The sequence below is a fragment of the Alosa alosa genome, chromosome 1 (assembly GCF_017589495.1).
Source record: "Alosa alosa isolate M-15738 ecotype Scorff River chromosome 1, AALO_Geno_1.1, whole genome shotgun sequence".
Lineage (NCBI taxonomy): Eukaryota > Metazoa > Chordata > Actinopteri > Clupeiformes > Clupeidae > Alosa > Alosa alosa.
Window position 1 is genome coordinate 44,521,420 of NC_063189.1, and position 123,597 is coordinate 44,645,016.

Consider the following 123,597-nt stretch of genomic DNA (forward strand, 5'->3'; position numbering starts at 1 on the left):
AAAGATGAAATAGAAGAACATGAGTGCACCAAATACTGCATTTGTGACCACAGTCTTGCATCATGATACAAGCTACAAAGCTTTTTTTAATCAATCTTCAAAATGAATGCATAGCCATACACACATTATTAAACCCAGTGCATGAAGTTTATGCATTATACTAAGAAGCTGTGTTGTAATACGTTTTTTTTTTTTCAAACATCAACGGAATAGCAACAGAGTTAAAGTCCAGTTCCTCAAAAGCACACTCTGCAATGATAGCTTTGCTTTCAGCATGGTCATTTCAACGCTGCAAAATCTACTCAAAACGTACCTCAGACATGATGGGTTGGCCATTTGCAGTCCTGTGCACTTGAGCACACTGTGTAAGTATAAAGACCAAAGCGATCATCAAAGGCAGTGGCAAGGCTCCTCTCATGGTGTCAGTGTAGTGTCAGGGATGAATGTGAGCGTTTCTCCTGAAGCGGCTCTTGAAAATACCTGCATATGCCCACAGTGGGCCGCCAGGGCCATAATTATGTTGAAGGGCGGGATCCAAATTATCCCAAATTATCCAAATTCTCTGATTCAGCACTTTAGAAGTAGGTGTGAATCTACTAAACTATCAACTGCAGAGAAAGATATAGGCAAAAAACATTAACTATTTAGTTTATTATTTTTTGACAAGGCATTTTCTTTCTTTTTTTTTTGTACATGACGCACAGTCCATCTGAGTGTAGAGGAACCGAGAACAAAATGTGACATTTTAATTTTCCTTCAACACACCATGATTTAAGAACAGACGTCAAGGAAAGATGCCTTAATTGTGTCAGTAAAACCTGGCTGAGGAATTTCGGTTTTGATTTTAGCAGGCAAATTTCCCCGAACATGACCTCCCATCTCAGAACAGAGGTAGCTTAAGACAACATGACGGATGTAAGAAAGAAAGAAGTGAAAGGTGAGAATCACCAAGTCCACTGATCAAGACAGTCCTCAAGATTAGAAAAAGCAATAATTATAAGCAATATTAAAATATGAAAGAGTTACTTTTTTCAAACCATTATGTGCAAAACCATATAAAGAAAAGTACAACAAATAATAAATAAAATCTATGGTCCAGTACCAAAAACCTAGGGTAGTACAAATACTACGCCAGGACTGGAAGTTAATACAAAAAAAAACATCTTACAATAATATCAGCAGAAAAAAACACAGATGGCAAAAAATTATCTGTATTCAAAATTCACAGTACATTATCCCACAATTTCATGTTGCTGTTCCTCTCAAGAAAATGTATAGAAAGAAAATGTATGGGGAATGAATCTAGGAAGCAGAGCAGTTTTCATTCATTCAGTTGCTCTCAAAACTCTCGCTTTGAGCCACAACTATAAGCACAAGTTATATGAAACACTCCCAGCCTGTTCAGTAATGTTTCAAGAATAGCTCATCAGGCTTGCTCCACACTCCTCTTCTTTTTGGTATCAAGTGAATCCATTAAGCCCTCATACCATCTGACAAACAAACGCATGTGAGGTAAATCATTTGAGACATGCAAACCTTTCTTTCAGGTCGCAATACTGGATTTAGAATTGGCCCTTGCTGTGGAAGAGGAGATGTGGAAAGGCCGTCATAGATTTTTTTTCACGACTAATGAACAGGGCAAATGACTCATGATTAATATTTTATATCAGTGGTGGACTCATCATTTCCCCAAAAATATTTCAACAGTTTGAACATGGCACGTAAAGTGGACGTGACAACTGTTTCTCATTTTCTTATAGGTTGACTTCTGCATTCAGTCCCATAGCATTGATATGAGACCACCAATGATATATCAATAACACAAGTTATTGAACACTGTCATGACTGTCACTGTGGTGATTGTACACCGTTGAAACATGATCCAGATCTCCCAACAATAAATAATAGATTTGCATGAAAGCAACCCTCAGTGGTTTTACTCTTCCCTATTAAAAACACAATTAAGCTTCCAGTTAAGCGCCCATTCTCCCACTCACAAAAATACAGGATAGGTAGACACAAACAAACACATTCACTCACTCACTCTCTGACACACTGACACACACACACTGACACACACATACACACAAAAACACACACACAGTGTGTTCACTGAAACAGAGTACGTGAGGATCCGTTTCTGGCTAAGGGCACAGTGGACAGGTTGGCCTACGCTAAGCAGCTTTGAATGTTCACTGTAGATAATCATTATGGAATGCCCGGGATCTCTCACCTACACGTCTTATGAATGTCGAATGTGTCAAATTCACATGCCCGTGATATTGTGGACAACTGTCAAGCCACTAGACCATATACATTCTCAGACTCCTGTCTCTCCCAAAACCCCTCTCTCCCTCTCACTGGTTTAGTCTAGTCAAAACCCCTCTCTCCCGCTCACTGGTTTAGTCTAGTCAAAACCCCTCTCGCCCGCTCACTGGTTTAGTCTAGTCAAAACCCCTCTCTCCCGCTCACTGGTTTAGTCTAGTCAAAACCCCTCTCTCCCGCTCACTGGTTTAGTCTAGTCAAAAGCCCTCTCTCCCGCTCACTGGTTTAGTCTAATCAAATATAGGCCCTTCTTTCCACTTCTCCCTTCATCTCTCCTCTTCTGTTCTCTCTTCAAAGAGACCCTCTCGGGAGGGACACAAATAATGAAATGCTTTCCCACTGAAAGCGTACCACGTCCTGGTTAAAAACATGTACAAGTGTATGTTCTGTGAAAGATCCCATCAGGACGTTGCCACTGGGCTCTCCTGGCTGAGGCTCAGTGAGTTTGCCAGGCTTATACAGTCAGTTGTAAAGCCTCGAGAGTGTAGTACCTAAGATGCAAAACATGAATCATGAATGCATTTTTGGAAGTCCTATCACCCATTAGAAAAAAAAAAAAAGAAAATTAATGATAAAACAAAAACGATACAAATTGTAGGTGAGAATTGGTACTTGACGGGGCTAAGCAGGCTTGAGAGGTATACAGCCGACCCCCACCCCGCCCTCGTGGCACACCATGGGCGCCATGAACGTCCAGCGGTTGGTCTCGGGGTCGTACATCTCCACCGAGTTCAGGTTGGACTGGCCGTCGTAGCCGCCCACGGCGTAGAGCCGGCCGCAGTTGGCCACCAGCGAGACGCGGCTGCGGCGCGTGTTCATGGGCACCAGATGACTCCACTGGTCCGCCACCGAGCTGTACACCTCCGCTCCCATCAGGAAGCCGGAGCCGTCGTAGCCCCCCACCACGTAGAGCTGGCTGCCCAGGGCCGCCGCGCCGTGCCGACATCGTTTGTTCATCATGGCCGCCACAGGGTGCCACAGGGCTGTGTGCTGGTTGTAGTACTCCACCTGGTGGAGGAGAGGCGCATGTACACTGTCAGCACTTTCAACACAGAACTGACACAGAGACAATAGCACTTTTGTTGAAGGTTGCTAAACCTGTGAGGTGGCATTGACACTGACCGTGTTGAAGATCTGTAGGCCATCATGGCCACCAGATACGAATATCCTCCCATCAAAAACAGTCACTCCAGCAGCACTGCGACTCGCGCTCATCTCGGTCACCAGTGTCCACCTGGGGGAAAGATCATGCAATAGCCATTTCATTTTTCATAGGTTAAAATATGATTGGTTTGAGGAAATGGAATATAAATAACTGTAGCAGTACTCACCGGTCACTCTCAGGTGCATAGCATTCTACAGAATTTAACGAGGATTTGCCATCATAGCCTCCACAAACATATATGTGTCCATCTACCACAACTGTTCCCATTGCACTGCAGACAGACAAACAAGAGACAGACAGCTGATTTGTGAGCAAAGGAGCACATATTTGTAACTGTACCAATGAGAATATCTCTATAACTATTAGCCCTTCTACAAAACCCTTGTAAGAAACTATTACCCACTTCTAAATCTGAAAAAAATGTATACCCATATCATCTCACATCACTTTTGTATGCTTTTAAGTGTGTGAATGTGAAAACTCATGCTGTTGTAGAAATGTTTCTATGTTCTAAATGTTGCTGAACTGCTTTGTTTGGTTTTAAACAAATGGTAAAAATAGCACATAGTTGCAAATATGAATTTGCGTACAATCATAAATCCTCACCTGCGTTGACTATTCATACTAGACACTCGGCTCCACGTGTCGGTCTCTGGGTTGTAGACTTCTACTGTGCTGAGCCGTGACTGGCCGTCGTATCCACCAATGGCATAAAGCAGCCCATTTACAACAGCCACTCCAACTCGACTTCGGGCTGTGGCCATTGGCTGGCAGCGCCCCCAACAGTTTCCGATTGGGTCAAACATCTCAACCACATTTAACGAGTCTCCTAAACGTGGAAAAGCACATGTGAGTCAAACAGCCTCAGCTGCCGGGACTTACAGCTTTGAGAGAAAGATCTGGAGAGCCAGTTACGAAAGGAAGCAATGAGAGAAGGAGGAGCAGCAGGAGTAGCACCTGCGCTGTTGAGCCCTCCCACTGCATATATGAGCCCAGCGATGGACGTGCAGCATCGCTGTCGGGTCTTAAAGGCTGGGAGGTGTGGGCGACGCTCGGGCATGAGGTGATAATCTTTAGCTTCGTCTACTAGGTCTCTGTCAGGAGAAAGAAAAATCATTGAACACAACCCACCAACAATGTACAGGACGCAAGTAGTCAGCTGTATTCAAGGAGCAATTTTACTACAACATAGCTTAACATCTGTTAATGCAGCTGAAAAAAAAGTGCAAACACATTAAAAAAAAAAGTGCAATGTTCTACTAGACAGCATACTGCTTTTGACCAATTGTTGAGCATGGCCACCACACATTTGAGAAGCTTTAGAAGGCCATTACATCATGAACCACTGTTATTTAGGTTACCTCTTAAGACAACAGTAAAAACAGTGACCATTAGTTCAAATATACAAATAAAAAAAACAGATAGTACACAGACCATGTTCTCCTCATATATACATACACACACATACTGTACACAACGCGCAGCTCTACAAAAAGCCGTACCTGCACTTGTGACAGCAGCGGACCAGTTCATCCTGTTGCACGCGGTCGGCCAGGAACTGGGGCCGGCACAGGGGCAGGCGCGTCCTGGCCAGCAACTCCGGGAGATAAGCCTCTCTGTCCTCCCTGTCGTGCCGCACCCACGCCAGTACTGCCTCGAACACCTGAAGGACACAGGGAGGCGACAGCACAGACACAGTCTCAGCCGTCAGCAAGAGGGTGAGGCCCACTGCTGAACTCACTGCAGGCTTTAAAGCCACATGGCCCTAGTATCCAGGAAATTACACCGGCTGCCTAGGGCTTCACTCTGAGCTGGGCCGCAAGCCCGAGAAAGCTCAGGCAGAATATTGCAGCTGGCGAGAGGGCTTTGAGAGTTCATACGCAGCTTTAGGGCAAAGCAAAGACCTGATTGAGTCCCCTTCTCCACCCTGAGATGCACATTCTGTGTCCAGACTGATTTAAAAAAATAAATAGGTGGGGTGTATTGTGGCCGGGGATCACTCTTTCCACTCTCCCCAAAGCCCTAGAGCAGGGGTATTCAATTAATCTTCAGCGAGGTCCAGTTACGGAAAATTTCCTCAAGCAAAGGTCCGGAGCATCATAATGTTTAACGTGCGTGTTTAGGCTATGTATGTGTGTGTATATACAGCGGATAAAATAAGTACTGAACACGTCAACATTTTTTTTCAGTAAGTATACTTCCAGAGAGGCTATTCGCATAACATTTTCTACAGACATTAGTATTAACTTAGGTAATCCACACATATTAAAAAATCCAAACATTAATGTCCCTAAGTAGAGTTAGGAGTAAAAAAAGTGGAATAGCACAGGGAAAAAGTATTGAACACACTAAGAAAAAACAGTACACAAAGGCAAGGAATGGCAAGGAACAAGCTGGAATCTATACATAGTTAGAGAGTAATTATCCCTCCTATCTGTGCAAATTAATGTAAGCTGGGTTAGTACATATTGATGAGCTATAAAAAGGTTTTTCGTTACCAAGTTGTCACACAAGAAACATGTCATGATGGGTAAAAGCAAAGAGCTCTTCCAAGACCTTTACAACATTATTGTTGCAAAACATATCAATGGAACTGGTTACAGGTAACTTCAGAATCATCCAGTAGGCAGTATTGGAGCCATTATCTGCAAGTGGAAGGAACATCACTGCATCATCAATCGGCCATGCACAGGATCTCCTCACAAGATTTCTGACCAGGAAGTCAGAAGGATAGTCAGAAGTGTAGCCTAAGAGCCAAGGACCACTCCAGAAAGATTTGGAGGCAGCAGGTTCAATTGTTACAGAGAAAATCATAGGTAATGCACTCCACCGCCATGGCCTCTATGCACGCTCACCCCACATGACTCTATTACTGAAGAAAAACATGTCGAAGCTCATTGAAAGTTTGCTACACAACATTTGGACAAGCTGGAAATACTAAGATAATGTATTCTGGTCAGGTGAGAGCAAAATTTAACTCTTTGGATGTCATACTACACACCATATTTGGAGGAGAAATGGCACTGTGCATCACCCTAAAAATACCATACCAACAATGAAGTTTGGAGGTGGAGGCATCACGGTGTGGGGCTGTTTTTCATCTCATGGTACTGGCAGACTTCATACTTCAGAAATGATGAATGGAGCCATTTTTTCTGGGAGAATCTTGCCATCCACCAGAACAATGAGGATGAGACATGGCTAGACCTTCCAGCAGGACAATGATCCAAAGAATTCAGCAAAGGAAACTCTCAATTGGTTTCAGAGAAAGGAAATTCAGGCCCTGACTTAAATCCAATTGAACAGTTTTGGAAGTTACCTAAAGATCAGGATTTACAAGAGGGACCCCTGGAATCTTCAATATTAAAAGACTATCTGTTTAAAAGGATGGGCCAAAATCACACCTGAATACTGCGACTGATTAGTTTAGTCATAGAGGAAATGCCTTCAAGCTCTCATTACAAATAAAGGGTTTTCCACAAAGTATTTAAAAAATTTCAGTAGGCGTGTTCAATACTTTTTTCCTGTGGCATTACACTTTCTTTACTCATAACTCTACTTATGAAAATTAATGTTTGGATTTTTTTATATGTGTGGATTACCTAAGTTAATACTAATGTCTGGTGAAAATGTCATGCAAATAGCCTCACTGGAAGTATCCTTAATGAAAAAAATGTCGACATGTTCAATATTTATTTTCCCCGCTGTATATATATATATATATATATATGTAATGTATAATGTGAAATAAAATAAGTAGCCTATAGGCAACATAGAAGAAATAAGGCAAGATAAAAGTAATTGGGGAGAAAAACTGAGTAGCCTTGGCTATTTTTAAGATCTTAACGTGAACTTTGAGAAAATTTGAGCTGAGACAAGGATGGATATTCCACAGCTGGTTCCTTGAACCCATTGATCAGCAAGATTCATTTTATTTTTATTTTTTATTTTTTTTATGTTGACCCGAAATCCTGGAAACCCAGGAACATCACGTTGTTGGGCAGTGAATACATGTAGGCTTAACTAGATTGTGGTGGATCAATCATATTGCCTTCTTAAATCGTAAAATATTCTGTGGTCTCAGTTCACTGTTGAATGGGTAGGCCTAGCCTACCCTATGCTTGCTCAAAATATATGCTTTGTCTAGTAGAGGTGCTTCAAATTGGTGCTTTTAAAAATTGCCTGTCTCAGAATATGTAGAAGAGGTCCAGGGCAATTCCGCGCAAAACTGTCACATCCAGCGTTACGGACGTGACAGTTTTGCGTGGTATTGCCCCCGTATCGTTATATAAAGCTCTGTTCTCGCCGTCTAGCTTTCTCCTCTTTGAGCAATCGATGATTTGCAAATAACTTACTTATCGTTAAGATATCCATCTGATTGTTTCTCGTCTCCTGTCCTTGCTCGTTTCAGGCTATCAGTGAGTCTCTTCCCCATAGTAGGCTACTTTACTCACTGGCTCGACTTTATCAGAATTCACAGATTTCACTGCCTGAGTAGCAGCAAGCGAAATGATGGTTCCAAGCTCCTGAAGTAAATGCTGTTATCCTAACCAGCGAAACATTTAGCCCAGCTTTGAAATCTTACTTGAAAATCTAAATTAGTCTATTATGGTCCGGGTCCGGATAGGATCACGTCAGGGTCCGGACTCGGACCGTGGTCCGCCATTTGGTGACCCCTGCCCTAGATCATTCACGGTGCTCAGGAATGTCAGATCTGCTTTATCAGGACAGCATGCCATATGTTTTTTCCATCATTATTATTATTATTATTATTATTATTATTATTATTATATTTAGCGGCAAGGGCTGCATACATATAAATGTGCAATTTATTTGACACAATACAACGTCTGCTTGCCATTCTACTGAATAAAAACAAAGTGGCTTGGTAGACTGCTGCGTAGTGAGTATGAGAACCTCTGTACTGGTATGTGCCAGTGGAGAGACTGTCAGTGGCACTGACCTGCTCCTCTGCTTTGACATTGAGCTCGTCACAGCCCACCAGCTCCAGCACCTCTTCCAGCCGGAGCCCCAGGAACTCCTCTGACATGGACACCTCCACAAAGTGCTGGTGCACAAAGCTGTTGGCAGCGTCGTAAAGCGTGGTGCACATCATGGTCTCTGCGAACTGACGCACACCCAAACAGTTTTTTGGGTGCAATCTGCGAAGGAAAAGCCAGTCTCATCATCACAGTCCCACAACATCAGGAAGACCATAATCCTAAACCTCGCTGTGTGCTCAGAAAATAAAAAAAGAGCTGTGGGAATACTGTGTACCTCTCCTGAAGGAAAGAGCAACAGGCATCCTTGACATTCTGCAGCTGTAGGAAACTGGCCCCTATTAAGAGGGCCTGGACGTTCTGCTGGTCTATTGCCACATGGCCATTGTAAGCAAAATTTATCAGAGCTTCAAGAGCACTGGGAAGAGAGACAGAGGAGATAAGAGAAACCTTGGAGAGCACGATACACAACTCAGTGATATACTTGCATCAGCAAAGCAGGTCCAACATTAATTTATGTGTGGAATGTGAGGATTAGGAGGCCTACCTAGGATCCATTCCCTGCATGACAATCTCATCCTGTTTACATTCCACCATGTCATTGGTGAACATGGCGTGGAAGTATGGAATGGAAGCTGCCAGGACTATCCTGTGAGCGCTGAATTTGTGTTCACCAACCTGTAAATAATATTACAGTTGATATTATTTACACTTTTGTCAACAACATTAACGCAAAACGAAGAGAACATAGGTCAGCTTTCACCAGTGTGCCATTCACTTCTTTTCAAAATAAGCACTGCACGCTACTGTAAGCACAGAATGTGTAATGTCAAGGTGAAAACTAATCACAACAACAAATCATATCATGACAATGTAGGGCAGTGGAGCAAAATGGGCAGGGGTGTATGTGAGAGGGAAGGACTGGAAGAGGATTATGCAACCGCAGCAACAACAAAGACACAGCAACAGCAGGCCACAACAGACAAGCTCTCAGTGTTTAATCTGCAGATAATCATAATGCTGCTTAATACAAAGAAGTGACTACACCGGCATGGCAAGGGCACAAACGCCGACGTCACACTGTGGTTTAATATCGAAATGAGACAGACTGTTTCTAACTCACTTGTCCGGTGCATTGCTGTCTCCTATCCACTTTGTCTTAACAGTACAACTACCGTCATCGATTCGGACAAAACGGAGATGGCTAAAAATAATAGTTAAAATGTATGATAGCAGAGCAGAGGTAACAATTCTGCCATCAGACTAGCATGGTGAGATCCTGTTTCTGACAAAATTGTTCGGTCCCTCAGGCTAGCTGGCTAGCCAAGTGAACGTGTTCTGTGTTAGCTAAAAGGGATCAATACATTGGCACCTGCTTATACCTCGCTTTTAGTTCTTCCTGATATGGACGTTCATGGGTGCTGGCAGGACTGATCCCTGTTAATTTATTGTTAGTTACTTATATTAGCCTGAACTATACATTTCATGGCAGAAAATCAAACCTTTGCCTCAACAAGCATTCAAAACCTCGTGAAATTATTGTTCGGTCAGACATATTATTACAATGACTCTTTTCAGAGTAAAGTCATACAACGTTCATTGTTTTTAACGTTAATCCAACAGGGAAATCTAACTTGACTTGCCATTTCAACACTCCCTCTTTCTTTCAACCTCTCCCAAGCAACAAGCACTCATGGCTAGTGGTAGCAAGAGCTCAGCTAGCTAGAGCAGCTAGCCAGCTGACATTTAGCTGCACAGGGTGCGTGGTGGAATTTCTTTACCTTCAGGGTCACATCACAGAGTTTCCCTTGCCGTCGGATTTCTTCCATGACTGCATACCCGCGACCTGGTAAATCGTGGACTGAAAAATGTACTAAATCTTCCAGTTCTTCGAATGTCATGTCACCCATCGTCATTGAGGAAAAGGAAAGACTGAAATATAGAAACGCAAAAAGATAGGGTAGCGTGAGCTTCGCGGGTCACCGTAGTCACTCTGGTCCCGACTGCAGCTGAACTTTCTGCACTGCAGTCAGTTTGTTTAACTGTCTATACTAGTTTCTTACCAAGAAGAACGTGTGTAGGCCTACAGGTGTTCATCAGTGATACCTACAAAGATTTAACCTTAGCGGTCACTGCATCGTCGTTGAATCCATTAATCCTTGTCATTCTATGTTCCATCTTTCTGTATGACATGACTGACCGAGCAGAGTAGTCAGGATTAACGATTAGACTTGTGTTCGAGGATTACTTGAATAGAATGTGGTCACATCTGTAACAGCCATGTTTGGGAAAGTAACGTGTTAGGCCTAATGTATTCAGGATAGGCTACAATGTCATAGTCATAGAACACGCCATAGGCCTACCATAGCCTAATCTCCCAATCAATGAAAAATAAAACAAACTAACTTTCACTACATAGATAGTGCACTATAGTCAAGTCAATTAAGTTTAGATGGCACATTTCATACAGAGGTCATTCAATGTGCTTTACATAAACAAAACAAAACAATAATAACAAATAAAAGCATAGAAGGGCAATATAGTCAAAGAATAGTTCAAAAGGTAAAGATCATAATAAAAAGAAAACATAAAACACAAGGTAAAATAATTTAAAAATAAAGAATAATTAGTAACAAAAACAAAGGCAAATAATAAAAGACAAGGTAGAATAATTATCAAGGCAGATTCAAAATTTGTAACTCGGTGCAGTTAGCAGAAAGCATTTGAGAACAGTTTGTTCTTAAGTCTAGATTTAAAACTGGCTACAGTTGGGGACTTTTTCATGTCATCCGAAAGATGGTTCCAGAGCTGAGCCATATAGCAGCTAAAAGCTGCTTCACCATGTTTAGTTCTAACAGTAGGTTTTACTAACAGGTTTTTCACCTGGGACCTGAGAGGACGAGAAAGTGTGTAGTGCTGAAGCATGTCTGATAGGTATTTAGGTCCTGCTCCATTTACTGATTTATAAACAAGCAATAGTGCTTTAAAGTCAATTAACTATAGCCTAAACTTAATAGTGAATTAATATGGTTTGTGCACCATAGGCCTAGTAAATGTGAATTCAAACAAATATGGGCATTGCTTTTTCAAAAGGTAAAAGAAACAACTAGCTAACATGTTACATTTGTGCAGGAGATTTGCTTCTTGGGGGGAAAGAAATATTTGCTTTATTAGTAGGAATAGGGAGGAACATTGAAATAACCTTGCTGGAATTTATATTGCATAATTCACATCGTAGTACAGGTGCATTGCAAAAAATTGAGATCGTGGAAAAGTCCATTGTCCTGTCCAGACTGAGATTAACTGCCAGTGTTTTGACCTAATTAGCAGATTAGAGCTCTTCTCAGGTCATCATTTCTATATTAGAAAGTCTTTATTCTAATATTCTGAGATACTGACTTTTTGATTTCCATGAGCTGTAAACGTTATCATCAAGATTAAAATAATTAAAACAAAAAAGGTTTATATATTTTACTTCATGTGTAATGAATCTAGATTACATGAAAGTTTCACTTCTTGAAACAAGTTATGGAAAAAAATAAACTTTTTCATTGTATTCAATTTTTTTTAGATGCACCTGTAGTTCATCTGACATTAAATGTTTTGCAACATATTTGTTTTGTTGCTCTCATGTTGCACAGGAAGATCAGAGTAAAAAAGGGAAATCGTAAAAAAAGATTATCACAAACAGTGATGCAGAACATTTAAGGTGATTTTGGGGATCAGCTACCCAAAATCTGTATAAAATACCAAAAAGTAATGTGCATCTTGTATGTGAGGAATACTAGTAGGCCTAAGAAGAAAATCTCCACAGTTTTGTTTGATTGTTGTGGAAGAGCATTAGTATACTGTGTATAGAGATATAGAGATAGTGTAGAAAGTCATCACCATATAACAATGATTACCAGTGCACAAATAATAATTACTGTACAAATAATATAAAAAAACTTGATTGCCAATAATATATATAACAAAAGCATGTTATTGTGCAATAGCACAGTAAGAGCTAAGAGGAAGATAGAGTTCATCATTCATATTGAGTTCATACATTGTGTGTCTGTATCACAAACCTTATTGACCCAACGTCAATAGCTGTCTTAAATCATGTGCATAATCTGATATTTCATATTCTTTGTGTGTCTAGTTTAAACCATTGCTATTTTAAAGTACTGCATTCCAGCCTTATTTAATTAGCACCTTTATTTAATCTCGAGCATAGTTGGCCCTGAAAATGTTTATACTAGTTGTCTCTAAAAGAAATCTTTTGTGCAAAGGTTTTTAATTGGAAATAAATGCCTAGTTATTCACAGGTTGAGCTTGTGGAGATAGTTGACCAGATGGGGATTGATAAAAACAGTAACTTTTCATCACATCTGCTCATTCAATTACCCAAAATGACTTCTGAAGGCACCGTGCTGGCAGAAAAGTTAAAGACAAACTTAATAAAGCTACTATGACTGCTCAACATATGGTCGTTTCAAAGCCATATTAGAGTATGTGCTTTTCATCATAATGTAAATCAATTTCAAATGCTTGAATGCCTTCTCCATCTGGGCGTAAGCCCTTATGTGAGAGATGCTGAGTTGTCAGATTAGTTGCAGTCATGAGGCCATGTGGCCCTGTCCACATTTAGACACTCCTTTTACCCAATCACAGGGCCCTCTATTTTCTTGATGTCTGGTATTTTCCCTGTAAACCATCCTTTCAGATCCACATGAGTGGGTTTCTATCCAATTATTTCACAAACATTCAGCACACATGAAACAGTGTTATCTTTTAAGTTTCTGTTCTCAACACCACACAGTGCTTCCTCTGTTCCTTGTCCGCACCTCTTACCATCACAACCGGACCCCCTCCTCCTCCTCCTCACCTCAGGCTTTATAAAATGGGAGGTCTCCACACCAGCATCACTTCACCCACAGCATCTGCCTCGTCAGTCTGATCCACTGAAGCACGCCCAGCCTGTGAGTATGCATGAGAAGAATGCCATTATTTTAACTTCAAACATTTTGAGGTAAGATGGTAGTCAGTCTCTTTCTCTATAAGATAGATATTCTGCAGAGCAGTGGAACAGTGGTAAAATGAACACTTAGGGCTGAAATATGAGAACTTTTTTTAATTCTGTAAAAAGAGTTGGTTGAGGAGCTGCATGCATGTGATAATTATTCGCCAGACCTGCATCCCACCCTTTAACAGTTTAAAAATATTATTAATAATATAATATATTTTTCCTCATGACAAGGGCTTATTGTGTTTTACAGTAATTGAAGTTGAATACACAAGAGCAGTTCTGAGCTTTCTGTTTACACTGGCATATTTTATTTCTTTGGCAGAACCATGAGCAGGAACTACATGTCCAAGTATGATGAGCTCCGCAAGGGAGACTTCCTTTGGTCCAACAACAGGGAGTACAAGGCAGTCTTTCAGGTACTTCGCCCAGCTCCAACACATTTTTCACTCCTGTGTATGCGTAAGTTATTGCTCCTCTTAAAAAGTGTTCTCCTTCTCATCATCATGCAGGAGGATGGTAACTGGGTGATCTTTGGCTGGAAACCAATGTGGTCGTCGGACACAGCCGGCCAGCGCGACGCCTACCGCCTCTGCATGCAGGACGACTGTAACTTTGTTATGTACAAGCGCGACGACAAAGCCATCTGGCACACCGGCACCCACAGGACGGATGGCTTTAAGATGTGTCGTTTGCACCTGCACGACGATGGCAACCTGGTGATCGAGAAGGACGGTGAAGAGGTGTGGAACTCCTCCCAGTCCAGGGGGATGAAGTGAAGCTAAGGGCATTCCTCCATCTCTGCTGCACAGCCGCCCTGCCTCTAGCTGGGGGTGGTATGACGAAGGGTTGGTTGGTTGACAAATTGAAGTTGAATAAAGAGCAAAATAAAAATGCATTTTGTCTCAGTTTACTTCTTCAATTCCCTGACAACAAAACCATGGCCATGAAATTATGATTGTCATCATACAAAACACTCATTGTCTTTATGGAGGTGAAACATGATCACCCATACGAGCTTAAAGAAATTAATACAAAATTTAATTAAAAGTATTAAAATAAAATGTTGTACAAAATGAATAATTGTACACTGAACAAAAATATAATTGCTTTCGTTTTTGTTCCCATTCCCCATAATTGTAAAAGATTATGCACACAAAAGGTTTATTTCTTTTAAATTGTGTGCACCTTTATTCAAATCTGTGTTAGTGATTAGTAAAATAATCTAGCACCTGACGTGTGCCATATCAAAAGATGCTAAATCAAACATGATTACACAGTCACATTAAAAAGCCACTCGAAAACATAGTTTTATCATATAATACAACTGAATTCACAAGTTTGGGGGAACGTGAAACTGGCATGCTGACTGCAGGAATGTCCAACAGAGCTGTTGCCTATGAGCTGAATGTAGAGGTGAAATGCTCACTGATATCGATTTGACCAAGATTCAAGACTTTAATTGCCATACAACAGAAGTTGTTAGAAATTTGCGGCAGTGTGCTCTACAATACAACAGACAAGACGACACCAAACAAAAATAAGAAGCCAAAGACATAGACATAGACATCAGACATAGTACATACATGATACATTCATTCATGGCTCGTCCCTACATAGGCAAGAGTCGAAAGTGGCAGGTGACATTTTAGTGGAAGTTTACTTAAAGTTCAGGTTTTAAGTTCACTTCCAAAAGTGCAAATGTACACAGAATGATGATGGAACTAAATAAAAGAAATATACAGTATAGTAATGTATCATATAGCATGAATACAATTAAAAACATATTGCTAAAAAAAAGCAAAAACACACAATCCAAGACCTATGTTGGCTTGATCTACTTCCATGAGGTATTGGTGCAAGGATGGAGAGTTATTTAAAAGTCTGATTACACTACAGTATGTGCTATTTAAAAAGCGGGAGGTCTTTGTGTTAATAGCCCTCAGCCTTCTACCTGATGGGAGGATCTTAAGGAGGTGGTTGGCGGGATGAGTTGCATCCAGCAGGATTTTCATGCCCTTGCGTTGCATGTGGACCTTGTAGATTTCTGATAAGGGGGTGAGTTTGCAACCCATGATCTTCTCGACCGTGTGAACTATTCTGTCTGTAGCCTGTTCTGAGCAGTGGCATTTCCATACCAGACAGTAATGGAGAAGGAGAGAATATTCTCAATAGTGGCGCGATAGAATTGCAGCATCCCCTTGCAGGCCATCCCAAAATTTCTCAGCTGCCGGAGAAAAAAGAGCCTCTGGTGGGCTTTGCTCATGATACAGCTCAGGTTGTCTCCCCATTTCATTGAGGATGAGACTATGGTCCCTAAGAACCTAAAGCTGCCCATCCGTTCCACCTCTACCCCGTTGATGGTCAGGGGCTGGGACACTATCGAAAATCCACTACCATTTCTTTGGTCTTTAAAACATTTATTTCTAAATTGTGGTGGGAACACCATTCCAGAGGACCTCGTTTCTGTAAGCCACATCATCGTCTTTAGAGATAAGCCCTACCAATGTTGTGTCATCTGCAAATTTATACATCTTGACAGAGTCTGTATGTGATAAACAATTAGTGTACAGTGAGTACAGTAGGGGGGATAAGACACATCCCTGAGGGGCGCCAGTGCTGATATATTTCACCCTGGAGGTTTACTCTTACCACTTGTTTCCTATGCAGCAGAAAGTCCAGGATCCAATGACAGAGAGAGTCATGCACACTCATCTGTTGAAGTTGTTTAAAAAGTTTGGTGGGTAAAATTGTGTTAAAAGCAGAACTATAATCTTTAAAAAGAATCTTTACCTGGGGTGCTGTAGAACAGAGTGGGTACATGCTGTAGGGACACAGCATCCTCAACGGACCTGTTTGCCCTGTATGCAAACTGGAAGGAGTCTAGGCTCACTACCCTGGACAGGTAGGTGCATAATGCGTTCAAATATTTTCATCACCACCGGAGTTAAGGCTACTCGTCGGTAGTCGTTCAAGCAGCTAATTTTGGTCTTTTTGGGCACAGGTACCATGACAGCAGACTTATAACAGGGACTCTACATATTTCTGACAACATTTTAAGAGGTCTTGAATGAGAAAAGTCTTACATCTTTTCAACTCAATTTAAACTCATGAAAAGCTAATCTGTTGCATTTACATTTTGGGTTCAGTGTAAGCAACTCTGTCAAAAGATTCAGGGGGTTGGTTATGAACAGCAGGTTCTAGGGTTCTAGGGTTGCCATCTTGTGTTTTCTAGCAGGTGTGTAACTTGGGCTTTTGCTTTGGATTTTGCATCACTTGATGATGTGGACTGACAGATTTTTCCATGCTCATCAGCTAGCAAGCAATAAGCCAAGCTAAACAGAATAATGGTTCTTCGTGACCTGAGTGAGGTGATTCAAATAAAATGTTCATGTGGGTGGGAGCAATTTGCTTGTTTTGGTGTGTGTGTGAAAAGGGTTGCATCTGCAATGAATTTTTTTTTTTTTTTAAGTATATTTTTTTGGCCTTTTATTGACAGGATAGTAGAGAATGACAGGAAGTGAGTGGGAGAGAGTCGGGGTGGGATCTGGAAAGGACCACGGGGCGGGAATCGAACCCGGGTCGCCGGCGTACGGTGAAGGTGCCCCAGCCAGTTGCGCCACGGCTGGGGCCTAGCTCTACATCTACAATGAATTTTAAAGCAAATTATTTTCCGGACCCCTTGGCTATGGGTTGCGGACCCCATTTTGAGAACCACTGGTATAATGATTGGCGAGGGCAAAGGGCCCCGCACTTTCTACATCCCTGTGTATGGCATTGGCTAGATACAGGAGCACATCAGGTGAGGTTGTATGAAATGTGATATGTCAAATATCCGTGGCTCTTTTTACAGACTTCAGTCTATGTAAGTTTTACAGACTTCAGTCTATCTAATATATTACTGACCATATGCCACTAGAACATTACATTTCAGAAGATTGCTTGATTTAATTTAAGGCCTAAGGTCTTGGTCTAAAATGGACACTTGAAGGATTGTAAATGAAGCTGTGGGCACAGTATTTGACAAGATATGCATAATTGTGCGAAATGACTGAAATTCACTTTCATCACATTGCTGTGTGTGATGTTAGTGTAAGCTTGTATGCCGTACATCTGGCAACATAGTGGATCTTGTGTATTCCTATTTAGAAAACTGTATGACAGTAAGAAACAGAATTACTATGGATTTTCGTCAAGATTCTTTGCACTGCCTAGAAGGCACACTGAAGTCTCATAAATAGCTCACTTAATCATGAAACAATGTGTAATGATCTAATAATGTAGAATACATCACTTTACCTAATCAATCGAGAGGGACTTTTATAATCAGTTGGTGTAAACATGCTAAACCACTGACAACAAAAACAATTTATTTAGCAAAAGGAAATCTTATTATCATCTCTATTTTATGATGTTCATGAAGATAAAAGTAAGAATGCATAAAAGGAATCAACTTCAGTTCATTTTGATGGTGTATGTCACGTGAAGATGGGGAAACACCCTTATTGTTCTTCCACTAGCTACATTATGCAGTTGAATGAGGTTTTGTATGCTTTGTAGGTAGTTGGCTCACTAGTTTTAGACCAGGTAATGCTCATTTAACTCATCACAAGGTCAAGTGTTCATTCAATATTGTATGTTTTAAGGTACAAATTAAACTCAAAGGGCCGATCTCATTAACACTTGAAAGAGTTCGTTGCTCGTAAATTCCTGTTAAATTCTAAATTCCTGCAAGAGTAAATTAAGCTAATTTCACAAGCAAATTAGCAGATCAACGTGTACATCACAGAACCTATTCAGGCGTGAAAGAGCTCCTTAGTCCCTCTCCTCCTCCTCCTGCAGCCTCCTCCTCTGCCCTTGGCCTATAAATGGGGATGTCTCTGGCCCAACATCACTTCACCTGGAACCACAGCCACAGCAGACGATCCACTGAAGCACATCCAGCCTGTGAGTACTGTGCTCTCTCTGTCTTTCTCTCTCTCTCTGCCTTTCATTGGCAGCTTTATGCTGGCAGAGATTGGGTGGCTTTAGCCCAGATATCCGGGCAAAGCTTCATCTCTATGGACTTGGCTTGTAAATCTTAGGTATTTTTGACTGCCCCTTGGGCTTTTCATTTCACCATATGCGGTTTGAATCCTAAATTGATGGATACCATTCAGTATCTGTTCAATGTGTCTTAAGCTTAGTTTCCAGAAGTGCCTCCATTTTGACCTCTCTGTCCTGAAGAAACTTTGAACATGTTCCATTATAAAACCCTCTCTTTCTTGTCAGTATTTCCTTTCAATCCATTTGGGCTCAGTACTTAGCTGTAGACTGAACCTCCATTTCTCATTAGAATGAGAGAGTCTTAAAGTCTGAGTGGGTATGGTAGTGCGCAGGGTCGTATTGAAAATAATGGAATCTAATATAGAGAATGTTAAAAGTGGAAGTGCACTGCACTCATATCAGTGCCTATTTGGGGGCCTCTTCTCCACAGAGGTGCAAACTCCAACCACATTTCCTCCAACTTTTCACTAAACCATCTGATCTTAATTAGCACAACTCTTCAGACAGTAAATCAGCTTATTAACCTGTGCACAGGCAGAAGGAATATGGCACTTTACCTTTTTTGGGCTTGTCCACTTGCTCAGTCAATTGGGGAAGGGATTATGCTAAATGGGGAAATCAGGATAAGTACCGGTATGAGTATATATACTCTTTTGATCCTGTGAGGGAAATTTGACATCATCAATACGACCTTTTAGGACCGAAACAAAACACTGAAAATGATGATGTGCTGTATAACGGCTTCATTCCACAATTCAGTAACCTATCACACAGTTTACAGTCGTCATGTTTTCATGTTTCCAACAACGTGGAAATATACCAACATGTTGAGCACACTGTAGACTATTCTAAATTCTAATTGTTATACCGTTGTAATACCATTATGTGTTCTTAACATTTTTTTTAAAAGACAAGACTAGTCTGTGTGTAGACATATCAGCCTAAATCTCTGTTTTCTGGAACTGACTCCACAGAACCATGAGCAGGAACTACATGTCCAAGTTTGATGAGCTCCGCAAGGGAGACTACCTCTGGTCCAACAACCATGAGTGGAAAGCCTGTTTCCAGGTAAGGTTTTCAATTTCAATATGAAGAAAACCTTAGCAAAGCAAAAGACACTCACTCAACACAAGTGGAGTTTTGAGGAAAGAAGTCTACATTTTGTGTCATTTGAAATTGTCACTGTGTATTTAAACCATGTGATTTTTGCCCGCAGGACGATGGCAACTTTGTGATCTACGGCTGGAGGCAGATGTGGTCGTCTGACACAGCTGGTCAGAGGGATGCCCACCGCCTTTGCATGCAGGACGACTGCAACTTCGCCATGTACAAGCGCGACAACAAGATGATGTGGCAGACCAAGACCCAGGCGTCCGGCGGCTTCAAGATGTGCCGCATGTATCTCCGCAACGACGGCAACCTGGTGATTGAGAGGGATGGAGAGGAGGTGTGGAACTCCTCCCAGTCCAAGGGTTTCAAATGAGGATGCTGTCTCCTATTACAGGGTGTTGGCACAGACAACAGTGCACTCTATATACACATCGGAGTCACATGCCGTGTTTGATTAATCAGTACATTCAATAAAAAGCAAACTGCAGATATGAATTGCCAAGTCTGGTGTTTTCATTGTGTTCGCCTAGCTGTGAAAAGCTTCCTTTGGGGTGGTATGAAGTACATTGGGGTGGCAAGTCTGAATTTAAACGGTTGGACGTTTAAAATGTTGCAAGTATTGGCAAGTTAACATACACAGAAACACACTGTAATACATTTAAAAGCACAATCATTCTGTCATTTGAGTCACTAATGCCTTCAGTGTTGAAAGACAAAGCTGGAAGGGGAAAAAAAGAAATACACCTTGATATCATGAAATGAGGTGCTTGCGAGCCACCTTGAGGCTGAGTAAAAAGCCCTCATAAAGTGAGGTTGTATTGCTGCACTGGTCCAAAATCTAACTCCCAAAACAAACCAAATCCTGATATTACGCTAATTGGGTGGGGGATAGGCTTATGGAACTATTTGAGTAACATGGAGCAAGTTAATGCATTCTCCAGTAGGCTACACTTAAAAGTAGGCCTATACCAAAACCTGAATTAGCCTAGAGATACACACCTTCACCCCTAGGCCTAATTCGCATAGTTCCAAAGCCAGAACAGAAGAACCACCCACGCCACCCACCTACCACAGAGCTGAGTTCAAGTGGACCTACTGCTTTCAATAGAGGGCGCTTTTGATCGATGTTTCGGATGTTAATGGGGGTGTGGCTGTCTTGCAGATGCACTCTGCACATAGGCTACAGCACAGCAAACTCAAATCAAGTGTAGGCCTATATCGGTCTATTTCTGCAACTCTTAAACATGTTTAGTTCAAAAACAAAATGGCAAGATAAATCATATTTGTAGGAGGATATTAATTTAGTAACGTGATCTAAATAATAATAATAAAAACAATAAATGTTTTTTATTTTATTTTATCGGCTTTCTTCAATCGGCTGGTACTTCTACAAGCTCCTAGAGTGGACGTGTGTGTGTTTGTGTGTGTGTGTGTGTGTGAGAGAGAGAGGGAGAAATTACCTCTTTTACTCCGAAGCTATTTAATGTGCGTAACTCGACCAGTGACTGAATTTACAGAATAGGATTGTAACCTACCATCATTATGCGCAATACACTTGAGAAATATTTGCATGGGGAAATTCCATTCTATCCACACCCCTCCACTCACACCCTTCTTACTAGGAAATGCGTTCTCTTGCGCATTGTAATATTTTCAAGTGCATAGTTTAATAATGATAAGACAGCGTGTTTGGTTAACAATTTGGTTAAGATGCTAGTAGTTTCGTGATTTCAAGGACTGAAAATCATATCAGTGTGTGGTGACGATGCTTAACGTGGCTTTAATGGACTGCGTATATTTCGTTATTTACGGTAATGGTTTGACTTAGCCGACAGAGCTTGGACAGAGCTGGAAGAAGATAAAATGATCCCAAGCTAGTCCAGGCGCGAAAGGAATAGGGTTTGTTTAACCATGCTAAATCGTAGTGAAACCATCCTCGCACGTAGCTCACGTTCTTTGCAGCGGCAATGCAAATAGTGTTAAACACGTGGTCAGATTCCATATGGCGTAACAATTTTTTTCGAGGATTCCTGAATCGTGAAACTGTGGCACACGCAAGGATCTCAAAGTGACAGTAGTCTTCTTCTTCGAAGGGGTTGCCTAGCCTGAGCTAGGTTATAGCTTTTGTATGTATTTGTTATGCTAACGTTACATTTTTCTTAAGCCCAGATACCTTATGGTTCTAAGGGTGAAAAGTCTGCGCCCTTGGCCAAATTTGAAGAAACAAGGATTTGCATTTTCTCAGTTGTTGTGAAACAGACAGTGGAGATCTGGATGCGCAGTTCTGTCGAGAGGGACTAGGCGAGTAAATACACTACGTCAGGATAAAATGACGATGTCTGTCCCTGAGAGGATTTCTGGGTCCGGGGGCAAGGAGGAGGAGAGCGAGGATGAGAGTGAAATCCTGGAGGAAAGCCCCTGTGGACGCTGGCAGAAGCGAAAGGAGCAGGTAGGTGCAAAGATGAATGGTGCGGAATTCAAATATCCGAGCCTTCCTCATGCTGCTCACGCTCAAGATCACAAGCACAGCGGAAACTGTGAGGCAATGCAGCGACAACTTTAATGTTTGTTATTAGAAGATGACACGGTATGTCGAATTGGCACTTTTACGGTTGAGGATATTTGTGTCTGTTATTAATAATCCTAATTAAAACCAAGAAAGCAAGAACGAAAAGTTGCTAACACTAGTCCAAGTGTCCCATATACCATTCTGCCCAATCCAAGAGGCTCGCCTTTAGATTTCTCGAGCTATATTTTAGTGGCCTATGCTCTTTTTGGCATAACAAGGTTTTCAAGGCAACAAGCCTCCTCTCTTTTGCAGCTAGACGATGCTCACCCATGATTTGCTCAGTTTACAATTGTTTACCGAAGCACAGGCATTAATTCAACTTTTTGCCCACAGAATTGCCTCAGATATTTCTTATCAGGGATGTTTCTCAGTATGTAATTGACAGGCTATTGAGCTCTCATGAAGTTGAGTTTTTGTTAACGATAACTCACTAAGGGAATATCCCATCTTATCTTTTGAAGCACATATGTTCTGCCTCTGTTACTTGAAGTGTGTTTTGCCTACAGCTGGAGAATAGGGGCTCCCTGCTTTCTAAGCAGTTCTCCAAAATGCCACCACAGTTTTGTAAACTGAGCAGTTTGTATTTCATGGAGTGGATGGCTCATCTGTGTAAATCTTACATGAATGCACACGTTTCTTTTGAATATAAGGACATTATGAAATTTGAATTCTTCAGATGAGTCTAATTGATATTAGCAGAGATCCATTTCTCAGGGGTGTTGGAAGGTGACATGGGGATTTAAACATGGCATTGAATCATTTCCTATCTCATAAACAGCCTGCCAGTGGAATACAGTCGTCACTGTTTCGCCCAGTCCACACTGAGTCAGTGTCGAAACAAGGTGCCTGAGGGCCGGGTGTTGGGCAAGACAGACCTGCTTATAGAACAACAGTGAAAAGCTACACTTGTTCTTAATGTTTTCCACTGAGCAGTTCCCCTTTTCACTTTATTAGTAATTCATGGGTGTGTGTGTGTGTGTGTGTGTGTGTGTGTGTGTGTGTGTCATATGGCTAAACAAGGAAATATGGGAGTGAATACCTGTGTTAAACATGTCGTGCAGATGTTGAATTTGTGCTGCAAAATATATCAGTGGAAGCATTCATTCTTGGCATTTCTGGTTAAGCTCCTGAGGGCAACTCAAAAAGAAAGATCAATAAAACAATCCAGCTACCTGTGTTCATCCAACAATTTCTCTCTTCAGTTGACAGTGACAGCCTATAACCTAAAATGCGGAAATACCAAAATTCTGCCCAGGTTCTGTTACCATATTGTAATATCAACAAGTGTTAGGCTATTAGAGTCAGGGTGCCCTGAAGTCAGTTACCCTATTGGACACTACACAACAACTGAGCAGTTATAGGAATTCTCAATCTGTCCAAAAACTTAATGAGTCCTGCTCCCAAAGACATAGTGCCGTGTGCATGTGACTGACAAGCCCAACCGTGTGAAATGAGTCATGTATTGAGCACATCACTGTGTCACGTCCGTACCTGCCTGTCAGTTCTGACACTGATGTTACGTCTCACATATTATATTGTGACACATTCCAATGGTGGGGAGCTTAAAATGTGCTGGCTTGGCTTCACATGAAAAAGCCTGTACATACCAACTGAACGTTTACCATGAGGTCACGTGGTAGAATCTGTTTTAGTTTGTAACTTTTAGGCAGGTTTTAGTAACAGCTTAGTTCACTGTGAAATGTCAGTGTGGCTACCCGCCTACCCCCCGGTCACCAGCCTGCTGTTGTTTTTCTCCTCAACTGCAGCATCACCTGGGTACTTGTCAGGGCATCACAAGACCCCGGTAGAATTTGAGCATAGCTGTGATCTCTGTCCAGATTTGGATGCTTGACTGGCTCCTAAGAATGAGACAGAAAGAGAGGAAGGGAGAGGTGAAACTATCACTCATGCTTCTCTTGGCTCCTGTAACATTATGAAGGACATCAAAGTTTTAGGGGTCATTGAGGTATGTCTTGAGTTCTTTGTTTAATTGATGTAGGCTACTGTATACTAATGTTATTGTCTAAATACTTGCGCTGTTTGGGGTGCAGACACAACCTTGTTTATATTGCAGCTTTATTATGTATGAGAACTTTAATCTAATGAATCATTTCACATGTAGTATCAGTCAATGGACCATCCCAGGCAGGATTACAATACTCAGCTTCAGGTAAAATAATAAGTCGGATGCATCACATCAGATGTATTTTCAAAAGCCATACTGTGCAGCTCATTAACTTTGCACAAAAGTTTTTTTTTCTGTTGAATCAAATAAATGTTTCCTCCTTAAAACCTGTTATGCATAACATGTTCCAGTACCGGGTCATTTACTCCCCTCCCCCACCTCCCCAACATTCTAAATCAATTTATGGTATGCACCATATTGCTATGTAGCATAGTAATGTTATACACCATTTCAAAGCTTTGACTCTTGGGAATCCAAAAATGACAACTTTTTGATGTACAATCTGTATAGTGCTGTACATTTTCAGATTAATCTTATTATGTCTCAATTAAATTTGATCCAAAATGCCCCCTCCCCCTCCTCCACTTTTGGTGCTACTCTGACTTCTGGCTGCAGTGTAGCTGCAGCACCATATGTAGATGCAACATATTGGGTACTGAAATATTCACAAGAATCCATAGAAATTGAATCTTCATGTTGTATTATCCAATATTAGTTGTACAGATGTATAGTTTATCTTATACACAACTATTGAACAAACAAAATAAATGCAAAAATAGAGACTTTTTTTGTAATAATTCCATATTTTGTGTAGTCAGTCTATATCAGAACACCTGACATACAATCTAAATAGTCCACAAGAAACCTCAGAGTGATACCTTTCATTTGAGACCAGGATTATGCTTCTACACCAAGAGTTTGCCACACAGTAAGCCTTTTATTGTCAGTGTGCATTTTGGGAACCCAAAAGTCCTATGGGGAGTTTCCATAGAGCATTTTACAAAACGCATGAGTATACCTTGGCAAATAATGGTCCAAAACAGTCATTTTTTTTATTCTATATTGATCTACTTTTGCACACAGCTTCACAAGACCTGGTGCTAGGGCTCAGTTGTGTTTCTAAGTCATCTCAAGTGACCTAGAGGGCTGAAATGGTGGTCAGTTCAGAGATATTTGTTATCCGGCAAAAATATAAAACAGTATTCTAGCCTCTGTGCCAGTACTTCCCACAGCTATTCTGATTGTTGTTCAAGAAACTACAGTGTCTAAGCTTTCCAAAGAGGTCAGGCATTTGATTATAGGCCAAAGTATGTAACATGAGCTTGTAGAAGTGCTTCCACTTCAGGATAAAAGCAATGAAAGCATTCCTTTTCATGCCAAAACACTATAAAATGAACAACTTGAAGACCTTCCATTTCAGACTTACTGTGCCAGAAATGAAGCCACCAGCCACCACTGAGGCCAGTATATTTGTATTACTATAGATGCAGCCAAACAGTAGAATGACACTATAAAGGGCTTGAAGTTGAGGCATAGTTTAAAACCACTTACTCTGCGACGTTTATTCTTTTCTAAATGCACTACTTAAATAACACTGCATGACTGAGGGGGGCTGTACCATGTCGCTCTGTGTTAAATAACTAAGGAGAACAGATCCCTCGCCAGCCTGCTAGCTGAGTAGCTTGCCAGCGTTGAGGAGGTGTGAGTGATGACTGCTAAGTTGTGAAGTCTGAGATGGCCCCTCTGAGCTCACTCCTAAACAATTGCTGACCAGAACAGGGGTGTAATCCAAAGTCAAAGTCAAAGTCAGCTTTATTGTCAATTTCTTCACATGTTCCAGACATACAAAGAGATCGAAATTACGTTTCTCACTATCCCACGGTGAAGACAAGACATATTTTACCAATTTAAGTCCACAGACAAACATAACATTCAAGTAAACAAAAAAGTAAGTAAATAAGTAAGTAAGAGGGCACATATAATAATGAAAAAATAAGAGCAGCAAAATTTTGTTGAAATTGTGCATAGACAGTCAATAAAAAACTAGTGCAAAGTCAGGCCAATAAGAGGCTTGGGTAGTTCTGTTTGACCTGAGTAATAAAGAAAGTGGCATAGTGGTGCAAGTTATGTAAGAGCAGCAGAAGTGTTGTGTTTTCAGGACCACAACAACAAGTTGTAAAGTGTACAAGTGTGCAAGTGGAGTAGTGCAGGCGGCCATTGTGGGTCCAATGTCCAGGATGTTATGTAGCTGAGGGTGGAGGGGGGAGAGGAGGGAGAGAGTTCAGCATCCTTACAGCTTGGTGTATGAAGCTGTTGGTGAGTCTACCTGGGTCCATATCCAGAATATGGACCCAGGTTGCCAACAGCAATCCCACTCAGTGCCAGCGAATGGCATCAATTGCCTGATTGATTTTATGTGAGTTGTAGATCTTAGTTTACTAAACATTCAGAACAGTGCATGGAACTTTAGACTGTAGGCTGCAAGAAGTGGTACGAGTTTCATTGACTGAGGCATTGCAGTCACTCTGAAATCCTGAACTGTGTGTTCAGATGTTTGTCTGGCCACGCTCTATGTGACCTGAGGAGACACAGGTTGCTTTTTAAATCTCGCCTTGTGAGTTAGGGTTGTGACCCCAAACAACCCTCGCTGTGGAACATATGTTAAATTTGCAGGGTCTTTTTTTTTTTTTACAGTCGGCGGCTTTTCAGGCACTCAGCTGTGAGGGAGATTTCACTCTGGCTCGTGGCCAGTGTAAAGAAAAATCAGCGCGATCCATCTGTCTTTATACATGAAGCCATCCATTTGGCATCTCTCTCTCTCTCTGTCTTTCTCTCTCTCTCTCTCTCTCTCTGTCTTTCTTTCTCTCTCTCTCTCTCTCTCTCTCTCTCTGTCTTTCTTTCTCTCTCTCTCTGTCTTTTTCTCTCTCTTGACCACCTCCCCTCTCCTGTTGCGAGACCCTTCCTTGATTTCTGAGAAAAGGCTGATTGTTATGAGTGCACACCCATGGTTCCCCAGCTCTGGGCCTGGACATTATCTTTCATCCTCCCTGCAGCTGCTGTAACATCGACAGCAGAGCCCTTCCTAATACCCTCGTACATTTACCCATGATGCAAAGGCTGCTTGGCACCAGGAAGTTGGAGGGATGTGCATTGTGCACAACATTGTGGTTTTATGGTAGACCCGGAAAACTTGGTGTCTGTATTGTCTTTGTGGAGAAGAGGGCATAATATACCATTGTGGACTGCAGTACATATTGGAACCATGTGGCTGTATGTGACCATGTGGCTGCATTTTTCTTCCTCCCATTTTCCAGGTTTGTTTCCTTTCTCTTTGGACAAACTGTATTGTTTTGTCTGTGTTTTTTGGCCTGCAGCGACTAAGGAACAGTACAGTCTAGAAGTGACCTTCAGGAGGGTGATCCATTGCAGTCACAGCACTGTATTAGATTATGAAGAGGCCTTCCTGTAAGCAGGGACTCCAGGCCCTGCACTAGCAAATCCGTCTCATCAAGGTAGCCCCCCTTGTCCATCATGGTAGTGTAATAAAATGGCTCCTTTTTGACTGCCGAGGCTGGGAATGTTCAATGTTCTCAAAGAATCAGGTCCGCTGAGCATCGCAGCTAGGTGCAGTCCCAGAAAGTGCCCATTTGTGAGGTCATGTCAATAAATGGATATTGACCGGCTCTAATTGGACATGGTAGAACCCCATGCATCCGTTTGGCTCCAGCTGCTGAAGAGTGAAAGTAGAGCAGCCGTCTCTAAATCGCCAAAGACATGACCGGGCCTGTGTGAGATGGACGGTGACGCCTTCATTCCAGCGGCCTCTTGGATCTGCTCCCTTCATTGTAGAGTTATGCTCCTTACTCTGTCTTTCATTGCTGGCCCCCCGCTGGTGCACCAAAGACTTTGTCTTTCCGCTTGTGAAGCTTCAGCTGGATGTAAACAATCCCATTCAGGCTGTGTTTATGCACATATGTTTTGGGCATGTACATATACTGTACATGCATGCAAACATGTGTCTGTGTGCATGCATGTATGTTGTATGTGTGTGCGTGTGTTCTTGTCCATGTCTCTGGGCTTATAGATAGGGAATGAGATTGACAGTGCCGTGTCAAAGGGCGACTCCACCCACATGCCTACATCTGTGTTTGCCTGAGGCTCTCTCAGCCTGCATGCTCTACGCCCTGTATGGCTCAACACAACTCAAACAAGAGATTGTTTACCTCTCCAATGTGACTGTTTGACTCCGAGTAACCCCTTCTTTTTTTGAGGAAGATGATTAATGACAAAAAAACGAATGGATCCATAGAAGTTGGCGAGCCATCCCATGCTGGTGGATTCCAAACATTAGATAAAAGTGGTAAACACAGCTCTGCTGTAACAGTGTAAGGCTCGTTCCTATGGCTGCACACACCATGGCTGGAATAATCAGCTTTGCTGCCCGAGTCGCTTGGCACAATGCAGCCATTCATAGGCAAAGAATAACAGGGAAGCTATATGACAGCAATAGGTTGACTGAAATGATTGCCATCCTCTGGATTTCTGAGCGGCAGATTGCTTCTTGATGACAGTCTTAATTGTCGTTTCGCTCACATGCTTTTACAGACTGTCTGAAGGAGTCATGTGATCCCACAAGACGGGATCCTGTCTTGAAGAAAATGAAAGTGCCAGCTCCAGGTTCAGTGTAACGCCATACTTTTTTATTCCTGTCAGAAGCCTTTACTACAGATGTCTTCTAAACTATGCTCAACCAGTCTGTGACTATTGTAGGCCTTGAAAAATCAAATCTGTACGTGGATTCATGCATGTTTGCAGACTGAAATGCTCTGAAATGCCCTGCAGCATACATTTCTAATTCTGTGCTGTCCCTTTAAACAGGTCTACCTTTACCCACTTCCAGTGAACTGGATGAAACGCATAGCAGATGGCCCTTTCAGTTGAAACGTGACATCAGGATTACTGAGCCCTTGTGCTAGCCCGATGCTCCATGCATTTAATGTGTGTGAGTGTGTCTGTCTCTGTGTGCACATGTTTCGGGTCTGCTTTTGAACTCATCCAGTTGTTTGTTCTCCCATGCATAAGTGACGGGAGATGCACACGTTACGTAACTCCCAGAGCCAGACAGAGCCTGTAGCCAAGCTCATTTTTTCTACTGGGAGAGAGAAATCCTTGTCTTTTTTTCTATCCCTAATCTGTAATCACTATGTAATTTGGACCATGCTCAGTGATTTGCAATCTATCTAAATGAAGTGGGTGGGATTTCAGGCATTTGTTATTAATTTGATTTAAGGCTAAGAAGAAGTAACCGATTCAGAAGATAATTATGCGATCTTCCTGTAGGCACAGTTAAATCAGACAATTAACATTGTTAAATGACAACATCCTCCATGATCCACAAGGAATCCCACCACCCTTGAATTTCCCCTGGGGATCAATAAAGTATCTATCTATCTATCTATCTATCTATCTATCACCCCTAAAGATAAGCAATGCATAGTCCAAACATAAGATAAGATAAGACTTTATTGATCCCACAGCTGGGAAATTTACTTGTCACAACAGCCCAGTAGTATTTAAATAAGAGAGTAAGAAAGTTGTATACAGTATGCCCAGCATACAAGCACACCTAAAAACAAAAATCACACAGTGATTGCAACACGCCTTAAGGTTTCACCAATACTTTGAGGCAGAGTGAACCAATATATATGGTGAATAAAAAAAGCTTCACATCACATGTACAGTGGAAAATGCACATATTAATAATGAAGTTCAGACACTACATTAACATTACAAAAAACGACATGGTCGTCCATCTAAATTTAGTCCTCTGAGAGCCAGGGTTTTTTATTTATTTTAACAGGGGCTTTCTCCCTCCCCTTCTGGGATAGACGAGATGTAGGGAAAACATGTCCGACGTGTAACTCCCCTTCAGCCACCCGTTCACAAAACTCCACCCACCCACACCCACTCCCACTCCCAGCGCATGTTTGTCTTCAGTCTTTATTGGGGGCCCAAGAGCCGCTCCACTTTGTTCCTGCTGCAAACGTGCTTCTGATCTGCAGCCAAAGGAGAAACTCACCAAGGCATGTAGTGTACAGATACAGCACAAGGTCTCCTATCTGCTGCCACTTTCAGTGAAAAGAACTCTGAGTCCCTGGCATCACATGCCCGGCATACAGCAGTCTGATATCGCTGATGGTTATGGGGCTGGGGAGGTGTGGTGCGGTGGGGCGCTGGGGGAAAAGAGAGGGGTCGGAGGGAACAATGCTCCCTGTCTGTCTGCCCAAATCTTCCCCGCGCACAGCCCTGTCACAAAGCACGTCATTCAGGCGCCCGGGCCCTCCTGCGGTGGTGACTAACACCGTGTGGGACGGCAGGCTAAAACAAGCGGCCTGACATCATTCTTCTGACCGGGCCGTCGTCGGTTTCACAAGTCCCGAAAGGGGAGGCTGCACTCCCACCCCAATCACACACACACAACCCCCATCTCACACACACACACACACACACACACACACACACATATACATACATACACCTCTCCCAAGTGCCCAACTCTCTGTCCTCCCTCTGTGGACGAGAGCCTCTACCTCGTGCCGCTGGTTTCACGGTCACGTGGGTTCAAGGAACAGAGGTTCGGGGCAATGTGCCTTTGGGCCCCGTCTTCCAGACGCAGCATCCACCACCCTCACCCACCTCTCTGTCTGGGCCTGAGGTACGCGCTCACATGTCAGTGCTGTGCAGCTCGCAGGCCTGTGATGTAATGCCCACCGCCCCCTTACAATGCTCAGAGGAGGAGGAGGCGGCAGCAGCTCTCCTCCCTTTCGGGGCTTTGCTGTGTGTGATGGGAGAGCGCTTTTAGCGCAGAGTCACATTAGCTCAGTTTCAGGATAAAACGTGCAGCTCTCGCAGACAGACACACACACACACACACACACACACACACACCAACCAGACGCTGAGCTCTCAGACAGTTGCCAAATGCAGACTACAGCACAAAGGATCTGACACTAGACCCATCTTTACTGTGCAATGAACTTTTCTTATTTTTCTCAGTTCACTGCACTCTTTCTCCCTCTTTCTTTTCTTTCCCCCATCAGACCAATGTTATGTCCCACACACACACACACACACACACACACACACACAGAGGTCATTTCCCTGAGCCCATGCTCTTGTTCTCATTAAAACTGTGCATGAGAGTGGTTTGTAGATGCCCCGATAAAACGGCTGAGGCAGGACTGTGTATAGGAGGCAGTGTGGGCTGCAGGACTCCCCTCAGGATAAGATGAGAACAGGGCAGCCAGCACCATCAGCACTCCACTCTGTCAACACAGCACACAGCTGGCAGCAGGAGCCTGAGAAGAGCCCAATCTGTCCCTACTCAAACAGTGGCGCTCTAGTGCTGCTCAAAAATAGAAACTCAGTTGGGAGTGGGGCAGGCCTGTATTTGTTTTCAGAGTGATCAGAGGCATCATTGTTGTTGTTGTTTCATCCAGGCTGTCTGGAGCGTTTGTCAGACTCGCTTGCTTGTCTTGTAAGCTTCAGCTATTTTAGCTCTAAGCCAGCATCTCCTTTCAGGAAACGTTGTTTTCCCAGTCAACACATCTACGGGTGGGATTGGCCGTTCACTGAATTCCTTATGTTCTGTAGGGTAAGCCCCTGCCAGCTTCTTCTCAGAGTCCCTGCCTTAAACACACACACTCACTCACACAATCACCACCACAACTGAGGGGAGTTTTAAATGCCTTTTCCCTAAAGCCTCACTGTTTTGGGTTATAAATCAGAGCCAATGAATAGTTGGTCTGTAGTGTACAGTTCCTTCTCAATGCTGGAGAGAACTGAGGGAGTGTGGCTTCCCAGGCGGGCCCCTGGGTTAGATAACCCAAAATTACCCAACACAGCTATATGTTTGAGGTACTCCACTTCCTGTTTGAACCTGGAGGACGTGGAATGGCAGCTGGAAAGTCCAGAGGCGCAAAAATGCCTCCAGCTCTGCCTGTTGGAGCGCTTTCGCAACTGGCCTTTCATCCAAACGTGTGGCTTGGTATGCCGTGACACATTTTTGTTATTCCATTGTGAATGTGTCTGAGGTAGAGACACAAAGTGGTTTCGTATTGTCTGAAGTTTGTCAAGCCCTCTGGACACATGTGCGTGCAGGCGCGTACACACACACACACACACACACACACACACACACACACACACACACACACACAGGAAAAGAGAAACCCTGCTAACAGGGTGGATTTGTTTCCCCAAGTTGGGTCTGACGCCTCCCCATTAATTTTTCCATTGCAGTCAGTAACAGTGTTCCATTGCTGTTCTGAAAATACAAACAGGACCGCAGGATTGTTGAGTTGCTGGACAGCTTGTAGCCCCTTCCGGTCAGCTCATTTCGGGTTCTCTCCTTCAGCTGACCTTTCCCCTGGCCTTCATGCTGGGGGAGGGGGCAACCCCCCCTGCAGCAGCTCCGGGAGTTCACTCGGCTCTCCTCTTTGACCCTAACACTGTAGTGCTAGTCAGCAGATTGAGGGGGCACAGTCCAGCGGATGCCTCGCTCTGTCATTTTTGTTTGTGCACATTCTCACCTCCCTGTGCAGGAGGCCTCGCGGTCGTGAAGGTTTCTTGGTATTGCGCTCACTGGCTTCAGATCAGAGTGACAGATACTGTCTGCAGAGATTGCAGAGAGGAACACGATGTGATAAACCACAGGGGTCTGAGGCAGAGTCCTCAGATTAACGTGCTGTGGAGAGATAGGTGCACTATATCACACACACGCGTGGAGGTAATAAAGCAGGGGTGGGCTGCCTCTGATGGGGCCGGGAGTGGCGCGAGGAGGCCTGGCTCATAAATAATGCCTGAGATGTAATTGGAGGCTATGACGGCGGAGGCCATACAGTAGTGGTGAGGAAAGGGCCAGTGTTCAGGCAGGAAATGAAACCTAGAGGGTTTGTTTACCATGGGGAACTGCACAGCAGGTCACATGTCCATGAGCCAAGAGAGAGACATTTATGCATGCATGACAACCTGTGTCAACCAGGGGTTAGCATGGAAATGGAGTGACCGGGGGTTAACGCAGAACTGGATGGACCGGGGGTTAACATGGAAATTATGTCACTTACGTCAAAAAGAGTGAAGGTTGTCAGCTTCCAATATGCATTCATTCGCTCCTGTTTAATCTCGTTCCCATTCTGTTCAAACAAGTCTCTGTGTAATGTGACGCTTAGACAGGCATGACCTTACTTTCATCACTATCATTACCCATGATTCATTCCCAGATTAACTGCATTGTGGGATGCCCCTGGGCTCCCCATTGGTTCTGGAGAGGAAGTAGAATCTTTTGCTGTGAATTCCTTTTACACTGCTATGCAAATATTCCCCTCTAGATTAACAAGCATGCAGAAAAGCTAATAAAGCCCAAACGGAGCTGCCTCGCATAGCCCCGTAGGTTGAGCATGGTTGGTTGATATCTTTGTCATACATCTACTGCCAAGCAAAACCGTTTTAGCCAGTGTTGAGCTGGACGATTAAAAAGCCTGGCACAGTGCAGTGTGTGTCGCTCTGAAAGGGCCTGGTTTAGATTCATGGGGCTTTATTAACCGATGCAGTAGTCTTCTCTTCAAGCATTAAGTAACCCTGAAGCACGGTCCTGTTGGGCTAACCACTAACAGGCCTGCGGCTGAGGGCCTGGCAATAAACTGTTTACATGTATTTATTTTAAAGATCAGCCAGTCGAGAGACGGTGTTAGACGCAGTGGCTCTTCTAGACTAATTATACATCCCGTGGCTCAAGAACCCTGTAATCAAGCCTTGCAAACAGGCACAAAGAGGACGACCTCCTCTACTGCCGTCGGTAACAGAGTTGTGAAAACAGTACGCTTTACAAACTTGAGGTACTCATTTGACAGAGCGTGTTGGCAGTCATTTTTGAGCAGGGTTTTTTCGTTGTTGTTCGGTTATGCAGGACTCCCTATGCTTGGTCTCTCACCATTGTTGGGCTTTTTATACACACTCCTTCAGTTTGTTTGTGTAACTTTTTTCTCCCAGTGCTGTTTTCTCTTTCCGCTGACCTGGTCTGATCTTGTTCTCCGAGCAAGTACATTAAATGCAAAGCACTGAGAGAAGGCTCTTGTGAGTGTGCTGTGGCCGTAGACCCACTGAGGTCCAGCGTGAACCTTAAGGAGAACAGCTGTGTCTCTGCATGTGGGGAGCGTGTGACACGAGACCAGCTCCAAAACCACCCCGGGGTTTGTTAGCATGTGGCTGGAAACTCTGCCTTGTCTTCTCTTTCCCTGAGATGAGAAGGAAAGCTTTTTTTTCAACTAGACAAAACTGTCTGGAGTTTAGGTGGTGTTTGTAAAACAAATAAAGTGTCATTGTAGGTGTGCATGTTTACATTGCAACATAGGCAGCTGACTACTGTTACTGTTTATCGCAAGAGAATCTGCTTGTGTGTGTTGTGCCTCCATGAATGCAGAGCTAGTGCTCGTCAGAGTGGTGTCATGGTGGTGGAGACCGCTCAGGGTGGGTGTGGTGTGTTGTGGCGTGGACATACTGAATGGCCAGTATTTTTCCCTGACCTATAGCCTACTTAAACGTGCAATTTCTGCATTTGCTCAAATTATGTTGAATATGTGCATTAACTCTGTACGGAGTACCCCTATGTGTTACTATTAATGTATTTCTATATCGATGTTGCTTGTTGTTATTTCACCAGTGTGTGTGTGTGTGTGTGTGTGTGTGTGTGTGTGTGTGTGTGTGTGTGTGTGTGTGTGTGTGTGTGTGTGTGTGTGTGTGTGCCTCCAGCTCAGCCAAGGAAATGTGCCCGGGATTGAGAGCGCCTCCCTGGCCATGGACACAGAGGAGGGGGTGGAGGTGGTGTGGAATGAGGTCCAGTTCTCCGATAAGAAGGTCTTCAAGTCTCACGAGGTAGAGCGCTGCCCTCCGTCCTCTTAAAAAATCCATTTACCATTATGTGCCTTTCAAATAATGACCCTTCCATTTTATCTCCAGAGTGCATCAATGCAGATTTGTAGTGTCTGTCTGTCCGTGTATGTGTGTATCTGTGTGTTAGGTGTGGTAGGCTTTCAAGACAAAATTTGGCTCAAGGGGTAATCACCTAGTGCTTCAAAACACAAGGTACCAATTAAAATGGACCTTATCTCTAGAATCACACTTTTTTTTTCTTTCTCTTTCTCTCTTTCTGTGTGTGTGTGCCTCAGGACAGGATCAGGGAGATGTTTGAGAGCCTCATGCAGGTGGAGCATCCCAACATTGTCAAGTTCCACAAATACTGGCTGGACATGAGGGAGAGTCGCGCACGGGTGAGATGCCCAAATACATGCCCATACACGCGTGCACACACATTCTCTGGTCCTCCAAAATACACACACACACACACACACACAGTCACTCACTCAATTACACTTTTAACACATACTTTCACTCACACACATTTATCATATACATATGGGCACATTTCAAATTGTGCTTTGTCTAAGTTATGTCTTCATGCATCCTTTGTAGGGCTGTAACGATACGGTTCGGTTTGTAACAATACGGTTCGGTTTGTATCACGATATTTGACCCACGGTTCGATACAAACCTCGATTTTTTTTTTGGGGGGGCTAGACATTTTATTTAGTAATATTTCAATAGCCTATCCTAGAACATCAGAGGATTACAATATAATATAACATATCTATATTATTTTAGATCCTTATATAAAAAGAGAGAATACTGAATGTATGATATTTATGACAGCACACTTTTGCAGATTAGCCTATAGCCTAGGCCTACTATTTCTATTACAACTCTACCTCTAATTCATCTGTCTGCTTGAAGCCTGGAAATATTGTAAACAAAGTACCATAGTTGGCTAGCTTAAGTTTCAAGGTAATACTTGTTCTTCTTTGGGACAGTCCCTTTTGGGAAACATTGGTATTGAGATGATCAGTCAACTTGAATGCAAGAGTTTTAAACAAATATGTGCAGCATGCTAATGATGCTATTGCTAAGCGGATTTAATAGTAATTTAGCTAGTCGTCTTCTATGCGTCATTGCTTTCACGATTGTGAATTTTTTTATTTGCATTGGTGTTGGCCGAGTCGCGCGTGTCCATTGAGCAGGAGCGGGAGAGCGAGGGGGCAAGGAGAGGGGGTTTACTTCTATACTGTTTGGTAAAGTTTGGTATGAAATTATGATTTATTTATTTACTTTTGGACAACGTAGGCTACCGGTAAGTAAAGCGGGAGATGTGTGTTGCTTATACGGCTGCGTAAGCTGCAAAACACTACAAAGGGTGTTTCGCGGTTCTGCCTTTTCACACCATGACACAGTTTCATGGATATGAGTGTCGCGATTTCGGTTTTGAATCGCATATCGTTACAGCTCTAATCCTTTGAGTTCAACATTTACTCTTGAGTAAAGCATGTATGATGTCATTCAGGGTTGCAGACTTTTATCAGTTAAACTGCCTGTCAGCACAAGTGGGCTGTGAAGGCTGAGCTGACAAGGCATGTGCTGTACATAGGTGATTTCTAAGAACAGAAGTGAGTTGTGAAGATTCAGAGTTATTTGGAATCATTTATGGTTCTTAAGTTGCCGACAGGCTGGATAAGGAGAGGACATGAAGACAGACACACACACACACACACACACACACACACACACACACACACTAAATCACTTAATTTACTCTCTGCTTCCAGGTGATATTTATCACAGAGTACATGTCCTCAGGAAGCCTTAAACAGTTTTTGAAGAAAACCAAGAAAAACCACAAGACTATGAATGTGAAGGTGAGATATATTAAAGGTCCCATATTATACTTATTTCAACAAGTCAAAATAGACCTATGGGTTGCACGTTGCATGTCCCTGAAGCTGATCCTGCAAACATGCGGCGACATGTATGATGTGTTGCAAGTCAAATTTGTAGTTTCTTATGTCTCACTCCAGCGAACTACAGATCCGCTACCCGATCTGGCAAACTTACATAGTGCGGTTATAGCTGATAGAGAGCCGCGAAGCGAATGCAGAAGTGCCGCTCAGGCGTTCACCCTGTTACGAGTTGATGAACCACTGAAACGATTTTGGAAACATTATTTTAAGGTACAAAAAGCTCTGGTGTTGCTTTAAATATGCCAACAAGAACGAGATGTGTCCTGGGGAGTTTCTGTTTCTATACTTGAAACAGAAATATCAGGTGCGTAAAAGAAGTTTGGATACAGTTGATACTCTTTCGCATGGTGCTGGTTGGAAACGATAGGCTACGACCAAAATGGAGGATCTTCGACAGGAAGCTCCTAACTTAGTGGGTGGGAATTTTCAGATGGGGCTGGGTAGTCAGCGCCATATATGGGCCTATCTGGGCGTAGTAATATTCAAATTTCCCCTACTGTGACGTAACAATAGGGGAAAAATCTGACTAGCTCACAGAAGTGTGGTTTCTGACATCAACATATCTCAACTAACCCACAAAACTGCCGTCCTTGTTTTGTGTCTACAGCGCCCTCCAGTGTTTAATGGTAAATACAGATGAGTACGGTAATCTGGTGCTGCTGTCTTCTGTCCTTTTCCTCTGCCCTTGCTCTCCATGTCCTCCTGCTGGACTTCATGCTCCTGTTTTCATTTCACTCTTCCTGTGTGTGTTCTTGTGCGTTCCTCCTCAGGCCTGGAAGCGGTGGTGTACGCAGATCCTCTCAGCATTGAGGTAAGAGTCATGTCATTCATTGCTGGTTAGTTAAACCAATCAATTTAAACAACTGAATGCAGTTTATAGTGATACACTGTTACATAGTGTATACCGTGTTGTAAATTAAATTGGCTTAATACGGTGTGTTTTCTTTCCTCAACAGTTATTTGCACTCATGTGATCCTCCGATTGTCCATGGCAACTTGACTTGTGATACCATTTTCATACAACACAACGGACTCATAAAAATTGGTTCAGGTAAGAACAAAAACGCCATAGCTACAATCATTAAAACATGGAACCCACTTGTAAAACCCACTGCCCACTTTGTTGTACTTCATCAAAAATGATAATTTATGACTGAAGTAGATTAGAATTAATCCAATTCCAGTTCATAGGTGTCACATGCTTTGCTTGTAATTTGAATGTTCAGTGATGCTCTCTTTTTCTCTCTCTCTCTCCCTCTTTTTCTGTTTGCAGTTTGGCACAGGCTGTTTGTCAATGGTGAGAATCTTTCTCTGTTATGAATCACTTCATTAATGATTTGTCAATGAAGAGCTTCAGTCTACACACAGAGGACTGATTTAGACATGAAATGTGTGTTGAAAACATCATTAGCTCATTTGGGTCTGTGATGAACACTTTTTTCTTGCCCAGTTACCCCTTATTCAATCCATGTGACAAATGGAATGTCAGTATGCTTGAATTCGGTGTTTAGTGAACTTCTGTTTTTCCTTTGTAACTTCTATGTCGTGACCGCTCTTTCCACCAAGTGATGTACCCATGCATGTCTCTTTGTGATCCCATTCCGTGTGCGCCTTATTTACTGTTTGGTTAATTAAAAGACCGCGCTCTTCCTCTATGAGTACATTCCTGCCGCAAATGGCTTATGAATATGTTTCACAATGTGTTTACTGTGGTTTACAGACTGGCGTGAGTACTTACCACACACACACACACACATGCATGTTTATCAAAACTGTGCGTCTGTCTTTTCCTTAGTGTTCCCAGAGGCGATCCACGGGAACGTGCACCAGCATCGAGACGAGCAGATGAACCAGCACTTCTTTGCTCCCGAGTATGGCCGTGAGTAGCCGTCTCCTTCTCTTCCTGAGTTTGTTTTGTCTGTCTGATTGTTATCGCTCTGTTCTTTTCCCTCTTCCCTCTCTTTCTCTCTTTTTCTCGTTCTCTCTATCCATCTGTCCTCTGCACATGTTTCCCTTCCACCCAGGACCTCACTCACTCACTCATGCTTGCTGAGTACCCCTCTGTTGTGTTTCATGCTTGGTGTTTTACATTATGCGCTTGGAGTCACATTGTGCTGTGCCAGGTTGCGGTACGAAACCGACTGAAATATGTTGCCTTGAATGACATTTGAACTTGAGCTGTGCGCTATGGCCTGAAATTTACATCACGGTGTAATTTTGTATGTCTGGAACATGTGAAGAATCGACAATAAAGCTGACTTTGACTTTGATTTAAAGCACAGAACAGTAATGACTACATATTGGTTTCATTATTTAAATTTCAATATAAATTCCTCTGAAGGGGAGAACCACAGATATGGCACCAGCATGACTGCTATTACTATACTCTTAACCATATGACTTATGAATAGGACATATCTCACATCACACAGAGGAATCTAAAGTAACTCCTTTTTTAAATGCAATTATGTAATTGCCGGTATTGACGAAATTGCATTATCTCAGTGTGCATGTTTGTGAATGCTGCTATTATCAAAATTCATACCTTACAGCAAATTCGTATTGTTTGTCCATTATATTGTGTATACCTTACATCCGTAATTTGCATCAAATGATGTAACATGAGGCTGACTGGGTTATACCCCCCTGGTTTCTCCATCTAGTTTCTGTGGATGACTACTCCATTGACATATACTCCTTTGGCATATGTGCCTTGGAGGTAAGTGCCAGCTCTGTGGTTATTAAGTTACCTGATTGTACATGTAATGAAAATAAGATCAGAAGATAAGAGATTGATTTTGAGTTGTAATTTCTTTCTGTAGATGGCCGTCTTGGAGATTCAAGCCAATGGGGACACTGCAGTGTCTAAAGAAGCCATAGCTTATGCTGGGGAGTCCCTGGAAGACCCTCTCATGAGGGTAAGATGAGTAAAAGATTGTAGGTTTGCCTATACTCTCAATCACAAAGAAGACATTTCACATCACAGAAATTTACTGACTGTAAGAGATGTTGACTGTCTTGTGGCTTAACAGACATGCGTGTGATTTCTCTGTCCTGTTGTGTGTAGGAGTTTAGTCAGTCTTGTGTGCATGCTGATCCTAAGATGAGGCCTACTGCCCATGACCTGCTGTTCCACAGGGTTCTGTTTGAAGTGCACTCCCTAAAACTGCTTGCAGCCCACTGCTTTATTAACAATCAATGTGAGTATGCTGAGACTGATGGCCACATGCTGGCTGCCATTACTGATGGCAGAAATGACTAGTGAATTCTTAACTGTTGTGTGAATGTACTTTATGCCCTCCACTTGATTCTGCCAATAGAGATCTACTTGATTATTTGGTTTGATTATACAATGTCCTGATATTTGTGTGTAACTTTGACCAACTTTGGTCTAGACATGCTTCCAGAGAACTGTGTGGAGGAAAAAACTAAATCTTATGATCCAAATGGTATAATGGCAGAAATTTATCATGGTGATCGCCCAGGAGTCCAGCTGAAGTAAGTGATTTTGAACACCATAAATAACTATATGACTGGATGAAGGAATGCATATGAGTACACATCATATGGTAATTGCATATGAGTACACATCATATGGTAATTGTTCTCTTGATAAATATATGACTGGATGAAGGAATGCATATGAGTGCACATCATATGGTGATTGTTCTCTTGATAACTATATGAATGGATGAAGGAATGCATATGAGTGCACATCACATGGTAATTGTTCTCTTGATAACTATATGACTGGATGAAGGAATGCATATGAGTGCACATTACATGGTTAATTGTTCTCTTGATAACTATATGACTGGATGAAGGAATGCATATGAGTCCACATCACATGGTAATTGCATATGAGTGCACATCATATGGGAATTGTTCTCTTGATAACTATATGACTGGATGAAGGAATGCATATGAGTGCACATCATATGGGAATTGTTCTCTTGATAACTATATGACTGGATGAAGGAATGCATATGAGTGCACATCATATGGTAATTGTTCTCTTGATAACTATATGACTGCACATCATATGGGAATTGTTCTCTTGATAACTATATGACTGGATGAAGGAATGCATATGAGTGCACATCATATGGTAATTGTTCTCTTGATAACTATATGACTGCACATCATATGGTAATTGTTCTCTTGATAACTATATGACTGGATGAAGGAATGCAAATGAGTGCACATCACATGGTAATTTGTTCTCTTGAAGGTACTCTCATGTTTCCCCTCTGGAGCTCGACAAATTCTTAGAGGATGTCAAGTAAGTGACAATACTATTGCAACTAACTAAGGAAGTCATGAAGCATTTGGTTGCAAGTACTCTGCCGCTGAAGTTAACATCTTTTTCACTTGTGTAGAAATGGGATCTATCCTTTGATGAACTTTGCGTCCCAGAGACCCCACCCCATCCCCCGTGCCCTCTCCCTTTCTCAGGAGCACATGGAGACGGTGAAGACGCCCACCCCGGAACCCCAGGAGACCGAAACCAGAAAGGTGAATGAGGTCAACGTGACTTGGTGAAACTAAATTGAGGTTGTAATGAATAGGGATTAGAAAGATAAGACGGGTATGAGAAGATGACACAAATCATTACATTACATTACATTACATTACATTACATTTGGCTGACGCTTTTTAACCAAAGCGACTAACAACATGGTAAACAGTAAGTTTTAGAACAATTCTCACAATTTTAGGACAGTTTAAAAAAAAACATTAGAGTACAGTAAGAATAAGTGCCGGTGAGTGCTGTTTTTAGCAGTTACTTGTCAGTTTAAAAGCGGCTGGTGAGTGCTAGGATCAGTAAGACTTGTTGTAAGTGTTGCTATGAGAGTAGATGTTCTCTAAAGAGCTGGGTCTTCAGGAGTTTTTGAAAGTGGAAAAGGATGTCCCTGCCCTTGGGAACTGGCAGTGTGTTCCACCAACGAGGAACAACAGATGAGAAAAAGTTTGGATTGGCTTGAGCGTGCGGTGGTAGAGCTAGGCGTCGTTAGTCATAGGGCCCAGCGGTCTGGAGGTAGTGTAAAGTCTGTATGAGGGCATTCAAGTAGGTGGGAGCAGAACCGGAGACTACTTTGTAGGCAAGCGTTAGAGACTTGAATTTGATGCGGGCCGCCATAGGTAGCCAGTGTAGCTGGATGAGCAGCGGGTAACATGTGCCCTTTTGGGTTGGTTGTAGACCAGGCTTCTGGATCATCTGAAGTGGTTTCACTGCACAGGCTGGGAGACCTGTCAGGAGGGCATTGCAGTAGTCGAGTCGTGAGATGACTATTGCCTGAACCAGAAGTTGGGTAGCATCTTGAGTCAAGTAAGTCCTGATTTTCCTAAACGGCATGACCGGGCTTACTGAGGCAACATGATCTGAGAAGTTTAGTTGGTTTAATCGAGAACAACTCCTAGATTTCTTGCAGTCCTGGTCGGTGAAACAGACAGGAGTCAAATTTGATGTTGATGTCGTGGTGTATGGTAGGTTTAGCTGGGATGACCAGCAGTTCAGTCTTTGAGAGGTTCAGCTGGAGGTGGTGTGCCTTCATCCATGTAGCTATGTCTGAAAGGCAATCTGAGATCCGTGCTGAAACCAGGGGGTCGCAGGTGGAAAGGACAGATAGAGCTGTGTGTCGCCTGCATAGCAGTGGTATGAGGAAGCCGTGAACGGATAATCTGTCCCAAGGAGGTGGTGTAGATAGCAAAGAGGAGGGGGCCCAGCACTGAGCCCTGGGGGACCCCTGTGGTGAGATGGTGAGGTGCGGATAGCTGACCAAGCCATGATACGTTAAACGAGCGTCCTGTGAGGTAGGATTCAAACCAGGAGAGAGCAGAACCGGAGATTCCCATGTCAGCGAAAGTATAGAGAGAAGGATCGGTGATTAACTGTGTCAAAGGCAGCCGATAAGTCAAGCAGAATGAGTACTGATGACCGGCGGTCGCCCTGGCTTCTTTTAAGGCTTCTGTTACAGACAGCAGAGCCGTTTCGGTAGAGTGGCCGCTTTTGAACCCAGACTGATTTGGATCCAGAAGGTTGTTCTGTGAAGGGACATGTCAGATGTGCTGTTGTGCGGTAGAGTAAAAGTTATGGCTGTTCCACTTGCTTTGCCTAATCTGTGGCTCTGTGGCTGTTTTTGCCTCCTAGGTCGTTCAGATGCACTGTAATTTGGAAGCCAATGAGGAGGGAACTAGAAGTCATGTGAGTTGCCACATTTTGATACACATGTATGTGCCCTTTGACCAGATGACCAATTAATACAGTGATTTTTCAAATCTTAAAAAAAAAATATTCTTAACTTTGTTTGTAGCTCTCTCTATTTTTGAAGATGGATGACAAGCTTCATCGCCAGCTCAGTTGTGATGTTCTTCCCAGTGAGTGATTTTTGTCATTCTTGTTTTTTTTCTAGTGGGAAGAGAACTTCAGAGATGTAATATATGTTTAAGTTTCCAAGGAATACAAGTCGGGACATTACGTGATACCGCAGTCTAAAAAACTATACACTGTTGTAATCTTCAAGTCTTTGACTGACATTAGTGGTCAGAGTTCCAACACATTTGAGAGATTCTTTTGCATATATAAAATTAATGTGATAAATAATTATGTCCCTCAGCGGACAATCCAAGGGATTTGGCCAGCGAGCTTGTTCATCACGCATTCATTTGTGAGGTAAGAGGGCCAACCTTTTAGGTTTCCTGAAACCATTCATGTCTGCTTATAGACACACCAGAGATCAGCTTTCAAATCTGTGAAATTCCTGTCATCCAGTTACTGTAATTGTCCCTGATTTGAAAACCAATTTGTCTGGATCTTAATACCTCTAAAGTTACTGCTCCATGATGGCAACCCTAGCAATTTAACCTAAATCAAGCATATATTGTTGGGCTACTGTAGTAGCAGACGCATTCTTATTCGAATGCACTTTTCTGAAACATTAAAGGCACTGAGCCAGCAGGTGAATGAAAGAGTACTAGCTGACTGCTTAGCCAAGGCTGGGCCTCTTAATTCAGTGAAATGCATTCTATAACACAGAGCAGTACCATTAGAAGTTTTAGGACGCACCCACTTAGGCAGTCCACTTAAAAGGTCAGTGCACTTAAGAGCTGCTATCCAGAGTTACGTATGGTCTTGTTCTATGCCTCTGTTATGCAGGAGGACTGTGAGAAGCTGGCCGGCTTCCTGGAGGATGCGCTGGGTAAACACTGGGACAGCTCCTCTGCTGCTGCACCAGTGGTGGCCCTGATCCACTGAGACACTGTCAGCATGGGACCATGGACGTGTAGTTTATGGGAGAGAGAGAATGAGGGGACTATGTGTCATTCCTACGTAAGGAGGAGACTGGGCAAGTCTCACAACTCCTGCACAGACAGCAAAGGCATTCCAAAGAGGTCTTATCGGACGCCTCAGGAAACTAACTGGCAGAGGACTACATGAGGGAGGTCTGAGGACTGAGCCGCTATCTCACCATGCCACAGAGGCAATATTCCACATGACTCCATACATTTCATTGGTCCTGTTTTTTTTTTTTTTTTTTTTTTTTTTTAATGGGTTTCATGTGTTTTTGAAAACCGTCCAACTCTCTCTGAATTCTCATCTTTGGTTGCATCCATTTTATCATCCAGATGGCCAAAGACAGGGAAACCGCTCTGCTCCAGTGACTGAAGGCACCGGATGTTAGAGCATCAGGAAGGCAGCGCAAGAACGCTTAAGGTCCAATAATATGAATGCTCACTAGTCCCAACAGAGCAGCTCTTTTTGCCATCTTAAAATGTCTGTTCTATTGACAAGATTTGAATCTATATCATTACTCGTATTAAACATGTTTTGTTTTTAATGCATTATGTTTAAGGCTGGATGGCTTTCAGCTCTCAACACTTTTGTCATCCTGCCATTGTTTTAGCATCTCTGTTTATGTACTTGTCTTGGTCAGGAATTCTGTGGCAGTGCTGTCCTGTACACAAGTCCTAACTTCCCTCTAAACCTGAATTAGACACTTAGCGTTAAAATGCAGATTGTTGTCCCTGTGTGTAATTAGATCATATAATGCACTAAGTGCCTCAGTTAGACAGGAATGTGTCAAATCTGTATTTGCCAATCTTGCTGGCTTGTGGGTGCAGCACACATAATTATCCAGCTTCCAGCTATATACAGTGAACAGTTTCCCAAACAGGTGTCCATTACTGAGGGGTAAAAAGAAACTTTGTAAGTTTGTCTCTTCACTTTTACTTCTCTTGGAATTATCATACATCTCATCCATACACTAAAATTGAAAAGATACGGTCAATTACCAGTATAAACAGACAATGTAATGTACAAAGCTTGAAAGTTTGAGGAAACAAAAACGGATCACTCATCTGTGTTGAGAGAGAGAGAGAGACTAACTACATGGCATAACTACATTCTATTTTGTTAGCACAAAAAAAAAAAATTACCCAGTTTACACTACCCTGACTGGTGCGTCTACAGTATGTTATGAAAGTATTTCATAAACTTCCCTGAAATACTGTAATACACCTACATACATTCACACAACCTTTGCTGCAGAAAGCCTTCCAGAGGTTGATTTCCTGAATCACTCTGTAGGCCTAGAGGTATACAGTATTTAATGCAACTTGAATACAATAATCTTTGTGTTTTTTTTTTCTTTTCTTTCCAGTTTCAGTGTCTCTGTACCAGTGTCAGCGAGACTGCATGTTGAATGATGACTGCTATAACACTTATATAAGACATGAGTTGGCATGGTGTGCATGGCATCTTTCAGCTCATTTTCAAATAACATCTTGTTTGGAAGTCAACCAAAGCTGGGTTTATTTTTTGAACGCATTCAGCAGAGTATTATTTGATAAATGTTTGTATCTCGCTAAGACAGAATCATGAAAATAAATTACAGTAAACGGGCAACTTGAATGTGAATAATAACAGCAATAGCCTTGAATTCACATGTGATTGCCTCCATGTCTACTCTATCAATATCAAAATGCCTGTATGAATGAAGCTGCCTAAGCTGTTATATATTAAGAAATGTGAACAAAACATAATAAACTGGCTGTGTGGAAGCCTTTTTCATTACCAATTGTGAAAAGCTTGTGTTATTACTAACAAAAGAAAAATGAAATACTTCTTACTTTAAAGGTGCCATGTGTAATGTCCGCCAAAAATCAATTCATACTCCACATTCCATAAAAGATGGGGGCAGTATACCTCCAGAAAGTGAGCTGGTTTACCCTAGAGTAACAACCGAGACTCGTGCAGTTTGGCTAGCGGTTATGTTGTCCGCATACTGCCTCCCATGGCCGAAACTGGTATTGAGACACCTGTCGGGCTGTGGCTAGTAATTTAGCATGCTAATTCAGGTTGATATCTCTGCAGCACTATACCTTGTTCTTTTTTTTTAATGACATCATCGCCCTTATTTCTTCTCATTCTTTTGATGCGTGTAGCTCATCTTTTGGATATTTTTACCTCAATTCTTACACATGGCACCTTTAAATTCTATTGCCTCCATCGCTCAACCAATGCAAACGTTAATGTTATTTTACCTATGGCTATAAGCTGGTGAAAGCCTACCTGCAGTAAAAACCAAGCATGTCCAATAAACATTCTCAGGTTTATTTCGGCATGAAATTATTATTATTAAACATGAAATTTGGTGCAGTTCAGAACATCTCAACTGAAGATAGGAAGATTAAGGCGATTAAAGCAATATTTAATTTTCATTTTTTAACGGGGCGGTTGCAAATCACAAATGAGTGATTATGGGCTAGGTTGATGTGGGCCCTTGAGACCAACATACCATGGCCCCCAGGGACTGAACTAAATTTCCCCGTAAAAATCTAGTGGGGCAATAATATGCCCACCAAATTTCATGTGTTTCGGTGTCCCGGGTATTGTTGACCCCCCAAAAAAAACAAAAACAAAAAAACATTTGCATTAGTGAGCACTTAACCTTTGCCAAGATAATGCACCTGACCTGACAGCGATGGCCCATCAAAATATTCTGATTTAAAAAGCATGCTATTGGACTCATGTGCCTTCGAGTTGGTAGTATTGTTAAATATGCTTTTTAAAACCATACAATACTACAACACTGATGTCAAGCTTTAAGGGAATGTGTAACTATGTTGCAGACTGCAGTAATGTCCATCAGAGCAAATGTGTGAACACATGTTAAATTTGCTAACAAAACAACCCTTTTGGGTGCCTCTTCGTGATCAGCAACCCAAACTACATTATATATTCAAACGTGTTCAGGAAGTAAACTCTTGTTGTGCATCCATTGTGTTGAAGAAACCATTCAGATTACCTACCTCTACTTCATTATAGAAGCACTACTCCTGGCGGCCTACTACTTTGAGGACTTGCTACATTAACATGTGAACTTCTGTGTGGAGTGTTGTTCTCGCGAGGTGTAGTCTAATGCTGCGTTCATCGAACTATCGCGAAGCATTGTGATATTCAGCGGGTCGGCCTCCACGAAAAGGTGTGCTTCATGGCGGTGGCGGTGTCTGCGGTAAATTAAAAATATGGATATACTACCTCATGCACGCATATAATTAAGTGGTATTGTTTATATTTACAGCACTGAAATTCAGCAAACATTTGCCATCCAATTGAGAGACACAATGATTGTAGCGAGGCTAAGTCATTCAAACTCAACATTTTAACTATTAGCTAACCAGCTAGCTATCGTTAGGCTAATGTGGATTGGAAATGCGAGAGCGGGATTTTGTTCATTGAGCTAGGCCTTGTGCTAGTTAGCTTGGATGGCTATCTAGAAAACAGGCTTGGATATGCTAACGTTATTCTGTTGAATCTACCGATTAGGTATGTATATACTATAGTGTATAATTAGAGATAACGAATAAGTATATTGGTTTGTAACCTAAAACAAAATGTCCACAAACTACGACCATTCCATAGCTAATCATCCCTCACATTGTCCCCTTGCTAACTACAGTAGCCTACGCATCGTTAACGTTAGCTAACAACTAGAACTATGCTATGAAGAACGTTAAGGATAACGTTAGGATCGCGGCATATCCATTTTGTCACAAGACTGGTGGTGTGAAACGCTATGTACCTTTATTATTGGTTGTAATACTAACGTGAACGTTTACTGACTGCGTTCCACCCCGGATTTTATGAGGCATGGGTCTACTTTATGGAATAAATGTTGCTTTGTATCTAGCTCTGAATGCTAACTGAATGGACTGAGTCCGTCTACAGTGTATGAATTAACATCAACATGAGGTTGAAAAGGCCTCACCAAAAGCGTTGGTTAGCGGCATTTAAACAGACTACATTTTAGCTACCAAATTATGTAAATATTTACATATATTGGTAATATAAAAGAAACCAGCTAGCGTTATAACGTTATTGCATTGCTTAATTGTAAACCACCTAACGTAACTTAATATCGGAAGAGCAAGGCAAAGAGTTTCATACTCTTAGCAAGGTGAAGTTGGCTAACGCCAATTCAGTTTCCTATCCCCCTGTTAATCGTAGCTTGCTAGCTGTCCTCCAACAACCAGTTGCTTCGTTGATGTTGTTGGGTGAGCGCAATTTTGTTTGCATTGGTTGATCTATCATCTCGTGTTAGTTAAACTAGTCTAGCGGTGTAACGTTACCCACCTCGGATTAACGTTACATTACCGTTTTGGCTTGCACACGTTACATAAGCTATTAACGTCTGAATGGAGAACGTAATAAAACGTTTTGATATTTTTTGTTAACGTAAACGGATGAACCCACATTCAGAGCATGCGATGGAGGGTAGGACCTGATGCAGTGACGCATATGTTCATAGTGTTCATCATGTATTTATAACTTATGTGAAGGATTTTTCTCCCCCTGTAGACTCTGATTTGAACTGTATAAGCTCTCCATATTTAATATCTCCCCACGGGTAACGTGCAGCAGGACACCCCAACGGAGAGCAGGTGCTAGGTAAGGGTCTTACTCTCCCATTGCTAAAACACACTGGTTGTGGTGTAACCTAAGCCAGATTGCCAGACTTACCCAGTGTCCACTGACCCAAGTCGAAGAGACTTAAACTCTTGCGCTCCTCAGTGTTTTAGGTTGTTAGGAGGTTGTGAGACAATAGAGCCCCCCCCCCAATTCATTTCAGACCAACCAGCTAAGAACAAATTTAACCTTACCTGTCATTGTATGTATTATGCTGTTGGATGAACATAGTTCATTTTATAACATGGAGAGTTTATTGGCCACATGACCACTCTCTGAGCAATGGTGACTGCTTATGTCTATGCCCTTCGTGTTTGCTAGTATGGGTTAGGAGTTCTGGTGACTAAAAATGTGGTGTCCAAATGTCCTAACAGTACTGAGAATGGAAGAAATGTGACCTCTGTATTACGTTTGCCGAGACTTGGCTTTAAAGTCTTAAATATATTTAACTTTCATTTTGTAATCTCAATTTCACATCTGAACCGGTTTCCACACAGATTAAGAGAATTCGGTTGAATCATTACGATTCTACAGTGCCATTTATAGTAATATATATGTCTGTAATTAAAGCATGTCAGTCGTAACTGTGTGTGTGTGTGTGTCATAAACCCTCAAATCCAAGTGCCTTACAGGCTCAAACAAGTTGTTTTCAAATTGCTGTAATCATTCCTCCAGTGACTCTTGTGCTAAGTAGGTTTGTGTTTTTTCTTTTCTTTTTTTCCTTTTTGTCGTTTCTCTCTATGTGTCGTCTGTGCTGTAGAGCGTATCTCTTGACTGTACTATATTTCCAAAACCAATGGCAGAACTATTTGGGTTCAAACCTCCTTAAGGAGGGCAGTGCACCACTCTGGAGTTCATATGAGCAAAGGTACTTCAGCTTTCTTCTGTGTAGTAATCAATAAGGGCACTTGCCTCACAGAACTTTCAGTAGAGAAAATCCACATTCAGGGGGAGGGGGGAAACTCCCCTAATGTATGGAGATGTCAAATGTTTCCTGTTTTTGCTGGAAGGGGTGTCCACCATGTGCTGATATATTTGCATGGTCCTGTTTTGTTCTCTTCCTGATATCTTACCCCTAATTAATGTGTTCCTCTTCTACGCAGTAGGAGAGAATTATAATAGGCCGCTGCCTATCTAATTTTTTAATGAATTTAGCTTGAGCCTTTAAACGCTGCTCTTCGCTGCCTGTTCCTGAAATGTAACATTTATTCCATTGTGTACATTTCAGAGCAAGCTCAAAGTGATTCGTCTAATGCTAGCATCTAGAAATGTTCTGTACTGTTAAAATCAGTAGTGTAGCTTGAGATTAAAGTGCAGTGGTGCTCTCCATCAAGGCAAAATTGTGATCTACTCTAAATCAGAAGGTAAATGTGTATACATTGGCAGTGCTCAGATGTGAGTTTGCTCTAAAGTTAGGATTTCACCGTTAGAATGTGGATGTTGTTGCACCCATGTTTCACTGGGTGTTTGGTAAATGAAAACATGTCCGTTTCTCCTCCCTCACCTCTTATGGACGTATGTGTGCAGGGCGGCCAGGCTCTGACAATGGAGAATGGACAGGGCACCGGCTCAAAACTTGGCCTGCCGCCTCTCACGCCCGAGCAACAGGAGGCGCTGCAGAAGGTAAGACACTAGGAGGAAGGGACATGACGTGGTGTCTATTTTTTTGCATGGTCATCTCCCCTGTAACACTATAGATTAGTCAAGTGTTGATGGTACTGTAAGCAGTTTCGAACCTGTAACGCTATAGATTAATCATCATTATCCAGCATGACTTACAGCTCCTTTAAAGCAACACCAAAGATTTTATTTTATACCTTAAAATAATGTTTCCAAAATCGTTTCAGTGGTTTATCGACTTGTAACAGGGTGAACGGCAATTCTGCATTCGCTTCGCGGCCCTCTATGTACGCTATAACCGCACTATGTAAGTTTGCCAGATCGGGTAACGGATCTGTAGTTCGATGGAATGACGCATAAGAAACTACAAATTTGACTTTGTCATTCTGATGTCGCAATACATCGTACTTCGTAAGTCATGCAAAATATATTTTACCTTGTCTGTGGACATCGTTATTTGCGAAGCTGGTGCTGGATAAACAAATAGCGTGCGTGCGACAGAGGGAAAGTTCTTTGGTGTTGCTTTAAGACAGAATATGTTCGTATTAGATCTTGGAGGGGGAGAACAGAGGGGAGTAGATATTACCCTGGCATACAGTCTGTGGTTTAACGCACAGGGCCTCTTTAGAGGTTTGTTAATGTCCTCCATCTACTGACATGTGGGGTTGCTCAGTGTCCACCAGTGTCGTCTGCGGAGGTAGAGCAGAGCCAAGACTGCCTTCAGCGCCAGTGTGTTCGGTGTCTGCTGATGCTATTCTCAAATCTTGGTACACAGACAGCACTGAAACATTCATCAAAATGATTATCTGTGAATGTAGCCATGAGAAGTTAAAAACGTAAATATTCCCTTAATTCTCCATTCTCCCGTTTGTCTTGTAGCTCAGGTTTGTATTGTTGGAAGTTACCCCAGCTGTGTTGCTTGGTTTCTTTTGGTTGTATGAGTTGTCTCTTATTACAGGCGAAGAAGTATGCCATGGAGCAGAGCATCAAGAGTGTCCTGGTTAAACAGACCCTCGCCCAACAGCAACAACAGATAAACAACATACAGGTGAAGACACATTTGGCCCATTCCTATGTCTTCTGTTTGATTGGGTGTTGATAGGATTCTATTCTGTTTTAACAAAATTATCTTCATTTTTAGATGGCCTCGTTGTCAATGGGCTTTGGAGATCCTCTCTCACCATTGCAATCGGTAAGTCTGTCAGGCACAAAGTTTTGACTGGCTGATAACCAGATAGCAGTGTGAAGGACATAATAGCATTGTTCCAGACCACCTCCATTTCTTGGTACACACTTGTTAACTTCAGTACTTGTGTTTTTAATGTACGTAGGCAGAGAAATGCCAGTGCTATGTCTTCAGTGCCAGTGTGTCGTCTGCTGGTTCTATCCTCAGTCAATGGGGCAGCCTTTGTCTATGCAAACTCTTTTGAAGGTAAAACATTTGCTGGCAGTGAGCGTTAAATAGAGTTTTCTTGTCTGCAGGTGGCAGCACAGCGGCAACGAGCCCTGGCCATCATGTGCCGCGTCTACGTGGGCTCCATCTACTACGAGTTGGGCGAGGACACCGTCCGGCAGGCCTTCGCTCCCTTTGGTCCCATTAAGAGCATAGACATGTCCTGGGATTCTGTTACTATGAAGCATAAGGTTAGATTTGAGAACTGACTGGTCAGAAAATGAAAACTTTGATTGCCTATCTGTCTTTCTTATCTGTTTAGTAGCCACCTCCATTTCTTGGCACGTGCTTGTTAACTTCAGTACTTGTGTGTGTAATGTATGGAGGCAGAGAAATGCCAGTGCTATGTCTTCGGTGCCAGTGTGTTCATCGTCTGCTGGTTCTATCCTCAATCACTGGGACACATCATTATGAAAAGCAGTGTTTGAGTTAAAAAATAAATATATATGAAGGGTTCAGATGCAAAAGCCTCTAAATGCCACCTATGTCAAAAATGAGATAAAGATGGTGAGGGATGCTGCAATACACATAGTATAATGCTAATCAAATAATTTCACTTCTAAACCCACTAAATACCACTCTCTTCCTGGTCTGAAATATCGATTTATAGGCAAAAACCTATAGGAGCCTGAATTTAAATGCTCATTTAAAAGAAAAGTGGTCAGACGGATTTAGAGGGTTTTGCATCTGAACTCTTCATATATATGAATGAATGAATGAATGAATCAATGAAATCTCAACTGTGCCCCTTGTGTCCCACAGGGTTTTGCATTTGTGGAGTATGAAATGCCAGAGGCTGCTCAGTTAGCGCTAGAGCAAATGAACTCGGTAATGCTTGGTGGGAGGAACATTAAAGTAAGTGGATGTGAAACATACTGTATGTTCTATTAAACATATGCACACAGTTTTCAAGCAGTCCTCGAATATAAGAATTTTCTCAGTGGAGATTTTCATTGAGGTTTGCTTCTAGTATTATAGGACTAGACTTAGTCTGTGTCTGGAAAACTTTCTTGTGTTTAGCTGTTGTTCATCACACATCATTATCTTTTTTTATCTGGTTTGTAAATGCCTGTTTTATCTGTAGGTTGGAAGACCAAGCAATATTGGTCAGGCCCAACCAATCATCGACCAGTTAGCAGAAGAAGCGCGGGCTTTCAACAGAATTTACATTGCCTCAGTCCACCCGGATTTGTCAGATGATGACATTAAAAGCGTCTTTGAGGCCTTTGGAAGGATCAAATCCTGTACATTAGCACGAGACCCCACTACAGGGAAACATAAAGGCTATGGATTCATAGGTAAGTCTTGTGTGTGTGATAAAAGCCTTTCCTAAGAAGCCATCTAGTTATACAACTGTAAGAATGGTGTAATGATGATGAGGATTCCTTTTTTTTTGGCTTCATATTCCTTGTCTTATTTTCTGGCCAGCCTTCGATGAAGTCAGTGAAAACTATTTTAAACATCTGGGTTTGGGAAAACATTCTAGTATTTCAGAAAATCAACTGACATCAGATACATGTCATTTCACTAATGAGGTGGTTTTGAATTAATTTATGAGACGCTTGCAGTCATCCCTCCCATTACTATTGCTGTGAAATTCACCACAGATGTGACTGTCTACAGCAGTTCCCTTCATACTTTGCCTTTTGATTCATGGGACTAGTATTAAACCAGTTGCAGGCTAAACTGAGAGGTCATACAGAAGTGAAAAATAAGATGTTTTTAACCAGTTTGTCTTTGGCAACATTGCCTAGTGACCTTGATTGCCTATCTTTCTTATGTCTGTTCAGTAGCCCCCTCCATTTCTTGGCACGTGCTTGTTAACTTCAGTACTTGTGTGTGTAATGTACGGAGGCAGAGAAATGCCAGTGCTATGTCTTCGGTGCCAGTGTGTTCATCGTCTGCTGGTTCTATCCTCAATCACTGGGACACATCACATCAATTGTTTTACAGAATTTTTACATTTCGGAAGTGTCTGCATATAGCCACCTTTATCAACCAAATTAGGCTTAGTATACTATGTACCTAGCTAACAATGTAATAGGCTGCTAGTTATGAGCTAGTATCTATCCAGTCTGGTTTCAAGGCTGTGACAACTGGTAAATGAGGCTGCATTGCCTAATTGTTCTCACTGAACATCCCAGAATGTGTAGTCATATTGTAGCCAAAAATCCAGACGCAAGGTTACTGTGGATTTTTGCCCTTAAATTGGCACATGAACAACATGTGCATTTTTGTTGGTTAGTTGAACAGAACATTTTGTCATACTCAGGGCTCTACAGTGCGCCCATTTCACTCGCACATGCGAGTAAAAATGATGCCGTGCGAGTGCAAAAAAATATTTAGTCGCACTGGTGCGAATGACTTCTAACCATGTCAATGTTTGTCTACAAAATACACCGCAACATCGAGAAACAGTACAGGTGCAAACCATAGAATCACGTCGCGAATGCAGCATAAAACTACACCTCCCATCAACGTTAGCAGTTTCGCGTTGGGACTCGATAGTAGTAGTCGCTACTAAGCAGAAAGTTAGACTAGCCAGCCAAGATGAAAAGATTGAAGAAATTAGTTCTTCTATCCACCGAATTCATCGGATATAGGAGGAACAGGATGAGATTCTGAGAATTGCCATATTTGCATTTAACCTGTATATCAAGTATCCTGCCAAATGTGGGCTAATTTATTTATTTGTGAATCCATCTGTAGCTAATCCAAATATGCCCATGGTGACCTATCTGAGTGCATACTGCCTAATACCACTACCAAAACAGTCCATCTTCCACAAAACCCAACATAGTCTATTCAAGGATATTTATTTGAAATATCTGCATTGATGGGGGCAGTAGGCAAATGTTAGGCCTTCTTTCGTTTTGCACTTCAGCTTGTATTCGGTTTAAACAAACAAGCATGTGTGGAAGCCTGGAGTTGTCAGTAGCGTTCTACCTTTGAATAAAACGTAAGTATTACGGGAGGCTACTTTTGTGCCTGTTCGCTACAGCTATATTTTGCATATTGCAGCCAATACGTCAACTGGGCTAAAAGGCATGTTACCTTTCCTTCTCTCACTGCATTCTCAGAATCTCATCCTGTTCCTCCTATATCCAATGAATTCGGTGGATAGAAGAACTAAGTTCTTCAATATTTGCATCTTGGCTGGCTAATCTAACGTTCCGCTTTTTCTGCGCGCTCTTGGATTTGATAGAAGCGACTACTAGCGAGTCACAACGTAAAAAACTGCTAACGTATATGGGAGGTGTAGTTTTTATACTGCATTCGCGACGTGATTATATGGTTTGTACCAGTAATGTTTCTTGATGTTGCGGCGTATTTTGTACACAAACATTGACATGGTTAGAAGTCATTCGCACCAGTGCGCCTAAATATTTTTTTGCACTCACACGCCATCATTTTTACTCACATGTGCGAGTGAGATGGGCGCACTGTAGAGCCCTGATATGGTTGCTTTATTTGAAATGGAATACCTGCAGCTCCTCACCCTTGTGTCTTCCACCACAGAGTACGACAAGCCGCAATCGTCGCTGGACGCCGTGTCGTCCATGAACCTCTTTGACCTAGGGGGACAGTACCTCCGCGTGGGCAAGGCTGTGACGCCGCCCATGCCCCTCCTCACGAACACCACGCCTGGCGGCCTGCCCCCAGCAGCCGCAGTGGCAGCTGCTGCTGCCACCGCCAAAATCACTGCCCAGGTGAGCCCCTTTACTCCTTTCATAATTTACCTTTTCTTAGTCAGGGTGTGTGTGAGTGATCAGCCGCTTTCTCTTGGCTCTAGACTGGAGCCTTGTACAGTAAGGTTGCGTGATAAATTAGCCTAATCAGGCAATACCAGACCCAAGGTGAAATAGCGAGAGAGAATATGGCTCAGTTTTTTTTTTCTTTTCTTAGTTAGGGTCTTCTCTGAGTCAGACTAGGCAATTGATGGCATGATGACTCAGTGTGACTTATTTGAGACAGAGACTTTTACATGCAGAAAGATAACATAGCGTGTAAACTCCAAAAACAGATGGCATGGAATCTGTCCCAGCCGGAGAATCGGACAGAAGACTTCCTACACTGTCTGGTAAATCCTTCAGGAAATTCTGTTCCAAGCACGTTGGTGCCTTTTTGTTATGTGTAGCTCTTTTAAGTGTTGGGAGGGACTTGTCTTCAGGCCCCTCGTGTTATTTTAGAAGTAAAGTGATCATTGTCTTTTAATTTGTGGGCAAGTAAAATGTTAATTGTCAGGTAATTTTAGGATGTTATGGTTGCTGTTGTTTCTCATAGCTGTAGTAGCACCTCATACAATTTTAAAATAGATCTAAGTAGCCCTTTTGTCTCTATTGATGCTATGATGCTAGAATCGATTTAGTCTCTTCGGCCTTGTATGATTTGTTTGCACAGCAGCCTGTCTCTTTAAGAAAATGCAACCAAAAACAGTGCTGAATTATAAATATGCTCTGTGCATTATTTAAAGGCCTCACTGATGTTGAAAATAGTGCAAATGTATATAAATTCTTTCAATATGTGCAGTTTCACACTTATGTTGTGTGACCTGATATTTTAAAATTTTTGTTACGTTTCTTAGTTCATTTGTTAGTTTCATACCTATCTGTTTAGCATAGACAGTTAATGAGAATTCAAAGCAGTCTGCTCTTAACTTCACTATTTTCCTATTTAGTGTCTGTCGTGCTGTATACACAGAAATGTAATTATTGAGCAAGCTATGCTGTAATCACCCATGGTAAAGATAAATGTAATGTGAGCATTTGTCGACATTATCATAGATGATATAATTATAGAAGAATAGTTTATGTTTTGTCTTGTCCTCCTGTGTTTTCCCTCTTAGGGCTGGCTGCATATACTAAATCATCATACATCAATCATCTTACAGCCGACTAAACTATAGTCATCATTATCAGACATGATTGGTCATTGTAGATGATTCTGTTGTCAATATATGTGTGTGTGTACAGTCAATTGAGCCAGTAAGAAGAAACTGTGCAATGTAGTAGTACAGCATAATGCATTTGGTATATGCCAGTCAACACTGCCAATGTTTTGCTAGAATTTAAGAAGTTTCCTTTCCTTTTATATTTTTCTATTTGTATTTTTAATTTATATTTTAAATATGGTAGCACTGTATTTAAGTCAACCACATGTCCATTATACTTGAGTTGGAGGAAAGCTGCTTATAGCTTCTTGATACTATAGGTAATGCTAATCTCATTCAAGAGCATGTATTTTTATACCTCAGCTGATCATAAATGAGCTGTTGTGAACCAGCGGAAATGAAACTTGTTGATGGAATGCCACCTCCATGCTGAATAATCCCTAATCAACACCCTCTTCAAATTAGTGTTTTTTTTTTTTTTTTTTTTTTTTTTTTTCTTTATGCAGCCAGTCCCCTGTCCTCTTTCTCTATGTACTCCATGCCCAGTTTCGTCCCTTCTCACCTCTGTCATTTGTGTGCGTGCGTGGGCGTGTGCGTGTGTCTGTGTGCGCGGCTGGCGGTGTGGGTGCATGTCTTCTGTGTCCTGGTTAACGGGCACTGTCCAGGCGGTGTTCCCTTATGTCCCGGTCTTTCCCTACAGGAAGCAGTGGCGGGCGCTCAGATCCTGGGGGCAATGACAGGCGCGGCAACAGGCCTGCAACTGCCTCAAGCAGTCATGGCAGCGCAAGCTCCAGGAGTCATCACAGGTACGCAGGACAGAAGGTGGAGACGGGTGGGCGAGGGTGGGGGGACGGGGAAGCTGGGGTTTCCTCCATGGCGGTCCTTCCCTAGATAAGTTCCCTTGAACGTTATTACATCGCCCTCAGCGAAGGTCATCGGCAGGATTTTGTCACTGCCACTGACACACATGCATTGGGGATGGCTGCTGAGTTGCATGCGGTTCACTGCATGATGTAAGGGTATAGACAGGCTTATTGCAAATGAGGAGGCTTGCGCATACAGGTGGGTTCTATGGTCATTTGGGTAGCATTCAAGACAGCCCTTTTCTTAGTAAGGTTGTATTGTGTCACTGTTTTGCAAGTAGATGTTTAATCCCTAGTATATTCCAGTCTGTGTCTGAGCACATGACCCATGTTTTTAAGAATGTGTGTAACTGCTGAGTGGAGTTGTTTTCCTGCATGACTAACAACCTTGCTAGGAATGGGCCCAAGCAATCAAGTATTATGTCTACAAATGCATACAGTTCTTGATTTTCTTAATTATACCTTTTTTCCCCTTGCACCATGGCATTCCACACCAATCTTAGACAGTTGACTTCAATGCACTGTTGATGGGCTACCTGTTTAGTTGACGAGATTGATACTTGTAGTGAGTGATACTGTAACATGTAGCAATGCTAGTATTTTTTTAAATTTCCGTTTTTGCCCATCACTTCCAGTAATTTGTTTCTGCTTAGTTTTTGTTTCATAGGGCTAATGTTGTCTTTTGCCATAAAATGGAAATATTAATCACTGAAGATGACATGGCCTGAAAATACTTTAATGTGCCATGCCATGCTTTTTTAAATAATGGGTGATGGATTACTTAGTTACTGCTGGTAAGTGGGTAACTACAAAATCACCCCCTTCAATGAGCCCATTCCTAGTCTTAAACCATTTCCCCTTTCATTTCTGCCCTTCATTCAGGGTGTGTTTGTATACCTATGTGTAAACTTTTCCTCCCTCAGGTTGCATTTGTTTCCTATTCAATACATACATGCACATAGCCTGTCACAGGGACTGTCCACTAATAGATTTCTTTTATTTTCTCTTTTCTCCTTGTCTTTCTTTCTCTCTCTCTTTCTTTCTCTCTCTCTCTCCTTTTCTCTCCTCTCTTCCCCTCCCTTTTTTCCACAATCGCCTTGACCGTGGCCTCTTAACCCCTCCCCTTTGCTGCACACTGACCAACCAAGTGTGAAGAGGACTCTCTCTAGCCCCTCCCCTCATAAACACAAATCTCATTCCTATTGGCCAGTGAGTCTCAGATCCTGTGTGTTTTTGTGGAGATGGGTTTTTGACATTTCAGCGATTTGAACATCCAAATGGAATAATAAAAAAATAATAATAAAAAAATTGGGGGGGAAAGGGACTCTCAGAAACCCATCACCCCACCACTACCTACACACCCACGTCATTCACATAATGCACTTAAGTTCAGTTTCCACACGATTCTTTTCTCTGACCAGGATAAAGTGTGAAACCTGATGACTGCACACAGGTGAAGGTGGCACAGCGCCCATATCTTAAGATGGCAGTTTACAGCACTGTGGCTCCTTTCACCCAGCACCTGTTGATTTAGCCTCAAAACAGTGTTCTTAAATGGAAAATTAACAGGGTGAACTTGATGGTCCAATAGTAAGTTTGGAGCTGATCTTAAGCTTAAGCCTAGGCAAGTGTCTAGAGACTGTTCCATATCCAGCTATCCATGTATTTAAGGATGCTATGCTAGAGGGGATCCCCCCCTCCCTTACTTGGTAAAGTCTGTGGTTTGCCCTAAAGTCTCACCACAGTAGGGCTTTTCCAGGGCTAACAGGCTCCTCTGAGCTTATCCAGCATGTTCTGACTCAATGTTGAGGTCCTTGCTTTGTCTGCAGGGGTGACTCCTGCGCGGCCAGCCATGCCCGTCCTGCCCCAGGTGGGGTTGGTCAACCCAGTGCTGTCCTCGCCACCGGCTATGGCCACGGCGGTTGCAGCGGCAGCAGCTGTAGCTGCAGCCCATGAAGCCAAGACTGAAGAAGAGGAGGCATCCCTGGACGGTACGGGCCAGGAGATGCTGAGCGAGCAGGAGCATATGAGCATCTCTGGCAGCAGTGCCCGGCACATGGTCATGCAGAAGCTACTCCGGAAACAAGAGGTGGGCCTTCAGGGTTGCCCAGTGCAGGGGGTAGGGTTTATATAGCAGGCTAGTGTTTGTTTGAGTGGGAAGATTAAATCACAACGTAGTATGATTCCATGAGACGCATGAAATCCTAGTCTCCAAAGAAGCTTGTCACTTCAAGGTGTAGCAGCCTCTCTCTGGGTCTGTTTTCATGCTATGACATGACAAGTTTGCAGGTCTTGATTGCCCTTTGCTGTCTTTGCAGTCCACTGTCATGGTCCTAAGGAACATGGTGGGTCCAGAAGACATCGACGACGAGCTTGAGGGTGAAGTCACAGAAGAATGCGGCAAGTTTGGCGGCGTGAACAGAGTCATCATCTACCAGGAGAAGCAGGGCGAGGAGGAGGACGCCGAGGTCATAGTCAAGATTTTTGTGGAGTTCTCTGCGGCAGCGGAGATGAACAAGGCCATTCAGGCACTCAACAACCGCTGGTTTGGGGGCCGCAAGGTCGTTGCGGAGGTCTATGACCAAGAACGTTTTGACAACAGTGATCTCTCGGCATAGACACTGCAATCCTGCCCCTCCTCCCACAAACCTTTCCCCTCTTCTGCTATCAAACACAGCTGCCAAGCACTGCTCCCTCAGTGGTGCGGGCCCCACTTTTTAACTTGTAATTATTTTTTATCAATGTTCATATTAATATTATTAATGATCCCTTTTAGGGACAAAGGCAAGTAATGGAGATGCTCATGGATTTTTTTTTTTTTTTTATTACTGTTGCCTACTGTGAAGGACTGGATATTTGTTTTTGTATTGGTTTGTTTTTCTTTTTGTTTCCTTTTTTTTTGCTCCCCCCTAATTATAGTTTAAATTCGGTTACATTGTTTCTTTTTATGATCTGAAAGACTCCAGAGGACTCTTATCTTGTTATATAGCTCTGTTTCAGATGCCCAGGAACAATAAATTCTCAAAGTCTGAATGCTTTCTCATTCTGTGCAATGTGTCGGTGTGTGCTGCAACCAATCTGCCGTTTTCAACATTTAAGCTTTAAAATGGTGATGGAAAAGGGTGGTATTAAGTTTGAAGATTGACTGTTGCCACCGTTTTAGCAGTTTATTATCAACTGAAACCAATCAATGTATAGAAACCAACTATAAGTAGGGGAAACGATGGAACCAAGATGACTAATTTTGGAGTTGCCTGGACGATGTCAACGCTGCAAATGTCAAAACTGACGATGGGTAATAAACGCAAGGCTTTCAATACGGTGGGATATCATATCGACTTAAGTGAAAGAGTATTTCACATCCTCATGTTACACGGCTGACCGTTTAGATATTTATATGAATTTTCATAGCTTCAACTCTGACTGTGACTCTAAAGCAAATTTTACAACGAATAGTTGTGGCCTATGATTTTGCCTTTTTGAATGGAAAAGTGAAAATGAGTTTCAGAATATTGCACAAGAAAAGGGTTCCTCGAGGAATGTTAACTCTAGATCTTTATCGCCGTCGTGTCCACTGAGTTATTTCGACAGCTGTTTCCGGGATTATTTAGCGTCATTGTGGGTCGTGATTTTTCCTCAGATGGGAGGTTAAAAAAAGAAAGAAATGTAAACAACAAGCAATGGTTCTAGAAGCCGTCAACAATGAAGTAGCGCCTCAGTTGTAACCGTTAAAAAGTAATTTGTTCATTTGCATTACATAGACATGGAACAGTTGTAGCTCTTTGTGCAGGGGGAAGTAAATAAACGTCGGACAAGTTTCCTGTTTTCGTTTTCTTTCACTGGGTTGCATTCTGGTTGCATTGCCAGCTAACAAGCCAGTCAATCGTTTGGTGAGATGGCAACGTAATGAATTTGACTATTGTGGCAGTACTTATTACATCTGTAGTTACATAGAAATTACGCAATATGGCTTTGAGCTCCGGCGGGTGGGCTCAGATGCCGCCTCCTGCTCAATCCTCAATCCTGGGAGCACTGCAATCCACCTGCAATACAGTACTCATGTCTGTACGAGTATCGGTGTGCCATTCAGGACTCAGGCCGCTGTGTCTTCCAGGAGCTGGGGATGATACACTTCGTCTTCAACTAAGCATGGACCCGAATCGGGCTGGAGAGTTTCGATTAGCCCTTAGGGATGTCTGCAGTTCTGGTCGCAGTGTGGTAAGGTCATGACAGTGTGATATGAGCTGATCAGTTTCAATGAGGAGCTTTAGCCTTTATGGGTATGTGGTGTCTTTATGATAATGCATTTTGTCTACTTACCTCTAGAATATCTTGTCATTGCTTTACATTTTGTGGTTTATTGTTTTTAATTGTCCATTTTCCCTGCAAATATTTTAAGAAGAAAAAAATGTTTTCCTGGTATCACATGGAATTTGTTTCCCCATTTAGTTTTTAGCTGAATTTGATCTACGGACAGTGAAATATGAGATTAAATCCCCGCGCTGCCATGAACTTCGACTGACCACACCTCCTCATGACTGCCTCAGCTTTAAATTTCGCAGTGAGCAGGAGGCCCAGGAATGGGCGACTGTTGTGATGTCATCACTGAGGGAGGCACAAAGAGGTCAGTGTGGAAACTTCCTCATCTCATCCACTTGAAACATCCTTCTCATCCACCACTTTCTCTTGGTTGTGCCGAGTCGACTACTGTTAATCATCGATACTCAGTGACCTTTTGGTCATAAATATTGCTGTTTCAACCTCAGTCTCCCTCATTGTCTTTAACTTTTGGTCCATCTTTCAGTGGCAAATATCTCCCAGAATTCAGTGGAAGAAGGACAGAAGAACATTGAACCTGCTGAACAACAGGGTTTGACAGAATTAGCACCCAAAGGTGAATGTGCCTGAACTCATTCCTGCATGTATTTCACAAGACCGGTATTGACCTAGCCCTTAGGCTTGTGTGAAAACATCTGAAACATTTTGCCAGCTATCTAAATGGATTCCTCAGTTCAAGATGACCTTGATGAGTCCTTGACATTGTTGTTATGCCTATTATACCTATTGAACTTGCTTTTTCTCTCTGTCTCTCTCTAACCTTTGCTTTCTCCCCCAGAGGAACTGTGTATAGAGTTAGCCAAAGCCATAGAGGCAGGAGATACCAGTTCTGCCATGCAACATGCCACAGCCCTGGCCCAGCAGCAGTTGTCTCTCAGCATCCAGCCCTCACAGAAGAACTATGAGGATGAAGATATCAAGTTAGTGCAGACTCTGCTAGGTTTAACTGGATCTGTAACACATTACACTGTACCCACACTGTAACATTCTCATTGACAGTGAAGCTGTCACAAACTCTTTCACACATGATTAACTTGTCTTCAGAGAGTGTAAATATGCAGGGAGGTCAGGATTAGCTTCATGAGGATTAGCTTCAGCTAGTTAGCATTCACCATCTGTAAAAAAAACGTTGGAAACGTAGAGTTAGGGGATTTCACACAGCGGCCAATCTACAGTACAAATGTGCCTATTTACCGTCAAAAACGAAATCTAACAAATCAACCTTTGTGGTCAAAAACATCACCAACAGAACAGCCCTCAAGAGCATTTCACTGGGGTTATCAAGCAGGCACCTTCCTTCATGGGTGTTTCATTGAATTAGGCCCACGACACTTCAAGCAGGTGTCACACAAAATAATATGTTCTCTATGTGGACTTTTGGAGGAGCTATCAACTTTCTGCTGGGAGGAACAGGCCCTGAAAATGGACAACATAATTTGTGGCCATTGGTAATATGACCATCTAATTGGCTTGATGGTGAAAATGTGAAAGGAAGTGAGCACATATTGGATACCACTGAGTATATTTTTGGCTGAATTATGTAAGCTAGTATCTGCCATTGATATGAATGGGACCGGTACTTTCTCCCCTGTTGGCCTATAATAATACCTCCGTAGTGTGTACTTTACTTCCCTATCACTGGTATTGATTATGATAGAGTCATGGTGCATTTTTATAATGAGTAGATATACTCTGAGGCATGAGAAAATAGTCAGTATTGGGAATTGCATTAAATATATAGATCAGTTACTGTCATTGACTGATGACTTTGTTGATGTGTGTTACAGTCTTGCTGTGGTAGTGGAGGATGCCTCTTCTTCCTGTTGTGTCACAGTTAAAGTGATGCCACACATGACTGTCTCTTCACTCAAACAGCAGGTGAGATGTCTGTAACTGAAAAACTGCTCCAGTCTTGCGGTGAACTATGGAACATCATTCACAAGAACGGCTACTGAATTGATGTTGCAGGTGTAGGATTAATAGTGTCTTATAAGAAGGGTAGATTTATTGGGTTTGAATTTGATTTGGAATTTGGTCAGTTAATTGAATCAAGACAGATGAGCTAAGCCAGGCTTTGTTCTTTGATGTCTTTCCATGTTGTAGATTTTTTTGGAGTATGGGTTTCACCCTCGGGTGCAGCGCTGGGTCATTGGTCAGTGCCTGTGTACCGACGCACGCTCGCTGGCATCTTACGGGGTGGCACGGCATGGCGACACAGCCTTCCTGTACCTGCTGTCTGCCCGCCAGGCTCGCCTGAGTCGCCAGCTGTGCCAACAGGACCAGGAGAGCGCCCTCCTCATGCCCAGCAGTGCCCCAAACTCGACCCCCGTCCCCACCTCCACCCCTATCCTTGCCCCCACTCCGCCCACCAATGGACCTGCCTCTCATGACTGGAGGGGCTACAGCACCCTGCCATCCAGACTCAGCCACAGCAGCACGAGTGAGCACCTCACACAGACATGCGTACACACACACACACACACGCACGCACACACACACACACAGTAGCACACACGCGCACACACACACACAAACACAGACCTATGCACACACTATTACACATATATACACAGAGACACACACGCACACAACATACACATGTATACACAGACACATACATCCCTGCCTATGCTAACACACACACACCTGGGGATCAATAAAGTATCTATCTATCTATCTATCTATCTATTAATTAATTACACATGCATACACAGAGAGACACATACACATCTATGCAAACACACACACTATTACACATGCGTACACAGACACATACATACGTGCCTATGCTAACACACACACACACACACACACTATTACACATGCGTACACAGAGAGACATGCACACACATTACACATGTGTACACACAGAGACAGTTTCACAGTAACTTTTTTCCAAGCCTACCATTTTAAGTTTCATAGAAATGCATCATATATTTTTTTTCCGTGTTTTCTGTCACATTCCTGTTTTGTGTGGTGAGAAGACAGCAGTGCAGCAGAGAAGCTCAGCATAGCAGACATAGTGAATCTGGACTCACTGCAGCTGGGTGGGCCCAATGTCAAGGTCAACAACACTCAGGTACTTAAAGAGTGTTTCACTGTCCCAGCAAAAGATGAACGTAATTCCGTTCAATCAATGTGGACTGACCATTAGGTCACACTTCAAATAGCAATTCATCACTCCTTGCGTGTCGTGCATGTGTGTTTGTCTCTCCAATTCAGGCTGGCTGGGCGTGTCCATCCTGCACGTTCATCAACAAAGCGAGTCGTCCCGGCTGTGAGATCTGTAGCGCGGCGCGGCCGGAGTCGCACCAGCAGGACCGCATCCAACAGGTGAGAGATCAGCACCCTGACAATGGACACCTCTACACTATGACCATTTAGGTCAGTGGTGATTCTGAGGCTCCACCTGAAGCTCTCCCTCCTCCACCCGAGGGACATAGGGTTACTTTGTGAATAGGCAGGGTTTTTGACAAAAATGCATTAGCAAATGAGTTAATTGTAAGTTCAGCACAATTGTGAGTGTGCAATATAGAGGAGAGGTTTGAATGTAAGGACCTGTGATGGCATAGATCGGTGTATGTACTGCCCAAAAACACGGCACTCAAAATGGCATGAATATGTATCATTTGAAATTAGACTGGACAAAGGAAAAAGGCCAGAAAGAGATCAGTTGGTGCAAAGAAGCGCAGTGCAGCACACAGGCACTAAACAAGGTCCTGTTGAAGGAGAGGTCATCATTTGAATGATGACGGCACAGAACATTCCTCTGTGGAAAGGTGCAGTATGTAACGTAGTGAATTAGGTTATCAGGCTCAGGATATGTTACCACAAGACACCATGGACTTGAAATAGTAAGCTAGAGGAACTCATTTTCTCCACCCAATTTCTCTTCCATTTGAAGGAGAGAGGAAGACGAGTCGATGAAGGGAGCAGTGGGACATCCAGCAATGCCATCTGAAACACAACTACTTCCAGTGCTGGAAACCTCCTCATGACTCACAACTCACTACAACACATCTCTGACTTGCCAAATGTTTTTACTCAAACACATAATAGAACTAGAAGTGGTTACGCCTGCCGAGAACTTTTGAAGAATGTCCGAGTGGAGTCAGACTCAAGCACAGATAAAGGGTAGCACAAGTTACCCCCCCCCCCTCCAACCATAGGTCGTCCCACCAGAACGCCACTGTGTAAGGTCAGGAAATCCATATTATTGCATCAGGTTCCCCCCAAGATGGCAGCCATCTGGCACTTTGGGCCCTAATTTAAATGCTGGGCAAAGTATCTAGCTAAAGCTAACTAAATAGCGAATGTAAATCTATTTGCAAATGTATTACCATGAGCAAGATCCTAAGCACAAGCATCAAAGGGTCAGCGAAAAGCGGTCACATGCCACATGATGGCTTTAGTTCATGCACGAGAACTTCACTCATAGACGGACTTTGCACTTTTCCCAACATTTAAATTAGGGCCCTGTGTGTCTTCAGCAAGGCCCCTCAGTGATGTAGCAGAGCGTCACCCTCACACAACGTCAACCTTGGCTCTCCCGCTCCTTTTATATGCCAATGTTAGAGAGGACTCTTTTCACGGCCAGAGGGGTTTGCTGATTTCGACGGGGCCGTGCTGTGTAGCATGCTCTACTGCAGTCCAATTCTGCTCTGTCTACCCCTCCACTCTTTTAAACGATAAACTGTGAACAAGTGTTGAGGAGGGTAACCTCTCAAATGCCTTGTGATTTTATTTGTGATTAGGTTCAGACTTATTTTAAAACACATGCAGGGGTGACCGAGGTAATATACATAGTTGTGTTTGTAAGTGGTTTTATTTTTATATTGCAAATTATTTAAATTGTGAATGTGAACTAATTGTGAGACTGTAAAAACAAATGTAAATCCAAATCTGTCCTAATTAATAATCTAAAACATGCTTTATGGTGATACTGTAAATGAATAAATTACATCAAAAAGTACATGGGCCAAAAATGCTTCATAATGTTTTAGATGTCATTGAACTGGACTAGGACTGCACCTTAAGATTATTTTTAATAAAGGCTAAATCTGTAGCTGAAATCAAGAGAATTTGGGGTCTTTTTCTCTAAAATGACCCCAAACTGATTAATCGATTCCCCAAATAGTTGCAGATTAATTTAATAAATAAATTATTGCAGCCCTAAACTGGACTAACACATAATAGAAATATGTAAATACATGAAATATTTGGGAAAAGGCGCTTTTATTAGTAGTATTAAGTTCTTGAGGTGAAAAGGTTTAGGGCATTGATCAGGCACACTATAAAAAAATTGTTTTAAATACAGAAACAACATAAACACAAAATACATAAACAACAAGAGACAGTTTTCCAGTGCATCTTCACACCAAAGTGTTTCCTCTCCTACTCCCACTCTTGACACCATATTCATGCATACAGATATACTGCCATAAACGTTAACCTTGAGTTTAAAGTTTAAAAACAAGAACAAAAAAATAACTTAACCCAATCAGTGCAGTCCATTCTCATCTAGTGTCAACAGCACCTTTGAGAATTCCCTCTTCCCTTGACCCTCTTGCCCTTCAGATGCCCACTTTCCCTTTTAACCAGGATAGCTGGTAGTCCACAGCACAGACCTGAGATCAGTGTGTCATCTCTCGATCTCATCTGTTAAAGCCCATGATGGCACTTGGAGGGTGGGGGTGGGTGATTCTGACCCTGGACCGAGCAGTACTCTGGTTGCTGCTCAGACACGACTCCTTCACTTCCAGAAGAGAATGTTCCAGAAGAGCAGCCAGCAGGGGTAGACAAACAGAGCCAGCAGAGGGTAGACCAGCGAGCCGTACAGGCTGTGGTCCAAGATGCCCTGCGAGATGACCGACAGGAAGAGCATCCAGCCCTCAGCCAGGGAGACCGGTGACTCCTGGAGCTCTTGGTAGACAAACACGCAATAGAGCAGTGTGAACCCGGGGCTCAGGAGAATCATGATGGTGGCACTTAGCACCCTGACAGAGAGAGTGAGAGAGAAAATACATGACATTACTGCCAATACAGAACATACAGAATCAGTCATACTTTATTGCTTCTGCTGCTGTATCTGCAGCTGATTCTGTATCTGCAGATAAAGACAAAAGTAGTGGAGAAACTGAGAGAGGGGCAGTTACTTGGGCACGTGGGGTGTGATGAAGGCAGCGATGGGCACCATGGAGAGAGCCAGGATGAAGCCCAGGGAGAAGTTGATGAGGGCGGTGCAGCCCAGCAGCACAGCCAGGTACAGCAGGGCCACCAGCTTCAGCACCCTCCAGCCCTTCTCTGTGCCCTCCCCGGCCAGGAACCTAGGAGGAGGAGAGGGAGAGAGTGTTCAGTTATGACATTGTACGCGTGTATCAGACAGAGTGTGAGAAAGTTGAATGGAGAATGAGTGAAAGGATGTGTGTGTGTGTGCGTGCACACTGTACTTGTGTGTGTTGTGGGGCAGGGCCAGGCCGGCTGTGTAGATGGCGATGGCCGTGAGGACCACCGCCTCCGTCTCAGACACGGGGAAGTGCTCCACGGCCATCTCCTGAGAACGGATGGGCAGGGAGTACAGAGCCACACCCGTCATGTGACTGATGACCACTGGGGTCAGGATGGACAGCGCACTAGGGCTGGAATCCTGAGAGAGAGAGGGGGGAGGACCAGAGGGAGGGAAGGAAGAAGGGAGTAAAAGACAAAGCAGCAAGGGAGGGAGAGAATGAGAAATGGTGTGTATCATCATATTTTTCATCAAGAACAGAATTGAAAACTAGATAAAATAAAAAAGATAAATAAAAGCTAAAGTAAAAGATTTTAATATTCAATCATAGATGCTTGTCATTCTTACAGACTCCTCCCCTGCTACTCCATCCTCTGTTGGAGGCAGAGTCCCCAGGTGTACCCACAGGTCCAATGCCTATGATGGGGTTAAGGTTTAACAGACAAACACCCATATGGCGCAGATACAAGAAATACATCACATTGTCATCTTTAGAATTACTAGGCAATTACACAATGATCCAGTGATCTCAGATTGGGAGGACTTGCAACATATAATAAACAGTATAATATATCACATATTTCTTTTAAGGTATATCTCCAAAGAGTCAGTGTTTCACTCATACATGTTAGGCAAGGATATTCGGAGAAGAAGGATAACAGCCAGCAGGCCAAATGCTGGCATGTAGTAGCCAATGGAGACGAAGTGGGAGAGGGATGGCATCAGGTAGAAGAAGTAGGATTGGTGGAGACGCTCCAGGAGGTTGTTTAACTTCCTAAACATGCCCTCCAGGAGCCTAGGAGTAACACACACACACACACACACTTTTGTGAAGAGGTGTGAATTGACGTGTGAATCCATGAAGTGAGCACACACATTTGAGAAACGCCTCTCGAAGGTGAGAGAATTAACAACTGCTACACATATTTTGAATATTTTCTCAAAATGTGGCGTTTTTTAATAGCAAATCTAAATAGTGCATGACTGTCAATCACCTGCCGATGGTGGTGGCATCGGTCTTGTACTGGCGGAAGCTGTTGACGCCCTTGATGGTGGCGGCCTCGATGTGGTAGCGCAGGAAGAGGCCGTGGTCCCCCCAGGATCGCCCGCTGGCCTGTTTCATCACCATCAACATCATGGTCTGGGCCGCGTGCGTGTAGCCCGACGGGGTGTCCCAGTCACTCCTCTGGAGCTGTGTGGCGCCACACACACACACAGCCTTTACACATGCTCAGAGCAACCCTTTTCCCAGTAGAAACATGCACACATGCTGCATCACTGACATAATCAGTGCTTGTGAGGAATGCCACCATAGATATATATATCTATGAATGCCACTATGCAGACATTGTGTATACATTAATTGTAGCATTAGCATACACTACTGTAAACATTAGTATGGCCTTCCATGGATGTTAATCAGTACAACATTTTCGGTTGCAATGTCATCATAATGTCATAAATCAACTGTGTGCAATTAGAGAACCGAAAATGTTGTACTGATGAACATCCATGGAAGGCCATACTAATGTTTACAGTAGTACACGTCCCCTATGCACATCACTTGACCATGGTTATCCGTCTGGGTTTTTTGAGGAAATAAACTCCATAAATAACAATTAATGTGTCATTTTATGCCTCCTCCCTGTTGTTTCCTATGGAGCTGTCCGAGCTTATGTCCGAGTGAGTCAGTTGAGGCTGGACTGTCATTGGCTCATCTGCGTTCTAAGGGTGGCGCTTAGCGACAGGTCAATTGCACATCCAAAAACGATGGTGCTCAACACGTGGCAGAACCTTGATGCCAAATGCCCTAAAGTGAGTCTGACCACCCTACCTTGCCCTGGATGGTACAGAGGATATCTATTTTCTGACAGAAGGCGTAGAAGAGGTTGGCCAGGTCCAGGTTGGGGAGCTGGCCGTTGAGACCCTCCAGAACTAGGTCTAAGCTGGTGATGACATCTGAGCTGAGCTCCAGAGACAGGGCAGCCTGGATAGAGCCTCCTCGGCCCTGCAGGGGAGTCCAGTCCATGCCTGAGGGGCAGGAGAGGTCATTGTAGGTGAGGCTTAATATGTGAGGAAATGCCTGTGTCTGAGTTATGCCAGTATAGTATGAGTTAATGGGTCAATGAGTGGCCTAATAACATTGAGCTTGGTTAATAGTACATGAGATTGACCTGTGATAATATTACATATACCTGTGATATTGGTGTGATGGTAGCCTTCCAGCCAGGCCTGCATGCCGATAAGGTCATGTTCATTCACAAGGAATATGATGTCTTTAGCCCAATAGACCTGATCTGGGATTAGGACAAGCACAACAAATAGTATGAAAACCAAGTTCAACATTTATGATTACATTAAAACACTCTTGGTGTGACGGTGTGTGTGATGGTTTATGGGTATTTTTCTATGTTTGCCCAAGCCAGTATCATCAGTAAAGCAATCAACAATAAAGCAATAATGGTGTGCGCACTTAGACGCTAGGATAACCATGACTCACTCCTGAAGTACTGTGCCAGCCCAAGCAGGAGCCCCACTGCCTGGTTGTTGCTGTTGCCCTCGGTGCAGGGAGCGGTGAGCACCAGCGCTTCTGTGCGTGGCGCTCGGGGGGCGCGCAGGATTCCATAGACATTAGTACCATGCACCATCTGCAGGTGTGAAGACATACCGGAGAAATCATTCAGGATTAACAGGGTCCAATTCTTTTGTTGGAGGAGAATCCATTGAAGTGCACACTTACGTATCTCTCTTTGTTCTCATCGGGGAAAGGCAGGGTGCGAGAGAACCGCTGGGTGTAGACCTCCAGTCCACGCGCTTGCATGGTTTTCACCAGCCAATCCACAGGCATCCCACTGCATATAGACATTTAATTAATTGAATGAGACGAAGATAGTTGATCTATCTGTTTTTCACTATCAAGACAAGGACGTGTTATACTAAAAGTAACCAAAGTAAGAGTGCTCTGTTCAAAACGCCAGAACAACACTTTATCTTTGATTTGACTGGACTCAAGCGCAAACCCCATCATTGCAACAGGGTGCTCATTGATGTTGTAACTTGACCTACCCAACCTTCCTCTTGTGAGCAGAAAACTCCCTTCCTGTGGCAACAGCCCGCTCCCCGGATGGGAACCTCTCCTCCACCATAGTGGAACCCATGGCATTTTCTGACATGTAAGTTCGCAGCGTAAAGGGCTCAAATGCAAGGCCCATGAACCAAGCCACACCTGCCAGGTAGCACACCACACTACAGGCCATACAAGAGACAGTAGATGAAACGGCTATTATAGAAGCATTTGGATATTGTATCTATATTCAACATTAGAGATACATATTTCTGTATATCGTTACGTGTTGTTTGTACTGTCTATCCAACATAGGGTCATTAAGAAAACAAAATTGTACCAAATAGGAGTGTTGAGCCGGGTCAGAAGGTTGGTCAGAGCTCTCCTGCGGTTTGGGTCTGATAATAGCCCCATGACGTCCTATGGTACCCTGTCTGAAAAGTACCATAAATGGCATATTTCAACATTATGCTCACTTTAACGCTGTTAACCAATGACAACAACAGATTAATAAGACAGTAAGCCAGTAGCCTAAATAAATCAGTGAATGTGTGTGTGATGACATCTCACATCACAAATAAAATCATGCACCATGACTACCTGTTAAACAACACTTTAAACGATGTTATGATTAAATGGTCATTTGTATGTTGAGCGAGAAGCACCATATATTTATTCACTGATGTCTCCTCCCCGAATTTAACGTTATAGCATAAAAAGCTAGGTGAACTTTCAAGGCATATCGTGCAAACACATTTCATTACTTCAGCAGCTACACATCCAGGACTACAGACTCATTCCCAGAGCTTAAAGTGAAAAGAAATTGAGCATTGTATACTTACCCTTTTCACTTGCAACAAGGAGGCAGGTTAACCTGATGCCTAGCTAAGCATTTCCTTGTTTCTCCCCGGCAAAATCATTCAGCGGACAAGCCCTTTTACCAAAGCAACCCTTTTACTTAGTCTCCCCCTGCTGGCTAGGATGTATAGTCACTTACTGTTCCCCCTGCCCCCCACACAGAAATAACGTTTATTTTGGTAAGAACACTTTGGACACTCCATAAATAAACAGACAAACAATGATTTATTAAATCAGTTTATATTATAAGTACAACACGACTGCAGAAGACAAAACAGAATTTTGTAGAATGTAAAAAACAGCACATAAAGAATTCTTCCACTGTCAAGTCCCATCAAGTCTATTTCCATTCCAATTCAGTCCTCCTCACTCACCAGTCAGGACAGAGGTTTCTTGCAGGTGCTGCCTCACCACCTCATCCAGCACTTTGCTGACCCCTTTGCAAGCGGTCATGGCTGCCTCCATCAGTGTGTCCAGGTGGTCCTGGTGGAGCCGAGCGTCCATCTGCAGCAGAGCAATCTGCCCACCTCGTGGTAGCAACGCCACAGCCAGGGACGTACCCCCTCCACTTTCTTCAGCGTGGCACAAGTCTGCCAGTGGTGTGTCGTCCACAAAGCCTGCTGTGCAGGCACACACGTAGTCACGCATGGGGATGCCTGCATCAATGACTGCCAGAGTTGCAGCATTCACACAGGCACTGTAGTTTCCTCCGTCAGACTGTAATATCTGTTGGGACAGAGCACAAGTTCAGAAGGTGGAATATGCTGGCCCTCTAGAGCTAGCCGTTACTACGTCATGAAAAACCCATGAAAGAAAGTAGTACTGTCTGATTTCTCCTATGTAGCAACAGCACACGTTACCTTGACATAGATGTCAATCTGGGAGCGAGGATACAGCTGGGTGAGCACAGCAGCCTCAAAAGTCTGTTTCAGATGAAGGCTCATCTCACTGGACTTGCGATCTCCGTGTGGCCGCCTCTTTCTCTCTGCTGTGCTGAAGGTGGCCATACTATACTGGCAGTTAATGACAGCCCGGTCATGCTGGATCTTGCTTCGAGCACCTCGCACCTAAAATATTAAGGGGAGTATTTACAAACTGGAGGACAGTAATCAATGACAAATAAGCCTTGTATTATTTAAAAATAGACATTTGTGGTGCTTAGGCAGTGAAAATAGGGCTATGATCTGGATGACCTAGTAAGCCATGATATACAAGACCTGCTTGCAATCCAAAATTATATAAAAGCAAGTGCAATTACATACATACATACACACACACACAGCCCATATCCTCCCATAATTTCCCTGCCCTTAAACTGTTTGATATATCTTTAAAAATTGAAGGCCCAATCGCTGTCTAACTGGGGACATGAAAGAAGTACTCTAAATGGATAACCAACTCTGACCATCTCTCAAAAACTCTGGCCACTTTGTTGTACATTATTTTTGCCTATTTGGGTTAACTTTTCGAAATTTGTTGTGATGAATAGTAGATTTTTATTATTATTAATGTATGGCAAAATCGCTGTATTCTGATATTATCGCGGCCCAAGAATCATGATGACAGGATCGTTTTGCGATAACTGTGAACCTGACTCGAGTAACTAACTGATTACTATGAACCGGACTCTCACAGTTTAATCATCCTGGAATATGCCCATGCCATCAAGGTGAAGAAAATACACAATGCCACCTGAAGCAGTACAGTGGGAACTATCGTTTAGGGCACACACTACGAAGGAGTCACGGCATTGGAACTCTGTGGCCATAAGAAAACCACTACATGGGCTCGGCTAGTAGCCATCACCGAAGCCCGTTTTAACTTCCCTGGCATCACATACCTCGTGAGGGCCATACACGACAGCCAATACTTTAGTGTTCCCTTGCTCTAAATAAGCAGACCCATCTGCCTGACCAAAGACGCCCATTTGGGCTTGTACTTTGCGAAGCTCGGTAGCTTTCCTTCCATCCAGTCGATATCCCTGGTCCGACAGCAACTCAATCCCAGCCATTTTTGATACCTCTTCCGTTTGAAATAGTTGTTGATAGCCAACGAAGAACTTCCGTTCTGATATGTCCCACGTGTGCAGGAACAACTACAATACCCAGAGCACCTTGCGGCTCACTTCACGCAGCGCTGCAGACACTTCATTCAAGCTGGTCAGAAATCTGTCAGAAATCGGCTGATTCGACTTCAGTGGGAGGGAAAGTAATCTCATCGCCATCTAGTGGTTGCGTTCCTAGAGTTTAGCGGAGTGGATGGGATTTTTTTTAGAAAAAATATCTCGGTGCACATTGGGATCTTAATTTAATGCCTTCCATATGTTAGGCACTGGGGTCACCTCTATTGCTTCAAGTGGTCATACCTTATTTGTAGGATCAGTTGAATTGTTTTTAGTTTTTGATGTAACATGGTGATGAACTACAGTTGCATGTGACGTCACATGTTTGGGCGCTTAATCTCTAACTGATCAATACGGCAATTTGCTTAACTGGTTTAACATATTTTTGTAATAACGTAACGTGATGTAAACCGCGTGGTGATAACCTTGTCTGGATAACTGGTGTTGTGCTTCTACTCACATGAAGAGCTGGCAGTAAGTGTTAAGTGTCAATGCTAACCAGGCTAATAAACAAACCATGCTAACGTGAGTAACGTCGAAGGGTAAAGTCACGTGACTTCTTTTGTAGTTCGTTTATGAAACAAAATGAGCCATTTCGATTTTTAAAAATAAGGCAAAATAGGGTCTGATATTTTCACAGTTAGAAGATTATTACTCTATAGACACTGAAAAATAAAAGTAGCCTAACTGAATTTGATGTTTTACAATTATCAACGGCCTGCAGACATAGGTGAATGTGAACTTTTCTCAGTTTGACAAAAATTAGTGCTTTACACATGAGAACGTAGTGATAATGATGGTTCTTCCCAAATATAAAGTAAATTCTCTTGAAAATCGATATCTAATGTGCATCAAAATCTGCCAAATGTGATCTTCAGCATTTATTAAAATCTCAATTAACAGCAGTAACTGTAGGTCTGTATTACATACAGCTAGCACACATCATGTCCTCTTCAGGTCAAAATTAAATATAAAAATTGTGACATTTTTAATACAAAGGTTCATCTTTTATTAAGGTGACTATATATGTATATTTATATATATTTATATTTTATATATATATATATATATATATATATATATATATATATATAATATGTACTTACGTAAAATCTGCTACAGAAAAAGGTTCGGACATATAATTTCAACAATGGTGGACAGAAAATGCCCCAGTATTGGCCTAATGACACAATTGATGTGTAAATTAAATGAATGTGAGAAAACCTTCAAAACAAACAATAAAAACAGAAAAGGAATTGTCATCTTCAGTGAAAAGTTATAGGGGACTCTCCATTCAAATTGTCCAGTAGCCTCAATGTAGACTGACAAGTCCTTCGCAGTATGAATGCTAGTATATTTTATGATGGACATGAACACACATTTTTAAAAAAGAAGAAAACAAAGAGAACTGTCCAGTCTCACAGCAACAATAAAAAAAATCCAAAGTAAAGCAAGAACTATGCAATTTTAAAAATAAAATTTATTAGCATCTCTCTAATATGTGTATAAATAAAAACATATATAAGAAACAATGCATATATGCATTATGTTATGAGCTGAACAATAACTGGATTATATGTGATACAAAGGAGCAGAGGCTAACAAACCTCAGCTTGTTTTTCATCTTCATCACTTTCTTGTCATAAAAGTGTGTGTTGTATGTGAGAATGTACCTTGAAAATCAAGCATTTAAAAACAATATGCATACCTAAGAGTTGTAACTCTACATTCGGTCAAAAGGATAAAACAAAGACAGACAGGTCAATTGCAACAATGGGGGAAAGCATGGAATCTTGGCAGCTTTACAATTTCTGTCATAGAACTTTGCAAAACAGCGTGAGCAAAACAGCTTGAAATAAAAAGGAAAGTCTTGACCAGTCCTGCAAATAGCAATACTAGATCTGGCACCAGGGCTCAAATGGATCTCCAATAGTTTCATACCCTGGGTATAGTCTGGAGGCCTCAAAAACTTGATATAAAGGAGAGTGTGAACTTAAATTGACATTTGGGTTTTCTAAGGGCTACTTCCCATGGGTGTACTTTTTCTGACAAGTTCAGTTTTCAAATTAAAACATTAAACAGCCTAATGTAACAATGCATGTCAACATATTGAATGAGCCAAATTCACAAAATTCACACACCTGAATTTGTATTAGGTCACTGCTGCCGCCAAACACCATTGTGCTTTGAATAGAATTTGGCTGCTTGAATTGCCTGGGTACATTTCGGCTAAAGTGTTGCTCTTCCCATCTCCCTATTGCTGCTACTCTTTCACTGCAGTTAACAAGCTGAGATTGCTAGGGTGATGGGAGGCTTGAGGATGAACGCTCTCTGGGTTTGGTGGTAATGAGTTGCTAAGGCAAGTACAGAGGAAGCTCTAAGGCACTCCTCTTCTGCCATCCACTTCGCTCTCGTTTTGGTCATGCTTTTAACACTCGTGGTCTTTTTCTTTTATTTTAAAAACATACTATATTGAACAAACAGATATGCACAGAAAAAAAAAAAAAAAACAAATACTACTGAAGGCTGGCCAAAAGATTCATCAGTGGTCTAGTCTGAGGTATGAGTTTTTCTCTCTCTCTCTTAATAGTACTTAAAAAAAGAAAAGAAAAGAAAAGAAAAGAAAAGAAAAAGAACTGACGCGTAACAGACAGAACTGAAGAACTGGAGGCAACACCCACCCACCCTCCCACCCACCTTCCTTTCAAGTCACACAAAACAGTGTGATACTGCCAGGAACATTAGGCTAATAAGTTACACTGTGTTGACACATAGCGATGTTAAATTGGCCTTTGTCTTTTCAGGTTCTGCATTTGTCAAAAAAATCTTCATTTATTTCTCTCTCCCATTTTTTTCTCTGCAAAATACCACCATTTTAATAGGGAACACAACATCCAAGACAACAAAGACTGCTTCCAGGCTGATTAACCAGGGGGCAGGGCTTGGTAGGGTAAAGGGGGTCCAAATGAAAAAGTGATGTGTCTGCTTTACTGTGCCAGTGTATGACGTTTAAGTGCCTGCTGGGCACGAGAATCATGGTGACCTCCTGTTAGCCATGTGGAATGAAGGAACTACTCAAGAATTTTTTGATTGATGTTGTGGTCGTGGCTCCACCCCATGTCTTTAGAGTGCAAAGATCCCCTTTTTTTTTCTTGTGTTGTTAATCTACATATTAGCCCTGATGTACCCATGTTCTCACTCACTAAAACTCTGCAAACTCTTTTGCACATTTCTCTGTTAGAGAGACGCGAATGTCCTCTTCCTCATAGTCATCAAAGTTGCTTGTGTCCCCGGGGCCTCTGCACTTTGGTATGAAGGGAGCCTCTACCTGCAAAACCCAGAAAGACTAATTTAGTATTCAGCACAACATTCAAGTTTGAATATTTCACAAGTAATTAGGGTAACTGGCAACATGATTGGGTATGAAAAAGAACATCCCAGAGAAGCAGGGTCTCTTAGAAATAAAGATGTAGGGGTATTCATCACTCTGTGTAAACCTGTGTACACAAATGATGAAACAATGTCATTTTAATGCTTCTTAAGGTGAAATTGTAAGTATTTGGGGGTTCATCATCTACAGGACATTATATTATTAAAACATTCAGAGAATCCAGAGAAATCTTTGCAAACAAGGGAAGGAGCTGAAAAACACATTGAATGGTCGTGGTCTGTTGGACCTCAGATGGCACTGCATCAACACCAGACCTGTTTCCACACCTGTCATTGTATGGGCTCAGCTAAAATGGCCTGTCTGCAGTCCAGATTTGTCAAATTAGGTGCATAATTGAATGAAAAACATGACTAAGAATACCCCATACTGTTGAGCAACTAACATTGTGTATTGGGTAGTAATGGGACAACATTTAATTCTCAAAACTCTAGCAAATAGTCTCCTCAGTTCCTAAACATTTACAGAATTTTGTTAAATGAAGAGGTGAAGCAGTACAGTGGTAAACCTGAATATTTTCTAATACTTACTGTTCTATAATAGTAACAGAATATCTTTTATATATTAAAAATTATAAATATTTTCACTATTTTCTAATCAAAACAACTAATCAATTAATCAAGAAAATAAACACCTGACTAACCGATTATGAAAACTAGATGTACCGCATAGCGGTACAAAATATGACCGCCGCTCAGTCCTGTACATCCGTTCCGCGAAAATAAATCACACTTCAATTTGTCTCCATATTTTACTCCATCCCCCACTCTTGAAACTTTTGTGTATGCTTGTTTGGCATGCCTGAGTGTGTGTGTGCGGCTGCACAGAAAGTAGCCTACTGGTGCTGAAAAGGTGAATAGATTGTAGAATAGCCAAAGAAGATGTAGCATTGTTATAAAACCTTTAAAATCTCTAAACAATCACAAGTAGCGCAGTTAATCACAGTTCATCCATTGCAACTGGATTGATGAAAGGTCACTTACACCTGTAGGCTACATTGTATTTGGGAAAAGCAAAAGGTATCAGCATAATGTTATTTATTTATTTATTTATTTATTTTTGGTGTATTTATAAACAAAAACATCTCTGTCAGTTCCATGCCGTTTTCAACAGCTATCAAAACAAAGGTCATTTTGGATGGATGGATTTTTGTGAATGTTTCTTCTTCTACATAAGATTTTAGTAATCTTTAGTTCATGTAATACTTTATTGTCAATGCACAAATTAAGTAACAGTAGTCTGAAACGTTATTGTTAATGCACAAATTAAGTAACAGTAGCCTAGTCTGAAACGAAATGCTGTTTTACATCTAACCAGTGGTGCAAATAACTGACATGTCCAAATGGGCCTTGATGAAATGCGCCGCTAGACTGTTCATACACATTTTAATGGGCCAAAGTTGAAGAGCTTTTGTCCGCTATTGTTCGTTTTAAATATAGGCTGATTCATGTTCCCTTGCATTGTGTAACTGAGGTCCATGGCTAGTCTGGCTTTCACCAGACCAAGCTCAATCTTTTAAGAAATCAAAAAAAATAAATAGGCGGGCAGATCAGGCTGGTTCACCCAGCCTAGTCCATAGGCACCGATTTTGTTTAATTTTCCGATTGAGATATACACGCTCTGGCTATTCTAAATGCAAAAATGCATCAGGGAGTTATGACAAAACGGTAACTAACAAACTAGATCCTAATAGAAAGCTGTTAGCTTCCCTAAGCTACAGGTAGGATTATAAGGTAGGCCTATTTACAACATAAATTGTCAATAGGCTATGCTAGCGACACAAATAAAATCTCCTTTGGAAACCAATGGCTTACGCCTTACAGTATCAAGCGGACTTAAACTGCCATATCGTGGCGAAAAATTGTAATAACATTCAAGCAGCTCCATGAGTCAAGGAAAGCGCGAATGAAGTAGCCACTTCTAGATGGGACCCACTACAGTAGCTTAAGGTGTGTTGCTAAAGCAGCCATAATGAAATGAAGGTGTCATTGTTTGGATACTTCACACACACGTGCTTTTTAATTTTACAAGACTACAACTACCAAGCTGTAATCAAAGCACATCGATTCCCCTCTCACACCATGCACGCACTTAAAACAAAATAAACAGGCGCCTCAGTCTCACGATGTATAGGCAAAACTGTATCAGACCGTGTAACGTTGGTAAATCTTCCATTGCACAGAATGATTTTGTAGCACGTGCAATAAATGACAGTCGAAAGATACAAACAGTGCTGCTATCAATTTGCTTGGTATAACCGCATTTATAGTTTTCTACAAATGCAATCAATCAAATGCCTCCATCACTCAACTAACGCTTAACGGTAACATTACCTAGGTCCTTATTGATATTACAAGATTAACGTATCTGCAGTAAAACCAAGCATGTCCGATAAACATCCTCAGATTTATTTCGCTTCAAGAAGAAATGGGAATTACACTTCATGTGAACATCGCCCTATCCTTATTAGATGTCCGCTGCGGTAAATTAGTCCTTGTGGAAGCGCCCATTGTTTTTCCAACCCACTTTTAACTTCCAACAAAATTACGCCTCACTGCAACGATCGCCATCTAGTGGACAAACGACTACTTATCGCCAATACTGAAAATGCAGCCATGATGATGATGATGAATATTTATTTTGGCTTTCTTTTAATCCTACCAATTTGTAATTATGTATCGGCCGTTCTAATACCGATAGTATGTGGGTGCATGTGTATATGTGTGCACCGCCATTTACAGGCCAATGAGTGTACCAGAACCCTGGTGGTGGAAATGAAATTATTAATTTTAAAAATAATTCAGTGGAAATGCATGGATTCCAGTTTCTTCCAGTAGCAGCAACTGGAATCCATGCATTTCCACTGAATTATTTTTGGAATCTGATCCCTTATCATACCTGTTCATTCTTACTCGTTGCTTTCGACTTATCGTGACTAAATTCAAGATGGCTGCAAACGTTAAACTTCGTGGAAGATACTGTCTGTATAAATCGCCTTGTAAGTAAACTACCAGTGCTTTTCAAAGTTCTCAATGTCTCGCTTTAAATGTCAGGGCCCTCGGAAGTCTACAAATGAAGTGTGGAGATACATTGAGCCTCGTAAATGGGTGTAAAACAGTGATTTATTTGCATGGCTAGCCCGATGCGAGAAGCACCACTATTGAAAAAGCTGTTGGTAGCATCGGCTAACTAGCCAGATTTTGGAGTGCAGGGGACAAGCCGAGATGGGCTATGAGACATAATGCTCACACTTTCGATATCATGTTTCAATACACTTTAGGTCAATATCACACCGAATTCTCCTTTAAGACCAACATACATAAAAAGGTGGACCTCCTAGGCCCCACGGTTATCGAGATATTCACAGAAAACTGTCTCCGGCCACCTACAGGCCAGTTGGTGTATAGTAACATAAATTAATTTATTGTGTGGCCCCCCATGAACGGAATTCCACAAAACTTGGCGTGCATACAGAGGGTGTCATAATGATCCTACAATTCCAATTTCGTGCAGTTTTGACTATGTTAGGTCACAGATACCTTCAATTACAACACCTCATTTTTACTTTTTGTGTTTTAACTAGGTGGCTATACATGAAATGAGTGGTTATGGAATGGGTTGACATGGCCCCTTGAGATCAACATACAAAAAAAAAATGGTCCTCCTAAACCCTACAGTTTTCGAGATATTCACAGAAAACTGTGTCTGCCCTACCCTCCTTTCGGGGGGTCCAGTCCAGCGGGGGCTACAGATCAAAACGAAAAAACGATGGTTCCATGCTATCCATGTGGGGTTACATGCCCACCAAGTTTCGCGGTACCCGGTCTTTCAGTGTCCCGGGAATCATTGACGGAAATTTGGGCATCGCGGAAAAAAATTTGACTAGACCTATATGACGCCCGGCCAAGCTGCCGGGCGGTCATAATAATCATTGATTGCAGCCCTACTTAGGGTACGTTTTTGCCGTGTGTATTATTAAGGGGCTCTATTTAAAAGGCTTAGTATTATTTTTCTTTGTTCCGGGGAAAAAGCATAGGACGGGATATTAGTGTGCACTTCCTTGTTCCATCCCCTTGTATGTATTTATTGAATTGCAAAGGCCGTCAAATAAACATTTTAAAAACCCTTAAATGAATCAAACCAACTCAGCAATAACAATTCAACTCAGATAACTGTCTATTCACCTCACCCCTTGTCAAAACGTTCACTTGCCCAACTGACAAAATGGACAAGCAGTGGACAAGCAGAAGCAATGTACAAGCACACATTAACACATATGTGCATCTATGCCGACAAAGAACATGCAACCAGCTTAAAAGTTACGTTAAAAAAAAAAAAAGACAACGGGCTGGGAAAATGTGGCCAAAAGATTAAATCTTATCTTAGTTCATGTAGTCTACATGAACTGAAAGCAAACCATGTTTCAAGCTTATTAAAACTATACATGACATAGCTTATTTAAACTATACATGACTTACTTGTAACTAGGTCAGACCACATGTGCAATATCAACAAACATCACTAGCAGTGCTGTTATTCTAAAGACTATTGTAAAGAACTTAATAGTCAATGCAAAAAGTCATGCAAACTCAAGAGTTTTGTTTTAATACAGGCGTTCGCTCTAACATGTCCAATGAAGGTACAAAGACAGACCAGAATTTTCTGCAAATTTATTTGAAATATATTGTTTTCATAATGGAATGTTAATCAAAGCCGTTAGTCATGTTTAGAATTAGCTAGTAAGCTAACGCTAGCGATGTTAGCTGTTAATGTTAACTTTTCCAGTAACTAACTTCACTATTATGTGGAATATCTGTTTGTTTGAAGTTTGTCTGTTTGTTAGTTTTAGAATGAAATATCAGGCGCAAGTAAGTTAGCTAACGTTATACATTTAAAGTAACGTTAGCTACATTTAAAGTGGCTGTTACCATGCAGGCTAGCAGACACAGATGAAAGTTGTTAACGTTAAAATTAATAACGGTTAACGTTACCTTGCGAACTTCCATGGGACATAGGTAGGTCACATTATTTAAACTTAATACATGTAGTGTTGATACATAATATACATGTAGTGTTGCTATAACTGCAAAGAGGTCCAGTATGAATTAAGTAATATATCAGTTATCTACCCACTGATTTACCTGTCATTTAATGGATGTGAATGGGGCAAGTGTGATGGGTGGGTGGCACCCATAGACAGTAAAAGAAATGGACGAACAGACTCCGTCGTTTTTAAATGGGAGGGCACTGAGTCTTAATAGAACGATTTTTCAGTTGGTCCCCCCCAGTACTGCGCCGATTCACACTTAACTTTGTGACGTTAGCCATCGAACTGAATCTTGTAACTCATATGATAGATACACAGAAATTCTTCTCACACTTCCTTCGCCTTTAAAGTCATCAAAGTTAAACATTTATTTATGTATTATTATTAATATCATCCTCACCAAGTCGTGTTAATGTTGAAGCTACCACACATGATCATCTTCAAAAACAGTCATGCTAAAACATAAGAAAAAAGTTATAGCCTTGAAGCTAATCTTTTCCATTTTTCCGACCTACGGTCAATCCATCGAAAACCTCTGAAATGATTAGTGCCGTTTTAAAAAAAAAAAAAAAGTTTACTTTTTTATTATTATTAGGTTGCCTCTGTGTAATGCTTTACCTTAACATACAGTCGTGTATGCTAGGTTTTGCTTATGAGTTACCGTCATAGACAGTAAGGTGGACTGAGCTTCTTATCCAAACAATACGGTTATCTCCCTACGGCGCGAAAGAGAGATTACGTCAAAGCTAGCTTCCCTCCAACCAAACAAGCTAACCATTCTTCTTACGGGTAACCAACGTTACGGACGAGGTAGTGGAGTCTGTTTTGCCTTTGTAGTGTTTATGTAGATTACATAGAAGATACAATATCGGCACAGGATATATGTTATATGAAGTTATGGTATTTCAAAAAAATCCTAGAATGAATGGGCTTCTATGGGAGTTAGCAGAGAGGTGGTCCCTCCAGCCTACGTCGATTCTTCTACTTCCGGGAATTCGCCTGCCCCCTTGGTGGCACCTCAATATCATGCTTACAAGTAAAGGGATCTTTAGTTTGTGAAGGGTAGTGTTAGGCTACATGTTCTTCATTTCATAGCCCTTATTTGCCCCTTGATTGATGTACCTGACTTGCTCTGAGGCATGTGTTAAGATGCATGTGAGTGTAGTAGTGCTTCAGTGATGGTCTTTTCATGTTTTGTGTGTTTTGCAACGCATTAATCTTAGTCTCCCTCTGTTCCCTCTGTTTGCAGGTGGTGTGTTGTGATGACTGCTGCCCTAAGAACACTGAGTGCATTCTGGAATATTCCAAATGTGTGCCACGTCCAAGCTCGTAAGAGATAGGTAAAGACACAAACACACCCACAATGTTATTTTGAAGTATTAAAAAACATTGTTGTTTTAGAATTTTCGAACGAAATGGTTGGTAATTAGCACGCTTTACGGTATATAGTTTACATTCGGTATGATGGCAGAATTGTCTTTGTGTACTGTGTGCAAAAACTATACTATTTAGCATGGTTGTGCACAATGTGCAGCTACTTCAAATACTGTAAGTATTGTAATTTATCTAACACTACCGTTATGCGTGGGGAAAAAGGTGGAGGTGGGGGTGGGGCGGGGATTGCATGGAAGGGATGCATGCTATTTCAAGAGTTGCACACCCATTCACTTTACTTTTTTAGCACAGTTAATTTGGACTAAATGCATCAGTTTTTTTTTTTTTACATGGGTTTCTCTGAATTCCCCATCAAAAACTATACAATAAACTCATTTTTGTTCAGTCTCTCTCAAATTTGAAATACATAAACCATATATTTTATGCATAAAACGTAAAAACTACTGCTAACGTAACGTTAATTTTACCCACTGCATTACAGATGGACGTGTTGGAATTGTTGCTAGGTAGTTCATTTAAGTTCACTCAAAATGTCAGGCCGATTGTATGGTGTGTGCGTCCCGTCACTGCTATGGCGCGTTTACATGTTATCTGTTGCTGCCAGCACGTTCTATACTCAGCGTCGTCCATCCTTGCAAATGGGTTCAAGTGAGGACATAGAGTTAAGTTGTAAACAATTGTAAAAATGATTGCCATAATCTGATTACACTCAAAAGACGTCTGGTTTTGGTACTCTACAAATTAATGTTTTACTTTGTTATGCAATGTTAATGGTATACAGATTAAAACATGTTTTCAGTGTCTCTTTAGCTGAAAACTACTTCCAACACGCATGCCTCTTCCATGAATAGCCGCTCTTAGGCTGGCTAACGTCAGACCTCATTGAGATAGGGTCTGGGATTTAGACATTCATTTTCTCGTATTAGATTTTAGAGGTTTTATACTACTGCCACTAACAACTAATAACTCATTTTGTTGTATAACTCTCACTCCTCGTCCACAGGTGGCAGCAGTGCGGTGGAGGCAGAGTGGCAGCAGTACGGTGGCGGCAGTGTGGCAGCAGAGCTGGCCTAAACAAAACAGTCTTCAGTCCTTGGAACCGCACCTGGCTCTTTGGCCCCAAGAACAAACCTTCCGTCATAGGTGCCTCTGATAGTGCATCACTCACAAGAATGGTAACAAGAATGCACTTAAAGAATGCCCTGGCAGGAGCGTCACATATGAATGCTTTCACAGACAGTTGAAGTGCTTTGCCTCCATGAACAATGCCATATTGCTGTAACTGCTGCAACTCCTGGAGAAAGTCACTTAAGTACTCTTCCACTGAATTTGGTTTAGCAACTCCACAGTAGATGGCCACAATGAAAGGAGCAAAGTTGTGAAAGTTGCGGAGTATGGGACACATTTGGAAGTTGGAGGATTTAAAAAGTGGCACAGCATCAATGTTAAAGCACAAATGTAGGTGCTCAACGATTCCTGGATGCTGAGACAAATGTTTGGTTTTGGAGTGGCATTGTCGAGAATGGTCAGAAAAATCTAACCAGAAGTTTGTAAATGAAAGGATGGAAAAAGTATGGGATTTTGAAATAGAAAATGTGTAGGAACCCTGTTAAAAGAAACCTTTTCTCTGTCTCTCTCCATTCAACTGGATCTCTCAATGTTCTCCAACATTCCATTACTTGTTACTACATTGTACATGTTGTCATACATTGTTCATATTTAGCCATATTTATTCTGCCCTTATAAGATAACTACTAATACACTGCACATATTTCATTTATATTACTCTAAACCACCTTCTATAAACCAACTGTATACTGCTGTCTACACGGCACCATGTCTTGTCCTGTCTATGCACCACCTGTCTATACTTTGTATATCACTTTTCTGCTTTTTTGCACTTCAAGTTAGACACAAACTGCATTTTGTTGTCTTTGTACTTGTATTCTGCACAAATAATCAAAATATATGTCAATAAATGCTGATGTAATTTTGACATCAATGTTTGTCGCATTTATGTTTATTTGACATTGAAGCTTGATATCGAATGATATCAAAACGACATCACCATCTTGACATCAAATAGATGTAGAATTGACATCAAATGCCAACAAAGCTTGACATGGAAATGACATCTTGATGTAGAATAAATGTTGAATTGACATCAAAGCTTGACATTAAATGATATCAGAATAGCATCAAAACGACATCAACATCATGACATCTTGATGTCAAATAAATGTCGAATTGACATCAAAGCTTGACATTGAATGATGTCAGAATAGCATCAAAACGACATCAACATCTTGACGTCGAATAAATGTTGAATTGACATCAAATGCCAACAAAGTATGACATCAAAATAACATCAAAACGACATCGCGGAGGTCAAAATCTTTACATCAAATTGACATCAGTACATTGACGTCAATACAACTTTCATTCTAGACCTGTTTTTTGACGTAATTTTAACATCAATGTTTGATGTTGAATTGACATCAAATGCCCACTGGGGATCGTTTATAAAACTGCTTGCCATTGTATTTAGGGAGCTGCAAATAGCTAAGTTGTAGGCTATCCATATTCATGCGGTAGCTGTTACAAACACTGGTCATATGAAAGTAGCCTAATGCCAACGTTGTTCCGTGGTATTTGTGGGAGTTTTATTCAGCGACCACCTGGCTGAGTGTTGGAAGCGTGTGGTGTGAGTGCGGATCGGGCCGCAAATTTCTGTCCGAACCCGGCCCGCGTCCGACAGAGTTGCGTCCGAACCCGATAGGCATTTTCATTTTTATGTCCGAACCCGACCCGAGCCCGACGCAGATGATGCCTGAGTTATTCCCATGCTAGTGATTAAACGTTCACGTTTGTGGATAGCCTGTCTTTTTAGCCCATTAAACGGAACACACAACAAATTGTCTACAGAATCAGATGAGCGTGCACGCACGCAGGTCACACACAGCGCACATTAACACAAGAGGCCCAAGCAAGCATAGCCTATTGAAATAGAATTCTTGTCTTACCATTGACGAAAAGTCTTAAAAATGAACTGCAACAGTCTGAACTACAGTGCCTCTGTCACTGATCCATATGCAACATCGACGTTAATTGGGGCAACTCGAGGAAATCCTCATCCAGTTGAACGAGACGACCTATAGCCTACCGGTAGCCTATGTCTTTACCACGGTATGCAACGCAAATAATCTTAAAATCTCCTGATAGGCTAACAACTTTTTTTAACGTCACCCAAGACTGTGCTTATGTGCATATGTGCGAAATGTGCATAACCATTTGTTTATGTAGTCGTGACAACGCGTGTGCATTTCAGGCAGCATGCCTGAAATGGGTTGTCACGATAAACAAATCTTGCACACAGGAAGAAAGCTATTAGGTCTTTTTTACATTTTACTTTATTCTCAAAAAACAAACGTTTGCATCATGTAAAGCAGACCTGTTGGTTACCCAACATAATAAAGAATTTAAATGTAAAGCTTCCAATGCATATCGCCCCCATGTGTCCGAACCCGTACCGAACCCGACTACAAGCCCGACGGGACCCGACGGGTCGGGTCGGGTAGCCACACTCGAGTGTGTGTCTCCCTCCCTGAATGCCTGTTCTATAAAACATGCTTGCCATTGTATTTAGGGAGCTGCAAATAGCTAAGTTGTAGGCTATCCGTATGCATGCGTTAGCGGTAGCTGTTACGAACACTGGTCAATCATATGATTAAGTAATGCCGACGTTGTTCCGAGATATTTGTTGGAGTTTTATTCAGCGACCACCTGGCTGAGTTTTGGACGCGTGTGGTGTGTGCGTCTCCCTCCCCCTCTCCCTTCGAGCGGGGCGTAGTTGCCATCGCAGTGATATCAGAGCTTTAATAATGAGAGACGTGTAGCTGAATATTAATTCGTGTTAACGTTTATCATGTACCAGACACACCGTGTATGCCTTACTTGTTTAGAGCCGTTTGCTAACGTGATCATTATCAATCCAGTTCAATGGTGGTTCGTCAGCTACCAAACAGAAGTGTGTGTGTGCGTCTGGTCTGTCTCACTCAGTGGGACACACGCATCACAGCGATATGAGAGTGCTGAGTGCTGCGCTACCTGAAGGAGAGATTGTAAAACTTTGAGAGATACGTTTTTATACCTTTTTACGTTGATGCCGTTTAGAACAGAAACATCTGACACCACGTTATTTTCCTCTGCTGATTTATGTTCTGTGGTTGACAAATCTGGCAGCTTTTTGTTTTAGAAAAAATATAGACATAGAAACATTTAAACCATGCAGTCTAAAATGACAAATTACTTTATTTCAATAACTACTTTTCAGGCTTATTGTTTTCTTAAATTATTTAAATGGTGTTGACAAAGGACATTTTGTGATGACTTGAATTATGTCTTATAATATGTCAGCAAGCAATGCATTATCAAGGCTGTGTTGTAAGATGTTGATGAAAGCATTTTGCACAGTTAACCATATCCAGTGCACCCATCCATAAGTTCAATAAATGTTCCTGTTTTAAATGGAGACTTATAACATTTGTTATCATCATTTGTGTAATTATGTGTCATTTGTATGATGTAAATGGAGGGAGCAAAATAAAAGCAGTATCGGCTCCAAATATCGGCTCAAGAAAATCGGCAGCCTGCGGTCATCGGCTAAGGCTGATGGAAAAAAATCGGTATCGGCACTAAAAAATCCATATCGGTCGATCCCTAATCAGCACATAATATTCAAACGCCTTCAAGAGAAAGCTATAACAGAGTGCCCTCAAGCACCCTCAGCAGAGATGGCAACACATTTTCAACCAAATTTTGCTGCTCTTATTTTTTCATTATTATATGTGCCCTCTTATTTACTTATTTACTTGAAATGTTATGTTTGTCTGTGGACCTAAATTGGCAAAATATGTCTTGTCTTCACCGTGGGATAGTGAAGAAACGTAATTTCGATCTCTTTGTATGTCTGGAACATGTGAAGAAATTGACAATAAAGCTGACTTTGACTTTGACTTTGACTTTGAACAGGAGAGTGTCAGTGGGTGAGCTTGATCTGTGTCTGAAGTCTGGCACAAAAGGATAACGCCTCTACCACAATCGTGCAATAGGCCCCTGCTTTCAGCATTTGGACTTTAACTGTGCTAAATGTGTGACTCCATCTATCGGCTCACTAAGGCTATTTGCAAAGGATATAGAACAGAGTGTTTCTTTTAAGGACATCTGAAGACTTACTGACTTTGTTGAAAGGATATAGAACAGGAGTGCTTGTTATCTGAGGGAAGCCGTTTTGTCTGTGCTAAATTAAACATTTACATATTCAGGCAGAAAACAGTATGTATGTCTCAAGTCTTGTCAGTTTATCTGTTAGTCAGCTGGGTGGGGTAAGCTAGATGAGTGGAAGAAAAACAGACCTCCTCTATCAGTGTTACAAACATGCCCTTGTTACGGAACAATCAGACCAGAGTACAAAAAAAAGAGATTAAAAGTTTACCCACATTTTTTGGATGAGGAACAAGGCAAACAAAACACTCTCACACACACAAATACGGTGGCCGAGAAATGCAAAACAAATTTACATTTGCGGGTGCAAATTTGCAAAAGTGCAAAACAAATTCACATTTGTTTGTGCAAATTTACAAAGTGCAAACAAATTTACATTTGTGGGTGCATATTTACAATATCCAAGCACAAAATTACATGTGATAAAACAAAATTACAATCTAAAACAAATTTACAACCCTGTGAACACGTCTACCACGGGCTAACACATTTACAAGTTTCGATACAAATTTCCAAATAGCAGAATCTGACGGAAAGGGTAGGTACAATACACAGGAAGTAGCCTACTTATTGCATGTTTCGCGTGTTTCCAAAGGGTGTTCCTTAATGATGACATAAGGGGATTCATTTGGTTGGTCAGTGTCAGTGTCAAAAGGTGCGTGTGCAGTTCAGCAGAAAGCCATTGATTGGTGTGTGTGTGGATTCCCAAAAACTGTTTCACGGTCAGCTGGTACTTTTGCTTAAGAACTTGCCACATTGTCCTGTACCCGAACAGTTGCCCTGGCCCACAAAGTTCAAGTCTGATGGCATTTCGTATAGCGTTCCTTGGGGAGTCGCCTAGCTAGCCTCCAATGTCCTTGATTGAAATAATAAATACAGTTATTAATTAAAGTGTTCTCCTTCCTGTTTGAGACAAGGTCGAGTATTTCTTGTGTATTGTACCTACCCTTTCCGTCAGATTCTGCTGTTTGTAAATTTGTATCTAAACTTGTAAAAGTGTTAGCCAGTGGTAAAACTGTTCACAGGGTTGTTTTATTTTGAAATTTTGTTTTTGTAGATTTTGTTTTATGACATGTAATTTTGTGCTCGGATATTGTAAATATGCAACCGCAAATACATTTTTTTTTTTGACTTTGTACATTTGCACCCACAAATGTAAATTTGTTTTGCAAATCTCGGCCAACGTACATATTCTTTCATTTGATCAACTTCCCTACCATCTTAATGCAGCAAGCAATGCATTCAGTTTCATTGCCAACACACTGTACCTTTCTCTCATAGATGGCGATCCAATCTGTTGTGGCAAACCACTTGTGGTTCTTAATGTCATTCACTCCATTCTTCAGGTTACCGAAACGCTTGGTCAGGTCTACCTGCAGCAGATTCCTCAGCAGGTCTTTCAAATCTGAACTAAAATGGGATGGGAATCGTACCTGCAAGAGGAAAATGTGTGGGATGTACTGATAACATCTGGTACTTCTCTGCAAAAATCATTACATAACACCCAATTAAATATATTAACAGACACCGATGGCTGCAGTTGCATGGATCAGATTATAAAATACAGGGCAAATGATGCAGTTACTGTGGGTTTTTTTTTTTTTAAGTGATATTTGACAATGATCCAGAGGTAGTAAAGACTCCCCTTTCATACTCCTGAAGACATGCATCTGTGTTTTAAGCTATGTGTGTTTTTTATGAACATCCATACCTTTCCAGACACAATTTTCTCATAGATCTGGATGGGCTGGTCGGCGAAGAACGGGGGATAGCCAGCTGCCATTTCATAAATAAGCACTCCCAGCGCCCACCAGTCCACAGCTTTGTTGTAGCCCTGCAAGAGCCATCCACAACAGTGACACAGCACGTCAGTATGGATGGAAAATAGCAGAAGCCAGACCGCAATTGTATAAGGAAGTATGGCATGGGCGCAAGACAGTGTGACCTTGCTGAGGATGATCTCTGGTGCCAGGTACTCTGGGGTTCCACACAATGTCCAAGTTCTGCCCTTCACTCTTTTGGCAAAGCCAAAGTCTGTGACCTGTGAAGCACAAACAGTAACAACTCTTACTGGCAGTCCAAAACAATTTACAATGACGTCTACATTTTTTTCACAGAAATGTGTGAACATTAATAATGCCTTCAAAAATCTAGGATATTTGATAAGCCAATGTTATTTACAGACGTCTAAAGTCCTGCAATCACCTGTATAGACATATATACGGTATAATGTATTGCAGGAGTTGGGCAGTGGAACTGAAAGGTGGTTTTAGACCATTAGTATGGTGTAGGGCCAATAGATAATGTCAATTTGTCTTGGAAAAGACAGAAACGAGTCCAGCACAGTGGCCAGAGGGATTTTGAGCCATTCCAAAACACTGGCCAGGTCCTGACCATGAATATTGACCCAGTGGAGCTCCCAACAAACAGTTTTGGTGGAAACAGCCAAAGTGCACATTTAATTCTGCAGTGAGATTGGCAGTGGTGTTTTAAGAAAAAAAAAATAAAAAAAAATAAATAATAATATATATATTTATATAGTTGTACCTGGCTTGCGGTTCTGGCTGACTGTGATCCATTTCATATCTTATGATACCCATCCCTACAGCTGTGCTATTGCTTTGCCACTGCAACCTCCACACTCTGCTCTTGGTGATGGAAATCAGTGAAGATTGGCCACCCGGGTGCGCTATATTGACCAGTGTTTCCGTGTTCAACCCCCATACCTTTAAACAGAGGCTGGAAGTGTACAACAGGTTACTGGCATCAGTGAGGGGCGGCTCTAGACCTACCTGGATGTAACCATGCTGGTCGATGAGCAGGTTCTCCGGCTTCAGATCTCTGTAGATGAGGTCTAGCGAGTGGAGGTACTCAAAGGTCAGGACTATTTGAGCTGCATAAAATCGTGCGTGTGGTTCACTGCAAAATACGAACAGGGGCAAAAAAACATATTCTGACACAGTACTTCGATCAATCACAACAAATGACAATGGGCCCTCCAGCAAGAACAACTTATATGGACAAATATATTTCAAAATGCTATTATAAGCAAGACCAGCTAATCAGGCACATGCTGGTCAGAGACCCTTCAGTCTTCCCTCCCCTGCTAAACAAATCATCTGTGTCACCATGCGTGACTTGACAACCAAAAGCCCCCATATGTGCTGCTGGTGTTCTCTTTTTTGGCCAAGGGTCACAGAGTAATAGCACTGAAAAGTAACACCCACCATGCTGCCCATGAGGCGTTGGCCACAAGTGCCCATGTGAATATGGACTTTTGATGCGTACATGTACATTCAATGCTTAAGTGTAAAGACAGACCAGGGTAGCATTCTTAGTGGAACATCTGATAACGTAGCTTCATTTTTAATGAAACTGTCTTGTGCATTCCCTCTAACTGTTACTTGTGCCTGTAGGTCATATGTTGCTTGTATTGTATCTTGTAATGTTCAAATTCTCAGACAAGTCACACTTTCAAAAAGGAATAAATGCTTTGTTTTTTTTTTTTCTCAAAAGCAGACACCCCCCCGCTCTTAGAAAATACTTCCAATGTCCCTGACCCTCCTGCAATTTAACAAACCCTCCTTTTAACTCTCGAAAGTAACTGTATGATTCCTATAGTCAAAGGTAGAATATGACCTACTCTAGTCCACAATTTCCATGAACTTACATTCGTATAGAGATAGTTAATTTAATTTACCAGAACCCAAAGTTGTGCCCTATAGTAAAATGAAATACAACAAACTGAAGGAAGCATCAGGCCATTATTGTACATCACAGCTAGACATGGTGGATTTAAAAAAAAAAAAAAAAAAAACATAAGCACTCACCTGAACCTCCCAATTCTTCGAAGGTGTGAGAACATCTCTCCTCCTGGTACATATTCCATCACCATATACAAGTTGGAGTTGTCCTATGAACATTTCAACAGTTAGATCATGGTAAAAAAACAGTATACAAAATAGTGAAACATCCAAAGGGGAAACAAATACATACTTTGAAAGCAAACTCCAATCTGACAAGAAAGGGGAAGGAGACAGCTTGCAATATTCTCTTTTCGTTGAGTGTGTGTTCGATTTGTTTGAGTTTCACCACCTGAACACACAAGAAAACACAAGCGTCTGTAAGTGAGGTGTGGGGTTCCATTATGATCATACAAATATTCAGAAAGTAGTCTGAAAGACATTTCCTGCCACCCCCTTCAACATTCAAATCCACTTCCTCCTTACACAAACAATCTACAAAGTGCCTCTGGAGGTGCACTTCCACACATCCCATAATCTATCCAGTCTTACCAAAACAATGGCACCACGATCACACAAATATCCTCAGGTGGATGGGATTTCTGATTCATTACATTTAAATATTGCACATGAAAGACGAGGCCACTTGAAACACCAACCTTCTGCTTGTCCAGGATTTTCATAGCGTAGAACTGCTCTGATCCTTTGAGTTTTACCAACATGACTCTGCCAAAGGAGCCAGTGCCCAACGTTTTCAGTTTGTCAAAGTCATCTAAGCCAGTCGTACACTGCGGAAGAGAGAGGCCCAGCGAATGGATGCTTAGCTTCAACACTCGATTACATGAATACGTGCCGTCTTTAGCCATTAATGCTAAATCTTGAATTTAATATGAAGAGGAATGTATATCATGTATTATTCCTTCATCTATTGGTCACTGCAGAACAAAAAAGCTTCAGTAGGCCAAACACACTTGACAGGCAAGTATTAGGCCAACTTTTAGAAACCGCTCCCTACCTGTGGCGGACATTCCCATTTTCTCAGGAAATCTTCTTTGGCTTTGGCTAGAAACTCTTTCACTGTTGGATAAGACAGAGGGGAAAGTACATGCATTAGTTAGACAACAGAACTAATTCAACAGTGGTTGCCTGAATGCTTTACAGCCTACTTGTTGGTACACTCTAAATTCAAGGGATGGGGAGAGGCAACAAACGTATGCAATCCTTTAATGTATCTGGGATTCAAGTGTAGGGAAATATTTTTCAGACTAACGCCAAACTAGTGGATTGAAGGGCCACTGTGGATTACTATCACACTGTGAAATTCCCATTTACATTAAATATGTCTAAACTACATACCTAGTAAACTGAAAAAGCCAAGATTCTAAGTTCTTAGCATTAACAAACACAAACAAAAGGCAAGCAATGTCACAAGTGATGCCAAAAGTTGGACTCAGTAGGGTTCAGTAGCCATGGTTGGCCAAGGGGAGAGACTGATTACTGGGGATGGGAGGGAAATGGGAGTTTTCAGACCATGCAGCTGTTGGACATCCCTTCCCATTACTGTTACTGGGAAACTACAACAATCATAATAAACTAGGAGACTCACATTAGGACCCAAACAGGCAAAACAAAACAAAAGAAAACAAACAAACTAAAAGATCACATAACATGAGGGGGACACACCAGACAATAGACAACCAGAATGACAGAAAAGATGTAAAGCAACACTCTAGAGGTAGACAGTCAGAATAAACAGGACACGATCCCGTTCAGTGATTGACTTGAGAATCATTCAAAGGGGCCGGGATGGCTCAGGTTGTTGAGCATTTTCTGTCATTCTGGCCACCCGGTGAGAGAATGGGCATACCAAAAGTCTCTATAGATCACCAAGGAATTGCAGGAACATTCACCCACACGCATGGGATGATGAGAGACAGAGAGAAGAGACAGGAGAAACAGAAGAGAAAGAGAGCAAGGTTTATGTATGTAACAGGCACAGCAGATAAACAACACATGGACCACATGTGACAAGTATAATCATTTATGACATTTTAGACACAGAGAAGTAAAATAAGAGAGAATTAGAAACAGAAAATAGTGGATATCAAAGCTTGTTGGTGCTTTAGAAATTTGACTTTTTCTTTTATCCAGCAAACTTTTAACTGTCAAAACCGTCTTTAGACTGACTAAACAAAGTCAAGAAATTCTCTGATGTGCATTATCCATCAGCAGAGAAAAAGAGGTTCATTTCTATCTATTTGGGGGAGTGTGTACTATTATCATTTTCTGCTTAATTGTTTACTTTTGTTAACTTTTATTGTTCCCCTTTTGAAACAGCTGGGGAGTGGCTAAACGTTAGTGTTACTGGAAGACATCTGGCTGAGGGAATCCTGCCTCTGGCTACATCCATTTAAGGCAAGCCACTTCACTTCAGCACAAGCGTGGCCTGGGAACGGGCTTTCCTGGGGCATCTGGGATACGAGAAAGTTAGCAGGGGATTCTTTCAGCTGGAGGGGGAGCACAAATGAAATGGTGAGGCTGATGGAGAATGTCTTAACAGGGACTGAACACCATTATCGTTCTATGACCCTTTTAGATTGCACATATACACAAACAAACCAAGATAAAAAGAAAAACACTGAAACACAATGTAGTCAAAGTAGAAAAAACATAAAAGCTACTCATGAAACAATTCTGAAAGCGAACATAGACTATTGCAGACCGGTCAGTCTTCAAAAAGCAAATAAGTTAAGTGATCCTCAACAAAACACCACTATAGCATCCAATGACATACTGTTCAAATGTCTGGAAGAAAAACATGTCATCAAGCAATGATTGTCTCAGCTGTACACATGCAAAGGGCTCTAAAAGCCTACATCTAGCTTTCTACCGAGAGCAATAACACAAAGATTACATCCACAACAACTACCTGCAGAAAGCAACAAGACCGATACCAAGTGTTTGTCAGTTCACGTCGAAAAAGTAAATTAGACAGAGACTAAGATTTCCATAGCATACTTTAAATATCACTTGCTTAATTTAGTGATAAGATTCACTAAATCCACATACCATTCAATGAGAAAATAAACAGAGTGCTGATTCCTTACTACTTTGACACGACAGATTAACATGGTTGGACCTGGTAGCTTTGATGTGGGTCAGTGTTATAATTCAGGTCCTGTCTAAATCCGGTCCTGTCTCGCCCTTTGCCATCTTGCCTCCCTCATCCTAACCTGTCAGACAAATACAGCCCAGTGCCTTCCACCTCTTGAGACTATGACCACCAAGTGTAGAAGAGATAATCATATATGGATCTAAGGCTATTACAACGCACAGTGGGATATTGTGCATATTTATAGATTCATACAGTGAAATGGCACCTGTTGTGGCTTCATGTTTGCCTATTTTAAAATTAGAACAATCAAAATGTAAAAGAATACAATTAGGCCTGGTTTCTGTGCAGGGCTAATGCAATGTCAATGCTTTCTAAGAAGAAAATATGAGAATGTGTGTATTTTGGTACTAGTGACTACCTTTCCTGAAAAAAAGAACAGAGCTGTTTATAGTTTATGGAGAATGAATCTGCTTCTACAGCACAGTGTGCTATCAGCAAGCATCAAAGTGTCACACTGCAAACTAATACAAGCCTGGGGCTGATTGCGTCAAGCCTTTCAAAGCTCGTAATTACACTTATCCTCTGACGAAGGTCTGATGACAAGCTGTTCCAGTCAATGACAAACATGCTCTTCATATGTGTGTGTGTGTGTGTGTGTGTGTGTGTGTGTGTGTGTGTGTGTTAGCCAGGAACCTTCACAACACTGAGAGATTAAGGGGCAAGAGGATGGGGCATCAAAAAAGAGGGCACTCTAAACAAACAGAATGAACATGAATGGTTTTGAGGGTGCTTTTATGAATGGGAGCTGAAATTAGCCATTTTTTCCACCATATTCGGTCAGTGCCTAGTGGTGGTACAGTAAGACACTGAGGAGAGAAAGCTAGAAATAGTAGATAGTCAAAGACTAAACATACCCTCTTCATCACATCAGAAAATTGTCAATATGTATGCCAACCAAATTTCTCCATGACTTTCAGCAGCAAAATATGATTTTCTGCAAGTAAATATTAGTACTACTGCATTGACAACCAAATAGCGTACCAGTATTCACAATTTGCATTCGTTTTGAACAGTAGCCCAGTTAGATGTTAGCTTATAAGCTATCTCAGCATTATTAATATAATATGAAATTTTACTTAATAACATGTGACAACGTGGTTGTTTCAACACCTAAAACATCAATTAACTAGTTATTTAAATAGGCATGTACGTTTCTTTGCATATGTGTGTCCATCTATCTAGCTAAAGTAACGTTAGCGGATATCATTTTAGATGTCAATTCCCGTCTGTCAGTTTCAAATGCACACTAACACGGTCATGACCGCTTCTTCGCCTGTGAAACAAAATGTTCTAAGTTGAGACATCTGTCAATCAACAAAATAATTGTCGTCGTATAAGAGCTTAATTTCAAACTTGTATGACAAATGGTATGCAGAGCCCCAAATTAATTAACATTCGCTATACACCAACAACGTTAGCTTGCTAATCAACAATTGATGGCGATGCCTCTTGCAACCCGCCGACGTACAACATGCTTCACAACATAACAATTGCTATACTACTCTTGCTCCTCTGTGTTGTTCAGAGTAAAAATTGTCAAAACACGCAGTTTGATAGCAATAAGTTTGGATAGAGGTCTGGGCCTGCAATTGGAGACTGGAATTCCAAACGTTAGCATCGTGATGCTCTATAACAGAATTCAAAACAACTAGGCCCTTTGGATCACCGTCAATAAACTGATACTGTTTGGCTAAGCAATTAAAATTAAAGGACACAAATGCATGGACGTCACACTCCTTTTCAATGTCAAAGCTCAATAATCTGGCGGTTGTTTTGCAGTTGCTATCTTCATTAATGTACTTGCCATGACGGCCTGCCCCTACACTACTAGCTAGTTATCTTGCTATGCTACCATCAACTCAATCAGTTAAACTGGAGACTAATCCTTTAGACAATCTTACATGCAAGTCATTATTGTAACACAACGACTAGAATGTAAAAACCTAAGACTGTGGATACATTCATCTAAAACAGCAATCAAGGCTGACAACTGAATGCATAACTCAAAACAGGATAGACTTAGTACTTGGCCTTTAGTAAGCAAGTTAGCATGGCTAACGGGGACAAATACAACCGTGTATCCAGCTTTAAGCTTACATAAAATTTGTGTTTCGCCACATGTTGATTTAACAACACTCACTGTGAACTATTAACTAGTCTGCATATTTACAGTTTATGGCTGAGGTTCGTGACAATCCAGCAGTAGCGAACACTACAATGTCAGGCCTATCTCATATCGTTAGTATTGTGTGATGGCAACTATCCTAGCCTGCTAGCATCCTGTACCTTATCCGAGGAATGACTCCTAACTAGCTGTTACTTGCTACCATTTGCACGTTAGCATTCGGTGTAACAATGTAGCAATAGCATACTTGGGGCCGACACAATATTAACACACTCAAAAATGAATGGAGGTGTGCTTGTGCTGTTGACCCCCGTGCAATACTGGCTATTGTTTGTCTGGCTAATAATGACAGCATAAACCAGCTCCACTCACCGCTCTCCAGCTCGTTGCCTTTCTTGGCGGTTGCAGCGTTCCCCATCGTGAGGAAGACACGGCTGTTGATTTGAGTGCTGGAGATGGCGATAGGGCTGGAAGAACGGTGCTCCCCACGCTAACCTAGCAATAACTTTCTTTCTAAACCACGTTGATTATAATGAATGTTTACATCAACGTCCGTAATCGAAAGGGGAGACTCTAATGAGTATTTACGTTCCCTTGACGGTGTTCTCCCCCTCTCCGCCAGTGATGAAAATCTCTTGTCTCCGCTACAAATTGGTAGCGGAGTCTCGTCTCACAGTCGATCCCTTCGGCTTCCAATGATAATTCCAGACTGAGATTACTGGCACAGAGACTCTCTACTCGACTAGCTTCCGACCGACCACAGGCGACCTGTGATGGCAATAGCAGCGACACATCAACAAGGTTGGCAACTACAATAACGTTCTAAATGCATATCTACACTGCCATACGACTGAAAATACTGTATACATTAACGTTAAAGCAACATACTTATGCTCAACTAAAACGAACAAGTGGGGTGAGGAGCTCAGTCATTTTAAAACAATCTGTTTTATACATAATTTTCTGAACAGAAAATACCAAAGTCGGCATAGTCACCTCACCACAACCACTTAAGACACCGCAGCATAGTTAAGAGATAGTTGACATTGGATGGTTATTATTCAACCAGATTATATTCTCTGTCTGCTAAACTGATTTGTTTTGTTATGTCTCTCATACTTCCTTTAAGACAATTAATAGTATGTAACATTACACCTGTTGCTGACTCACAGGCGTCACTTTCATCTCAAAATATTTTTGACAGTAAACAAAGTGTGGCATCACATGTGTAGTGGCCAGTATCCACCACCATTTTCTTCACAGTGTCTAATATGAAATTAGCAAATCCTTACATGTCTGTAATGTACATCATCTTGGATTCAACATTTACCACAGAGTACAAACCGGAAATGACAATAGGTCAACAGAATGACGGACGGATCAACAACGGCCTCTACTGGCATGCAATCATAACACCAAACCTTGAAACTTGACTGAATAAAATGATCCACGATACGAAAAGCAATGGGAACACAAGGACACATTACTCTTACCGCCTTCACGTAGACATCAAAAAGTATACAATAGTCATTGTAATTTGTTGTCAACATATTTTGTTGTCCACATATCTAGGCCTGATCTAAAGAGTAACTTCAAATAGCTCTTTCTCCAATATTGTTGCCACATGCAATAATAATAATAAAAAAAAACTATAGCACATTTCCAGACAAAACCATGACTTCAACCTCACAGGTTGAAATAATCGTAGAAGTCTAGCTTCTGGTGGGTTGCTGTGGCGCAACAGGCTACAGCATCCGTACCATGTACGGGTCCACCTGCCCACGGCGACCCAGGTTCGAATCCGACCAGCGGTCATGTCCCGATCCCACCCCATCTCTCTCACTTCCTGTCTATCTTCACTGTCCTGTCGAAATAAAGGCAAAAAGCCCCCAAAAAATATACAAAAAAAAAAAAAAAGCTTCTGATTTAGTAGGTCAAAGATCAATAACGAATCAAGGAACGAAATTCATCTGGCGAGAGTCAGGTTAATGGAATATAGTCTGGCAGCCAAATGCCATAATTTAGGTGAACCTGGTTTTGTTGGTTAAAGTTTTTTTTGCTGTTTCTTTTTGCCAAGGGGTAACCCTTGAGCAATTCTCGATATTAAGCCTTTCTTGTTCAATGTGTTGAATATAAGGCGAGGCACAGCAGGTGAATAGGGTAAAAAAAAATAACTAGCAGATATTAGGCATGATCTAATAAAATATGTGCTGATTTGCACTTTAAAAAACGTAAAAAAAATAAATAAAAGGTAAATCTGAGCATTGGATGGGTTCAAAATTACTTTTTCATTGTGTTTACATAATTATGGATATCTCTTTTAGTTGTTCAGTACTGCCAATAGCCTTAAAAATATTTGCCATGTTCTTAGGAATAAAATGTCATAAATCAGGCTAGGAATAATATATCAACAAACCCCTCTGTAAAAGCCATCTAAATATGGTTAGGTATTAAGACTGGAAAGTTTGATGTACAGTATGCAAGTGCTTCTGAAGTGCAGATTTCATTCTCAGAGTGGGAGAGGAAACTCATCCAGGTGCTAGCATCTCTCACTAGCATGTCTCTGTTGGGAGGGAGGTTTACTTACTGCACAGCTGTTAGCCTGCACTGCCCTCTTTTAGCTGATGTACTTTAGCTCTGTACTACTGTTCTAGTTTGCATAAAATATACATTTATTTTTTATTCTTTCTCACAGTAGCTGCTAGTAGTCTAGAAACTATGAGCATAACCTCCTCATTCAAAAAGGGAATATTCATTTTTAAGCATTGATCCATAGACATGCATTAAAATACTAAGGCCTAAATAATACACACAGGTCAGTCTGACTAATTAAAAACATTTTTTTTTTAAATCCAGTCTTGATTTTTGATTCCACTCGACTGAAATATTTAAATTCCCATTCCTAGTTGACATAGTATATACTTGGATATTAAAGTGAGAGTTTTGTACAGAGTTCAGTCTTAAGGTAACGTTAACGTTACTGTGGGATGTTCAAGAACAAATGAGCCAGAACTGATCTGATCAAAACTAATACTAGAAGAAACGGTAACATAGAGCTAACGTTACCATCACCCACATTAGCTTACCAGCCACTAATGATTCAACAGATTATCACAAAATAAGAAAAGCATAACTACACTTAAATCCTGACAACTGCTGTTGGTAGCAGCTACTATTTTTGAAGGCGAAATTTAGCCAACATTATCGTTAGCTAATGTAAGCTCATTAACGGTTCTTTCGGTTTGTGTTAGCTAATTAGCACAATGTCTACTATAAATGTCTTGAATAATCTTTGCCTGACAAAAAAGTGGAATCATGAACTCACATGAATAAATCACCAGATTATAAACAACTGTTGATGACAGTAAACAAAACTCAATACATGTCAGTAAAGAATGTTAGGAAAATGTTAAATGTTTCTTTCATAACTCACCGTCTGCCATTATTCACCAATGCTATGCGACTTCTCCATTCATTAATGACACCAGTCCCCAACGTTCTACAGTTTGAGCGTGGTCAGAGCCAGATGGAATCTAACGATTCTAATTTAAGGTGCTATGATCTTGCTCCGCTTTAAAATATATAGGCCTAGCCTATATGGAAACCCTCACAACTATGAACTACTCTTTGTATGCTATGTAAACCTCTGTCTATCGTCAGTTTACACGTGGAACATGTTGGTCAAAGATGAATGTTTCATTGTTGATTCAACCATTGTGTCAGTGTTACAGGAGAATCTTGCTTTTCTACATTCCTTAGGCCAAACATTACAGAACACATTAAGTAATTTTTCTTCACTATATCTAAGCATACCTTAAGATGTCATGTGAATGATATCAGCAATAAAAACGGGCTTTTATAAGTTATACATTTTATTATTATTCATTAAAGTATAAATTATATAGCCTATATGTAGCCTATTCACCAAGCTGAACACCAAATTTCACTATGCTTTACGTTAGTGTTTCTATGTAGGCTATGTGACAAATAAACCTCTTTGTTCCTTGTATCCTTGTATTCGTTTCCTTCCCACTTAGGAAAGGGTCCCTTCCAGAGCCCCTGGTCCCTTCGTTGTAAAACTGTCCTTTACTTTGAAAAACTGAAGATGGCGCTGTTGTGTAACTTTGAAATGTGTTCATTAAGCGTCCGTGAGCCAGAGGGGTTGGTCCGAAAAAAGTGGCAAAGGCTACCATACCTTTTCTGAAAGCCTGGAATCTCAGCTTTTCAATAATGCAGTCTTGATCACTGTCAAGGTTTCAGAGTAGGCCTTCTTAGCTTATCAGAAAGTCAGATAAGATGAAATCAACTGCCTAGAAAATCATACGAAAAATACATGTTGTAAAAATTATTGTTTACCAACAAAACTAGATGCGCGCGCAGCCGTGAGGCAGTCTATGGGCAGAAGACGCTTGGTGGCCGTCCACAACCTTATAAACTAAACCTAAATAGTCAGCTGCTGTAAGCTACAATCGGATTTTTTTGTATACCACTGTTGTCTCAATGATAATAACATCTCAGTTCAGACTATATTTCAAAGTTTGACGTTCATTTGCATTATTAATATACGTATTTTGTCATTTTTGGCGAAGACATGCATTCCATTAGGGATATTGAACATATTTAACATTCTCTAACCATCGTGATTTCGAATTGGTGCAGTTTTCAGCACAAAAACTCATTTTATTCTTTTGCTCTTTTGCATTGCTCTATGCTGTTCTATGGTGCTTTCTGCCTCTTGGTTGCGCACGCATGTTTTTTTGACGTTGCATAGAAATCCATATAGTTCCCTCCAACTCATGAGCTTCGCTTGCTGAAGAAAAATGCTGGGCTTGTTTGATGTCATGTGTATTGCCATCCCCAATCCCCAATCGCCCCCATGCCCTCACAAGTTGTTGCATACTTAACTTATAACGCAGACCAGAAAACTCAAAGCATGTTTTCATGTTTATTTGATTGAATGCTTCATGGCATTTACTATTTAAACCCCCTTCCTACTTAATGGCAAGGCCACAGTGATTAACAGGGTCTCATTAGGTCTGACTTCTAACATGCACAATATTGGAAATTCTGATGTAGCTCTCCCCTGCAGAATGAAGGACTGATAGGGCAACATATCAGATCTCAGAGGGGAAAAACTTAGGCTAATATAAAATAAATGTGCAAAAACATTTAACAGAATTTTTCATGCTTCTCTCATCCCCTATACTCTCTCTCTCTCTCTCTCTCTCTGTGTCTGTGTGATGTACGTCCCACTCCACTTCTCCCTTGTTAATTGCACATGAAGGTGATCTAAATCAAGATGGATATTTCTCCCTCTTGCTTATTTTTATTCTGGTCTGGGGAGAGAGATATGCTGGAAACATTAGGTTGAATTATGCCCCTATGCATTCCACTGAAGTAATATAAAAATATGAATGCCACTGTATTTCATGCAATCATGCAATTTTCTGTTGCTGCATGTGAAAGCATGCAAGACATTCTATAAATTTAATGGTCTCCATTAGTCCTAGTGGCAAACCTTGTAACATGCCAATCTTATAGGATAGGGAAAACAATTACCAAAATCAGTGCTACCGAACTGGAGTAGCTGCAGCTAATGGCCAGTACTCCCAGTCAGGGCAGTCCTGATGGGCCCATATGTTCCTCAACCTAGGTAAAATAAAATATATTCCAGACTTTTCAAGGGCCCTCTTCCCTTGGGCCCCTATAATCAGTAGTGGTTTTAGCCTAGGCTACCCCCAGTCTGACGCGCCTGCTCCAAGTCAGTCAGCTACAATGCTAGGTCTGGGGGCATCATCTAAACCTGCCTTTTTGCCTCTTAACAGACTCAAAATGTCATTGAAAGTTCTGTGCAACATGAACAGGGCCCTTACGTGACAAAACAATGGATTTTCAACTCATTAATTGTGAAGGAACCGTTTGTACTGTCACTAGGCTACCTCAGTTTCCACCAGTGACTTCCAGAAAAGCCCAAGAAAGTTGTCGAGCTCATGCCGGCTTTGCAACGAAAACTTGAAGTTTATTTCCCCTCAAAAATAGGTTTTTGAGCACTGTAATGGTTATGATCATATAATAACTATGTAACTACATGGAAACTGTCCAAATCTTGCACGTTACAAGCTAGCTAATGAGTAGAAAATGGATCGTTTTTGTCACATAAGGACTTAGTTCATATACAGACATTTTTATGACATTTTGAGTCTGTTAAAGAAGCCCTATGCAACTTTTTGCAATTTTAGCAAAAATGACCTTAATTATGCAGGTTGTGAATCGTTCTGATGGTTCTACAACACTTTTTGGGTTGTTTGGTGGGTGCTTCGTCTCCCTCTAGTGCTTCTCCGCGGAAAAAAACGAATATGCAACTTTCTGGTCGCGGTCCGAACACATTCGGATGTGACTCAGCGGAAGTATCCAATCGCGCCTTGAAAATGTAGTCAGATTGTAGTTTCTAAGAAGACTGCAAAACGGACTCCGACTTGGCTTTGTTGCTGCTGAAATTGTAAGTAGCCTACCCTTGGGTGAACTTTGTTTTTGTAATGTGGTTTGATAGTCTCTTGAACAATCTGTTTGCTCGACCGTTTTATTGTGAGCCCTGTATGTGTTTAGCTTGGTTTCTTGATGGCTAGCTCGCTAGCTAGTGGGGGTTTAGCGTAGCAGTCACTTGCTACTGAAGCTGCAGGGGGAGCTATGTCGTGAAAAATGCGAGCCCAAATCAGGCGAAAACCCAGAAACAGCGAAGGAATAACAAGACCTGCATAGGGCTTCTTTAAAGGAGACATTGGCAACTATTTCAACGTAATAAACCTGTTTAGAAATCATTTGGATGGTTAAATGACCTGCTCCGTTGAAAATGGTGACTTTCCCCGCTGTGCCTAGCGTCCCCAGGCGGAAAACCAACCTTGCAACATTGAGACTGTCCCGGAAAGAGAAAGAAACAAGAAACTCGTTGTAACATCCACATAGTTCTGCCAAACTTATGCTAACCGTTCGCTAGCTTGTAAACAAATCCATGTGCTTTATCGTTACCTTTTCCCACAGTTTGAAATAGCATAATGCACAATTTCTCCAGCAGAGGGGGAAATCCTGCCAAGTTTCTCTTTAAGAGGCAAAAGAGGGAGGTTTAGATGCTGCCCCCAGACCTAGCATTGAAGTTGACTGGGCGTACTGGCCATTAACCGCAGCTAGTCCAGTTCGGTACCGATTTTGGTCCCCCCCCTTTCGGCAGTACTTGCCGATGTCTAGCGATCAAAATCCATGTAACAATTTGCCAGATTTTTCCTTTAAGTGCCACTTACACCTCCTGCTCACTTGCCTTTATTATTATGTAAAGATTGCTTTTCAGACAGCCTTTAATGCATTATATATTTTCCCTTGAAACACACACACAGACAGACAGACAGAAAGACACATACACACACCACACAAACACTCACACGCACACACACACACACACACTATAGAACCTCTCAGCGATGGCGGGAAGATTAACAGCCAGCTGGGGTGGATTTGTCTTGACCTAGAGAGGATTTGGTGCTCCCCACCTCATCACAGAGCGCTGGAATCAGCTCTGCCTTTCTCCTGGCGTCAGACTGCTCAAATCGCTTCTCTCAACCTGACCTAGATTAAATAAGCAAAACTCAACTTCAAATGGTACACAGACAATATGGCCATAACTCTGTAATACAAACAATTTACAGTCACGGTATATAACAAAGCATTGTTCGCTCTGCTGTACGGCTGGAGGACAGTTTTTCTTCTTGCATTGCTTGTTAAAAGCAAAAACAAATGTACTTTAGTACATTGCATACAATTTGTCAGTTTAATTGGATTGGATGTTTATTATCAGTTTTATTTGGTTTCTCATTGGTCAGAATCTCTTAGAAAGTAACCAACCACATGGTGAAATGCCTTCATAATGAACTAATTAATTAAAAAAATTTAACCATTAATATATCATTGTTTTGAACTATCTCAGTATAAAAATAAGTATCAGTTTGTTTAATGAGCTAAAAAACTAATTATATCTTGCATATAATTAGTCTGAAAATTGGAGGATAAATAAAGCAGCCTAGTTTGCAAATACTCCAGAGTACTGTTTTAATGTAGCTCCAGATATTTGAAATATAATGGTGTGGTAGAAACTCAGAGGAAATATAGGTGTAATAACCTGCAACACATTAACTCTCATAACCTCAAAACAAGTATTAACATGCCATATCATAATGTTAATTAACAATTCCATATATTGCCTATAGTGAGCAATATTATATTGTTCTTACTCATGGAAAAATAAGTTATGGAATTTATATGCATTGTAGCATAGACTATAGGAAAATCTGCTCATAACATATGGATCAGATTTGCCTGTGCTGCCTTGAAGATAGCTTGATTTGTTTTGGTTCATAGCAGCCTCATTCAGGGCAACAGAAAATAAATAGAATTAAATCAAAGCGACAAAGGCATCATTAAATCAATGCTGAATCAATGATGAATCTGAAGCTGTCTTTGCCATCATTGTAATTAAATTAATGTCATGTCACATCCGTGCTTCCAGAGCACCAAAGCAAGCGCAAGTAAAGACAGTTCTTATCAGAAAATAACCAGATGCATTTCTGAATGCAGAAAGGAATCAAAATGAGACTGCCCCGACAGTTAATTTCAGACGTGTGGTGATTGATGTAAAATTTCCTCAGTCAGATGGGTCCACATTCGGAATATATTTACTTAGATATGTATGCAGCCAGCCCTCAGAAGCTCTCCAAGGCTGCTTTGTGTTTATCTCTCTTCGTCTTGCTCTCCCTATCTGTCTCCCTTCTTCCTTCCGCCAATAAACAGCATGTTATGTCCGTTACGAATGCCCAGCTGCTCTCAATATTGACTTTCATATGTTCCACGCACAGGAGGGCAGTCTTGCTTCAAAGCGAATGATTGATACACAGCAGTGAACAAGAGGCCTCTCTGCCTGCAAGCCAGTTGTTACCTCATTTGGAAGGCAGAAACCTTCAAACTCTTTCGTTTTGTTTTGTTTGTTTGTCTGCTTTCCTCTTTCACCAGCATGCCAGGCGTGTTGTTGACGCTCAAACACGCACCTCCATCTGGATGACACAAAACCATGTCCTTGCTCTCAGGATGTTTGTGGTTTTCCTTAAACATCTAGTTTTTCTTTAGTCAGAAGGATGTTTATAGTTATAACCAGGACAACAGAAATATAAGTGCATAATGAATGTAAAATGACTGTGATTAACCAACACGTTGAACTGATGTGTTACAAAATAGGTTTGTAAGAAAAAATGTTGTTTTCCTTATTTAGAATGAGTTTTTGATGAAGTGGGACAGCTATGTGATTGCTCCAAAGGCATTTGCAATGTAGAGCCATTCAAGTGGCTACAAATGAGTGGCCATTTTGGTTCAGCAAAAATGTGGTGTCTATTTTGCCATGTGATCGAAAAAAGCTCAAAGCAATGCTGCTACCAGCCCAGCAAGAACAGAAACCAGAGATTCCTGTCTGTTCTCTGCGCTGTATGTTGCGCAATGAGAATAATCATGTGAAACCCCATTTTCAAGTTCATTGCATCAACAAGTGTGTTTGTTTTTTGTAAAAGTCTCAGAGAGAGAGAAGGACAGGGAAAGAAAGAGATGATCTGGCAATCTCCTTATTATCAATCACCAGTTCCTATTAGGATGTTGGATATGGTTCCAGGACATTACCCATTTCCTCCCCTTTATATCAAAGCTACCCTCCCTCCACCCGAACTCTTAATGTTTTCCAGACGAGCACAATGGGACGTTTGATTTAGTGTACAAAGAGACATGTACACAGCTGGCTCTGACGGGGCCCAACAGCTGGTGTGTAGCCTAGAATACAGCATCAAGTCTCAATCAGGCATTTGTTTATCTAATTAAGCTTGAGAAACGCGCGGCCCCATTGCCTTCTTATTCCTCCTCCTCCCACTCTTTTCCCTCCTGTTCATTTCAGAAAGTCGAAGATTTTCTTTTTATACTGTAATAGATCCAGGCCAGTCTAGTCACACAGGCTTTGCTTTGATGTAGCATGGAGCAGAGTGATGGCACACAGGTGATGTTTCTGCAATGTGCAGCACCAGCAGCAAGGTCACAGACTCGGCATTCAAAGCCTTTCCCTTGTTGGAAGGCGGTTTTTTGAGATGGATTCCCCATATGAGTCCTTGTCTGTCTGTGTCTACCCCCTGCTAGCGCAAACATTCCAGCACATTGGTCATCCAGCACCCAACAGTCAGCTATACTCCATCTCCCTTCTTAGCTCTAGTCTTCTTGGGGCAACAATTTTTACAGATACTAGATTGCTATGGTCCCAGCTGTCCAATAGGACACTTAGGCAAATCATTCAGTGCTGTTGCAACAAAATGCTTTGAGGATTTTTCTCAGTGGGAAATGATGTTTTGCACACATTCACAGACAGGCACAAATGGCTATAATTTAAACTTCAATGTTTTTTCTGTGTTTTTTTTTTACTAATACACATAAATAGGAGCAGAAGGAGAAAGAGTTGAGGGAAGGATAAAGCTGGAGTTTAATGTCCTATAGGCATGCCTCTCCACCGTTTCAAATACTTCTGACTCATTGTCTGCTGTGGTTAACAACTGCAGTCAAAGTCTGAGTCATCCTTCATCTTCAGAGTAAGGGCTGTGGTGTGATCATAAGTCTGCACAAAATGCACTGGCACATTCTGGAGAATGAGACCACGTAATGGAACACATACAGCTTTTTAATTCTAGAATGAACTCCTTAGAGGGATAGGAAGATGGATATACAGTGGGAGCATCTTCTCTGCACGTTATACAAAACACTTTCTGTAGGCCAGAACCGTTAACTTTTGGGAACAGGATATGGATTAATTCTGTGATTTATTCTTCTTGACATTTACTATAACGTGCCTTTTGGGATGACAATCATAAAAAATGAGGGAGACATTAAACATAACAACACACAATAAAACCCTGACTTAAGAATGGGACGGCATTTGCAAAGCCACAAAAAAAACAGGCAATGGAATTAGTAATAACAGCTTTGACTTGCCATAATTCAATTCATAAAACATTTGCCGCCAATCAAAAAATGTGGACAAGGTGCAAGAACAACAGACAATTACATTCCCCCCAAATTCCTTGTGAACCTGTTGTAGGTAGACAGAGATAGAACAAAAGAGCGGTGTCTCAGGCAGGCAAATTGGTGAGGTTCTGACCTAGGTCTCCCAGAGGATGGTGAATGCGGCAAAATCCACATGGCGGCGTGGAAGGAGGGGAGCGAGGGAGCAAAGGCTCTCAGAACTGGAGCACGGAGGATGGGAAGATAATACTGCATTACGCGGGCCGTCTGAACCAGATCAAAGCCTAGACAATCAAAGGCATTGTGTGTGTGTGTGAGGGGTGGTGGTGGGGGTGTGGGGGGCGGAGATGGAAGAGCACGCTGCAGCCTAATGTCTAGAAGCTTCTGCGAGAGTCTGATGTGGGTGCCCCACCCGTGTATTTTGTTCCGTCGCCCACCTCAGCTGCCTCCGCTTGCCGCGGGTCTATTGCATTGGCATCGTTTTGCACTTTTGACTTCACGCTCGCAGACGAGAGGATGAGCCGTTCACTCCCCAAAAAGCTGAGGGGAGTTCCCCTTTTGGGTTAGCAAATGGGAAGCTGTCCCAGCTACTTAATGGAATTCCCGTCCCAGTTCAGCCCATAAATTGAATGCGATTGATCCTAGCTTAAACATCTTAACTCCTGGAGAGCATGTCTCTTGCAGAGGATTGCTTTGGAAACACTGGATATTAAGCACTGAACAGGCTTGGGAAGACATTTGTCTGTGTCACTGTGCGTGGTTTCTGCTATTAATCAGTTAATAAGGAACAGTGCATGATAATGGCCGAGCAGAGAGTTGTCAAATAGCTTTAAAACGGTCAATAAAAATTCAGCAGTGTGTGTTCCAGTATATGTGTGACTTCATTGGTGTAGTCTGTCTTGGTAACATAATATGTTAAGTGTGTGTACGTCCTAGAAATAGAATACTCTACAGCCATGTCAGTGTAGGCCACTGGAATATCCCTTAGCGGAAATAAGGATGCACACTGATGCTACTGGTTGAAACTGATATTGTCACAATTTAAATGCAACCTTGTGTGCCACCATGTTAAATGAAAAAAAGGGCCAGACTCCTTCAGGGAGTCCTTCTCTTTGATGATTTCTGGTATCATTAAACCTTTTGAAGTTATGTTCCCTTATTTCCCCCTCTTTTTCTTCATTCCATAGGATTTTGCCGGTCTTGCAAAATTACACGCTATATGCATGAGTCATGGCAGGAATGGAGGAGGCTGAGCTCCCCTTTGGGTAATTATGCACAGTTACACAACCACGCCTTGTTATGAGAGGCTACAGTGAACAGCTTGTAGATGTCATAACATCGGTACCTCAATAATATGCCAGTAATAAAGCAGGAGAAGGATTAGAATAAAGCAGAAGAAGGATAGTTTGAATTAACAACACATATTCAGGGGAGATCTTTCATTACCCTGGGTGGTGGCGCTTTCTGTTGTTGTTAATTGAGCAGAGGTGATTCTTGAGGCGAGGGAAAGAGCCCATCAAGACGACTGCACCAAATATCATGGAAATGAGCCAGAAGACAAACCGTCCATGCAAGTAAGCTTTGCCTCATAATAGGATACCGTCGACCGTCGGGCAAACTAAGCTGCAAAACACATGTGGGGGAGCAACCTTTACCACTGAATCCTGCTTTGTGGCGCTGAACTTCCCGAAATTCCTATTGTTTCAGATGGCCCTGTCAGGGATGAGGTTTGCACCAGGCACCACACTGAGGCGCGCTGCTTGGATCACAATGGGTCATTGGAATTGGAGGCTTTAATGTAGCAAGACAAGTAGAAACCCCACAAAATGGTCATGCAATTTCACAGGAAGGGAGTTCTTGTCATGGAACAGTGTATGTACAGGTTAGCAGCAGCTGAAATGTTGACAATATAAGTGGGCATAAATAAAATAGCACAGTATCAGTAATTCTGCAATGACTATTTTGTATAAACTCTTATGAAATTTATTATGGAAAAAAGGGGTATGTCACTTGTTCTGTAGGTAAATGAAGATGAGTCTGTCACTTAGCACTGAATGGAACCTTCCCTTGGTATCTTTTTAACTGACGTTTTAATTGCTGGGTAAACACTGCCCTCCATTAGCAATAATTGTATGTTTTCTATTGTGCTATCACTTCTGCTGCAGTTTGATTTCGTGGGTATTCCTCCAAGGCCAAAACATGTAATTACTTTTCCCCCCTTGTTCCTGTGTCTCCTTCCAAGTGGAAAAATGTATTTCATCTTTCTTTGTGCTTGGCCTCTGATGTATGACATAGTAATCAGCAGTGTTTGCCTGGTAGCCCCTGGTGGGGCTACATGTCTGACCTTAATGCGATTGTGATGTTGGTGTCTCTGCCTAATCACACTAACTCGCCGGACTCTGAATATTGTGTTAGAGCGGCGCACTGGCGCCAGAATGGGCAAATGGCACAGAATGACATCCATTTAAAGAGAGAACAGTTTCTTTTCTCTTTTTTCCCCCTCCATTTAGTCAGTCTTTTCTTTTCTCCAGACAATTGCAAACTAGTATCAAAAACCACAAGTGCATGCACGCACGCACGCACGCACGCACACGCACAGGCACAGGCACACGCACGCCAACGCGCTGCGCCGCGCTTGCGACGCACACGCGCACACACGCATTACTGCGCATGCACAGGAACATGCACACGAACACGCTGCGCTGCGCACACGCTGCGCGCGCTGCACACACACACACACACACACACACACTACTCACATACTCTAAAAAACACACAAAAACTACCTACATGCACAACGACGATAGGAACATATCCTCTTTGCCTGCAGCTGTTATGCCTGCTAAGAGCAAGTTCTTGCCCTTCTGTGCTCTACTTTTTTTTCGGGGGCCTAAACACATGCGCACCACACAACACACACAGACACACATACACACACAGATACGAGCCTGCGACACTGGGGAGGCTATAAGCCACTGGATAAGGCATTTTAAAGTCCTTAATTCATACCTTTACTTCCTATGGCTGAGGGCTTTGTGCCGGGGCTTCACTGCGGGCCTCTCCTCGGGCTTTGCGGCCCTGGCCATAATTAAGTGAATGGAGCAGGAGACAGCTAGCAGATGAAAGGGATAGAACAGCACCGCTGAGGCTGCACAAAACCCTTGCATACTCACACATGTAATTCATCTTCCTTTTGTTCAGTCTCAGCAACAGCCATGATATTAGGCAGCCTGAGAGTGATTTGCCAGTGACAGCTTCAAGCGCGCTTTACAATGCCTCGGACAGAATTAAAGAGGCTGATTTTATTTCACATTCTCCGAGGATTTTAGAAAGTAATCGAATGAGGAATGCTTGGATCTAATCATTTCTTTTATAAAAAATCAGAAAGAAATCTTCATTTTCTTTGGCGATCTGTTTCTTATCTCTGATTAAGTCTTTAGATGATATTTCTTGATGGAGCAGTTCAGTAGATTTATGTCTGACCATAAAGAAGACACCCTATTGCTTATCCTCGGGGAAAAAGGAAAGAAAACTTTTTCCCATTTTAATATTTTCATTAAAAGATAACCTGAAGTTTAACCAACAGCTTCTAAAGGTTTTAATCACAAAACTAAAAATGAATCCCTTGCTTATATATCAGATTGTCATCTTTTATTCATTACCATTGTTTTTACTATTCTGTATCACTGCAGACACTGTACTTGGCCCTGCCAATGACTGGATAACCAGGTATGGATACATTTTGTGTCCATTTTGTAAAAGTAAAGAAAAATGAGAGAGAAAGAGAGAGCATGGAACAAATCTATTTGGGAAAAGCCTGATTGCACTGGAGCTGTTGCTCTGTATGGGGAGTCGGGGAGTCTGCGCTGTGAGTTTGAGAGAGGACCTTCAGCAGTGGAGCCAAGTCCCGGTGCATGGACCCGCTTGACACGCACTGAATGAGTAATCCAGCACCGCGGCACAGCCAACCGCACCACCATCAGCCTCAGCAACAGCAGCAGCAGCAGCATCCCCGCTTGTCATGGATCCATCTGTCCTTGAGCGCAGCCTCAAGGTCACTCCCTATCAGGAGGAGTGTGGACGCGTGGAGGGGTGCTAATGCGCAGCGCCGGCCCATCACACATCTCAGCCACGGAGCCTGTGCCATGGCAGAGAGAGCTGATTCCTGGAACAGAGAGCCGACACTGTTTACTCAAGGCTGAGTGGCAGGCGACACACAACATCTGTTGCAGAGAGAAAGAGACGTGGTGCAGAATGCTTACACCTAAATGAAACTGAAGGAATGAAAACTGATTCCCACTCAGGTATATAAATGCATGTATCTTGCTCTCATTGCATTTTGAGGATAAAACATCTGAGATATTCACAGGTGTTTAATAAATTCAATACTACTCATTGGTTAATCATGAGTTAATTTTAATTTGTGAAAGCTAAACACGTCCATTTAAATAAATACTTTTTCTTCCCTAAAATAATAATAAAGTTTATATATATATATATAAATATATTATGCTTGCTCTTTTAACAGCTTTACGGATGTACAATATTGTCAACCAAGAGTCACCATAAATAAATTCTGAAATAAAGCAGTAAAATTGTATAATCTTGCGAGATGGATATTCAGTTGCCATGCATTTTGTAAGTATGAAAAGGCAACATGACATTTTCCTCTTGAGGTAGTCTTTTCTTTCTGTAATGCAATGGGCAAACATGAAGTCATGCCTCTTACACTATTGTACAGCTTTGATGCAGAACATTCAGCACAAACAACACTGAAAGCAGTAAAGGTTAGCAAGGGATTATGCTGTGTACTTTTACATCTGAAAGGGAAAGGTGCATGTATTCCTGTGTGTGCGTGTGCACCCGTGTGTGAAAATATTTTTTTTTTTTAAGGCCAGCCAGTTGGTGGCGATCTTTGCCCTCTCCTAGTGATAAATCACCCTGCTCGATCTCCTTGCCCTATCGGTTGATTCTCATTAAAAAGGAGGAGTGATAATAAGTCCCAAAGAGCCCATGATGGTGTGATGAAGCTGTATTGAATTACAAACACACTCACATTCTCTCTTTTATCCTTTCACCCTCTCTCTCACTCATGTCCTGTCTCACAAGCACACACACACACATACACACACACACATACACACACACATACACACACACACACACACACACACACACACACAAACACACACACTGGTTCGCTGGTATGCAGGTATGCATAGGGTGTAAGTGACCTATCAATCCTCCCTACACTTATCGGTACTCTTGAAGGGAAGGTGCTAAATAGAATTTTTTTATAATCCGCACTCGCACCCTTCACATTCACACACTTCAGATGGAACCTGCATGTCAGCTGGCTCTCTCTTTCATTCACACACACACACACACACACACACACACACACACACACACACACACACACACACACACACACACACACACATATACACACTCCAGCACTGATTTACCATATGCCACTGTGACAACGGACACAGACATTATAAAGAAGAGAGCATACTAGTAGTGCCTTGATCATAATGTTATTCTCAGATTAATAATGGCTTTGGTTGTCAGCATACACTTGCAACTAGTGGAAATTATTCTTTGTTGTTTTATCTGGAACAGATAGAATTAATAATATCTACATAAAAATGTATTGGTTGGTGTGAGTGTATGTAGCATAGGTGTGGTATCTGTGCACCTTAGAGAGTGGGTGTAAAGCTTTGTGCAATAGTGTGTGTGTGTGTGTGTATTTATGAGAGAGAGAGATAGAGAGAGAGAGAAGAGTGCATGTGTGTGAGGAGGAGTCATGAGTGTGGGTGAGTGTGTGTGTGTGTGTGTGTATTTATGAGAGAGAGAAGAGTGCATGTGTGTGAGGAGGAGTCATGAGTGTGGGTGAGTGTGTGTGTGTGTGTGTATTTATGAGAGAGAGAAGAGTGCATGTGTGTGAGGAGGAGTCATGAGTGTGGGTGTATGAAAAGGAGAAAAAGAGCAAAAGCATTTCAGTCCGTTGGTCTGTCTATTGCATTGCACACACTGTCTCAATTTAAAGCTGTAGCAGGGACATATATGCGTAAAACTCCTTGCCAAGGTTGCTCTATTCATCTTATTAATCTTTTCAGGCTTGAAGAATGAGCTTTTCTTCACAAATGGCTCACACTTGCAGAATGCAGATGCACTCTTTTCTGTCTAAATTCAGACTCAGATGTCACACCCTTTCTCTCACAAACACACACACACATATACACACATAAACAATCTCCCACTGTTGTGCAATATATTATTTATTACACCATCAGTCAGAACTGAAGACTACCCACGTGCAACCCTTAACAATCCAAGATAATACAAAAAATAGGGGGGGGGGGAACAATTTAACTCCCCACCCAAATTCAATGGAAAGATGGGAAGAGCTATTAATTCCCAGCTATCTTTCTGGAACAATGTGACTAGGGGCGTCTGGAATAGTGCTCATGAGAGGGATACGAAAACGTGGGAAAGAAGCTCTCTACATACATCTCCACCATGCTCGCTGCACTCTCTAATCGCCAGCAGCCGCGGCAATGTATTAGCGCAGCGCTTGAGTCTTTTGACTTAGCAGAATTATTCATGTGTTTATGTAAATTACTAGCAGTCCCAGAATTCCGTGTGGTGGGGCTTCTGCTGCTGAGCTCGGTCTCTCTCCCAGGGGAGAGACCCAACAGGCGGCTTTTTATACTTGTCCCCGTCTGGCACTGGAGCGCCATGTTTGAAATACAGCTGCTAACATGAAAAATTAAGAGTGCACCACAAGATAAATCTGCCTGAGACAGTAGCCTCCAACACTTGATATATTCTCTAAAAGCAGTTAAAAGCGTTTTGTCTGGTAAATGCTGAGAGACTTTTAAGTCTAATGCAGTTTTGTGCATTGTGCAAGTTTATGTCTTTGTTCAAATGTGAAAGCGAGCAACAACTTCTCAAACTTAACAAATTATATAATTACTTTAAGTGGCGTTGTGGACAAGTGACATATAGCAGTGTCATAATTCATCTGTTAATATACAGTAATTCTTCAGAATTATTTTTTGTTGTTTCAGTCATCCCACATGTGTGAATACTCACAAAGGGAATAATATAAATGTAATTACTTGGATCGAAATGGGAACGCCGGGGTCAAAGCAGAACTATTCTCACACAGAAACTTTCTTTGTAATGCTGTTATAGGTCTGGTGGCCAATAGTATTTCCATTGTACAATAGGTGCACTACTGTAAGTAAATTGATTTCTAAATCAATTGTGAAAAGCCTTGCCCCATAAACTGCAAACATGGAGGGCGCATTAACAAATGTTGTTTGTGCTGCGGGGTACATGGCATGTTTATGATGGCCACAAAATGTGATAGTTGGAGTTGCAGAAATATATGGCCTTATAATTCTTTGTAACGATATTTCCAAAGAATGTTTTCCTGACCTGTCTTTGCCCTTTAAAAAAAGAGTCTGGAAAAATGCTGAGTGAATGACTGCCTAGCTGCTCCTACATCATGGTTGCTGGGTGAAATAGATATTTCATAGGTTAGTATATGAAATTTAGCGCATATCTGCACTGTTCTTCCATAGCTCTGTAGCTCATAAAGATATTTCATAAACTTCAAAGAAAGTGAGTACCTGCATAAATTGTGAGCAAAATCTAGAAACGTAGCTGCAGAATGAATGTGCAGTATTCATTCTTTTAATAGTTTTTTTTTAAAAACAATAAACTGAATCAAACAAAATGGGGTTGGTCAGATGGTTTTATTCTTGCATGCCCAAAATATATCATGACATACAACACTTGCAAGTATTCATCTGTGGACATCTCAGGGGAATATGAGATCTCTTGATGAATCGCCTAATATCACATCCACATAAAGCATGCATTGAGGCTGTCTAGTTCAAAGCAGCAAATTAGATTAGAGGAAATTAGATAGGCCTACATCTCTCCACGCCAAAATGTAAATGAAGACCATAATATTGGAATAAGCTTGATATATAAGTAATTTATGTGTTGCTTTGCGAGGAAAAAAAACTTGGTAATAACACTGCTACTTGAGAATCAGATATTATAGACATTGCCCAGTCTAATCTAATTTCTAGCTGAATGCTGTACTTACAAATACAGTAGTATTGTTCTGTGAGCAGAACATTATGTTGTGACAAATGGAGGCAATTAACTTTCTCACCAATGTGCTTTTCAATCTTCCTACCTATCATGGTTTACACAAATGAATAGTAAAATAAATGCAAAATGTGATACATGTGCAGTTAAACCATATGGCTAAACACTCCTACACTCTCACGGCTATTTTACCCTTTTTTGCATTAGCATTATCTCATTAGGCATTCCTTGGCTTGCCAGAGCACTCACTGTGCTGGTGGACGATGTAAAACTTCACTTCTTTTGTCTTACCTCACTACAAAGGGCTGGCGTTGGCAGGGTGATTGTGTGGTTTGAGAGAGGTATATTCTGAGTCCATGCCAGCCAACTGTACTTAGAGCGGAAGACAATTTAAATGAAGACATACCTGGCAGTGACACAAACTTGGCACCACTGAAATAGTTTCCAGATTTTTAATTAACCTTAGCAACTGGCACGGCAGCCTGGAACTTGACTGGCATGGCGGCCTGGACTTGGCTGGCGTGTGAGTGTGCGTCGTGGATAAATACAGGCATTGATGTTGACAAGCCACAGCTCATACATGTCATATGTGCGTATAGGCTGCGACCCGCGTGGAGCATTTACCGGGGGGTGGGGGGAGCCAGGAACAGGAGTTTCAGGTTAGGAGGGAAAAACAATGGTGAGCCCAAACTCTGCGCTAAACTCCTGGCCAGTAATGTAGAACAAACACGCCATTCCAGGCTCAAGTGTAATTAGGGCAGATATGTATGGAAAGTGTAATGTTTGTCCTGTTGCAATTTTCTATGAACTTCACCGAATCTCTTGGACATTGAACACCAAGTGTACAGTGATGTCATCTTCACAAAAACATGCATGTCCAACGTCAAGTCATCAACTCAAAGACTGTGTGTAAAGGCGCACTGCAGTTTGGGGATACAAAGGCTATTTTACAACGCCATGTGTTTTACGTGAGGAAACTATTATTTTTGACAGCAAACTGTAGTTCATCTCATACCATGCAAAATCAATAGTATATATCCAATCCAAATTTTCAGTGCTGTCTGCTTGGTGTCTTGTTCTGTTCCACTTCTCCCTTGTAGACTACAGCTGGTCTGGTGGCAGTAAAACACTGATCAGTGCTGTTTTCTCTTCTCTGTGAATAGCGAAAAGGAGTCTTTACCATACGCTTGAAGGGTTGGCCCACTGCAGAACCCCTGACTTGCTGAAAATCTAATCCATCTCTCTGGGAGATAAGCTGGGGAAAAGTCACGGCAATCGAAGGCATTTGAGGTGGTGCCAACCTTTGTCTACTAATGCACGTGTATAAATTGCATTAGGCTGGGGGTAATTAAGCCCGGTTGTGGGCCAGGCGAGGTGCTTACCGTTTAGTGGGAGAGGAAGGTAACACTTCAGGCTGAAGGGCCACAACTGCAGCACTGTTTGAACACCCACTGGCTTCTAATTAGCTATCAATTTATCATGTGTTCGGATCTAGCCGGGGGGTAGAGCACGCTTGGCAGGCTACAGGGACTAGTCAGACATGCATAATGATTATATTGTCCCATATTCACAACTGTCAGCACCTATTTCTGGCAAAGGCATAGGAGAATTACGTACCGTACTACCTAACTAGTGAGTACACTGCAAGGAGAGACAAAACTTGACAAACGCAAATGAGAAGGAAATGTTGTGGTAACACTAATGCCTTGAGTCCCGGAGTTATTTAGTGCCCATAAGTCTTGATGGGCTGCAGCGTGATGATCCAATTATTTGTTCTTTACAGACAAGCACTGTGCGTCCCTTTTTACATCCAGCTAACTGGGGAGTTAGAGTGGATGTGCTGAGTCTCGTTAGCAACCCATAGGCTGAAAAAGTCAGCCACCAGCTTAACGATAGCTCATTAAGAAAAGGCATACTGCATAGTTCAAATCATTTTACTGACTTTAGTGTTGAGGCCATCACTTCTCAGGGGATGTGGCTCAGAGAGATGTGAGGAGAGATGAGAGGATGAAGACACATCTCACACAAATGGACAAATGGTTTCAATACTGGACATGACCTGCTTTGTCTCTCCCAGCAGTATCAGGGTGATGCAAATCTTTGAGGACCGCGGAAGACCATAATCTAATTAGCCATAAAACAAATTTATCTACGATCTCTGACTTAAAAAAAAAAACCCTAAAGCCTTGAATAGAATCCTGCATGGAGACCCATTTTTAGGACAGTACTTCAGAGTTTCCGAATGCCTCATTGGATTGGACAAGATCATTAGAAGAACCAGTTCAAGAAAAACAACAGGCGCTGCTTGGGTTAGTTTTGAGAGAGATAGAGAGAGACAGAGAGAGAGCCGTTCAAGTAGAAACATCTGTCGGTTCACACCTCGGAGTCTCTACGGAGTGAATGAAAAAAGTCACCCCCGTGCGATGAAGAGATTGCCTGCGTCAGAAGAATGAAGGAAGGGCACGGAGAAGCACGAGGCCGACGTGAAATGGGGAATGATGTATCTGGCAAGGATGCGATTACATGAATTAATGGGAGGCAGCTGGAGCGGACCCACACACTGTAGATGCTGGATGTCAGCAATATTAATTCTCCGCAGGTGTTTTTTTTCTCAGCCATATTTCAGGGGAGGCCCCCGCAGAGTGTGTCTGTACGCTGGGGCCTGCGTGCTGTGCTCTACGCCGCTCTTCACAGGCCTGTCACATCTGTGTCAGCCTCCTCAGAGCTTTGATTTTATTTTTACCCATAAAGGCCCTTGCTGTCGCGCCTGTTGTCCTGCGTTGTTTCAGCTGACACCCTCGGACAAGATGGACTTTTACCACCAAGCCGACAGTTTAACCTTGGATGACAAATGACATTTGCAACACTGACTCACTCCCAAAATACAAATCTACTTAGGCTGGGAGGAAGTCCCCCTCGTCTCTCACACTGTGAATCCCAGTCATCTCTTTCCCATCAGCTGGATAGCTTTATATGCCGAAGAAAAAATATGTCTCATTTCCACAACGGCACATCACTTTTGGCAAAGCTACTGCAGCATTCATGGCTTGGTGATGAAGCACCATCTGAATGCCTGACCCCTTAAGCTATGTTCGCACCAGAAATGAATTAGTGCGCTGTGATGAATGACGAGCTCTGTAATCATAACTGTACTGTAATTATCCACCTCTGTGGAGTTCACATACTACCTGGCTACATTTTTTGGCCAGGACCCTACCTGCATGCACCACCACAGAAAATGAGGGATGATCACACCTGTGGAGGATAGCAGAGGATGCGGTAATGTTTTCATTAAATTAGGTGCTGAAAAGAAATATCTTTTCTTAAAATTAAAAAGTCAAAGATGGTAATATTAGATACATCAGATGCAGCCAACTCTTTTCATTTGTACAATGATGTTTTACCCATCAATAATAAATAACTTCACTTCAGTTGCAGTGTTTTTGTCTGAAAGCACACATTGTCTCTCTGCTTCAATAACTTTATTGACATGTGTGACAGTGGGGAAAAAAAGAGATATTGCTCAGTAAATGGCAACACCCACTCACACTGTTGGTGGCCTGCAGACGTTCAAAGACAAGCCAAAGGAAACAGCATAATATTTAGCTGTAATTTGTCAGGAAAACTCTGGAAATTCCAGGTTATTAGCACACTGCTTACTGCCAGTGTCAATTTACTTTGACTCGAGGCTAACCCTGGTCTCTTCCCACCGTTTTCTGGATGTCATCCTCTCTGCCCATTTGTCTGACCTGCTCCTGTCAGACTCGTTGTGCCGTTCCCCTGGTGTCTGTGGTGAGGCGATCTGAGACACACTAGCGGACGGAGACATGCGTTCCAGATTCTCATGGCTGTCTGCGACTAAACACATCCAGATTTTTATGAGCTAGGAGGGGAACGCGCCCATGTTATTTACATGGGGAAAGCATTGTAGCCTCCCAGTCGGCCAGTACATCAGGATTCTGGAATTCTCTGGCAATGACCTCCATCTGGATTTCCTTGCTGGCGGGTGAGCCCCCCCCCCTTCCCCACCCAGATCCTGAAAAAAGCCTGCAGCGCCGCAGAAACTGCCGCCCTGCTGGGCCCCACCCTCAGGCACTGTAAATTGTGGCCCAGAAAAAAAAAGCTCTCGATCACGCTCGGGGCGTCTCGAGCCATGAAAGTTGAAAGTGTCTCTCTTTTTTTGTTTTTTTTGTCGAACTCACCCGAGACGATGCGAGGTAGGTGCTAATGACATTTAATGGGCTCACGCGCGGACACCTAGGGTGCCACGGAAACGAAACAGAGAAAAGAAATTAAACCGCCGTCTGCTTCCCGTCCCAGGTGCCCCACCCTGGACGAGGTAACAATGGCGTGGGCCCGGGCCTGTTGCTCCTTGCTCCATCGATTTAATAGTTTGCCAGCAGGGCGAGCCAGTATGCAGCAGCGAGGGCCCCTTGATGTGTTTGCCAGCACAGCCTTGAATCCTATCATCAGGGTACTGGTTCACCTGTAATCACTCATCCATATTTAATGGATGTGGACACCTAAAGGGGAGGGACCAATGATTGGGGACAGGGGGGACGGGGGTGAGGTGGTGTGGGGCTGAAAAAAAAAAGTATAAAAAGAAAAAAATGTGCCGGCGAGATATCTCAGCCTCAAAATTATAGAGCACATTCTGTGCTTTCCAGCTGAAATCCCTGGGAAAAATGTTTGGCTAAGCCTTGTGTTGATGATGCATTCAAGCATTTCTATTCTTTTTTTGTTCAACTTGGACTGTAATCAACTTCATGTTGAGAAATGCATGCCAAAACATTCCCCGGAAATGTAATAGACTTCAGTTGTTCCAGTAGGTTTTTGGAGTTGAGCTAAAAAGTGGAAGCTTAATCCCAGCCATTGACTTGGAGTTAATTAAATATTGAGCAACACTTTACTGGAGCTGACCTTTCATAGTGCCCGCACGCTGTTGAAACAGATATCACCTACTGATCAATTAGCCCTCCAGCCACAATCCAATCACCACCCAGGATCTATACTGTAAATCCAAACGTTCCCACCTTATCAGATGTCCGATTCAGTTCTGCTCTCTCTATCTCTCTCTCTCTCTCTCTCTCTCTCTCTCTCTCTCTCTCTCTCTCTCTCTCTCTCTCTCTCTCGCGCATGCTGTGGCTTTCTCATCATTCCTGTTGTGATATTAAGCTTTGTATTATCCAAACCAAAGCATGGTTTCATGTTTCCTCCATCCAGTGCCATATGCTTGTGTGGCCTGGAGTTTAAACCAACCTCTCTCTGCGAGTCTGTCAGGTCTGGCGTGCTGGTCCCCAACACTGTGGGAGGCTGGGAAGCTGGGATTGCTGCCTGGTTGTGGTCGGTTTGATTGCTCCGTTGGCTTTTTTTTTCCCGAACGCCGG

The 123,597-nt window shown here is 42.0% G+C and overlaps 8 protein-coding genes, 1 long non-coding RNA gene and 4 other non-coding genes across 24 annotated transcripts; 9 read left to right on the plus strand and 4 right to left on the minus strand.

The window, feature by feature from the left end:
- Positions 1–632: 632 nt before the first annotated feature.
- On the minus strand, positions 633–10,747 carry klhl18 (kelch-like family member 18). 2 transcript variants are annotated; one of them, XM_048247610.1, is made up of 11 exons: positions 10,554–10,747; positions 10,272–10,422; positions 9,038–9,168; positions 8,768–8,908; positions 8,454–8,652; positions 4,993–5,153; positions 4,448–4,584; positions 4,097–4,319; positions 3,657–3,761; positions 3,448–3,559; positions 633–3,333 (listed from the first exon to the last, which is right to left on the minus strand). In XM_048247610.1, the coding sequence occupies exons 2-11, from the start codon at positions 10,404–10,406 to the stop codon at positions 2,947–2,949; spliced, it is 1,731 nt and encodes a 576-aa protein (XP_048103567.1). In that variant the 5' UTR covers positions 10,407–10,422; positions 10,554–10,747; the 3' UTR covers positions 633–2,946. The 2 variants fall into 2 exon arrangements, with proteins under 2 accessions (XP_048103567.1, XP_048103577.1); XM_048247620.1 differs by lacking the exon at positions 10,554–10,747 and having other exon boundaries at positions 10,272–10,528.
- Positions 9,547–14,396, plus strand: LOC125297329 (lectin-like). 3 transcript variants are annotated; one of them, XM_048247661.1, is made up of 4 exons: positions 9,547–9,761; positions 13,295–13,454; positions 13,824–13,917; positions 14,011–14,396. In XM_048247661.1, exons 3-4 carry the CDS (start codon positions 13,828–13,830, stop codon positions 14,275–14,277), a joined length of 357 nt encoding a protein of 118 aa, XP_048103618.1. In that variant the 5' UTR covers positions 9,547–9,761; positions 13,295–13,454; positions 13,824–13,827; the 3' UTR covers positions 14,278–14,396. The 3 variants fall into 3 exon arrangements, with proteins under 3 accessions (XP_048103618.1, XP_048103601.1, XP_048103609.1); XM_048247644.1 differs by lacking the exon at positions 9,547–9,761 and adding an exon at positions 10,262–10,339; XM_048247652.1 differs by lacking the exon at positions 9,547–9,761 and adding an exon at positions 10,282–10,360.
- A 6,990-nt stretch (positions 14,397–21,386) lies between these two features.
- On the plus strand, positions 21,387–46,171 carry nrbp2a (nuclear receptor binding protein 2a). The gene is made up of 18 exons (XM_048251949.1): positions 21,387–22,103; positions 34,999–35,121; positions 35,415–35,516; positions 36,903–36,992; positions 37,865–37,905; positions 38,051–38,145; positions 38,368–38,391; positions 38,890–38,973; positions 39,758–39,813; positions 39,917–40,012; positions 40,162–40,294; positions 40,490–40,592; positions 41,326–41,376; positions 41,474–41,609; positions 43,246–43,299; positions 43,409–43,472; positions 43,712–43,767; positions 44,251–46,171. The coding sequence occupies exons 1-18, from the start codon at positions 21,984–21,986 to the stop codon at positions 44,347–44,349; spliced, it is 1,527 nt and encodes a 508-aa protein (XP_048107906.1). The 5' UTR covers positions 21,387–21,983; the 3' UTR covers positions 44,350–46,171.
- A 1,359-nt stretch (positions 46,172–47,530) lies between these two features.
- On the plus strand, positions 47,531–60,922 carry puf60a (poly-U binding splicing factor a). 6 transcript variants are annotated; one of them, XM_048239429.1, is made up of 14 exons: positions 47,547–47,608; positions 48,955–49,044; positions 49,823–49,930; positions 50,590–50,685; positions 51,641–51,730; positions 51,824–51,874; positions 52,165–52,326; positions 52,898–52,990; positions 53,220–53,433; positions 55,655–55,845; positions 56,160–56,216; positions 57,727–57,832; positions 59,719–59,978; positions 60,208–60,922. In XM_048239429.1, exons 4-14 carry the CDS (start codon positions 50,608–50,610, stop codon positions 60,505–60,507), a joined length of 1,602 nt encoding a protein of 533 aa, XP_048095386.1. In that variant the 5' UTR covers positions 47,547–47,608; positions 48,955–49,044; positions 49,823–49,930; positions 50,590–50,607; the 3' UTR covers positions 60,508–60,922. The 6 variants fall into 6 exon arrangements, with proteins under 6 accessions (XP_048095379.1, XP_048095416.1, XP_048095386.1 ...); XM_048239446.1 differs by lacking the exon at positions 47,547–47,608 and adding an exon at positions 47,622–47,922; XM_048239438.1 differs by lacking the exon at positions 49,823–49,930.
- Positions 51,325–51,457, plus strand: LOC125308777. The gene has a single exon (XR_007195970.1). It is a non-coding gene; the product is annotated as a small nucleolar RNA SNORA57 (small nucleolar RNA).
- Positions 51,956–52,089, plus strand: LOC125308774. Its single transcript, XR_007195968.1, has one exon. It is a non-coding gene; the product is annotated as a small nucleolar RNA SNORA57 (small nucleolar RNA).
- LOC125308767 lies at positions 52,404–52,541 on the plus strand. Its single transcript, XR_007195967.1, has one exon. It is a non-coding gene; the product is annotated as a small nucleolar RNA SNORA57 (small nucleolar RNA).
- Positions 53,932–54,069, plus strand: LOC125308761. Its single transcript, XR_007195964.1, has one exon. It is a non-coding gene; the product is annotated as a small nucleolar RNA SNORA57 (small nucleolar RNA).
- A 20-nt stretch (positions 60,923–60,942) lies between the features above and the next one.
- LOC125292252 (ranBP-type and C3HC4-type zinc finger-containing protein 1-like) lies at positions 60,943–67,199 on the plus strand. Its single transcript, XM_048239469.1, has 9 exons — positions 60,943–62,107; positions 62,339–62,513; positions 62,694–62,783; positions 63,006–63,147; positions 64,015–64,105; positions 64,331–64,667; positions 65,212–65,306; positions 65,450–65,560; positions 66,132–67,199. The coding sequence occupies exons 1-9, from the start codon at positions 61,856–61,858 to the stop codon at positions 66,186–66,188; spliced, it is 1,350 nt and encodes a 449-aa protein (XP_048095426.1). The 5' UTR covers positions 60,943–61,855; the 3' UTR covers positions 66,189–67,199.
- A 244-nt stretch (positions 67,200–67,443) lies between these two features.
- gpaa1 (glycosylphosphatidylinositol anchor attachment 1) lies at positions 67,444–72,689 on the minus strand. Its single transcript, XM_048239411.1, has 13 exons — positions 72,639–72,689; positions 72,137–72,230; positions 71,799–71,978; positions 71,473–71,584; positions 71,233–71,380; positions 70,928–71,029; positions 70,567–70,763; positions 69,728–69,924; positions 69,375–69,528; positions 69,081–69,149; positions 68,677–68,873; positions 68,383–68,553; positions 67,444–68,223 (listed from the first exon to the last, which is right to left on the minus strand). Exons 2-13 carry the CDS (start codon positions 72,208–72,210, stop codon positions 67,980–67,982), a joined length of 1,845 nt encoding a protein of 614 aa, XP_048095368.1. The 5' UTR covers positions 72,211–72,230; positions 72,639–72,689; the 3' UTR covers positions 67,444–67,979.
- A 171-nt stretch (positions 72,690–72,860) lies between these two features.
- Positions 72,861–74,741, minus strand: exosc4 (exosome component 4). Its single transcript, XM_048255293.1, has 3 exons — positions 74,495–74,741; positions 73,515–73,721; positions 72,861–73,380 (listed from the first exon to the last, which is right to left on the minus strand). Exons 1-3 carry the CDS (start codon positions 74,663–74,665, stop codon positions 73,021–73,023), a joined length of 738 nt encoding a protein of 245 aa, XP_048111250.1. The 5' UTR covers positions 74,666–74,741; the 3' UTR covers positions 72,861–73,020.
- A 1,495-nt stretch (positions 74,742–76,236) lies between these two features.
- prkacbb (protein kinase, cAMP-dependent, catalytic, beta b) lies at positions 76,237–102,517 on the minus strand. Of its 4 annotated transcripts, XM_048245180.1 has the most exons (11): positions 99,365–99,772; positions 95,560–95,568; positions 94,708–94,769; positions 94,352–94,480; positions 93,946–94,044; positions 93,780–93,862; positions 92,742–92,868; positions 91,895–91,990; positions 91,661–91,783; positions 91,218–91,382; positions 76,237–78,104 (listed from the first exon to the last, which is right to left on the minus strand). In XM_048245180.1, the coding sequence occupies exons 1-11, from the start codon at positions 99,408–99,410 to the stop codon at positions 77,979–77,981; spliced, it is 1,065 nt and encodes a 354-aa protein (XP_048101137.1). In that variant the 5' UTR covers positions 99,411–99,772; the 3' UTR covers positions 76,237–77,978. The 4 variants fall into 4 exon arrangements, with proteins under 4 accessions (XP_048101137.1, XP_048101161.1, XP_048101152.1 ...); XM_048245204.1 differs by lacking the exons at positions 95,560–95,568; positions 99,365–99,772 and adding an exon at positions 102,426–102,517; XM_048245195.1 differs by lacking the exon at positions 95,560–95,568 and having other exon boundaries at positions 94,708–94,763.
- Positions 102,518–105,454: 2,937 nt separating this feature from the next.
- LOC125307541 lies at positions 105,455–112,001 on the plus strand. The gene is made up of 4 exons (XR_007195740.1): positions 105,455–105,491; positions 111,265–111,342; positions 111,563–111,651; positions 111,785–112,001. It is a non-coding gene; the product is annotated as an uncharacterized LOC125307541 (long non-coding RNA).
- Positions 112,002–123,597: the final 11,596 nt, after the last annotated feature.

What these genes read in the sequence shown, in the direction of transcription:
- klhl18 (XM_048247610.1), bottom strand. Translation starts at nt 10,406, where the DNA reads ATGACGATGGGTGACATGACATTCGAAGAACTGGAAGATTTAGTACAT. An exon ending in ATGCAGGGAATGGATCCTAG is followed by an intron (nt 8,909 to 9,037) that starts GTAGGCCTCCTA and finishes CTCTCTTCCCAG; the next exon opens with TGCTCTTGAAGCTCTGATAA. An exon ending in TATGCACCTGAGAGTGACCG is followed by an intron (nt 3,560 to 3,656) that starts GTGAGTACTGCT and finishes TCTTTCCCCCAG; the next exon opens with GTGGACACTGGTGACCGAGA.
- LOC125297329 (XM_048247661.1), top strand. Translation starts at nt 13,828, where the DNA reads ATGAGCAGGAACTACATGTCCAAGTATGATGAGCTCCGCAAGGGAGAC. An exon ending in AGTACAAGGCAGTCTTTCAG is followed by an intron (nt 13,918 to 14,010) that starts GTACTTCGCCCA and finishes ATCATCATGCAG; the next exon opens with GAGGATGGTAACTGGGTGAT.
- nrbp2a (XM_048251949.1), top strand. Translation starts at nt 21,984, where the DNA reads ATGACGATGTCTGTCCCTGAGAGGATTTCTGGGTCCGGGGGCAAGGAG. An exon ending in CAGATCCTCTCAGCATTGAG is followed by an intron (nt 37,906 to 38,050) that starts GTAAGAGTCATG and finishes TTTCCTCAACAG; the next exon opens with TTATTTGCACTCATGTGATC. An exon ending in CTGCTTTATTAACAATCAAT is followed by an intron (nt 40,295 to 40,489) that starts GTGAGTATGCTG and finishes ACTTTGGTCTAG; the next exon opens with ACATGCTTCCAGAGAACTGT.
- puf60a (XM_048239422.1), top strand. Translation starts at nt 47,588, where the DNA reads ATGGCGGTGGCGGTGTCTGCG. An exon ending in TGGCGGTGGCGGTGTCTGCG is followed by an intron (nt 47,609 to 50,589) that starts GTAAATTAAAAA and finishes GTATGTGTGCAG; the next exon opens with GGCGGCCAGGCTCTGACAAT. An exon ending in CTGTTACTATGAAGCATAAG is followed by an intron (nt 52,327 to 52,897) that starts GTTAGATTTGAG and finishes TGTGTCCCACAG; the next exon opens with GGTTTTGCATTTGTGGAGTA.
- LOC125292252 (XM_048239469.1), top strand. Translation starts at nt 61,856, where the DNA reads ATGGCTTTGAGCTCCGGCGGGTGGGCTCAGATGCCGCCTCCTGCTCAA. An exon ending in ACTGAGGGAGGCACAAAGAG is followed by an intron (nt 62,514 to 62,693) that starts GTCAGTGTGGAA and finishes TCCATCTTTCAG; the next exon opens with TGGCAAATATCTCCCAGAAT. An exon ending in TCAAGGTCAACAACACTCAG is followed by an intron (nt 65,307 to 65,449) that starts GTACTTAAAGAG and finishes TCTCCAATTCAG; the next exon opens with GCTGGCTGGGCGTGTCCATC.
- gpaa1 (XM_048239411.1), bottom strand. Translation starts at nt 72,210, where the DNA reads ATGGGGCTATTATCAGACCCAAACCGCAGGAGAGCTCTGACCAACCTT. An exon ending in CCATCACACCAATATCACAG is followed by an intron (nt 70,764 to 70,927) that starts GTATATGTAATA and finishes CCTGCCCCTCAG; the next exon opens with GCATGGACTGGACTCCCCTG. An exon ending in CTGTTATCCTTCTTCTCCGA is followed by an intron (nt 69,150 to 69,374) that starts ATATCCTTGCCT and finishes ACCCCATCATAG; the next exon opens with GCATTGGACCTGTGGGTACA.
- exosc4 (XM_048255293.1), bottom strand. Translation starts at nt 74,665, where the DNA reads ATGGCTGGGATTGAGTTGCTGTCGGACCAGGGATATCGACTGGATGGA. An exon ending in TCGTGTATGGCCCTCACGAG is followed by an intron (nt 73,722 to 74,494) that starts GTATGTGATGCC and finishes TTAATATTTTAG; the next exon opens with GTGCGAGGTGCTCGAAGCAA. An exon ending in AGATTGACATCTATGTCAAG is followed by an intron (nt 73,381 to 73,514) that starts GTAACGTGTGCT and finishes CTGTCCCAACAG; the next exon opens with ATATTACAGTCTGACGGAGG.
- prkacbb (XM_048245180.1), bottom strand. Translation starts at nt 99,410, where the DNA reads ATGGGGAACGCTGCAACCGCCAAGAAAGGCAACGAGCTGGAGAGCG. An exon ending in AATGGGAATGTCCGCCACAG is followed by an intron (nt 94,481 to 94,707) that starts GTAGGGAGCGGT and finishes TCTCTTCCGCAG; the next exon opens with TGTACGACTGGCTTAGATGA. An exon ending in TCGCCATCTATGAGAGAAAG is followed by an intron (nt 78,105 to 91,217) that starts GTACAGTGTGTT and finishes TGGGTTTTGCAG; the next exon opens with GTAGAGGCTCCCTTCATACC.